The sequence below is a fragment of the Pteronotus mesoamericanus genome, unplaced genomic scaffold, assembly GCF_021234165.1.
Source record: "Pteronotus mesoamericanus isolate MK-2021 breed Mesoamerican mustached bat unplaced genomic scaffold, CSHL_Meso_final scaffold_1186, whole genome shotgun sequence".
Lineage (NCBI taxonomy): Eukaryota > Metazoa > Chordata > Mammalia > Chiroptera > Mormoopidae > Pteronotus > Pteronotus mesoamericanus.
Genome location: NW_026555302.1, coordinates 5,419,747 through 5,561,123, shown reverse-complemented (window position 1 = coordinate 5,561,123; position 141,377 = coordinate 5,419,747). Strand labels below are relative to the sequence as shown.

The following is a 141,377-nucleotide window of genomic DNA, read 5'->3' as shown; positions in this document are numbered from 1 at the left end:
TCCACCCTACACTTACTTAAACCAACGGAAATAGTGCTCAAACGAGTCCAAGGACTGACCAGGGAAGCTTCCAAGTGTATGAGGGAAGAAAAAGCAGAAAACGTCCTGTTACCAACTGGTTTGCCCCCAGAAACCCAGACTGTACTTTTGGAGAAGTTAAAAGTAGAACAGCCTGTTTCATCCAGTTTGGCTTTGCTGTGTCTGCTGCCCTCTGTTCTTCTTCCCCAAATTGAAATCCACCCCTGTTCCCCACCCCTTCCATAAAAAGAGCATTAGAATGCTTGAACCCATGAATCCTCTCAGTACACTCAGTATCAAAGTTGACAGGGGTTTCTGTTACACATGCTTTTTTGTCTCTTAGTCAGGTTTTTGTCTCTTAGCATAAAGTTGCTACGCCCAAGGGGTGGGTGGAATGGGAGACCAGTTATTTTAGGTAAAGAATTTGTTCCAAGTCTGAGAAGTGGCCGGGGACTAAAAGCATTTCTTCAGTGTTGCTCTGTTGCCTGAAATAAAGGACTTGTCTTGGATGGGTTTTACCTGTGAGTTCACCACTCAGTTTCTATCTCTTTTGAAGGACCCATTCTCACTCTGTGGGTTGGAAGACTTTAATCTGGAGGTTTGAGGCACTTTCAGGGTTTGTGTGCTTGCCTTGCACTCCTTAGAAGCTTTGGGGTAGGGCTCAAACAGACCCAAACCTTCAGCCATCACATGTGAGAAATGGAGTTTTCCCTGTGTCTGGATGATTTCAATAGGCATTCGACAAAGCTCTTTAATCAGGCCAAAGACACAGAGCTGAGACTCAGGCCTCAGAGATACCCTGGAAACCCAACCCAACTTGTAAACTCCTTTTGTTTTTACATAAACACCAATTCTTTCCAAAAGAATAGAACATCGTATAACCCTAAAACAAAAATCAAAAAGAAGAAAAGAAACAGCCTTGGAAGTTAATGTCGTTACTCTTAAACCAGATTTAGGGAAGAAGCTTTAGGGAAGAAAGCAGTGGGCCAAGCTTTCACATTTCATTCACTACACAATTAAAGGAGGAAAGACCAGGTTTTACCTCAATTCAGTACCTACCACTGAACACAGAGAACTTGTTCTCTGTATCCTTTCTGATTGTTTCATATTCTTAGGCTCACATTAGGAAATGAGAAATTCAAATCTCAGCTGTTTCTGTAGCCTGATTTGAGTTTTGTTGAAGGCCCCCTGCGATCATTTGCGTACAGGGGATACTCTATCTCCCAAACTGCACGTTCAGGCTGAAGGTTTGGGTCTGTTGGGGCTCTACCACAAATCTCGTCTCTGGTAGGAAACTGCTTGGACAGTTGGGAAGAATCAAGTTCATCTTCGCCAACAACATGGGAAAATAAGCCCTATTGAGAAAATTAAAGCTGTGCAATGCTGGAATTAGATCTTCACATTTTTATGTCTTAAAGGTGAGGAAAATGAGGCCTCCCTAACTCATGGTATCTTGCTGAAGCCACCGCAGTGCAGTGTTTCACAGCCCATGTGTTGCCAAGGTGTAACTCCCTTGCAAGCCTGTTTCTTTCCCTTTCTATAGTGTCAGGCTGTGGACAATGCCTTCCTGGGCCACCGTCTTTAAAACACCGAAATCCCTACTGTGCCCACTGAGGGAAGTCCGAAGTTCAGGGACCAGTCAGTTTACCTCTAAGTCCTGCACTGTGGGCTTTAGTGCCTTCCATATCGTGGACATTCAACATATTCTTTGTGAACAGCTAGATTACCCAAAACCAAAATGGCTTTATGGCAGGTTCTAAAGAATCTTTGGAGGTCATACTTCATATTCAATACTCTGCCCCTAGTTTCATTGTTTTTGTGAATCTGGAATATTCACAAATAAAATTTGTTCCTTATTCTCAATGTATATGTGGATCTATCTTTGTTTTCTCTAGATTGATGGGAGCATTGTTGAAGTTTATGAAAAAATTTAGGAGACTGAGCATTGTGGTCAAAACATTACTTGGCTCAGAGTGTGCCCTTTTCAGTTGGTACTTTTCCCAGAGATATCCTCAACTGGGTCCACTGTCCTTCCTCCCTCAGCCCCATCCCTTTAGTTGATTTGGATCCCTGTGTATTTCACATTCACGTGCCAAATTTTAATGGGAAACAAACAGCCCTGGGGTACGTTTTCTGGATGCTTGGGCAATACTTACTTAGGCTAGTTCTGTATTTTTCCTGACCTCCTTTTTCCCTCCCCCCACTTTTAAACCGGTTCTTGAGAGACTTGTTTACCAGGTTGGAGGGCTAGTGGTTTGGCTGGAGTAGTGTGATCGTAGTGCCCTCTGGTGGAACTTTCTGAGAATTACAGGTCTCCCTCCAAGCCTGAGTGGGAAGTTGTTTGTAGACTGGCCTTCAAGGGCTGTGCCTCCCTGTTGCGTCTCAAAGATAGTAAATGAGTAACACTCAAAGTGCCTTTTCTTTTTTTTTTTACCTATACTGAATATTTCCGAGATATTACCTTGGTATCAATTGACTACCAGACTTTTATGATTATAAAATTTGGTCTCAAATGTCTAGAAATGGACAGCAAGCAGCATGTATTGGTTGTTTTTGTTTTGTTTTGATTTGAGAGAGATAGGGAGAGACATCATTTTGTTGTTCTACTTATTTATGCATTCATCGGTTGACATGGGCCCAGACTGGGGATCGAACCCACACCTTGTCGTATCGGGACAATGCTCTAACCAACTGAGCTACTTGGCCAGTGTCGTGTGTGTGTGTGTGTGTGTGTGTGTGTGTGTGTGTGTGTGTGTTTAAAGCCTTCTCTCATCAATCTGTATGAGAGGTGATGAGAAAGGAGATCTCCCAAGAAAGGTCATTGGAGAGAATAGGAACCAATAGTTAAGGGAAAATGGGCAAGGATCAGAAAACTTGGTCACAAGCATCTTACCCTCAGCCATCACACAGACATGAGCCCAGAAATTTAAGACCCAGCCAGAAGCGGAGAGTCAGAAAGACTCTCTTCAAAGGAAACCCCGGGGGCGGTGCTGGGTGGTGGACACAGAGTGTGCTGTCAACACTACTTGTATGAGGGTCTAGAGGATTTACACTGTGCTGCTTGGTTTTTCTTCTCTTTTCTCTCTCTCCCTCTAACAATTTCATTTTGGGAATCACTCCCTTCTCCATTACCATTAGCAAAATCACAGTGACCCAGAGGACACAGTCACTGGCTTGCGTCAGACGTACCTGCCCTTGGATTCCTTCCTGTCTTGCCTCATAGTAGCTGTAAGACTGGGGCAAGTCGACCTGAAGGTTCCTCATAGAAATGCTTGTGAGGATTAAAAATCAATTAACACAATAAGTAATTCAGACACAGAATAGGGGATTTTGTTTTCCCAAGAATGAGGAAGAGAGTGGGCCCATGACTCAGGAGATACCTTAGGCCTTTAGGACGATTGGTGTCTCCCAGAGTTTCACAGAACCTCGGACCTGTCTGGCAACACTTTTAGAAGAATTGGGTAGGCAGAGATTCTAGAAGCAAATAAGCCTTTATTAAGCCTCCCATAGTTAGCTCATCCATAGGAAAGTATGTAACTTGATATGGCCAAGTCCTTAGCCTTTAGGTGGTGAGGAAAGGCCCCCTCAAGTGGAATGATTTCAGAAACAGAACCAAGCAAAGTCTGTCAGCTGTATTAACAGACAGATTAACAAGGTGGGTCTAGTATTAGTGCCTAGGAGTTCTGGAAGAAAGGAGTCAGTAAGGGTGGGGAAGGCCTCCTTGGCGTGCTCAGTGGGGTGACGGTAAAGGTGGGTCTTATGCCGGGTACCTAACATGATAAAAACGTGACTCTGGTATGGCTTTCTGTGAGATACAAGGGAGCGAAATTTGCCGGGACCCAGGGAGAGGATCTAGTAAATGCCATGTGCCAAGGTGGTGGTGGTGAAATAGATAAGCTTTGGCTAGAATAGGAGGAATAAAATAGGAAGTTGGGGAGACACTGAACATTTGGGTTCTGTAGAAATTGCAGTTTTACTATATTAAAGCATTAATAAAGTCTCACTTTATTAATTCAAATTTGAAATGAAGCCAGTCCTTAAACATTGGGGGAGGGGGGGTGGCAAACAGAGCACAGTTTCTCCCTGTATAAACCAGTTACGAATTCTGTTTGTGCTTCTCCCACATGATGGCGCCACTTTGGTGAGCAAACAGAGGTACCTGCTCTTCTTTATCAGGTTGATGCTCAAATGATTCCAGTTTTGAATGATAAGAAATCATTATTCTCTCGGGTAAAAGGCAATCACTGGTGCCTGGAGAAGCAGCTGGTAGATGGCATGACAGCTGGACTCCGCGGGCCCCCTCAGAGGCCTCCCTGGTCCCGCGGTCTCCGACCGCACGGCTTTTCCCGCAGTTGCTCTGTTCCCTTGGTCCTCTTCCCCCCGCCACCACAGTCCCATCAACAACCCTGTCTCAGTCCCCTCTCTGCTCATCTCCCCAGCGATCAGAGGTTCAGGGACAGGAGAGGTACCAGCAGGTGAAGACCAGCTGCTCCCCTTCATGGCCGTTACCTTCACCGGGGACCAAAGAGGCTACAGGGCGCATGTCTGAGAGAACCCACAAGGAGGAAGGTGGGGTGGACAGCGTGCCAGGCACCCTAGGCCCTGTCTCAGAGTGAGCTCTCGGGCAGGAGACAGGCCTGGTCGTCCTCTGCGTGCTCCACTTCCGGCAGCAATGTGTAGACGGGCCCTTCGGTGCTCGCGTGATACGGCGCTTCTTTGGACCTGGTGGGCTTTGAGTTGGGACTGTAACGACGGTGCCAAAAGGAAGAGATGCCATAGATTGCCAACAGGCACAAAGCATTGACCATCATGTGCCAGCAGAAGAAGGTGGTGACAAACATGATGTCACTGATGTCATCATCCTGCCATGGATAGCCAGTGACTGGTCTATACAGAATAAAACCGGCCTGCACCAGCCAGGTGCCCATCATCAGAAACAGAAAGATCTCGATCAGCGAGAGAGGAAACGCGTTGGGTGCCCACAGGTCTATGGTCAACACCAGCATCAGCAGGAACACCACCAAGATGAGTAGACAGTGCACCTGCAGCTCCACCCCGGTCGAATCTTGAACATGTGACACGAGCAGCATCAGGAGCACGTAGAAGGTCAGCACCAGGGTACCTTTTTCTAGGAGCACATGCCTCCGAGGCAGCAGGTTCTTGCTGGTGACATCTGCACAGCCACTGAGGGTGAGGAGGATGAACATGGTGAGGTGCTGCCACTCTTTGGGGTACATAAATCTCGGTGGCAGTTCTCTGTTCATCAGGGTGAGCTGTCCTTTAGTGCAGCTGATCTCATAAGCTATCAACAAGGAGCCAGTCACCACCTTCACCCAACCTCCATAGGATATTTCCCACAGCCTGGCCCATCTTCCCTTATTCTTGGGAGGACATGAAGAATTCAGGAGAGAGTCCTTGACTAGCACAGCTTTGGAGACCACTATTGCCTGACACAGCCCATATAAAAATAGAAACAGTCCTGGGTATACATGACCAACAAAGGTTCCCATTGAACTGTAGAGCCGTCTAACGAAGGTGAGAAGGGCAAAACTTGGGCACGTCCACACCTTCTGGGGCCACTCCAAGGTCTGGGCTTTGGAAAGGGCTGCCTTCCACCAACTTTTATCATCTCATCCCACCCATTGCACCCCCACAGAGAGGAAATGTTTCTGGACTCAAGCCTACACCTTTCGTGGCATAAAGCCTCATTGTTCCATTCCATTCTGGTACATTGGGAACTGGCTTCTGCCAAAGGAGAAAGTTGATGAATGTTGAAGCTTTTAGGGGCTCCTCTCTGTGGCCCCAGAGATGCTCCTGGTCATACTTGTCTGTTTTCCCATTACTTCGGTTCCCTTATGCTGCCCAGCACTCAGAGCAGAAGAAGAGAGGACCGTGGGGTGGGGGTAGGGGTTGCTGTGATATCCAGAGGAAGCCTGGGCGCTCACGCACCCTTGAGAAGCCTTCAGTACCCCCCAGACATAACTTGGGTCCAATTGTAAGGTTTTCGTTCTGGGTACATACATTTATAAACATTTGGATATATAACCGTGTAACGCTGACCTACCTGGCTTTTCTGTTCTGTTGTAGACACGTTCTTGAAAATAACCAAGAAAACTCCCTTCATCTCTTCCCCTTACCTCTTCCCATCCTTGCTCCACCTGCTACCCCCACTTCAACGTCTCTATTGGAGCTCAAAGTCTACCTTTTGATAGGATTGTGGGGACAGTGTTATCTTTACAGGGCATAAACCTAAGCTTGAGCCATGTTTCCCAGCATCCCCTTCCCTGTAGGGTTCCACGTTGAGCTGGCTGCAAGAGAAATTAACCTGGGAATTGGAGGTGAGCATGAGGCAGCACCGCAAGCATACTCTGAAGGTGTGGGTGCCGGGTACCTCTGTGGCCCGTGCTTTCTGTTACTGATCTGCTGGCTCACCTCCTTGGCATGGCTAGCAGCCAGGCAGGCCTACCACTCCCTTAGCTGCTCCCGGTGTGAAGGGCACCAGCTGCTTCTGCAGGTCGCCGGCCACTGAAGTATGAGGTGGTGAGAAGTGGATACGGGCTCCATTTTGTCCTCATGGGTTTCAGTGTGTCCTTGCTCTTCCCTACCTGCATGTCATCTACTTCTTCCTGACTGCTGCCACGCTGACCTGAAATGACCTCAGGCCCATCATACTACAGACGGGCAACAGCTTTCCATAGACTTCTTTGCTACAAATGTGTAAGGTCTAATAACCACAGGACACCCGTATTCTGTATCACTGTGCTCCCATGATGCATCCCTAACTGATGCAGAGGATTAAGGTATGATCCTTAAAAGGCAGATACTGTTGAGAGGAGTGACTCCAGTGAGCTGGTGTTGGACATTTGTAGTTTAATGTGAATCAGCCCATCAGCTTCACTTATCCATTAGTAGTGTCTGATGTACCTTAGGAGACAGAGACAGGTATTGGGTAACAGCCAGGGGTGTATAAGACAGGAGGTGGTGGAAAACAAAGTACAGGGAATGCAAGGCATGCCCTGGAGCCACAAATGCTTCTGGGTGTATTACAGGAGGTACGTGGAATAGGAATTTCTCTGGCAGTGCTGAAGAGAGCAAGTGTATCACTCCACGTGAACTGTGCTAACGTTACCATCTGTCTTCACAGTATAAGCAGTGCTGTGGCGCAGAGAGCTAGCACCTGTACGCTGGCAGCGCCCCTGGTGGAGAGGAGGAGAATTCACACCCGGGTCACACAGCCCTGACTGCCTCTGAGCAGATAACCTACTCTTCCTCAAGTCCGCTTAATTCCAGAAAAATTAAACCCCTCTGTGCCATTGAGGATGGCAGTAATTCAGATTGCCTCTTGCTATTGAGAGATTTAGTGGGGCTGGACATTTGTGTGCGAAGGCAAGTAGAAAAAAACAAAGCTTAATTTTGCTTTCTGAAGGAATTTGCTTTATTTTACATTTTAATTTTAGGTGTTTTTATTCAATGTAGAGTCATTGTAGAAAACAAACAGATAAAATAAGCAAAAAGGAGAACATTTAAATTCATGTCTAATCCCATAATCTGGAGGTGACCATTGTCGCCCCTGAGGTGTAGAAACAGTGTAGGGAGGCAGCATGAGGGCGTGGAAATGCATTGACTGGGAACCAGAAATCTGGGTTCTAAATCCGGGTCTCCCTTGATTTGCTGAATGTCATGCCCCTTGTCTGAGAAACACTTGAGCGTGAACTTTCTGTTAAAGTGAACCTAAAAGGGCACAGATCCTATTGTACGGAAGTGAGTATCTTTCTCTCGTGTCTGTTTTTCCCTGTTGGTGACTTTTCAAAACACTTGGAGAGCCCTGTAGAGCTCAATGCTTAGAGACAGGAGATTCAAAGTGACAGATTTTGAAGTCAGGGAGGAGCGAACCCCAGGGGTTCCCCCTGGTTCCTAGGTTTGCTCTGGGAGAAGCCAGGGCCCGGTTCTGCCCTCAGTCTCAGCAGGGCTGGGCCGGAGAGCACGTGGTCCGCGGGGCTGCATTTGGCCACTCTTAATGTTGCCTCTAGTCCTTTGAGGCTGTGGGCCAAGTGAGGGGGACAGCAGAGCTTCCTCCAGCTCCCACACTCATCTCCCCGGTTGGTCCTGGCAGCCTGGAGCTGGTTGAGGAGGAGAGAGAACAGCAGCACTGACCCACCAGCAGCGCGAGGGTGGAAGTGCCACGGACAGGGAGCCCTGCTTGGGCCCTCGCCTTGGCCTGACATCAATGCTACAGGTTGTCCGTTGAAACATGAACATCCTGAACTTGACTTTGAAGGCAGGCATCACCCGTCCCAAACCGGACACTGCCCACAAGTAGCGGAGAAGGGAGCCAAAGCGGGTGAATGATTAGCAGGACTGGCAGACAGCCTGTGTCTGTGGGCACCGAGTGCCTGGGGAGCTGCTTCACGTGGAGAACTCAGCTGGAACACAGGAGCCCGCGGAGGCCCTTCCTGGTCTGGCTGCTCCATGACCAGCCCACATTCTTGAGAGTCCCCAGGCCCAGCCACTGCCACTTGTCTGGCGTGATACGCCAGAGTGAGCAAGAAGGTCCTCAGGAGCTTAGGAAATATGACTTTACTAGATTCTGTGAATTCTGAGTACCGCAGGGCATATAAAAAATATATGACATAGTTCTTACCCTCAGAGAGCTTACAATTTAGTTAAAGGCACAAACCTCCACACACACTCAAACATACAACACAGGCATAGAAAACCATTTACACTGTCTTCTATAGAAATCAAATGTCACATGTATGATTTCAAATTTTCTAACAGCACCATTAGAAAAGCAGAAAAAGGTGAAATATATTTTAATGAGGTAGCCCATTTAACCCAATATATCTAAAATGTTATTTCAATATGTTATAAAAATTATAAATGAAATATTTCACAGTCCTCACTTCACACTAACTCTTCAAACTCCAGCATATAGTTTATACTTTTGGCCCGTCTCAATTCAGGCAAACCTAATTACAAGTGGGGCACAGCTCCATGTGGCGAGTGGCTGCCATGTGGGATCGTGCCAACATAGGCAGTATAGAATGACATGTTGAGTGAATTTCAAAGTTTTAGTGAAAAGAGCAGTTCTTGGAGGACATAGCAGTTTGGTCTGAAATGGCATCCAGAGAGCCACATAAACTTCTCGGGGGGGGGGCCTTGAATATGGTGCTGTCTAAAAGCACCTTTTCACTTTCCTCCTTTCCGTGTAGGAAGGCCTTTGTTGTCGCCATCATCATCAGAAAATGATTGCCACTCCCCTCGCAGCAAGGCAGAGATGCATCAAAGGAAGAGAGAAGGCCAGAGGCGGGCAGCTGGAGCAGAACCACATGGAGCGTGTTCCTGAAATCAGCTCAAGGTCAGACAGCGCGCGTCCACGCGCCAAACTTTCATCGTATTTCAAGTGAGGGTTATAGAGCCTTGGGTTTGTCGCTGATGTACCAGAACAAGGCTTGTGAGAGATGGAAAACAACCTTCTAATTTCTTAGCTTGAAGGAACATATATGCTTTATTTTTCCTGGCACACCAGCTCATAATTTTCCTCTTTGAAATTTTCTATCCTATGAGCTTTGTACTTCACTGCATAACCGTTGCTTGGGTTTCACAGTTTCTGTCAATGATTTCAAGTGCTTTTCAACAGCTGCAGATTTTTTCTTCTGGAAACCTTGGGCAAGGTGGAAGCACATACTCTGTTATACCTACTTCTTCCCTTGTGACTAGGCTGAGGACAGAACTCAAGGACCCTCAGTCTGTTTTCTCGTAGTTCGTTTCTCTTCCAAACAAGAATATGCATCCCCAAGTGAGGAGTTAAGCTTTTTTTCCCTCTTGTTTAGGATGCTTAATTCTGCAACTTGGGAATCCCCACTTTGAATTTCAAAATTCCCTGTGGGAGATGCAGCTCTCTGACCACTGAATATTTTCGCTCCCTTCTGACGATGTAAAAAGTTGCTAGGAAGTTACTGCCCAGCCAGAGACCACATTTCCCTGCTTCTCAGTGAGTTTGGGCCAGGTGGACGTGTGTGGAAGCGATATGCACCACTTCAGGCCGCGGCCTCTAGAAACCTCCCTCCTCTTCCTCCCTTTGGCTGAACACAGAGGACTGTGAGGCCTAGAGAAGAGCAAAGACACAGGATGGGAGGAGACTGGAAGTCCGAGTAGAAAGCTGCCTACTAACTAGGAATACTGGCATTTGACTTTAGGAGTGGTAGAAATACCTTTCTTTTGTGTTAAGCCAATACAATTTAAGGGTTTATCTGCTTTTTAGTCAGTTAATTAATACATGCTGTCAACTAGGCCTTTAAGAGGTGCACTGAAAGCTCATGTAAATTCAGTTCCTCGCTATGAATTTTGATGTGACAAACATCTAAAGGGTTACGTTGATTATTCCCACCCAACTTCCTCCTCTGCCTTCAGTAGCTCAAAGTCTAGAATTCTTGTGCACTCTGTCCCAGCCACTGTTCCTGAGGCCCAGGAAACTGAGTTCACAAAGGCTGCCTGTGATGATAGACACAGAGCATAAGAACTTATTGGGCCTGAAGCTTCTCATTCTCATTTTGTAACGAGGCCACACATCTTAATGAATCCCAGTGTTTCTTGTCCCTGACCAGTGCTGGATAAACTTTCACCCAAAACTAGTATGACCTGTATTGGTTTTCTATTGCTGTATAACAAATTAACATAGATGTAGGACCTTAAGCAATACAAGTGTATTATTTCATTGTTCCTACGGGTCAGGAATCCAATATGGGTTGGCTGAGTCCTCTGCTCACAATCTCAGCAAGCGGAAATCAAGGTTTTGGCTGGGGCTGTGATTCTCATCTGAGGCTCAGGATCCTCTTGCCAGTGCACTGGATGTTGGCAAAAATCAGCTCCTTGCAGTTCCAGGACTGAAGCTCCTGTTTTCTTTTTTGTTTTGTTCTGTTTTTTTGTTTTTCTGCCTGTGAGTCAAGGACTGCTCTCAGCAACTAGAGGTTGCCTGCAGTTTCTTGCCATGTGCCCCCACCGTGGGTGTTGGGGTACTGCCAGCCTGAGGTGACCCCAGAGACAGGAGCTAAGAGAATATAAACCCTAATTCCGCCCTCTTGTCCATTCCCCTGCTGGGGCTTTTCAGAGGCTTAGCATTGCCTAAAGCCAGAGGAGAAGGGGACTCAGTGATATGCTGGGAGAGAGAGCAGGATGGAGGTGAAAGGTGGATTTGGGGGGACAAACTGAAATATATATACAGCACATCTCTTTTCAGGCTACAGGTAGGGCAAGCGTAAGTCCCAATTTGCCTGGAGCAGTTTGGTTTTTACTTCTTGTCCAGGTGCAAGAATTAATACTGCTAAACTTAGGTTTGAATGCTAAATTATATGGTCACATTAGTTATAGGTTTAAATCCATCTGCATCAGTTTCTAGATAGAGGGTATGTTAAGCGAAGCAAGTCACCGCACTCGTCAACATGCCCCTCTCCTGGGTGCCTTGCGGTCCTAACCATTCTTGACAGGTGTCAGGGGAAAACTTAGGACCTTATGAACTTAACAAGAACACACCTGCCTCCACAACCTGGGTCACGTATGCCCCATTTCTGCATTTGGCTTTTCTCACTTCCTCTTGGAGATCCTTCTCATGTCAGGCCTTAGCAGATCTCCCCTGTCAGCTCCTGAATAGTGCTTCATAGTTTATTTCACCATTCCTCTACTGGCAAACATTTATTATTTAAAATTCTTTATGGAAACCATGCTTCAGTGACCATTCTGGTACATGCCCTTTTGTGTAGATGTATGAGCATTTCTAAAATAGACGCTGTATTAAGAGTTCTTAGCTACAGATAACAAGAATCCATTCTGGCTAGTTTAAGAGAAAGGAGTTTATTAAAATAAATGAGTTAGTTCACAAAATCACTAGGAGGCCTAGAGAAAGAGATTCCAGTTTAACTTTGAACGCCCAGTACTTAGAATTGCACTGTCAAAATGGGCTTAGATTGCTGCTTCTGGCACTGACCCCAGAGCTATGGGGCAAACCAGCTTGATGATGAAAAACAGGCTGGTATCATTGCCAGCACTCTTGTTACAGAGTGGAAACCCCAGGCAGAGCTCATTTCTTTGCATTGCTCACTTCTGAGTTGAAGTCTTAAGTGGGTGTGTCTAATCGGTAACATGCCTGTACCCCAGCTAGCTCCAAGGGAGGCCAGGGAGGAAAAAACAAAAATCTACCAAGAAGGCAGGCCTGACAATATGGAAACTGGTCAAAATGTTGGGAGGCTGTTTCAGAGATGTCATTAGCCTCACATGACAGATGTCCACTGCAGGTGGTAAGAAGTGAATTGTTTGCTTGAAGGATATATGCACTTAAACTATGGTACAGTCTGCCAAACTGACTTCAAGAACTTGTGGACCAGTTTACATTGCCACTCGCAGTGTATGATAATTCCCTGTCCCTACATCTTCTCTGGCAATGGGTAATATCATTTATTTAATATTTTTGACAATTTTTGACAACCTGACAGTGAAAAAAGATCCTACATTACTTAATTCTGCTTTTTCTCAAAATGGGTTGGGTTAGCATGTGTGTGTGTGTGTATATGCCTATCAGCCATTTGTTATTTTTCTAAGACATAGTAACTGACATCTTCTGCCCATTTTTTCTATTAAGTTGCACTTTGTCAACATCTTTAGATATTCTGGGTACTGATATATATTTTTTTGTCTGTTAAATATGTTGAAAATATTCTTTGCAGGGTTCCTTTTATTTCTTTTTCTTGTGTCTTTTACTTATGGGGAAGTTCTTTTCAGAATTTTTTTCTTGCTTGAGAAAGTTTTTCATGTCTTTTATTGTAAAATGTCTTCCTTTGAAACATTTTGATAGTCTTGTTGCTCATGTTTAACATTTCAATCCATCTATAATTCTTCCCTGGCGTGTTTCTGAGGTACAAGTGAAGGGTTCCCCTGCCCCCCGCAGATAGAGAACCAGTTATTCCTCACATTAACGGAGGAGCCCTTTCTTACCATGTGTGTAATTCTCACTCTATGTTTCTGTTTCTGGAGTGTCCATTACATTACACTCTGTGGATTTATAGGCCAATGTTACTTGCTTGCTCCAACACCAGAGCTTTAATTATTTAATATTAACAGTGTATTATGAAAACTGGTAAAGCAATTTATTCCTTATGCATAGAGGACAATGTTATATTCCTGTGAAACATGCAGAGCAAAAGAGGTGACTAGGATATGACAAATTCTCTGCTCTTAATGAGACTACCGTTAGTGGGTAAGACAAAACATCCCCATGAGAGACAATGTGAGAAACAGGACAAAGAATGTACCAGCAGCATGGGAAAGATAAGGCAGATGAGTTGCTGAAGAGTCCCAGGTCAAAAGAGTGTATAAGAATTTTCTGGGGAAAGAATTCTTGGTGGCAGTCATGTAAGGGGATTTAATGTCAGGTATAAAATTACACTGTGTAGGAAATATGTGACTGGTGATGGCTTTTCCCAAAGTATACAGTGTCCTTTGGCAAAGGCACAAGGCACAGTGTAGGATAGGCTAAATTAGGACCTAGTAAATTGCTGGTGGTACTTAATCAAGTAGCTAAGCCTTGCTTTGGCTAGATTAGAAGTCAAGAATAAGAACTGTGGTAGCATTTAACAGAAGTTTGGTTTATGGGAACTTGAAAAACTCTGGTATAAAAGTATCATTTCCCACTTTACGTGCAAAATTGGAAACAATGCTGGTCTCCTCAATTTTTATATATATACAAATATATATATAAATTTATTCTTCTCTATATATGAATATATATCCATATCCATACATATATGTGTGTGTGTATGTGTGTGTGTGTGTGTGTGTGTAAAATTCTTTATGTATATAAAATTCTGATTACTTCATCCAGTGGGAGAAGTGAATTATACCATATCTGTTTTCATGAGGTGAATCACTTCAGTTGGCAAACAGAAACACCTACCATTGCGGTTCTGATTTGTGCGAAAGAGGTCTTTATTCCTCCAGTAATAGCCTGGAGAAGCAGCTGGTAGATGGCATGACAGCTGGACTCCACGGGCCCCCTCAGAGGCCTCCCTGGTCCCGCGGTCTCCGACCGCACGGCTTTCCCCGCAGTTGCTCTGTTCCCTTGGTCCTCTTCCCCCCACCACCGCAGTCCCATCAACAACCCTGTCTCAGTCCCCTCTCTGCTCATCTCCCCAGCGATCAGAGGTTCAGGGACAGGAGAGGTACCAGCAGGTGAAGACCAGCTGCTCCCCTTCATGGCCGTTACCTTCACCGGGGACCAAAGAGGCTACAGGGCGCATGTCTGAGAGAACCCACAAGGAGGAAGGTGGGGTGGACAGCGTGCCAGGCACCCTAGGCCCTGTCTCAGAGTGAGCTCTCGGGCAGGAGACAGGCCTGGTCGTCCTCTGCGTGCTCCACTTCCGGCAGCAATGTGTAGACGGGCCCTTCGGTGCTCGCGTGATACGGCGCTTCTTTGGACCTGGTGGGCTTTGAGTTGGGACTGTAACGACGGTGCCAAAAGGAAGAGATGCCATAGATTGCCAACAGGCACAAAGCATTGACCATCATGTGCCAGCAGAAGAAGGTGGTGACAAACATGATGTCACTGATGTCATCATCCTGCCATGGATAGCCAGTGACTGGTCTATACAGAATAAAACCGGCCTGCACCAGCCAGGTGCCCATCATCAGAAACAGAAAGATCTCGATCAGCGAGAGAGGAAACGCGTTGGGTGCCCACAGGTCTATGGTCAACACCAGCATCAGCAGGAACACCACCAAGATGAGTAGACAGTGCACCTGCAGCTCCACCCCGGTCGAATCTTGAACATGTGACACGAGCAGCATCAGGAGCACGTAGAAGGTCAGCACCAGGGTACCTTTTTCTAGGAGCACATGCCTCCGAGGCAGCAGGTTCTTGCTGGTGACATCTGCACAGCCACTGAGGGTGAGGAGGATGAACATGGTGAGGTGCTGCCACTCTTTGGGGTACATAAATCTCGGTGGCATGTTCCTGTTCATCAATACCATCCCATCATCAAGACAGAAGACCACGTAAACTGTTAAGATGGAGCCAGTCACCACCTTCACCCAACCTCCATAGGATATTTCCCACAGCCTGGCCCATCTTCCCTTAATCCTGGGAGAACATGAAGAATTCAGGAGAGAGTCCCCGACTATCATAGTCTTAAAGACCACTGTTGCCTGATGCAGCCCATAAGAAAAAAGATATAGCCCTGGGTATATATGACCATAGAACTTTCCCATGAAATACAGATCTGTCAGAAATTACAAATTTGCGAATGAAAAACAGAGGACACTTCTCTGTCCTCCTCTCTTTTGAGGACACCCTCAAGTTTTGGGCTGGTAGATAAAGAGCTAACGTCCACCTACTTTTATCATCTCCCTCTGCCCACTGCTCCGAGACAGAATGGAAAGTTCTGGATGGGAGCCTACACTTTTGGTGAGGTGGGTCTCCTTGTTACATTCCATTCTAGTACACTGAGAACTAACTGACTTCTGCCAAAGAAGGAAGATGAATGTTTCCTAGTAGGCACTTGTGAGGATGTGTGTTCTCCCGAGCTCGGTGTTTAGGCCTTTGAGATGTTTCTGGTTGCAGTTGTCCCTCTCCTCCCATTTCTGCTCTGCCCCAGTGAGTAGAGGAACAGTGGAGAAGTGCATGATCATGGAGATTATCCAGATAAAGCCAGGGTTACTCACAAATATTTATACATCTGTCAAGACTCCTTACTCGTATCTTTGTTCATGTATTGGAAGCCAATATATTCTTCCTGAACATAAAAACTTATAAACATTTGGGGGTGAGATCACACAAATACATACCGAGCACCTGCCTGGCCTCTTTATTTTTCTATAACAGACCCACCTCCTCCTCCCCACTGGGGGTACTATCAGCATATGGGTGCTGCCTCTCTGCCCCACAGCATTGCTCGTACGGTGAGGACAGATGATTATGAAGAAGTCTGTGATGTCAGCAGGGTTCATGTTGCGTGGCGAACTTCCTTTCCCCTCAGCACAATTAGCACTCCCAGAGAAACTCCTATTCCATGTACCTCCTGCAATGAATTCGAGGAACTACTGAGAAAGCCCCTCACCTGCCTCCAAATCTCTTTCCACTGGACAGTAGGTGAACCTGGGAGGCCACCTTGGAGATCAATTTTGGGATGTTAAAGCATAGTTTCCTGGTAAAATGCAGAGGTGTTGAGACTATTAGATTTAGTGAGCTACTTCTAGTCAATTGAATTAGCTCATCCGTTTTATCTTCTCTTTAATTATCATTTGCTGTTGTAGAAAGTGTCCTGAGCACTAGGTGACAACCAGTTGTATCAGAGTGTCTGTATCTAAGGCAAGAGCTTTCATTTAGAGGGTTTGGTAGAGAACAAGGTACAGGGAATGTGAGGCCCTGGGCACACAGTGGTTCTGGGTGCATTGCAGGAGGTACATGGAATAGGAGTTTCTCTAGGAACGCTAATTGTGCTGATGGGAAAGGAAGTTCACCACGCAACATGAACCCTGCTGACATCACAGACTTCTTCATAATCGTCTGTCCTCACCGTACGAGCAATGCTGTGGGGCAGAGAGGCAGCACCCATATGCTGATAGTACCCCCAGTGGGGGGGAGGAGTTTACACCCAGGTGACAGCCTCTGAGCCCTCGGTCTCATCCATGTATCTCCCTTTCCTACAGCCACTTATGTCAGAAAAATTCAGTCTATTCATACCCTTGAGGATGAAGGCTATTTCTTATCAGTGGGAGAGTAGTAGGGATTTAAGTGTGAAAATGCTGTAAGGGAGAGAGAGAGCTTATGATAGCTTTACAGAGGGACGTGCCTTCCTCATTCCATTATAACTTTAACTTTCTTTTCTTTTCCTTACACAAGTGTGGCATAGATTGGCTAGCAATTCACTGTGTTTGTTTCTTTTTCTTCCTCTGTATGCTGACAAACTACATTTCCCACCGTGCTTACAGTTAGATGCAGCCTTGCAACTGAGGTCTAGCCAATGGAGTATGAATGGAAGTTCTATACATATATTACTTTCTGGCCTTTCCCATAAAATTGCCCCTCGTGTACTCTCTTCCTGTGTGCTATTTTCCTTTCCTCTGGCTTCATACAGGACATCACAGCTTATTTGAAAGTCATTATGTTGTTGAGGATAGAGGAGCCCCAAGACGGAAGGAATGGGTTTCCTGGATTACTCCTGCTAGGAGGCCTATCTGCTCTTCGGGAACACTCATTTTGGACTATATGTGGTCAAGAAATAAACTCTTTTTTATTAAGCAATGGAAACGTTTACATTTGTTTGTTATAGCAGCTAGTTCACCTGAGCTAATGCAAAATTAATATATAGCCTTTGCAAAAGGAGGAAAAGGAGGAGGAGGAGGAGGAGGAGAAGGATAAAGGGGGAAGGAGGAAGAGGAAAATGTGGGGGTTACTGCATAGAAAGGAATGATTTGAGACTCCCCAATTTTTCCTTTTTAGCTCATGGTCAAAACACCCAGAAAATTTCAAAGAGCTGGACACTCAGGGAGAAAAGGTACACAGGGCAGCCATGAGTACGACCCTGTGATGGAATGGACCATGGAGGAGAAAGCTCTGGGACTGACTTTGCTTCTTGCCTTTGTTCTGGGAAACCGCTGAGCCGCTCTGAGGGGAAGGGGCCCTCTGTGGAGCCAAGTCCATTGCTCCGCTAAGTATTTACCATCATGAAGAGCCCACACATGTTTCTGAGTAGCCCACTTCTACCTAGAATGGACTGAATGTGTCAGAAGTGACTGTTTTTTGTCACTGGAAATGTTTTCTCCAGCTGTGGAGAATGTCAGAGCTGTGGGTCTAAGGGACATGGTAGACAGTGAAGGACAAGCAGACAGCATCCGCCTCCTGGCCACCACATTTATCTCCACCTCTTGACCATTCCTGGCATCTGTGGTCCAGTGGCCAGAGGAGGAGAGAGAGCAGCACTGACCCACCAGCAGTGCGAGGTTGGAAGTGGCACAGATGAGGACAAGGAGCCCCACTTAAGGTCCCGTGTGGGATGCTCAGGCCCCCACCTTGGCCAGACACCAACACTACATGTTGTTCACTGAAACATGAACATCCTGATCTCAACCTTGAAGGCAGGCATCACCCGTCCCAAACCGGACACTGCCCACAAGTAGCGGAGAAGGGAGCCAAAGCGGGTGAATGATTAGCAGGACTGGCAGACAGCCTGTGTCTGTGGGCACCGAGTGCCTGGGGAGCTGCTTCACGCGGAGAACTCAGCTGGAACACAGGAGCCCGCGGAGGCCCTTCCTGGTCTGGCTGCTCCATGGCCAGCCCACATTCTTGAGAGTCCCCAGGCCATCCACTGCCATTTGTCTGGCTTGATACACCAGAGTGAGCAAGAAGGTTCTCAGGAGTTAAGGTAACACGAATTTAATGAATGCTATTGAGATAATCGTCCTCACAAGCTTACAATATAGTTAAAAACAGCAAACACACACACAATATAGAAATGTATAGTAATCAGAGAATTATTCAGAATTAATGAACATCATGCTGAGTGATGTGTAGTGTATTTTGGAAGATTTCCACCAAGGGGAGAGGTTCAAGGTTATTCAGAATCATCCCTAGACACGTTCTAGAAAACTGCCAGTAACTCAGGGAAGGTTTTAGCATCTGGTTTTTTAAGAAACTTTCATAGCAACGATAAAGGAATCTTTCATCTCTTATTGTTGCAGGACAGGCAGGTGCGGTTAAGGATATAGTGCTGCACTGTGTGGAGTTTAGAGTGACAGGACCGATTAAACACTTGCCCCACCGGCCTCTAATGCTAAGACAGTGGCACTTGTGGGAGAAGCAGTGGGACCCCAAGATTCAGGATAGGGAAACAGGTGAGGCTGAAAACTTGGAACCCAATTCCATAGAACCCCCCTTTCTGATAGAAGAAAACCCTCTTCGCACCTGAGAGAAAAAGTCTTCCTCTGTAGAAATACCTTTCCATGGCAGCACCTGAGAGATTTCTGGCACCAGGGGACACCAGTCTTTGTAGGACCCACTCCCACAACCCTTCTTACCATCCGTGTCTGTAACAAGAGATCCAGAAATAGCCCAGACAAGGAGGTGCAAGACCTGAGGTGGGAGGGGAAATCGATACACCCAAAGAATTCCAAGATCCCACCAATCAGCATTGGCAAGAGTGTGGGGAGTGTGGATGTGAATGAATTCTGAAGGTGTTTGACCATTAAAGTGAAATGGAAGGGTTGATTGAGCCCCATTTATCAATATGAGTTTAATTCCCCGAGGTTCTAGGTTTAGTATGTGGCTTGAGCCTCTGCAATGATGTCAATAGTCTGCTAGGTTGCCCACTAAAACCTGGACGCAGTGCACGCTGCAGTCAATAGCTATCGTTGACCCATTGGAATTTCCCTCCAAAGTCTGGATTAGCACTGTCAAATAGAACTCTGTGCAAAGAAGGGACTTTTTTATATTCTGTGCTTTCCAATGCAATGACTTCTAGCCACCTGTGGCTACTGAGCATTTGAAATGTGGCCAGTACAAGTAGGGAACTGAATTTTTTATTTTAATGAATTTAAATTTAGTCCTGTGGACAGTGGCCGTTGTATTGAATGGGGCAGCTCTAGTGTAAGGAGTCTGAAGGTGCAGAGAATGGCAAGGAGTCACCCTTTTGATCAGGGAGAGAGAGAAACATCGATGTGACAGAGAAACGTCAATCAGTTGCCCCCCGCACACTCTCAGAATGGGGACTGAACTCACAGCCTAGGTATGTACCCTGATTGGGAATCTAACCTGCAAACTTTTGGTGCACAGGACAATGCTCCAACCAACGGACCCACCCAGCCAGGGCTATTTGGACTTATTTTTAACATTTTATTTTATGCTTCCATATTCCTTTCTTTTTGGTCCTGACTCCAGTTCCTTCTTTAAAATATTTCCATAGGAAAGAGTAACTTACATTTGCTAGATTTAAAATTTCCACTGAAACAAAGAAATTTCCACTGTTGGAATTGAAAGTTATGGGGACTTGAGATTGGTGACATTACTGTGTTCCTGTGTTCCCCAACTTCCTTACCGCTCCGGCTCTAGCTTTGTAAAACTTTACAAACAATCCTGCTAAGTCTTAGAACCATGACGTGCCGTATAGACATGTCTCATAGGCCAAGTTGTCCTTGGGTTCTCATAGTTCCAGTAGTTTGCGTGGCAACCTCTAATCCTTTGTTCCTCAAATAAATGAATTTTTATATATGACATTTAAAAAAAACCACTGAAACCTCATTCAGACCAGCCCCATCTAACGCAGCAGCTTGTGGTCAGTGTGTTTTCTTTCTGCTGAGAAAGAAGAGAACATTTTGAGGTCCCCTAAGAAACAGCAGGGTGAGGTGGTTAGTAGTATACAGACTCTAGGAATATGCAGCTGTGGGTGAAATCTCAGCTTGGTCACCTCCTCTGTCATTCAATAGTTAGAAGATCTCAGTCCAGTAACTTAATTTCTCTGAGCCTCATTTTCCTCATAAGTAAAATAGGGTCAATAATAGTATCACCTCAGGGTTACTGTGAGGATTAGAAGAGATATACCCCATGTCAATAAAAACACTCAGCACAATCCTTGACACACAGTGAGAACTCAGAAAATGGTAGCCGATTTTGTTACTAATAATCTTAGTTCATACCCAGGAGTCTAGGCAAGACTATTTTCACATAAATGCTTGTTTGCAGGAGAGCTGTGGAACTCCTTGGGGACTCATGATATCTCTAAGAGACATAACCTATTCTCCTGATATTCTTAGCACCCCCAAAACTGACCGCAGTGTCATCTGTGAACAGAGGTCATGGACTTAAATAGGTGCTACAGGTACGGGCCTTGAACTGGCAACCTCTGCCCTATTTTTAGATTTTATCAGCAGTTGCTGCATTAAGAAAACCTGACCTTAAAGAAATATTCAGTCCTGGATCTTTTCATGTTTCAAATTAAGTTTAATGAGCAAACAGGGAAAGATCAAGAGACCCGCGACTGGACTTAGGGGGAGCTTTGAAGCAGAAGCCAGGATGGGATAGACGCCCTCTGGAGACGAGCCAACCTTTGCTTTTGATGACAGAAAACCTTCAGATCTTGTTCATTTGAGCTGCAAACAAGGGATTCTGGTACCAGATACCTGAGATTTCATCTTTTGTAATGCCCCTGTGTTTCTCATTCAACAAACGTGTTGAATACCTACTGTGAGCAAGGAACCTGTTCTCATGCTTCCCTTACATGCTTTGAGTAATACCAAGGCTCGCCATCCTGTTCCACTAGAGGAAATAAGGTGTACACAAACAGCCACATTGGGAGGGGGACTGAGATGTCACAAAGGAGGTCCGAAGGCACCAAGACTGCTGTATGCAGGAAGTTAGGTGGGAGCTGCGCCCTTAAGAATACTGGTAGGATCTGGACAGGTAGAGATGGGCAGTGATCTTTCAGGTGGCACACAGTGTGAGTTGTGGCAGGAAAGTACAGGGAAATCTCTTACTGTGAGCTTAGTTTCCCCACGGGGCAAGTTTTGTCTACTCCTTGAAAAGAACAATTTCAGTGGAGAGGTGGGGCCAAGAGACTGTTTGAAGTTGGCTCCAAAGAGGGTGAGAGGGCAGGAATTGGGCTCGAAAGAGGGTGAGAGGACGGGAATTGAGAACAATTTTTTGAGATTTCTAATAAAGGGAAGCAGAGCCATTGTGTGGTATGCAAAGCACTTAGCGGAGTGCCAGGCACATGGAAAAGGCTCAACACATGTTGGCTGAGGAAGGATGACTCATGGGGTGTGCTTGGTAAATGCTGGTCTGCTGAGTACGTGCTAACAAAAAGAAATGTAGGCATAGGGGCTGGTCAGGAAGGGCTTCTTGGAGTCTCTTCTTTTGAGTCCTAATGATGGCATCTGAGGAGGAGCACAGGGGTGAGAGAGTGTTTCAAGCATCAGCCAAGGCAACAAGTTGTGGAGGAGTTGGGGGAGGGGTAGCATTCCTGCCAAGCTTGGGGATTTTGCGGGAGCAGCCAGACTTGAATAGAGAGACCTGGTGATGAGGCTGACAGAAGACCTTGAGTACAGGACGGTGGCATTTATTTTGGGTCCAATGAATCACGAGGGAGCCAGAGATCTTGAGCCATCAGGGACATGATGGGAATGGAGCACTCATATTTTTCGGACTATGTGCTGTGTTTCTGGTCCAGGTGTCAAAGCTGGGCAGGTTGCAATTCGTGCTCCAGGCTATCTAATGAGAAGCATATGTGTTTTTTATACTAATTCCAACCTCCAGTTTCTCCCCTGAGTTAGGACAATCCTGGGAATAAAATTGTGGGAATAAATAAGATTAATAGGACATTGGGACTTAAGGAGGGGTGCAGAGGAGGTCCTTCTGAGTGAGTGTGTTGCGTGCTGGCTTGCACATAGACTGTACAGAAATCTGGGCACCACTCTCAGCTGGTGACCAGGAGCAGGCTCTCATGCTCAGGCAAGGGGCCTGCAGGCCTCTCTCATTGCCACAAATCAGCGTAACAAAGTAGTCACCTGGCTGGGCATTTTAGAATTAGGGTGATTCATCTGGCCACATATGGTATGGGGATTCTGACCAGTGTGGTTACCCAGGGGAACGGGTGGTGAGCGGGGGTCCAAGAGGGCAAGCCTGGGCTTTGGCCCCTCTGGACCTGGGTTTGAATTCCGTTCTCTCACCTCCTGGCTATGTCACCTTTGACAAGTCCCTGAACCTTAACTACTTATCTGTCACATGGGGATAATGCTTATTGTGAGGCTTCACTAGCTACAGAGTTTGTTGCAAAAGAAGAATGTTTATTACTGCCATTGATTTTTTTAATGCCACCCGGTTCTGGCTAGTGAATAAATGATGGGTAAATCTTCATGGGGTGTTCTTCCTGTATCTGTGTCCAGGCTTTCTCCTTTTATAATGACATCAGTCATACTAGATTAGGAGCCCACCCTACTCCAGTATGACCTCATTTTAATTTACATAATTACATTTGTAACGCCCCTTTTTCAAATAAGGTCATAATCTGAGGTGCTGGAGGTTAGGACTTCAATTTATCAATGGTGGCGAGGTGCACAATTCAACCCATAACAGGAGGATCCACACAAGCAGCATCCCAGGAAGGTACCATGGAATGTAACCGAGGAATCTAAAGAGAAAAGGCTCTCTTCCTCTCTCAGACTCAGTTTCCCCAGCTGTCACAGGGAGGGCGCCTCCTTCACCTAACATGGCTGTTATGAGGGTCAGATGAAATGATACAGAGAAAGCTCAGGAAACTGAAAATGTGTGTTTTCATTTTTATTACATTATTTCATTAATTAAAAACAATGACTCCAGTTTGTTGAAGGCCATGCTAAACTCTCTCTCATTCAATTCTCACCATAGCCTTGTGTGGTGAATATCCTCACTTTATGGGTAAGGAGACAAGAGGTCTAGATAGGTTCGATCACTTGACAGAAATGACCTGGCTTGTAAGTGGCAAAGCTAGAGCTGAAACTTGGGGCTCTCAGGGTCCCAAGTGTGAACATTTCCTGGTAATAGGGCTGAGTTCTGGGCAGTGGTGAGGCTGAGAAAGAGGCAAAAAGAAGAGGATGTGCTTTATGAGGACAGTAGGTGGGGATTTTTTCAAAACCAAGTAGGCATGGTGTTAAAGGGTGGGGGAAAAGAGAAATAAAAAGATGAATAAAACCTAATCTATGCCCAGGAGGAGGTAGGAGAGCGAATAACAGAGAGCTCAGAGGGGAAGGAGCTAGGCTGCAGGGGGCAGGTGCCTTTGACCTGACTTGGAACGTGCCCCAGGGTATGGGGCTCTGTTTGGAATTCCAACTATTACAAGTTGTGTGACCTTAAAGAAGTTACTTAAATCCTGGAAACCTCCATTTCTTAAACCATAAAATGGAAATAATTATTTGTTTGCTTTCTTAACAGCCAACTGCCTCTTCTTTCTTCCTAGAGAACCCCGATTGTTGTTTTGTAAGCTACCCTCCCTCTCCTGTATATCAGATGAGGTGGGCCTGGCCACAAGCCCTGCTTGCAGGGACCGAAGCAGGTGGAGCCCACTGGCGGCTGCCTTGCTGGTGATGATGTGGGTGTGGGCGTAAGATCTGGGTGGGGGGCAAGGGGGTGGAGATGTGAGGGGAAGCCTGCTCCAGGGTCTCTGGTAAAGTCCTCCCCTATCATGAATATACATATTATATACATAAGACAAAGCTCTTTTGTCTGCCCTGGGACATGCGCCAGGATATGGAAGTGTGGCAATATCTTAAAACCATCATGGTTGCCAATTTGAGGATAAGGCCAACACGAAGGGCAGAGAGGAAAGCTAGAAATAACCTGGATCCTTGGTGACTTCATTCAGTCACTGTACAACCACCTCTGGAGTTCTTGTTAAGTGAGGAAATGAATTTCTTAATGCTCAAGCCAGTGGAATCAGGGTTTTCTGTTTGTAGCCAAAAACATCCTAAATGATTTGTTACCTGATAGATTTGTGTGGAATAAATGAGACAATGCCTATAAAGCGTTTAGCACTGTGAAATGTTAACAGTTATCATTAATAGGACACTTTATTATGGAATTATATATGGCTCTCTTCTTTACTAATATGTGTCATATTTCTTCAAATATGTATGAGAACATTTTTGGCCAGAACTCAAGCTTCTGCTTCTTTGGCACCCAACTCAGCAGTCGAGAAAAATGCATGGTAGATATTTAATATCTATTTCATAATTTATATATATTCACACATATACATGTATGTGAATATGTGTGTGTGTGTATGTGTGTGTGTATTTCCCCCTAAATGTAACTATGATGGGCAATCTAACCCAGAGGCCCTTGTGAGTTGGGTGGAGACTGTGTCCCCAAGAAAAATGTTTTATTTTGCCACTGAAAGTGAATCCAAGACAATCTAATCTTAGTTTGAAAAGGGGGAAAATGCAGACCTTGCTCAACCTGGAAGGTGCCAGAATCCCAGGCTCTCGGGACTGGAAAGCCCCAGAAACCATCTGGTCCACCTTCCTCATTTCACAGCTGAGGCTCAGAGGCTCATGGTCACCCAGCTAGAGGACCTGGGACACAGCCTCCACACTCCAGCCTCAGTCCCTTTGCTTCATTTGTCATTTCTCCTTGACTTTCTCCTGAGTCATCTTCCCTCCCAACCTGAGTTAGAGGCTGGGCTGCCGGGAATCGGTGGGAATCTGTGCACCCACTTCCTACCAAGGTCGTCCTGCAGAGTGGCTGCCAGGGACCAGGTGGCCTGGCATGAGATCTGAGACTCGGTACCCTTTGTTGACTGCAAACATCATCCCTGAAGGGTCACTAGGGGCCAGGTGTTGGAAAGAGGCCTCTTCCTGTCCACACACTGATCAGCATCGGGCGTGGAGGGCCCATGACAAGGGCACCAAGGGGCTGCCCATCCAGGTCAATGCAAAGGAGAACGCAGCACCTATGGGCTGGGTGGCGCTCTCCATCCCAGGGGGAGATTTGGGAGCTCTTGAAAGACTTTTCTTCCAGTCTGTTCTAGGCTGGCTCTGCACATGGCCTACCCTCACCCTCGCCCATTCCGCACACCACATTCACAGCTTCATTCACACCCATTTCCATTCCTGGATGCTCCTAATTACTCTCTGTTCCCCATCTCCGAGTTGTTGGCCAGTGCAATAGAAATTTCATTACAAACCTTTACTCCGTCTTCAGAATTAACCACACTCTCCTCTATGTTCCCAGCATACTTGGTTTATTCCATCGTCATAGAACTTAATACAAGATGGCTTTAGTTGGGTCTTTTCTAGTAGATCAGTGCTTCTCAAACTTTCAATGCATACGGATCACCTGGAGATCTTGGTAAAGCAAAGATTTAGATTTGGTTGGTCTCGTGTGGGACCTGCGAGTCTGCATTTCTAACAATCTCCAAGTGACGCTGATCTAGGGGTCACACTTTCAGTAGCAAGACATTAATATAGGAGAGCAGCACAGGAACTATATAAATTACCTAAAGTCAGAGAGGCTGAAGTCGGGGGCCTGCTACATGCTGCCCGACATGAAACTCGCCTGACCAGAGATGCAAGCAGACCACACGGAGCCTTTGGGAGAAAGAAAATTCCTGCAAGATTGATTAATAGCCACTCACCCACACCTTATTGTTTACCCAAACCATGAAGGGGAAACAGACCACAAAATATACCTTGTAAGGCTTAAAGTTAATCCCAGTGCTTTTTTCGAGTCTCTGTTTCCCCATACCAACAATTTTCCATGCAAACATAGAAAAGCTCAACCGTGGAGGCGGCTGGGGCCTCTTCCTTCTCTTACACGGGGAGTCCACTACTCTCTCTGCAGAGCGGCTTTTCTTGCTTATCCTCTCTGCCCAGTAAACTTGCTTCCACTTGAACTTCTTGTCTGGCTCACGTCTTGAGTTCTTTCTTGCACACAGTCAAGAACCCTCTTGCCATGGGGCTCAGGTCTCCCAGAGAGACTTGCCCCTCTGGCATCGGTACTGCTTTTGAGTTGTTTGGGGACAGGTGCCCATGTCATACTCCTCTTTTTAATATTAGCTTACAGCATGATGTCTGGCTCATTGCAGGTGATTAATAATATACTTTTGTTGAAGTGGGTTAAGTTACTGGTGCTCCCTTTAAATGTGAGTATGTGATCTGGGCGTTAGTAGAAACCTCTTGTGGCTGGGGTGGCGGAAGGGGGTGGCGCAGGACTTGGGGCTCACAGGAAGGCACGACCAGTCCTGAGTTGGACCAAGACCTTGGCTTTACAGACCCAGAAACTCAATTTTATCAGTCTGTGTAGGTTCTAAAAGAACTGATTGACACTAATATATAAACCAGAAGGCCAATTTATTCATTAACTTTAGAGGACATGTCTTTCCAGTGACTGAATTACTTCCCCTACCAACCACCCAGGCTCCACCCCCGCCCTTTTCCCTGGATCAAAGCCGCTAGGGATAACTTAGCTCAGAACATTGACTCAGAACACAGATGACTAAATGAATTCATAGGAAAAATAAGGCAGTTAAAGGAAAAGCTTGAGAAATTGTCCCTTTTCCAAAACTATTTTAATTCTATAATAGAGGACTTATTTTCTCCCAACTAGTCTTTCTTCTTGGATAGTACTGGCTGAAGAAGACAGATAAATTCTGTGTTTCTGGACTCCGTATTGACCAGCCACTCCCCTTTCAGCCAACACATCCTTCTACTGGGAAGCCCAGCTTCGAAATAGCTGATTCGCTCACATCCTTTCCCAGCTGCATCTAATCCTGAGGATACATTCAAGTGGGCATTTTATGGCAGGTGGCGTGTGTGTGGCACCTAACTTACCTTAGGGTAGGATGCTTCTGCCGAGACCATTCCATTTATTTGATGCTGACCCTCCTTGTCCCCCAATCCTGGGACCCCCTCATTTGGCCTTTTCTCTTGACAATACCACTGGGGCATCGGGCAGAGTGGGACAGATCAAGGTCCAGCCAGCTGAGGGGCTGGCTGGGGAGCTCGGCTCTCAGCTTTGGCCTGCTTCCACCTTTGCCTCCTGCTGAGCTGGGGTTTTCTTGCATTTCTTGGGAACAGCCAGCTTGTGACTATCACAGTGTATACTTTGTTACCAACTAAGCCACTAACCACATGGCATCCTGTGAATCACTTCTTTCTGGACTTCAGTTTCAAATAGGCCCTACCGTCTCATTCAGCTCTACGATGAGCAACTTTAAGTCATTTATATTTATAACCTGCTTTAAATTCAACATTTTATGGAATCCCACAATTCCACATTGACCTGTGAGGAGAATGAGTCTTAAGATAATCACCTCGTTTTAAACACCCACCTAGCAACTGGCAACTAGGTCTCGAACACAGGTCAGACTCCTCATTTTCTTAATTGCTGACCAATAATGTCTTCTGGAGGCCAAACAAGGAGGATCATTTACTTATCCAGCTCCTTTGCTTTCCCCTGACCTTGCCTCTCCCATCTCAGGGTCTGGGCTACATTCACCCTCTTTGTCTTCTTTCTACTGAGTCATGGTCCGCCTCAGCCCTCTGTCTCTTTCTCCCTTTTACTATCCGTCCCTTCTTCTCCCTCCCCTGTTCCTTCCTCTCCCTCCCCTGTCCATCCCTCTCTTAGCCTCCTCCCTTCCCTACCCTCTCTTCTCCTGCATTCCAGTATCTCTTGGTCAACATTGCTGGGTTCTGCTTTTACAAAGGTGCTGCCGCACACTTCTGGGTGAACCTGTGGGTCAGTGAGAGCAGGGAGATGCTGCCCAGGTGTGGTCTAAGGACCCGGGTGGTGTTTCCTAATCTGGTGCAGTGGCTTCCAAGCATCAGATGAAGGATGGCCTACGCTGGCATCACTAGTGGTGGGAGACAGGTATGACTCCAAATGCAGATCCCTGGGTCCCAACCCAGAGACTTTATCTGTTTGGGTCAGGATGAAAACTTAGCACTCTGTATTTTTAAGAAGCTCTTCTGAGATGACTGCGAGGAGTGGCAGGGTATCTATGCCCCCCAGGGCTCTTTTTTTTTTTTGTGCTGGATAGGAACCCTTATTTATTTACCTTAGGGCAGGGAAAAAAGAGAGGAGAGGCAGGTGACAGGAAGAGATGGGACATCCCACTGCTCTGGTCTCAGATGGAGACCTCTACTGAAGCATCAAGGTGGACCAGCACGTAGGGGTTTCCCTCACAAGCCACAATGATCTGCCTCTCTTTCTGGCTGGTCCGGTGTGCACAGTTGGGGTACTTGGAACCATTCGTCAGGCGACAGTCCGTGATGTTCATGCTGGAGCTGTTCTTGTGACAGCTGGGCTGCCCATTCTTGCAGGTGATGTTTCCCTGGAGGCAAATGGCCTGGACATCCACCAAAGGCTCATGCACAAAAGTGTTCACCGGCTTGCACCTTCCCTCTGTCATTTTCCGGCGCCTCATCATTTGGTTGCAGTAGCTGGAGTTGGTGGGGTAGCCCTCTGGGTCCATGTGCTGCCGCTGAAACTTCATGGCCCGTGATTCCTTGCCCAGGGAAGGCTGGACCCACCCCAGCACCAACAGCACCAGGACTAGCAGTGGGAACAGGATGAGAGACTTCTGAGCCATGGTGGCCTCAGTCCCCTGGAGGAGCCTTTCAGCCTAGGCAGTTCAGTGGTCTCTTTGGTTTCACCCATTCTAGGAGAGTAGCACCAGTGCCTTCGTTCCTTATTGAAAGGTGAGTCGGTGGGTGGCCAAGTGTCCACAGTAGTGCCAGGAGGGCTGCCTCAGCTGGAAGCCTTGCTTGTAAGACACGGAACATTGGTTAGCGAGATTGCCGTCTGCTCCCTCCCCACCATAGGTGGGTACCCCATCAGTGGCATGTCTGGCTCAGCAGGGGGCGATCCTTGCTTCTGCCATATCTGGGCGAGCGGAGTCTTCTGATCTGCGTCCCTTCTGCTTTTGGTTATAGGTCCCCCAAACCAGACATGTGTCTCTTCCTTTCACCCCTTTAGATGACACTTCCTTCTCTTATGCTGTTGTCAGTCCTGTTATTGGCTGGGAAGGAATAAGAAGAGAACAGTTTTCACTCAGTTTTCTCTAGTAGAATATGAGTTTCCTAATCACTTAGTTTCCTAATTATATTAGATTCCTAATTAAATTAGTTACCTAATTAAATTAGATCCATAATTAGATTAGGCTCCTAATTAAATACCAGGACTTTTCCCACATGAGACCTCTGGGGAACACCCATGCAGAACTTGGTAGAATCTTTGAGGCCGTCCAGTCTACCCATGCCAATGAATCCTTTCAGTATTGCTGCAAGGTAAACAACCTTTGAAGATAAGCTCTGTGCTGCATCACTGAACTCTGCTGGGATCACACTCTGCCCTTGGTGGACACCATGTACCCTCAATGGGGACAATATCGTCTCCAAGAGGGTAAAAAAAAATTGTGATTTTAGGTATTAAATTTTCATGGGAGAAGGTGATAAAGGAACACATGTTGAAAAAGTTTCTTAGGCAGGGGAAAAGACTAGAAAAGGGTTGAGAAACACTGGTTTATGCAAAGGGGTCTGTGTCTCTGGCTGAGAAGTAAAGTTATGCCAAGTCATCCACATCCTTTCATTCTGCATTTCCTATGTCCAAGGCTGTAGGAGTAAAAGATCTACTTCTCCTCTAATTGCATAGCTCTGGTCATTTGTTCCACTCTTTTAGCTTTAGCTCTTAGCATTAGTGACCTTGTCTCATTTGTATGGATCTGTTCTGTCTTCATAACTATATTATAAAGTATTTTAGGATAGAGGCCATGTGTTCATTTGATAGTCCATGCATTTATTTGTACATTTATTCATTTATCCATCAAGCAGTCATTGAGCACCCCTAGGCATGGGGCTGGAGCCTAAAGAGACAATGCAGGATATGGTCTCCATCTTCAAAGACTTCCCAGTAAGGAAAGAATGTTGAAGCAGTATGACAGGGATAACCACAGAGATTGTATAAGATGCATAGAGAGGTAGCTTTCCTAGCTGGGAGGAGGCAGCGCTTGAGCTGAGTCTTGAAGGAGAAAGGAGTTTCCTAGATAAAGAATGTGGAACAGGAAGAACATTCCAGACCAAATCCAGATCAGCTTCTGAAATGCTTGGAGACAATGGTACAAGTGGGAAGGGACCAGAAATGAGGTCAGGCCACAGCAAAGGCACCTTCAAGCTTATTCCAAGGACATGGATTTTTATCCATAAAGCAATGGGATGCTGAGGGTATAAATCCCAGGGCAAGGACAGGAGGAGACTGATGGCCTGGCTCAGCAGACAGGCCAGAAGAAAAACTGGCAAATTCCTTCTTCCTCTGCCTTTTGTTCTATTCAGGCCCTCAACAGATCAGATGAAACTCACCCATTTTGGTGCAGCTAATCTACTTTACTAAATCCACCGATTCTAATGCAAATCCCATAGATTCTCCCAGAAATAACGTTTAATCTGGGCTTCTCAGGAGTGAACATTTTCCTGGCAATTCTCAAATAATTGGGTACCAGATAATGTTTACTTGTGGCTTTTAAGAATATTTACACCTGGGGGATGTATTTGTGCTTAGCGTTTGCGTGAGGTTATATGTGAGGATTCGCAAGGGAAATACGCTACATAGTGTGTTCTCTGTGCTTCCTCTGAGTTCTTTCTTACGTTCTGTGAATTTGGGAGGGAAGTGAGGAAGGTAAGACTGGCATCAAGAACAAGTGGGAGGAGAAGCAAGGGGGACCCATAGCATAGCCTCTGAGAAGGACAGATGCCCAGGCGTTGTGCTGGAGGATAAGCTGATACTGTTGTTTGGAAATGGTTGGATAGTTATCAGTGAACCAGAGCAGAATACCAGAACGGAAACCATGACACCCACCCCACCCTAAGTTTGGGTTTCCTCCAAAACCAGTTCCCTTCTGAGTGTGGATGCAGTGAGCTGGATAGAGGATATAAGTCAGCTACAGGAAGCTTTCTGCACTCTCTAGAGCCTCTTGCCTCTGCCTTCGGTCAGACCTGCCCTCAGTGCCATGGGAGGCTTCGAGGGTCATCTGTACCCAGGGCTGTCTCTCTTCTTCTATGGACTTTATCACGCACGACTCCTTTTCAGGGCCTTGATATGCAACCATCCTATTCAGTACGTGCCACGCCGTCCCTGGAGCAAAGGAAGATGGGCCAGGCTGCAGCAAATATACTATGTTGGGTTGGTGAAGATACTGAGCGCCTGCATCCTAGTAGCCCAAGAGCTGCACAGCGTTCCTGGGCATTTTGTACTCATCAGCAAGATATATCATCAGAGAAACTTTTTGTACCGCAAGCAGTGGCAGCATCTCACTATATACATGACCTTCTTCCTGAGCGGGTGTGTGGATGTGGTGAGCCAGAACCTGCTGCCCCAGAGATGCGCCGCTCTGGAGCAAGGTGCCCAAGCTCTGGGCATGTCTCTACTTTTGCTCCTGATGGTGTCTCACATGCAGGACTCAGAAGGAGTGGAGCTGCAGTCTCATGTCCTGCTCACCCAGGCCGTCTTCCTGCTGACGCTTGTGGTCATTGCAGAGCTGTTGGCTCCCAACATGCCCCAGCTCTGGCTGATGAAGGCCTTTCTGTATATGATGACAGGCACTTGGCTGATACAGATAGGCTTTATGCTGTACAAACCAATCTCGGGCTACAAATGGATGGATGATGACAAAAACGACATTATGTTTGTTACCACCTTCTTCTGCTGGCATGTGGCTTTCATTGCCATGTTCATGATCTGGATCTATGGCTTCTCCTTTTGGTGGTATTGTTACATTTGTTGATGTCTGAACCTGGGTGAGCCCAGTGTGGTTCCTGTCACCTGCATTTTCTGGAGCATGTGGTTGAGAAATTGGAAGGAAGTGGCCGCTGTCAGAGAGGAGGACCAGGCGTTCTTCCTTCAAAGGTCCCACCTGATGCAGCAGATTCTATGAGGACAGGGCGGCGTGCCCACCTCTCCCCTCTGGCCTCTCTCAGTCTCATCTGAGCAGTGTGCAGGGGAAGGGTGAATGACAGGCAGGAGGCATGTGACGATGACCTTCTGTCTCAGCTCCACAAGTCTTTCCCCTTTCTCCCCCCATTCTCCTCATTTCCAGCCAAGGCAGCCTGCTCACCCCGCTCCACTCTGCACGCCTCACTCCCCCCAGGAGAATGTAAAAATAAATGAGTCCTGCCTTTGGGTCTCCAGAAATACCCCTCACTCACTACACAGAATACCAGCCAGTCACATCTAGTACATCATAACACCTTACACACATCGTAATGACCGTCTCCTGATCCTTTCTCTTTCTGGGTCTCTTCAGTACTCAAACTAAGTCAGATCCGCCCGCTTGAGTACATTGAACTCTGAGAACTGTTGCTGAGCTCTTTGTTTTGATTACTTTATAACTTGTCAACAGGAAAGTGAGATCCCCTTTTTCAATTTTACTGAGGTGTACTTAATCCACCAAAAAATTGTACATATTTAGTGTATACATTTTGGTGAGTTTGGACCTATGTGGTACCACGATGCCATCACCATGATCCTCAACGGCAGCTTCCTCTGTGGGACCTACTAGAACAGAGGGGTGCCCTGCATGCTGTGGGGCTGAAAAGGGCTTGCCTGTTTCCAGAATTTCTTTTCTTTTTTTTTTTTTAAGATTTTTTAAAATTTATTTTTTTAAGAGAGAGGGGAAGGGAGGGAGAAAGTGAGGGAGAGAAACATCAATGTGCAGTTGCCTCTCGCCCACCTCTGACAGGGGGCCTGGCCCACAGCCCAGGCACGTGCCCTGACTGGGAATTGAACCGGTAACCTTTTGGTTCACAAGCCAGCACTCAATCCACTGAGCCACACCAGCCAGGGCTGCTTCCGGAATTTCTCTACCTCTGTTTCCTCCAATGGAGTCTATAAGATCTTCTGTCTGTGTAGACCAGACCATTGCTCTATACACACCTCAATCAATGTCCAAGTAGTAGACTCACTGGGACCCCCTTCTTTCTGGTTTGCATGAAGGATACAACCCAATAACATGTTTATTTCACATACTTTTTAATCCTACAACTACCCTATCAGATTGGTTTGTAGTTGGTAATCTAAAACTCAAAGAAACTGGCTTAAAGGTAGCTAATCATTTTGCTGTGTCACATAATGCTGTGGCTGGGTGTCAAAGAAGGTTAGAATTCTGAAGAGTGGAGGTGAATTATTGGGGGATTTCAAAACAATGTCTTTATGTCACCCATTCCCCTTCTCTCCCTGTGCCCCCAGTAGGTAGAGCACCTGTCAAGCTTCCTTCCTCCCAGGCATGTCAGGACTAAAATATCTCGGCTTAGGACTGAGTGAGGCTAGAGCAGGAGTTATAGTGGATCATCATCCTAGTTTCCCTTTTGCTTCTAGTTTCCAGGAAAACTAGATGAGTTTCTCTCTTCCTTGTTAATTTTTCTGCTTCAAAAGTTAAGGCGTAGCAGGAATGAATTATTGCATTGTTGTTAAGGGTCTCTACCCTCTGGTTTTGGGGGCTGGTGAGCATTCTGGGTTATGGCAAAGGCCATAGGTGCTTCCCAGTGTCATTTAGATGGGGTTCAGCGGTGTCTCAGCGGGGAGGCGGCATGCACGTGGCTCTCTGTGGAAGAGCCTCCACTGGGGCGATCAGACAGCACCGCCGCTCTCCACTGGAGACGGAAATGAAAGTCCTCAGGTTCCCTGCCGCCGGCAAAGTCTCCCCCATAGAGGGAGACCATGCACCAAAAATCCTTCGGAGATTGCCGCTTTAAGAACAGTGACATTCAGTCCCCATTTGGCCTTGCTGCCTTAGAGTGTCCTGGGGTTCTCCACAGGCTTCCAGTGTCTCTTAGTGGAGGAAACCCTGGCCAGCCCTCCGAGCCCCACGCCGGCAAGGTGGGCCACGTGTCTCTAGCTCTGCCTTCAGTAGGAATATGCTCATTTGTTTAGGTTAGGGTTGCAATTAGGCAGATTCCTTGTATCCACAAGAGCCCGCTCCAGTGTCCCAGACTCTCTAGACACTTTCCGGGTTCCAGACTCCTGGCTACTCCGAGCTCCGCGGCCCTCGCATGCGCAGTACGCACTTTGTCTGTGCGTCTTGGGAAGCTGTGGGTCTTGCGGAGTTGCGGCGCCTTGTTGAGCTTCGGTGCTGCTTCTTGGTCCTGGTGGCCAGTGGAAGTCAGCAATTTCCCTTGTAAGTGCTGCTCTGTTCCTGGTTGCCTGCTCTGGTGCCATCTCCTTGTTTCTCCCCCACAACCTTGGGGATCTTTCCAGGCCTCGCCCAGCCTGGCAGCTCCTCCTCCTTGCAGCTTAGTTGAACTTCTTCCAATGACCTGAAGTTGGGCTGGTGGGGGATTTGTTTTCATCTATATCTTTCCCCTCTGATCTGGGAAAACTCTATTTACTACTTCACTTAGGCCTCCTCTTTTTGTTATTAAGAGCACTTTAAAAAATTTTTAACCTAAAAAGTGATACTTTTTTTGCTATTATAATCAGACCTCATCTTGAGGCAATATCTTTCGCTAATTAGGGGAAGTTATATACAACGACAAAAAAAAAAAAAAAAAAAAAAAGCAAAGGCCACATATTAGTATTTCAAGATACTACCATCCTACAAAGGTAAAACTTGAAGAGATACCAAAGCTACTTGTTGACAGATCTGAGAGGTCCTGTTAGATGCTGATGAGCTCATTCTTGTAGTAAATTAAGGCCTAGAAATAGTATGTCTTACAACATGTATCTTCCAAGTAAAATAATAAATATTAGCAGGGGTCAGCAAAGCCACAAAGGGTTATTAATGGGGCCTCAAATAATGGTGGAATAGACAGCTTCCTATTTGGAAGATAAGGACCTTCCTGTATTCCTACATCAGAGTATGTAGGAGCACTCTGACAGTAATCCCAACCTTTGAAATGCACAATGAACTGAAGATAAATTTTGTGGAAAACACAAGGACAACAAAAAGAACAAAAAAAAATCCCCCAAAACCAAACCAAACAAACAAAACAAACAGGGTTTTGGAGAGAAAAGTATCATCTTCACCACTCTCCACCAGAGGGCACAATCTTCACAGGAGCCCAAAAAGGGCACTTGCTCTCCATTTGGTATTGAACTATCAATTCAATAGAAATGAAGGAGGGAGGAAGAGGAGGGAAGAAAGATACAGAAGCAAGTGTTATCCAGGCATCCATAAATATGATGAATTTTTTCATCATATTTACATCTGTTTGTTTCCTGTTAAACTTGGATGTGTGGACATGAATAAGCATAGTATGTAATTGATAGGTATAGATTAAATTTACAGATCTATAAACATAGATACATATGTATATATCTAGACACAGATATCTCTATACATTCATAAATAAATAGATATGTGTGTATCTCAAAAACACAACAGTGTCAAAATATCCCTTAAGCTAAAATGACTACTTTTTAGCCACCTTATGAAAATCATCAAAATGTCCTTTTTTAGCTTGTCACATAATAAACATGCAATAAATAGTGGGTGAATGAGTAAATAAAGAATCTAGAACCGTAGCGTAGATGAAGTGTCGGTTCAATGCTGACCGGCGTTTGGAAGGGTAAGTAGGAGCTTGTTAGAGGAGTTCAGGCAGGCATTCTGAGGTCTTGTAAAATTCCTGCACTCAGACACCTTGGCATTGCCGCTCCAGTGATGGGATTTTATGGCTCAGCGCTACCAGGAGAAAGTACCAAGTTCCTGACCTCCAGGATGGGTGGCTAAGGAAGAGCCACACAAAATTGTTTTATGGAAAGTTTGGTCAGTTGCTTTTCACCTTGGAAGCAGAAGATTATTAATGGCCTCTTATTAATTGAGGAGTACCTTGTGCCAACAAAAGACATGCTTGCAATTGCTTATGTCGAAATTAATATTCAATTTATCAATATGGTACACATTTAACAAACTAATTATTAAGCTTTTAACTTGACATGTAGAATTATTTATAAGTGTAGTAACTTTATTTAAAGTTGCTTTCATTTTTTCATTACTTTTTAATAAAATCATATATTTGATGAATCAAATTTTCTTAGGTACCGTTTCCATATTTTGTGAATTAAAATTCCTTAGACATTGCATATTACAATTTCATAATATGATTCTTTCAAATACTTCAAATACCTAACAAGGCATATTTACAAACCGAACAAACAAAATCCTTTTAAGGACTTAAAATGGTTTTTGAATTAGGCCTGAGTTCACATCTCAGCTCAGATACTTACTAGCTGTGTTTTGGACCAGAGCTGGCCTCCAATGATTTCCCAAAGCTCAGGCCTCTGCTCATCCCAGTGCACAGTTACTCTGGAAATGGCAGCAGATCACTTTGTCAAAGATTAAGTAGAAGATTCACAATAAATACTTGCAAAAATATTGCAAGGTTTTTCCTAAAGAACAAAATGTTTTTTTAAAATTTTATTTCATTTTTTAAATTTATTTTTAGAGGGAGGGGAAAGGAGGGAGCAAGAGAGAGAGAGAGATGCATTGATGTGTGAGAGATACGTTGATTGGTTGCCTCTCGCATGCCCCCTAACTGGGGACCTGGCCTGCAACCCAGGCCCTGGCTTGGAATCGAACCAGTGATGTTTTTGGTTCACATGCTGACACTCAATCCACTGAGCCACACCAGCCAGAGCAGCCTTTTTTTCTTTTCTTTCTTTTTTTTTTTTTTTTTAAATTTAAGAGCTTCTAGATGAAACTCAGGACTGAAAATGGGATGAGAGACCCAATATTCTACCATGATGGCTCATTATTTATAGGTTCCAATTCCTATTAATTCATTCACTCATCAAATATTTATTGAGCACTTCCTTGTGACAGAAACAGCCCTAGAAGTTTGGAATGCATTATTGAAGAACAGCCAGAAATTCCTGTCACCCATGGAAATTCTATTATCAAGTAGTCTTGGTGGGCTACCCACACATGTTTTTCCCCAATGGACCCTGTGATCAATAGCCAAGACAAAGAATCTGTGGGTTGGGTCATCCTGATATTTACACTGCCATAACTGCTGTTATGATATCTACATATACTTTGGTGGTTAGTACCACCTCCCATTGAAATCATGCTCATTTTCAACTACAGCATCTTCTTTCAGCATTAGTGGCTGTCCCCACTGTGTCACTACTGCTGGTACTACCACCACTGAGCATTTGTTGTCACAGGCACCACCATGTATAATCTCTTTTTGTCCCTGAGCTATTGAGGTGCCCGCCCCTTGAAGATGAAAAGTTCTGGGCAGGGTCTGATTGCTGAATTTAGGACAAGTATGTCCTGCTGCCAGGGTAGGGAGAGGGACTGTCTGGTCCCCTCTGGTATCCATAGTTGGGAGACAGTTCTTCCAAACCCATGCAACAGTTTCTGACCCCAATAGGAAAGGTGGCCAGAGACCACCAGGACAACATAAAACAACACTCAACCCTATTAAATGCACTTGCTGGTGACCCAGTCAATGGCCTGGGACCTCTCTGGGCTCATTTACATATACCCTAAGTCACAGAAAAATAGATCATTGTGAGGAAGTCTGAAGAGTTTATATTTAAGTCCATTAAAATCCATTTTTCATGCAAAAAGGGGGTTTGATTTACTGGCATATTTGAAATAACATGGGCTCTTGCATCAAATGGCAGAAGCAAATCTTAGTGTGGCACTTAACTATCTTTCAGTGGGAAGGCTATAATAATCTCTCTTTTGTAGGGCTGAGAATTGAATGAGGACAAAGTACAAAACCTATCTAGAAAAAGTCCAGCCATTGTTAATATAACGAATGGTTTGCGTAACATTGATGTAACCTGGCAGCCAAGGAGAGTGGGCTAGAATGCTCATGTATGAACAATGATGACTTCACTGGACTAGGCAGTGGGGACAATAGATACTGTTGAGTGAGCATGTGTACTGTGTGGCTGTCACATTCAAAATGACTGAGCAAGTAGAGCAATGAATTGGATCAAATTTTGGGTAAAGTTTGAGCATTGCTCCACCGAAGCTATTTGGATGACGCAGAAGTCTGTAGCTGTGGGCAGCTGGTGATCAGCAACTTCATCATGACAGTGTGCCTGCTCATGCATCACATCTTGTGCAGAGTTTTCTGGCAAAACATCAAATCACCCAGGTGACTCAGTTCCCCGACAGCCCAGATTTGACACCCTGTGCCTTCTGGCTTTTCCCAAAACTAAAATCACCTTTGAAAGGAAAGAGATTTCAGACCGTCGATGAGATTCAAGAAAATATGACAGGGCAACTGATGGTGATTGGGGAAATTGTGTGAGGTCCCAGGGTGCCACTTTGAATGGGACTGAGACATCATTGTCCTATGTACAATGTTTCTTGTATCTTCTTCAATAAATGTTTTTTTCCATAGTACATGGCTGGATACTTTCTGGGCAAACCTCCTGTAGCCCACTAGTCTAACTTCTTCATAGGAGGCATTTAGCTAATTTTTATTGTCTCTCGTTTCAAAGCCAATGGAAACTGAATTAACCCATGACCAACCAGAGGAAACTATCTGGGAAGGAGAAGAAGGGGTGGAAAAGAAACTGGGATATTAGGTGGAATTTTCCATCTTATCTGACCTACAAGTCATTACATATTCATTGAGTACCTATTACATTTCTAGGAGGATGTTACACCCAAAGACACATTAACAGATCCCCGCTTTCTCAAAGCATAAAGTCAGGTTAAAGAGATAGAACTTAAACTCAGGACTTAAACTGTAATTGGACAACAATGACAAAGAGCCTGTCAATGCACACAAAATAGTAGGTACTTAAAGGCCTAATATAGGAAGAGTTTGATACATTCAAAGGGATCTAGGAGATCGAGTCACAAAAAGACTGATAGAATCTGGAACCCCTAAGAAGAGGTGTCACTGTGCATTCTCAAAGAGCAGGGTTCTGTGGACAGGGCCTTACTCTGCCCCTAATCAATCTCAGTGGCAGGAAGAGCATGGCAACATGAACAATGTTGGTAAGTCTGGGGGAGGGGGGCGCCCTCTGGGCTTTGAGCCCCCAAATAAGGCAAATCCCTCCCCTTCCCAATCATAAACAGATCTGAGTCATTCAGGGACACCAGGTGTGGCTCTTATGTTATTCATGCCCTTTGTTTCCTTCGCTCTCCTTTTCCCCAGCCCTCCCCCTCCATGTTAAGCTGCCCTATCTTTGAGGCTAGGACAGGACCCCATTCATCAGACAACTAAGGCAACTAGGAGAGAGGAAGTAAAATGCAGAGGAGGCCACCCTGTGCCCTACCTCCTCCAGGTACAAGGCTAACACAAGGTTTGGGATTATGCAACGATTTCTTTTGTTCCCAAGTTGGTGTTATTATTGTGTGGAGTGAGTGTTGAAAGCCTCCCCAACCTATTGGGAAGTGTAAAGGTAGAACAGGTGAGAATGGAAAAACAGGAATGAAGAAATCATAGGATAGGGAAGGCAAGGATGTGGAGATCCTTGTTCCTGTGCCCAATTAAGACTGTCCTGTTAATGGCAAGCCCTGTCGTTGTCAAGCCCCTTGTCACCAGCAGTGTGTGTAGTTATGGAACACAATCAATTGGGAAATTTCTGTCAAGCCCCACTTTCCTATACTCAGATGCCTTCATAATCTCGTTAAACAAATCCATGCCTGACTTTGTGAATGACAAACAAACAGAAATCCTAAAGACTGAAGATCTTCTCTTCAAAGAGCAATTCATTCAACATTTACAGAACTCAGACATCGTGCAAACCCTTTTAGTGCCTGTGGGAAGAAAGATGAAAAGACAAAGGCCCTCCTCTCTGAGTTCTTTCTAGTGAGGAAGACAGGCACATCGATGGATGAAAACAGTGACTTATTCATTGCAGTGATGGGGAGGTGTACATGGCAGTACCGGGAGGCAGTGATCAGTTTTACCATGGCAGTAGGTTCTCCCATGCTTGGCTCACCATGAAGATGATATGTAGACCAGTCCTTGATGGATGACTAGTGGTTTGTGAAGCAGACTGAGGTTGAGAGGAGATTTCAGGCGATGGGAATGTAAGAACGAAGACGTGGAGTTGGAAGTGTGAGTGCAGTGTGTGTAAGAAAGAGCAACACCTTGGCTGGTCAACAGGGGGAGGCACTATGGGTGCAAAGAGTCTTTGTCAGCTTCTTTCTATAAAGATATTGTTTACTTCCTCTTTTATAACATGTGTGGGAAAGAAAGTTAATTAAGCATATGAGGATGCGCAGAAGAAGTGGCGGGAGGAGTTATACAGAAAAGCAGATCACTGAGAAGAAGTCCAAGGGGGTTAACTTTAAGGGGTGGTGGGAGATGAGGCAGGGAGGGAGCCCAAAAGACAGATTTAGTGAAGCCTCAGGTACTGCGCTGAGGAGTTTGGACCTTACCTTGCAGGACATCAAGGAGTCTGTGAAGGGTTTTAACAATAATGTCAAAAGATTATGGGGGCAGTGTGGGGAGAGTGCTTACAAAGGAAAGAGATGGGAGCTCGGAAGGTGACTTCAAGGACCTTACGCAAGATGATGGGGGCCTGAAATAAGGGAGTGACTTTAGGGATGGAGAGGAGAGGACAGGCTCCAGTGATATGTCGAAGGAGGAGCCACATAGCATGGGCGTCCATTGCATGTGGGAATGTTTGAGAAAGAGAGAGAGGACAAGAGAGCAAGGGAGGAATCAAAGATGATTCTCAGGTTTCTGGTTTAGACAACTGAGTTGTGGCTCCAGAACCTGAGGTTGTGAATACCGAGAAAGAAACAGTTTGCAAAGAAGAAAACGTCAGATCAGCTTTGAAAATGTTGAGATGACAGTGCTGGTGGATGTCCATGGAGAGATGTCCCATAGCCCATTGGGCATTTAGAAGTAGAGCCAAGGCAAGAAGTCTGGACCGAAAACACAGATCCATGTGGCACAGAATAAATAACTCAGGCAATGCTTATAAAAAGAAGAGCAAAGGGCTGAGGAGGGAGACAGAGAAAACATGTATAAAAATTTACAACACTAACACTCACCCTGCAGCCCCGCCTGGAGCGCGTGCTCTCTAGCCTACCTGATGTTCCCCACAGCCACCGCCACCCTTCAGGATGGCCCACAGGGACCTGCCTATGGCCTGAGTCAAGAGGTGCAGCAGAAGACTGAGAAACAGTGCGATTCAGACCTGGAGCAGATCCTGATCCAATGGATCACCTCCGAGTGCCGCACAGATGTGGGCTGGCCCCAGCCTGGCCGTGAGCACTTCCAGAACTGGCTCGAAGATGGCAGGTTCTGTATGAGCTCCCTAACAGACTGTACCCTGCGGGGCAGGCCCCAGTGAAGAGGACCCAGGCCTCCCCACGGCCGTCCAGCGGCTGGGGCAGATCTCTGAGTTCCTGCAAGCAGCCGCACCTAGGGCATCAACACCACCGACATCTTCCAGACTGTGGACCTCTGGGAAGGAAAGCACATGGCTTCTGTGCTGTGGATGCTGATGAACCTCGGTGGGCTGGCAGCCTCTGGGATGCTGGGCTTTTCTCTGGGAATCCCAGCTGGTTTCCTAAGAAGTCCAAGGAGAACCCTCAGAACTTCTCGGAAAACCAGCTGCAAGAAGGCAAGAATGGAGTTGGGTTACAGATGGGCACCCACCGCGGGGCATCTCAGGCAGGCACGACTGGCTGTGGGATGCCATGCTAGATCCTCTGATCTGTGCCCAGCCTTGCCCGTGCCCTTCGTGGGATGATTGTGTGTGTGTGTGTGTGTGTGTGTGTACACATATGTATTTAGCGGTGACATTTTCCCCAAGAGCCCCCTGAGCTCTCAAGCTCCCCTCCACCAGGGTGGGGGCCTGGCCTGACGTGTCTCCTCTCGGGGTACCCAGTGATGGCCCCTTCCCCCGTACTTACTAATACATTCCCTTCTCCGAACTCACAAAGACTGGACCAAGGGTCCTCTTCTTTTTCCCTGGGACCACAATTCAAGGCCTCTTCCTCCGCCTTCATACCTCATCTCTCCTGACCTCTGTGCCCTCAGTCCATTCCTTGGCTGGGGATCAGCGATGCTGCCTTCGGGCCTGCCTTCCACAAATATGCCTCGCCCACTGCAGTGGCTGCAGGGACTTGCTTTACAGGGAGCGGTCTGTGGCAGCTGCCACGCCTGCCACAGCTGGCCTGGGCTGAGCACACATTGGAGGCAGCCGGCCCTGGCAGGTACCCTCTCAGCTTCTCATTTTCCATTCCCCTCACTGTGGCTAAGGGGTGGGGCAAGGGAAGAGGGAAGGGGACCCACTATGGGCTGGGACTTGAAGAATCTGAGTTTGCTGATTTAAATAAAGAATCTCCATTTTAAAATGATTTTACACTAAATGGCAAAAAAAAAAAAAAATCTGTGTGGAACAGAGGGCAAGAACTGACATGCTCTGTTATAATAGTGTTTGAGTCTCTGAACTTTTATTTCTATTTCTGTTACATGAAGACAGTAGTCACCCAGTGTCATCAGGAAAAGTTACTGAAGGATTGTTTAGTTTTCTTACTTTATTATAACTACGCTTTAGTGACGGTGAGTGGTACTTAACTATTCACAACAGATGTTTAACTGGGCTGAGGGCTAGAACTAGCGTATAGTATTTAGGTTGCACATTTTACAAGTCTTTCATTATAAACCTTAGGTATGATGGGAGAATGCAGGGCCATTGATAAAACAGTTAGCTTATTTATTACTCACTATTGAGCATTGTGCTCTAAGAGCGCAGGCAGTGAGTTAGAGTTAACTTACAGTGGTCGCCTAGTCCACCTGTGGTCTCCGTGCTTGGCTTTGTGACAGTGAACCTTCATCTCCTCAGGTGAACTTGGGCAACCCCTCAAGAATCGAGCCTGAGCGGGAAAAAAAATTACTTTGCATGACCAGATCAATATTCAAAAAAGCTCTTGTTGGGTGTTAAGATTGGGCCCAATCCGACAAGTTGTAATTTGACTGGAATAAATGTAGATTCCTGCCCTTGTTTTCTAAAAAGTGACTGAACAAATAAAGGATGGTGGAGTTAATAGTGTAATGATTACCCAAAACCCACCCCACTTTTGGCCGCACTAATAAAAGCTACAATATGGGCAGCAGTTGTCTGCGCCCTTCCCTGGCAACGTGCCGAGTGCTTGAGTTGCAGGGGGTGCTCTGGCCAACAAAAGAGGAACCAGGTGGCAAGGAGGCTGTGCAAGGAACGGCCGAGGAATAGCTCAGTGAGTAGCCAGAGGGGTTGGAGATAGGCGGAAGGTCGTGCTCTCTTCATAAATTTGGGACTTGGATGGATTCTGTGAGGCTTCAGAGGGCAGAATTTCTACACATGAAAAGATTAAGGAAGGCAGTTCACAGTAGGAAAACTGTACAATTTTCTCTTTTACTAAATGCAATGGCAGCCCTATGAGGGGGTGAGCCTCCCACAGCTGGGAGGCTTCAAGCAGAGTGATGTTGCAACGGAGAGTCCTGGAGAAATTGAGTTAGATGACCCTGAAGGCCATGGTTATGCAGAGATTCGGCCTTGGGAAATGATCCTTTCTTCCAGCTGCTTTGTTTTCTCATCCTGAGTGTAATCTGGGTTCATGAGGGTGTTTGTTTTGTTTTGTTTTTTCCCCTCCCTATATAGAGATAATCAGTTCTACAAATCTCATAATTCTGCTGGAGGATGAAATCTTCGCTGATTTTTTCAACACATTTCTTTCTCTCCCGGTAAGTTTTCTCACTCAGACTTAAATCCGCATGTTTGATCAACAGACAAGTAGCGAATCTTACTGAGCCTCGTACCTTCTTTGTTTAGAAAAATAAATTTACCAAATCAAAACTATTTCAATTTAAGTAAATAAATATGAAACAGAACTTAAAATCTTCAGGAGCTTCCCATTACTAATACAGTCAAATCCCGAATCCCCAGCCTCCTTATTCATTGCCTGTGCCGGCCCATCACGCCCTCGGCTGGTACCCAGGCCCCTGCCCGCCGGAGTACAGCCGGCATTCTCTCTCCTCTGCACCTCTCCTTCATGTGTGTGTAGTTTCCATAGCTCCACCTTCCAATGTCTTAACCATTTTTCAAATCTGTTTAAATCCTGTTCTTCTTAAGGAACTTGTCCTTCCCTGCCTCTGTGCCCCTCAGCAGGCTGCAACTCTCCTCTGTTTTACACGCGTGTCTCCCAACCGATGATGACTTTGTGAATTCCTGCAGGGCCAGGGCTGTGGGTTCTTCACTGTGCGCCACTCCCCTCACCAGGTGTTTAGCACACAAACATTACTGAGTTGTTCACAGGAACCAAACCTTATATATAATATTTTCTCAATCTAGGCAACCGAAATGAATGTCAAACATCAAAATATTTTTTAAAGATTTTATTTATTTTTTTTTAGAGAAGGGGAAGGGAGGGAGAAAAAGAGGGAGAGAAAAATCGATGTGAGAGAGAAGCATCAATCAATTTTCTCATGCACATGCCCCTGACCAGGGACTGAACCCCCAGCCCAGGAATGTGCCCTGACCAGGAATCGAGCTGGCGAACTCTTGCTTTGTGGAACGATGCCCAACCTCCTGAGCCACAGCGGTCAAGGCCATCAAAATATTCTTACACCCAAATCTAGACTAATCCTGAATCCCTTTTGGTTGACACCTTTGGTTATATCTTCACCCTGGTGCCTTATAAATTGTGGCTCATCTCAATGAATCCTTTCCTGTGGCATGCCACCCATTAAAAAGTGAACTTTTACTTACCTGGGAGAAAACAGTCTGTGTGATCCCACAAACACTTCTTGGGTGGTCACTTTGTGCCAGTTACTGGGCTTAGCACTGGGACACAGATAATTAATGATACCATCTCTGTCCTCAAGGAATTCCCAGTCTACTGTGAATAATTTAAGGTGCATGACATGGTAAAAGTCTCTAGGAGGCAGTGGGGTGCGAGGAGGAAGAAACCACTCCTACCTGAAAGAATCAGGAAAGGCTTCCAAGAAGAGGTGACACAGGCCAAGTCTTGAAAGAAGACTGGGTATTTGAGAATTGTGGGGAGGGTGATGGGTAAAGAAGTAGGAGGGGAAGCCTGAGGGGTTGAGTAGCAAGAGAAGCGAAGGCATTACAGACAGAACAGATGAGTCAAGGCAGCGAGGCACTCAAGGCTACAGCCCTAGGTGACTCAGGAAGGCCGAAGGGAAAGTGGTAAGAAGCTATCGTTGTGGGAGCAAGAGCTAAGGCTGCCCCTCTGGGCCAAGCCAGGCCTGAGAGAGCAAAGACCTGGCTTTCCTTTTTAGGTCTTTGGTCAGACACCTTTTTACACAGTTGAAAATGCAGAGTGGAGTTTGTGGCCAGAAATCCCTCATGACTTGGTGAGTAAGGGTCTTACTTCATGGCTAAGGGCTCGGGGTGGGGGAAGAGGGAGCTGAATTAGAAGTGTGATTGGGAAACCGAGAGGAAGAAGCTATAGAGCCGGGGAGTAGAGCAGATAGTATCCAGCCAGGTAGACATTTCTCCTTTGTGCGTTCTTACCACTTGGGCAAGAGATGCTGGTAAGTTCTTTCCTTTATACTCTAATCCTTGGTTAGCAAATGGAATTCATCGCTCCTGCTCACTGTGACTGTTGGGTAGTAGGTGCTTGAAGCACTGTGTTGAGAAGAACTCTGAGGCTGCACCTGAGCCAGAGGAGTCTGGGAATTGATTGGCAATGCCTGCCATGGGTTTGTGTTAGAAATCACAGCCCATGAGCCACAGAGTAATTATTTGGATTATAAAGTGTAGCTCAAGGTAAGATCCCACTCTGCAATTCCTAATAACTGCTTGACCACTCTGCTCCAGAGACTGTCTCCCTCTTTATATCTTTTTCCTTGCCTTTGTCCATTGTCTTTTCTTCCCCACCCCCTTCCTGTTATCCTTTTGCGCTGTGTAGACCTTACACTAACCAGTGGCTTCCACATGCCCTCCCAGCAGCAGGTAGGATCAGAAAGATCATCCTAAGCCCTGCTCACAAGGTTTTGTTTTTCTCTGGGATCCAGAGAACTGAGAAAGACACCCGACTCTGATTCTTACATTTGGTGTTCCTTGCAGAATTCCGAAACTTAAAAATTTTACTTTTATTCTCTCTTCTCTGGTGGCTCAGTCTCTCAGGGATCCATCGCATACTCTGCATATGTTATGTGTGAGTCTTCGTGTGCTTTTGTACATGTTGTACAGTTGATACAGGCTGGGAGCCCCCCAAAATTATAAATGTGTTTACAAGGAAGTGAGTTGAATAATGTTGTGACTCGACACCACAGATCTGCTCCTCTTCTACAAGCAAGACTTAGTTCTTTTTAAAAAACAACTTCACCCAGGTACAAGGGAGATTTTTTGATGAAAGCCCAACCCTTTTCTTTCCTACCAATCCACTCACTCCTTTGGGAACCTCAACCCAAGTCTCCAGGCCCCTCAAGTTTTATTTTTAATCAACACACCTTTCCTCTGGACCAGATACAGCAAGTGTGAGGTTATGTGTTGCCCTTGCTAAGCTGCATTTCTTAGAAGTACTGTTCCATTTCCCTTTTCTGTTCCTATTTTCTTTGGACTCTAGGTTTCAAAGTACAAAGGATTACTGACCTGGTTGGGAAAATACCGGTTACCTTTCTTCTGTAAAACCGACCTGTGTTTCCATTATATTCTCTGTCAAGAGCTCATCAGTTTCATTAATTCCCCAGAAGGAGGTAAGCAGGGGGCATAAGTGTGGGGAAATATGGAAGGCCAGGCTGCATAGCGGCCCTGTGCCGGTTAGCCCTGCAGTTAGGTACAAATAGCAGCCACCTTTGTAGCCTCCGACATGCAGGTGGCTCAGCCTGTGCTGTGGCAATAGGCGAAATGTTGGGCTGGAAAATTGGTACCTAGAGCAATCAGAAGAACTCAGATGGGCTGGGCTATTTGTCTCACTGCATCCCTGAATGAGAGAGTTCATGACAAAATTGCCTAAAATATATCTGGAATCAAACACACCTCACCGCTACCACGTGGTCTAAGCCACCATCACCTCTCACCTGGCCACTGAAATCATCTTCGACTCCTTGTTTCTGCTCTTATTCCGCTGCTCATAGCAGCCAGAGTGAGCCCTTAAATACTGAATTCAGATCCCGTCACTCCTCCGTTGGCTGTCCCCAAACCCTGCACCAATGGCTGCTTTCTCAGTGTGAAATCCAATGCCCCTGCAATGGCCTTCAAGGTCCTAGAGCCCTGGCTTCATTTCCTTTCTGATTTCATCTCCTCCTACTCCCCTCCCCGCTCGCTCCATTTTCAGCGCATTGGCCTCCTTGCAGTTCCTCAGATATACGGGACATATTCCCATTTCAAGGCTGTGCACTGGCTCTCCACTCTGCCCGGAATGCTCTTCCTCCATGTCCACGGTGCCTCTCTCTCACCTCCTTAAGTCTCTGTGAGGATCTCCCTACTCCACGAAGACCATAATGCCCACTCGTCCCTGCTGCCCTAGCATTCCCAACCCCATTTACCTTCCTCTACTTTTTCCTTTTTTTCCTGTAGTGCTTATAACCTTCAACCTTTCTAGATATGTACTTATTACGTTGATTGTTCATTGTCTCAATCACTAGAATATAAGCTCCTTGAGGGCAGGGAGTTTTGCTCTGTTTGCTAACATGTCCCGAACACCTAGAAAGGTACTCAGCACTTAGTAGACATATAATAAGTATTTGTTTAAAGAATGAATGAACATAATCTCCATCTAGGATTGAACTGGCACCTTCACTCTCAGTTTAACTAACCAAAGGTAACCGAACATGTTCCTCCTGGGGAAGGTTAAGATTCAGGGGATCCCATTGAGTAAAATGTAAAATATTGCCACTATACTCATCCCTCTCCTGCAATATATGTTTTCGGAAAGTTGGCTTGACAGAATTGCTGTCACGTGGGGACCACAGAAGGCAAGGGACCTTGGCTGGGTGTGGTTTTGATCTTGGATTGTATGTGTGCTTGTGGGTGCCTCACATGTCACTTGATATATATCACTTGATACATGTCACTAGGGGGTGTGGTGTCTACTTTCAAAAGCACCACATAACCAGCACCCAACTCATCTAACTGCCCACCATTGCCCCTCAGGCACACTGAGCGAGTGGGGGTCTGACTGTGCGCAAGGCTGAGGGAGGGGTCAGGGTTAGAGGTCTGTCTCTCGCTCTCACCATGGACTTCTCCTGGCAGCCAAGATGATGCGATGGAAGAAGGCAGACCAGTGGCTACTCCAGAAGTGCATTGGCAGAGTCAGAGGGATGTGGCACTTCTACACCTACCTCAAGGGCAGTGCAGGTAGGTTCTTGGAGCTCTTCCCGGGGCCTCTGCACATTCTTAACAGCTTCCAGAGCGCCCCAGAGCACTTACCGACAGTTACATATGTCTGTGGTGAATATAAAAATTTATTTGTAATGCAGCTTGGGTAAAGTCTTTCAGAATTGGGATCCACAGTGTAAGTTAGGGCAAATGTACTGATAGTCCCTCCCTCCCTCCCTCCCTCCCTCCCTCCCTTCCTTCCTTCCTTCCATTCAGCAGTGGTTCTTGAGCACCACTGTATGGCAGCCACTGTGCTGGTAGTTGGGGTACAAAGATGAACAAGAGCCATAAGTCCCCTTCAGAAAGCTGCCACGATGGTGGGGAGACAGACAGGGAACAAGTAAATGAATAAATTGCTGTAGCAAAAGTGTTGGGATGCACTGCGTTCTGCTCTGTGGGGTCCAGCAGTCGGTAAGTGCAGGGAGGCGCACAGCTGCACTGGCTGGCACTCAGTTCAGTGATGTTAAGTTTTATCCAGGGACAAGCTCTGGTTAACAGGTGAAATCTTGGCTCTCCAGGTAATAGGGAGGAAAGAATCGGGCAGGAGGAAGGAATTCAGTTTGTCGCAACGACTTCAGTTCTGGCAAAGTTGTGAAACAGGGAATGTAGTCTTCAGCACCTTTTGGCCCCAGGGTGCTCCTGCTGGCTACTCTGGGTCCATTTTCTAGGAAATGTTCTTTTCCCTCTAATCTTTATTTTTTGGACCAAACTCAAATGTCTCATGATCCACCCTTAGAGTCCTGCAGTTTTCCCTAAAGTGACAGTTTTTCTAACAAAAAACGCACAAAAGATCCCTATCCATTGAGTCCCTTCTTCCCATGCCTCCCATCCGCCCCCATGTTAGGGCATTTCTGGAGATGGTACCTTAATCCAAAAGGGCGCTGGAGGCAGTAGAGCAAGCTGGCAATGAGGGTATCTGCTGCCACACCCAGATGCCAGCACCAAAGGGGCGAGATTGGGGTGCAGCTCTGTGTCTCCCCTGTTGGCTCTGCAGGTGAAGAGCTGGTGGATTTCTGGGTCCTTGCTGAGAAGATCCTGAGCATAGATGAGATGGACGTGGAATTAAGAGACCACTATCTATCCCTCCTCCTTGTGCTGAGGGCCACCCATCTTCAGGAGGGCTCACAGGTTATGACTCTCTGCAACGTGAACATCAGTAAGAACTGCTAAGCGAAGTGAAATCCCCGGGAGACGTAACCATCCGTCTGGTGTCTGATAACCCTCGGTCTCCTGCTTTGCAGCCTGCCACCCTTTCCACCTTCTATGTATCAAGGATGCCAGTAGGAAACCCAACCCCTGACTGGGGGGAGGGGAGAACGGTGGGGGAGACCAGCTGTCCTTAGGCTGGTACGGGCCTTTTCCCCAGATACTACTTGCCAGTGTAGTTGTCGGCATGGAGTGAAGAGAAATTGGAACAAGGCAATTGAACAGCTCCTCCACCTTCTGAGCCTGCAGGGCTTTCTTCTTTTTTTTAAAATTGGGATTTTCTAGAACAAACTGCAGCCCACAGGCCAAATGAAGTAATGTGGCCTATGAGCTAAGAATGTTTTTATATTTTTAAAGGGTTAAAGAAAACAAGTGTGCAATGCACACTGTGGGTGGCCCACAAAACCCAAACTATTTAGTAGCTGGGCCTTCACAGAAAAAGTCTGCCAACCACTTTTCTAGAACATCAGATTCCTCCATTTTATTATGTATGTAGGTGTGTCTGTGCATATGTATTTAGAGAGGAGGCATTGCTAACCCAAACACAAATGTGTTCCAGAAGATTTACTGTTTGGGATTAGTCACACTAGTCTTTATTCATGGAGATAATTGAGAATTGAGGACATTAAAGTAGGGCTAGTAGGGACTTTTTCAAATTATCCAGCCCAAAGACTTTCCTCCTGTCAGATGCAAACCTGAGAAATCCCATTCAGAGGTACATGTCTTGTTCTTACACGTTTTCACGTGACTTTTGCTTTTCTTTACAATAACATGAAATAGCCTAAAAAATAACTTAAAGAGCCCCATAGAGTGACTTCTTTATTTGAGGAAGAAGGGAGGTAATCAAAGAAACGGGTCACAGTGCTGAGCAAACTCTAAACACATAGCCACCATATTTGTGACCTATTCCCACCCTTGGATTGCATGAGGAACAAATGAAATCCTGTACCCCCCAAAAAAATGCTTGGAAAATTTTTAAAAATCTCACCACTGCCAGATCATTTTCTCTGTCTTCTCTCCAGAGTCCCTCCTGAACTTCTCCATCTGGCATCCCAACCAGTCAACCACCAGGAGGGAGATCTTGAGCAACATGCAGAAAGTGGCACTGTTCAAACTCCAGAGCTATTGGCTTCCCAACTTTTACACCCATGCCAGGACCATCATAGCTAAGGAGGAGTCATGCCAGGGACTGATGCAAGAATATGAGACTCGCCTGTGCAGCATTTGCTGTACCCATGAAGGAGGGCTTCCTCTGGACATGAGCATCAGGAAGCCCCACCACCCCCAGAAGCGATACTCGAGCAGGAAGGCCAAGCTGAAGATGTGGCAGTTGATAGATCATGCCCCTTGGTCTCTAGAATTGGATACCAAGCCAGACACTGACTGTGCGCCCTCCCAGGAGGTCCACCCCCAGGGGAGGATGGCTATACAACTGCCTCCCCTGAAAAAGACCTCTTCAAAGGAGAGAATAACCTGTTCCCTGGAAAAGGATATTCTCTGTGCCGGGAAGTCCAAGATGAAGAAGACAGACAAGAGCTGCCTCCACATGGAGGGCCTCTTTGAGACAAAGTTCTCTGCCCACCTAAGGACTGCCACCCCCATCATCAGTCACTCCTCCTGGATGACAATCAAGAAGGCCGTCAAGCAAAGGCTCTCCTTGAAGTACACCCACTGGGCCTTGTGTGCTGATGTCTGTGCAGGGGGTCCCTTCCGGGACCACCTGAAGAAGCTGAATTTGAAAGTGGAGCTCCGACTCCTGGACCTCTGGCACGATCTGCACCATTTCCTCAGTGTCCTGATGAGTAACAGGAGGACTGGGAATGCCATCTTCTGGCACATGCTGGGCAACCGAATCTGCGAACTCTACCTGAATGAGCAGATCGGCCCATTCCTGCCACTCAAATCCCAAACCATCAAAGGCCTGAAGGAGCTGCTGCCTTCTGGGGATGTGAACCCCTGGATATCCAGAGCCCAGGAGGAGATCTGCCAGGTAGGTCTCACTTTACAGCGATGGGTTAGTGTCTGGAATGCCATCTCAAGACTGATCTAAAATCCTACCTGGCCATCTATACTAAGTTAATGATATAATCTCCCATGTAACCCTTCGCCTATTGAAGAGTTGGTTAACCTTTTAGAAGCACGCTGTACAGAGTCCCAAGAAGCAGCCAAAACTCCAAAGTAGAAGGGCGGGGGGAGTGGTCAATATCCACCTTTCATTCCTTCTTCAATTCCCCTTTTTGTGGAGCCTCCCGAAACTGTGAACCTCAGAGAACGTCACTGAGGGAAGTTTCAATAACTGCTCTAAACATCATGTATTGAAATGCAGGGTCTTTCTTTCCTAGACTAGCCATCAAGGAAATGGCCAATCCCAAAGCATTAGATAAAAGCAGGAGATCACCCTGAAGACTCACAGGCAATAAAGCCTATGCCTGGACTATTGTATTGTCAAGATCTTGGTAGGAAACAAATGGCAGAGTCCGTTGGGAAGCAGACGAGCATGCAAGATAAGGGACTGACTACAAGGGAGTGGGCAGCAGGGTAGGGAAGACACGGAGGAGACTGCGAGACCCCGGGGCCAGAAGGGTGGGTCTCCTTTCTCACTCCTGGGCCTGAAGAGTTGAGGAGAGGGAGTACTTACCAGAGCCAGGGGAGAAAGGGCAAATGGAAGGGAACGCCTGGCAGGACCTGTAATTGGCAGTAGCGGGATGTAGCCAGTCCGCAGTGACCTGGCCAGGAGGGACGAGGGGGAATCGATACGCTGAGCTCACTCTACTCCTGCTCTCCGGTCTCCTGTCAGGACTCTGCACTGCACAAACCCCACCAGAGGCCAGGGGGCCTGTGGATGAGGTCCATACAGCTTAATTTCCCAAGGCGAAGCCAGGCGGAGAAGGGCAGAGAGTAGATCTGGAGGAGCAGGTTGACAAAAATAGCAAATTATTTAGTGCATTGTAAAATATTCACCTTGTAAAGCACATTACCTCTTTGAGGCTTCCTAGCACCTCTCTGAGGCAGACATGGTAGTATTGTTGTCACCCATACAATGAGGAAAATGAGACTCAGAGAGGGTAAGTGGATTAGCCCAAGGCACACAGCAGACTCATGGAGGAATCAGGGTCAGATCCCATGAGTTCTTAGCTCTCAGTCCAGCACAACTTCCAGTACAGAATAGTTACCCAGGGTTGCCTGTCTGGGTGGGATAGGACCAGGTCAGTCCAGTGGGTCCCCTGCTCAAGCTCTCCTGTGCGTAATTCTTCAGGGCTGGAAGCCCAGAGGCCCCCTGCCTTTTGTGAGAGAAGTGTTTCTTCCTCCCCGCTCCCTGAGGACTTTGCTGACACCTCTGTGACGGCATGTCATAATGCTGCTCATCATGCTACCAGTTTGTTTATTTTAATGTAATGAAATAATCTTCACAAGTGGCTAAGGTCTTCGAGTGGGAGATACTAAAAGTAGACACACCAAAAGGAGGTGGTTGGTTTTCAAGACCATTTTGAGAATCATGTGAGATAGTACTTTGGAAAGAAACAAAGATGTACAAGATGGCAAGTAACTGTCCGGTAAACTATTGCATCTCTTCTTAAGTAAATATCGGTTTCTATCCTCTGAGATTCCGAGAGAGGCCCGGTGAGCTGCCATATTTAGAAAAGTGAAGGAATGTCCCCTCATGGGCCATGACTAACGTCTGCTGTTCCACTGTGTCTCCAAGTTAAAGAATCCAGGCGCGGCAGCCTATTCTCTCCCTGGTAAACACTAGCTAGCGAGAGGCCGCAAGCTGAGCACCGCCTCCTGACGCTCTTCTGTGTCTGGATTGCAGACGCTCAGCCGCTGGTTTGACGAATTCCTGGATGAAGAGGACTACTGGTTCCTCACTTTCACGGTAGGAGGGGCTCTGAGTTGGGGAGGAATCCTGAGGCGGAGGGAAAAGAGAGAGAAACTGCTCTTTTAGAAGCCTTATTTGTGAAAGTAAATGAAAATCAGGCTTTTTTTCCCCCTTCAGGCAACTGGGGGTTGACGTAATCCCTGATGTTCTAAATGTAAGCCTCTCAAGGAAAAAGACTCAAGTGCCTAAGCTGACTTTGAAGAAGCCACCTTCATGTAGAATTTTTCCCTTATAGAAAATGGGTTTGATGAGAAAAGGGAGAGGGTTCGTGTGTCAAGGAGCAATGGTTCCAATCAAACTGAAAACCGTCAGCCTAAGTCCATGTGACAGGGAGACACAGGAGGACTGGGCTGTTCCCAAAATCTTGCGTCTGGTCTAGTTCCTGTAGCAAATGCTGTCTGCCCCTCAACCCCCTTTCTGTTAGACTCAGACCAAGTTCATGAGCACCAGGTGGCATAAGAGAGACTCCATCAGCAGAAAAGAGAACCTTCTTCTCTATAAGAGGTTTGAGGAATCCCTGGCATTGAGCCAGGGTTTGGTGAACATGGAAGAGATGGATTCTCTGCAGTGGCACAAACTAGCTTCTGAGGACCTGAGACAAGGCGGGTCTCTCCGGGTGGAACTGCAGGCTCCAGTGTACCTGGCAGGTGAGGGCCGTCACCGCAGTCTTTTTTTGACCATTACATATAGGCAACTGGGAAATAGTAATATTGAACACTTACTGATTATTTACTGTGTCAGCGCTGTGCAGTGCAAAGATTACCTCATTTGCTCTTCAGAATAACCTGAGGTAAGTACTGAGTAACCGAGGTGCAGAGGGGTAAGTGACCCTCCCCTCGAATCCAGTCCAAGGCATTTCTGTGAGTGTATCTTCAACAGCTACCCTCCTTCCCCAGCGTAACACCCCAGCGCCCGCCCCCCGGGACGGTGGAGAGAGGTGCTAGGGAACACCAGGCCCTGCGGGCCCGCGGGCCTGCGGCCACGTCCAGGCTCGAGCTCCGCAAACCTGAGCATGGATTTAACCTCCCTTTAAGCCCCAGTTCTCATCTGTCAATTAGGAATAATAATAGGCTTGTTGTGAAGATGAGCCAAGGTCGTCTATGAAAGCTGTTAGAGCAAAGTTTGGCAGTAGTACAAGTCCAATAAATGTCAGCCTTTGTCACTCAAATGGAAAAAATTGCTTTAATTTTCTATGCTGAGGCGGCCAGAGCCGTGTAGTACTTCTCAAACTTCGATCTGCAACTACTTTTGACTTCAGGGAACGTACCTGCATGTATATATATGTGTGTGCATATAGATAGAAAAATATTTTCACAAACCAGTATAGACGCTAATGTTCTCTGTTCTGTTTCGTTTTTGACAAACGAGTGAGTCATGGCCTACACTTGGAAAAATGCAGATAGAGTAGGAGTAAGCGAAGGCTTTGAAAATTCCGTTCCACCACGCCTTGCCCTGTGAGCCTGGGCCTTGTCTCTTGCCCAAGTTACTCTGTCTCTTTGAGCCTCATTTTCTCATCTACAGAATGGGGACAGTGGCCCCCACTTTGCAGAGCTGTTGAGAGGATTGGAGGTAATGCATTTATGCAGCAACCAGGTGCTCAATAAGTAGTACTTTCTAGATTACATTAAAAAATGTAACACTCAGCCCTTGAAATCCTTCATTGCGCAGTGCACTCCATGTACAAAACAAGATGCCTCGGATGCTTGTCCCGCAGAGCCATGCTTGAGCATGAGTTATTTAAATCTATCGCGCATAGGACCTCTGCTTTACCTCCGGGCTCTACCTTCTCTCCAAATGCCAGGCACTCCAGAATCTTTCCCAGAAATCAAGAGAGAAGTAGAAGAAAGGGTAGCTGGTCAATTTCACCACACGTGTACAGGGCAACAGGCTTTTCTTTCTTGGCCATGGAGGGTCAGGGATGGTCAGGGAGAAGGGGAACCACCCTCTACGGAGAAGCCCCACCCCAGCACACGTGATTACTTCACCCACCACTGGCGCTTTGGAACACAAGCCTGACCTGCCAAGGGCCTCCTGTGAGATGGGGCTGTCAGGCTGCGTAAACTCACAGAGCACCAGAACTAGAATGCTCTCAGCTTTCCATGGAGAACAGGAGTGCCAGTGAGGTGGAAAGGGTGCCCAAGGTTGCTCTGCAAGGGAGGAGTAGAAAGTAGGAGTCCCTTTTTGTGAGAGATGGCATTGATGATGGTGGCATTTGACTGAAGGGCAGCTGGCATTTGCGCATCTGCACCCTAGGATTCCTTCTGGACTCCACCGGTATAACTCAGAAAGCATGGACTACTCTGGAGGGTTCCAAGGCAAGTGTGTGTGACGAGGCAGAAAATCTCCATGGGTCAGGTGTCTCGGAGAAGGGTAGAACCCACCCCCCCGCTCCCCCCCCCGGAGGGTTGAGGAGGCTGTATTTCCTTGCTTCTGATTTGGCCTAGAGAACTTGTACGTAAACATTCCTATAAAGTACTATTGTCATACTTAAATAACATTTTAAAGGCAATACTGTCAACAAAAGTATGTGAATCTTTGAACCCAGAGTGGTCAACTAGACTCTCCCCTGTTTTTCTCTGCTTGATAGATGTAGAGAAAATGACCTTTGAGGAACTCTGCTGTGTGTATCCAAAGGTGGCTGTAGAAAAGATCAGCAGTGACTACAAAATATACTGTGAAAAAGCGCCTAAGATAGGTAAGTGTTTAAACTCGCTGGTAGATTCGAGACAGCCAGATAAGAAAGAATCTCCCAACTCAATAAGCCATAGGCCAAAAGAGGAACCACACTCTGTTTGAAATGAGGAATGGTCAGACTTTGTTGGGGTGTTTTGTTTTTTTTCCCCTTCTACATAGCCATAGAAGGGCACCATGAAAGTGAGAGGAAATTATAAACGAATGAAGATGAGGTTGAAAATTGTTTATTCCCACCTTCTTGCTAAGATATTACTCTGGGGTTTTAAATAATGCAGGTGTGTCTTCTGCGAACTTCCCTGGAGTGAGAGATTTGCGGAAAGAGGTTTGTTGCGTATGTGCCCAGGCACGACTGCTGTAAAGGAATGAGGAAGGCGCAGCTGGGAGGGGGTAGGTGCTGAACTGCCAGGCAGTTGCAGTGCACCTCAGCAGATCCCTGAGGAGGCTCGGAAACCAGGTGACCCTTCAGAGTTGTCCCTCATTGAGTCAAGGGACTTTTGTATATCTACCTTGACTCAGGGAGGATATAACCTTGGGTCAGGCAGTGCCCTTTGGTTTTGGAATGAGTTTCAGAACATTTTGCGTTTCTGACTTGATGTCTTTTGTCAGTTTCAGGAAAATTTCAGTTATTATCTCTTCAAATATTCTGCTTCATTCTCTCTTCTTCCTTCTGATGATCTTACTACACATATTTTTGACATTTCAGCCACATGCTCTGTGTCTCATATGCTTTATTCTGTATTTTCCATATTTTTCTCTGTATGTTTCAGTCTGGATATTATCTTTTGATCTCACTGCTACTTCAATTCTTACTTCAGCTATCTATAATTTGTCATCCTACCCATTCTTAATTTTCTGCATTTCAGTCATTAAACTTTTTATTTTTAGAATTTATTTCTTTTTGTGATATTCAGCTTATGTTAATTTTTTTCTCTTTTAATTACTTAAACTAAATTAATAATAGTAATTTCAAAGTCCATATTTGGATTTCCCATGTCTATTTCAAATGTCATTCTCTCCCGTTGGTTTTTCGTTGCCTTTTTAAATACCTTGTTATTTCTGCTTTATTTGTGAACATTGTCGGTACAAATTTGTAGAGATCACCTGAGGCTCTGGGTGACCTTATTTCCCTCCAGAGCGGGCTCCTTTTACCTGTGACACACACTGAACTAGCATGTCCAAAAAACCTTAATCCATTTAGGGACAGAGTGGCTCAGCTGCCTTTCATTCCTTTTGATGGGCGAGCTGGCTCTGATTTTCCCTACTTTCGGGGGTCCCAATTAAAAGTCTTGGGGTGCTTTTCGGGGCCCCCTTTGCTCTTCTGTAGGTTTTGCCACCTTCTGTCCTGAGACTCTGCCAAAACTCTTTGCTCTATTTCTCAGGAGCAATGGTCACAACTTTCAAATGCCTTGAAAGTGAAAGCAATGACGAAAGGGTTTTTTGCCGTGTTCTAAGGGCCTGTGGCTTTGTCTTCTGTCGTGTTGTGGCTTCAGCAATGCAAAAGCCTCCAGGGTGGCCAAAGGATTGGGGTCAGCTCACCCTTCTGGTTTTTAACCTTCTGTTTGCTTCCAATCTGGATGTTTTTATTTCGTTTTGTATTAATTTCTTACAAACTTACTTGTAAGTTTAAAAGTGCATGATTTTTTACCCAGCATTGCTAGGTGTTTTTTATTGGGAGGGTTCTTTTGATTGTTTTTTCCCCCAATATCTGGTCTTCCATAGTCTGGATTTTATTTTTTCACCTACTCAATTGCATGTTAGATCCAGTATGTATATCTATTGTTTTTAATACTTTTGTAAGCTGTCTCTGAAAGTAGTATCAAACCACACAAAAATGTCCTGTGGGGGTACATTCTGTTTAATAAATGGTTTAAAGGATTGACTATAACCAGGCCATGTTCTGATTTCTGGACAGGTGAGATGAATAGTACATTATTCCTACCCTTGAAAAAAAATCTGTGTTTTTTTCTACAGTATTAACCTCAAAGTGCTCTTCCAATACTAAAATTCTTGGAGTCCATCATTCTTCAGTAGTAATGTTTTCTGTTTAAAGATTTTATTTACTTATTTATTAGAAAGAGGGGAAGGGAGGGAGAAAGAGAGGAAGAGAAACATCAATGTGTGGTTGCCTCTCACGCGTGCTCTACTGGGGACCCAAGCGGCAACCCAAGCATGTGCCCTGACTGGGCATCGAACCGGCAACCCCTTGGTTTGTAGGCCAGCACTCAGTCCACTGAGCCATGCCAGCCAGGGCCAATAGTAATGTTTTAACATATGTTTTGAAATAATGGTTTCTAAATGCCAGTAGGGAACCAGACATCCACCCCAAACTGTGCATGGGGTGACACACGGCCACTTGAAAAGCTTGCTGTGGAAGCAGGGTCCTCAGGAAAGGGGATGGTTTCTGTTAAAGCAAGAAGCTGGAGGGTGGGGAGGACTCTTAACGAAGAGGTCAAGTAGAATCCGTGAGAGTTTGCCGATTACAGAGCAGGAGTTCCGGGGGGCACGTGGAAGCGTTTAGGATGGGGTAGCAGAGGTGTCCAGGAAGACTGTCATGTGGAGCATGTTCTAGTCAAAATGGCTGACTGGGGGAACGATGCGTTTGGTGTTCAAATAATAAGGAGAAGTCTGATGTACTAGGTCTCAGCAGTCCTCTGAGGAAGGTGAGCTCTGGGCCTAACAGCCAGCAGACTTAAATAACAGCCTCGACTGATATTAGCGTCAGCGGTTAAAATCCTCCCGAAGTCTCTTCTGCGTTCATGGCCTCTGCATCCCTAGCGTGAATGGCCTGAGAGGGCAGCAATGGTGGGGACTTGGCTTTTCCGCTCAATGTCTGGGAAATGTCCTTGCTACTCTGTTCCTTCTTCTTCTCTGCAATGTTCTTTATAACGTGGTGTTGCCCAACCTGTGACTTTTTATTAGATCTCAGAGTGAAAATTGTCAGAAATCCAAGGACACGTTCATCCACGGAAAGGAAAACATCCTTCTTGAAAAGGACTGAGGCTGTAAGGAAGCCTTCGCTACAACCCAGGTGAGGCGTGGGCCCTGGCTACAGCAGTGTCTCCAGGCACAGGCCTGGCGTTCAGCATGAACTTATTTTTCTGTGTGTTAGTTTCCAGACTCTTTTCCATATATCGCACGTACGTGTACAGGCATACTTAGTATTTTACATCATTATTTATTTTCTAACCCTGGCACCATGTAATATATATTATGCAATACCTTTTTCAACATTAACTATCATAAACATCCTTTTATGCCTGTATGTATAGGTCTGCCTCCTTCCATAGCATGGATGTAGCATGATTTATTTAACTATGTTTTTCATGGACATATGCATTATCTTCAGTTTTTCGCTGCTATCAGTAGTATCATCATAAACGTCTTTGTGCATGCGTCCTCGCGTGTTTGTGTTTTCCGGATTGTGTACTACTGGAGTAGCCTCCTAACTGGTTCCTACTTCATGTGTCTCCCCCTTTAATGAATCCAAGAGTCAGTCTCAGGTAAGGTCCCCCTGCTAGGCAAGGCCTCTGTGGGCCCTTCTGTCAGGGGTGCCCGCTCACCCTTATTCCACTGACCTCAATGCAAACGGCGCCTCCCCATAAAAAGTCCTCCAAATGTATGGCTTCCCTCTCCTCTGAAACACTAGATCCCCGAAATACAACCCCAAGCACTTACCATGTATTATCTGGTACTGCTCTTTATTTTTTAGATATGCTTTCTACCTTCTTGACTATAAGTTTCTTGTAAGCCATGCCATTCACTCAGTCATTCATTTTTGGTTAATTCAGTAATTATCTCTTAATAACTAGCTCCATGGAAAGTTCTCTTATAGAGGATAAGAATATGTTAGCACATACAAATTTGGTAGTCAAAAGTCACTGGCAGAATATTTGCATTAAGTTCCCAGAAGCATGTTTTCATTTGCTATTAACATTCATAGAGGGTAATAAATCCTCGGTCTCTTCTACGAGTAAACAGAGATTTTCCTCCCTTTCAAGGAACTGAAATTAATCCCTGAGGTTCAACTTTTTATCCCTTTTGCTATTCCAATGTGTACTACTTACCACTTTCCACTATGTCTGTAGGAATACCTATTCTCCAATTCAGTTGAATATGAATATCACGGAAGTCTTTTCTAAATCATATATTCACAGGATCATTAAATTCTAGAGGGAATATGCAGGGTTATGTAGTCCAGTTTCATGTCTTCAGTTAAGACCACAGCAGAATGGCCTGGGTATGTCACAGTTGCAACTCTCTTAACCCTTCTCCCTAGTCCAAATTCAATGTAATAAACAGTTATTGATCATATGCTGTGTCCCAGACACTCTGGATGCTAATGATACAAAAAAGACAGAGTCCTTGCCCTTAATCTAATAACAACTAAATAAATACAATACTGACCTTAAAATGTTTTGATAAAATGTTGAGTAATTAATGTGAGAGTATAATACAAGGAGGAAATTTTGAGTGGGGGTTAGGAAAAGTTAGAGTATCAAAAGAAGCTTTAATCTGCATGTAGGAATAAAATTGCAAAGAAATGGGATATGTTGTGGGTAGGGCTAAACCTTCCAAGCTGAAGAAATGATGCAAGAGATAAACTCAGAAATATGAAAGTGGTATTCAAATGCTCAAAAGTAGTCCAGTGGTGTTAAAGCACAGAATGCATGGGGAGAAGGGACATAAAACATAAAATTAGAAAACTAGATTGAGACTAAAATAACAAAAAATATCTTGAATGAATTATTAAGGAATTTATTTTGATTAAATGGCAATTCATGAGGGCTTCTTGGAACAGGAGTAGCAAAAATACCTCTTATATGGATTTTTAAAATATAACTCTGGTAGAAATAACAATGATAGTGTGAGCAGGCAGAGGCTCAGACTGAAGGCAGGAGTAATAGTTGGAAGGTTGCTGCCGTAGTTCGGCAAGTGACATTGAAGGTCTGAAGTTAACAGTGGGAGTAGACATATAAGGGAAGATGCAGATTTTAAAAACACTGAAGATGAGGAATTGGACTTCTGGAATGGTGGAGTAAGAACCTCAAAATTACCTCCCTATAAAAACTATAGTAAAGCCAGACAAGCCTGTTAAAAAAATATTTAGAACTCTGTAAATTATATCATCCAAAATTTCAGTTTTAAAAAAATTATCATGCCGACCCCCTCCCCAAAAATAACCCACAGGAAAGTATGGCTCATACACAGAGAGGGAAGAGCAGTCATCACAAACTGTCTCTGTGGTGAGTCAGACATTGGACTCCCCAAAGACTTCCAAGCAATATGGTCAGTGAACTAAAGGAAACCATGTTTAAAAAATTGAAGGAAAGTATGGCGAAAATAACTCATTAAATGAAAATATTAATAAGATAAAAATAATAAAACAGAACCAAATAAAATCTAGAGTTGAAAAGTATAATAACTGAAATGAAAAATTCACTAGAAAGAATCAACAGCAGATGTGAGCTGGCAAGAAAAATTAGTGAACTTGAAATTAGCTCAGTAGACATTATCCAGCCTGAAAGCATCAAGGAATAAACATCAAAGGACCTCAGAGCCCTGTATATTGGGAAAAACATCAACATACAAATAATGGCAGTGTCAGGAGAGGAAAGAGAGATAAAGGGGCAGGAAAAATGGTTGAGTACATAATGGCTGAGTACTTAATCAAAACATACTAGGAGCGTAATGAATTCCAAGTAGAATAAACTTACAAAGATTCACACTTAGACACATTCTAGTCAAACCATGGAATGACACCAAGAAAAATCTTAAATGCTGCAAGAGAAAACAACTTACCTGATTCAGGGGAACAACAAGGTTAACATTTACATCACATAAGAAACCAGTAAGATAAAGAGAAAAATCCGGACACAAGAAGGTTTCCTGTAAACATCAGCAACACTGATAAACCATTAGCTCTGCTGACCAAGGAGGGAAGTAAGATGGCACTGGTCACCAAAATCTGGAAGGAAAGAGGGGACTTCATCATGGACTCTGCAGAAATTAATATGGCCATAAGGAAATGTAGGGAACAAATTAGGTAAATGGACAAATTTCTAGAAGTAACCAAGTTTCTGAAGCTCACTGAAGAAGCAGAAAATATGAATAAATCTAAAATAAGAGAAGAAACTGAATTAGCAATTTAAAATCTTCTCCCAGAGAAAATTCTACACACAGGTGGCTTCACTGCAGAAATCTATGAAATATTTAAAGGATACGTAATGCCCATAGTCCATGAACTCTGAGGAAATAGAGGAAAAATGGAACACTTGCTAATTTACACTGTGAGGCCAGCCAGTATTATTCTGATGCCAAAGCCAAATAAGGATATTATAAGAAGAGAAAATGTATAGACCAACATTCCAGTCAAATCTAGATATAAAAATCCGCAACAAAATATTAGCAAACCAAATCCAGCAACATACAGAAAGGAGTATATAGCATGTCCAAGTGGGATTTATTCCAGGGAGGCAAGATTGATTTAATAAAAAATCAATTAATATGATATACCATATTAATAAAAATAACGGTAGAATTCCACATGATTATCTCAATACAAATCCAGGTCCCATTTATGACAAAAAAAATTTTCAGTAAAATTAGAAGAGAAGGGAACTGTCTCAGTCTGTAATATTAGGACATCTATAAAAACTTGTGGCTAACATTGTACTTAATGAATTAGGTATATAAAGGAGGAAGATCAAGATGAACAACTCATGGGTGTGTGTAGAAAGGTTTAAAAAAATAGCCATGACATAAAGATGGCATTCAATGGGCAGCTGAAATTTGAAGTGGAGCTCATGTGAACTAGAAATGTAGTTTCACCATTATCGATAATTCGATCCACTTCTTCATATCAATAAAAATTGAAACCATGGAGGGAGGCAGAGATTACCCGAGGAAGCGGGGGAAAGCCTAAGGATTGCAGATGAAACATTAGGGGCACCTCTATCTGAGAAACACTGAAAAGAAATCAGCAAAGGAAATTGAGAAATAATATTGATCAATAACTGCTGATCACTCATGCTCTACCTCATTGAAATGACTTCCAGTCAGGGGTTGTTTTAAATCCATAATGCAGAAAGAGGGTTTCCTAGGGGAAAAAAACAAAACAAAAGTGTTTGCTTTAAAATACCTCTCCTCCTTTTCCATTGGGGTTGTCAAATGATTGGACCAATCTTAGGATGGATACATAAAATATCTACCTCCAAAGAAATGGAGTAAATAATTCATTCACCCTGATCCTCACACATGGTAAAAGGCCCCACCGCCTGGGAAAAGCCATTGCCCCTTCCCCGAATGCAGCAGAATCCAGGCGCACCATGCCCTTCTCTCCGCCAATGATGCTTTCCTGTTCTCCAGAAACCTGACAGAGGTCCTCCTGAACGCACAGCACTTGGAGTTCTTCCTGGAGTTCCTCAGAGAGCGGCAGGCCGATGGCCCGTTGCGGTTCCTGGTCGCTGTGCAGAGGATGAGTGCTGAGGTGGATGAAAAGAGTTGCAAGTCTATCGTTGAAAACATAATGAAGACTTTCTTCCATGGAAAAGTCTCTCCTGGTATGCAGTCGCCTCCTGACACTGTTTCCTTCCCTCTTTAGTCGCTTAGAAGAGTCTGGAAAAGAGCCTTTCTTAAGTCAGTCCCCTGAGAGAACGTAACAGGGTAGTGGCCACACAGGGCAGTACTGAGACAGAGAGGTCATGAACAACAGGGAGCAGGGAACAATAGTAAATCCGAAGAAGCCAAGTGCAAGACACCGGCCCTTATATATGAAATACATACTCTCATTTTATTCAGCCCTGAAATTAGGATTTTATTTAATCCCTATAAGGTAGGGATAAATAGCTCTACTTGACTAATGAGGAAGGTAGAACAGACAGGAAACTTATCCAATTGGTGGAACTTGAACTCAAACTCAAGTTGTTTGACCATCAAATCAGCTAGACTGGAGTTAGATACAAAAGTGAGAGTTATCTGTGTGCAAAATTGGAGTGTCCACCACTCATAGGTTATAAAGATAGTTGTGCCAAGTAGCAGAACTGAATCCTTGAAAATCCTCATAAATTTTGTATTGTTTTCTTGCCTGAGGTGGGAGGGTAAGTCTGACCCATTTAAATTCATTTGGCCAAAATCAGAAGTTGCATGTAAGGTATTGACCTGTAAGTCTGGAGGCAAACAAAAGGGGGTGAGCTTAATCTCATCTTGGAGGTAAACAAATCTATAGCAAAGTAATGAAGATAAAGCTTCCTATTTTGACACAGATGAACAGATGGGGTGTGTGTGTATGTGTGTGGTTTGCTTGTGGTTAAACCAAGATAAGGTTATAGATTTTATATAAATGGAAAAAGGTAAAATTGGCAAATCTTATAAGAAATATTTGTTAAGTCTTGGGATATCAAGTTCTGTACATTGTTTTATGAACTAGAGGAGAAAGAAGAATAAACAGATACTGTCCTTGGTAAGCTTTTAACTCTTATTAATCAACACCATAGTCTTTGAACAAAAATCCTATTGCCCTTAAAATATGTATTTGTAATCTTGGAATTCCCAGCAAGTAACTTTAATCTCTTATTCTTATGCTCTCTTCCTAAACCAAAAACTTCAAACTAGCTGCAAAAATGAGTCTTTTAAACACTTATTCCCCCTACACACTTATCTGATATTTGATTGGATAGGTTACTATTTGCTCTACAAATACACTTGCACATAATATTCCAGAGATGCAGGGGAGATTTTCAAACAAATTGTGGAGAGCTCAGAGTCTAACCAGGTTGCAAATAAGGAACTGTAAGACTCTAAGATGAAAAAACACCAGCTACCTTGGAAATGGCAGACAAAGAGATGATGGTTTCCCTCTCTGTCTCTGTCTCTGTCTCTGTCTCCCACTCCCTCCCCCTCCCTTCCTCTCTCCCCCTGTCATTTTCTAGAAGAAATGCTGCAGTGTGACGCCCCTATCATCAAAGAAATTGCTCAGATGCGTCGGGTCAGCACAACCCCGTTGTTAGCGCTGCAGGACTATGTCATGAAATCTCTGGAAGAAAAGTGGTGAGTATTGCTTGGTGAAGGCAGCAAGCCTTTCAGGAGCTGCTCATTGGGTCCTGAACGCCACATGACTCAAGGAGTTTCATAATCCACTCACTGAGTTCATTGTCAGAGCCTCTCCACAAAAGAAAAGCCAAACTTATCTTGAACCCTCTTACTACCTACCAACCTCACGTGTGTGCGCACATGCTCACACACACACAAACACACACACACATACACTGCTGTTCATTTGGTTGAACAAGGAACAACACAGTAGTGATTGGGAAGGACAGGCTGACATTAGCAAAGGATTGAAATGGTAAGAAGAATATTTTTGAGTATCTCAACATTCCCCAATTTCTACTTCGACTTCCTCCATATGCAGAGGTAGGTTTGCCTTCACTGTTACTTTGAGATGCCAGATTTTGGCCTTCTTTGATCTTCTTGACCTCCATGTGGCAGGTTTAAAGATTACCAGGAGTTATTCCCAGCTTATCCTCAAGAAGTGCAAACCAAAGTACGAACTCTGCCTAGGAAGCCCTCGAAGACGACAGCAACTCAACATCAGGCATCCCAGGTCAGTGAGGAAACCAGTGCAGACGAGATATTGGGGACAAGAAAATCCCTGCCTAGGTGCTGTCCACCGTAAAAAGGAGTTTCACTGTTAGCTTATTGAGTCACTAGGACAACTACCCTTTGAGGTAGGTTTTTAAAATCCCATTTTACAAAGGAGGAATCCGAGTCTCAGAGAAATTGTTACAGTGAGAATTTAAGGAAGCCCCTCTCTTTGCTCTCTTTGTGACAGGTATAGAAACTCGTGGAGATCAAAATGTCAGTCTTTTAAATTTAATTTAATTTCTATTCCTTTCCTTCCCTTCCCTCCCCTTTCTTTTCCTTTCCATTCCATTCCATTGCTGAAAGCTACTTTCAAGGACATGGGTTGACCATGAAACCAAGTGGGTTTGATAATCCTCTCTCTATGCCCAAATTAAACTTACACATTCAGTCACTAGGACATAATGGAATAAAGCAGTTCTCCACTTACCCAGGTGAGCCCCTTACCAGATGAGAAAGGCAAGGCCCAAACACGTGTCCTGCAGACCAGCACCCCTGCAAAGGGCTGAGAGCAAACAGTAGGTGCCGCTTCCTCATTCCAAACTTACCAGTCACCTCACTCAAGTCTTTCTCCCATTGGAGGAGATAAAAAGGGGAAGAAGAGAAGGCAGGTGTGTTATTCAGGAAAGGCTTCATAGGGTTTGAGAAAAACAATACACATCATGTTAAATAATCTCTTAAATAACCACTTGCTCAATGTATTATACAGTTAGTTTGTATCAGAAAAATTTGAGCCCAGCTCTGACTCCAAAGATCATGCCCAGATATGTCTGAAAATAATGCCTATGCCCATTGATCCAACACTCCAGATATAAAAATGGGCTTCCCTGGCCTTTCTTCTTTTTATTTCCTCCATACATGAATCAACTCCATGTCCAGGTACCTGGAATGATCATGTAGGACATTGGAAAGAATACCACACCCGAAACCAGAATTCTTTGTTTTAATTTCAGGTCTTTCTGTTGCTCTTAGATAGATAAGATATAAAGAAACCAACATGTACATATGCCTACTTTGTGCCAAGCACTATATCAGGGTTTTAATATGTCATCACTAACCCTCCTCACAACCAGGACGGCTGTGGTCCTACAGGTGGATACTTGGATACATGGGTTAAATGGACCTGCGCTGCACAATTAGGGGGAAGCCAGGCTCCATAGTCAAAGTTTCCGATCCTAAATCCACTGGTTTTTGTACTTCACCACTGGCTCTGTGAAGCCACGCTTCTACTCAGGCTCCCTGTCTGCAGAATGAGACAACTAAACTAGACCAACATGGTGCTTTCTGGCACTCGATATCACTTTCTAAAGGGGCAAATGAACTGGAGAAGGGTCCCTTGGTGTCTATGAAGAAATGGGTGAAGAAGCTCATAAAATGAAGTTGTGTGTGCGCGCGCTCACATGTGGTCTGTGAGAGTGTGCATCTAATTACATTTTTCTTTTTTTAACGCTTAGAAATGGTTTCATTCATTCCTTTTGTCCTCGGCATTTCATAATCTGCCCGAGCCATTATTCCCTTCTTGTGAGTCAAGCTCATCTCTGTGCTCTGTTTCTTCCCGTTTTTAGCTCTCACACCTCCTTTCCCAATCACAACATCTCAAATCTTCACTGTTGAGAGACAGTGGTAGAAAGAGCATTGCCAGTGGCCCCAGATACGCCTGGATGAAGCTGTACTCTTCCACCCAGCAGCTGCTTAATCTGGGGAAGGTTATACAAGTTCTCTGACCTGAGTTTCATGTGCTTTAAATTGGACCTTAAAATTATTTCTGTTAGCCCTGTTTGGGTGGCTTAATTGGTTGGAGCATTGTCCTGTACACCCAAAGGTTGTGGGTTTGATCCCCAGCCAGGGCACATACCTAGGTTGAGAGTTCGATCCCCGGTGGAGGCATGTATGGGAGGCAACCCATCGATGTTTCTCTCTCACATCAATGTGTCTCTTCCCCTGCCACCTCTAAAATCAATAAATATACCCTTGGCTGGGGATTACAAAAAAAATTATTCCTTTTAAAGGAGGTATTGTGATGATTGCATGCAGTGAATGTCAAGTTCAGACAAGTAGTTGACTCCCAGTGAACAGCAGCTGTGTAGCAAATATGTCATACCTCTCTCTCTTTCCCCAGAAGAGATCCTGTCTGAAAATGGTCAACTTTATCAAGAGCTTTTGCAAATACCGCAGATTTATGTCTAATATCAACATGCGCCCGGAATTAGAAGAATATCTGCACCTGGAAGTACACAATAACAAGGAAAGTAAGTCACATCTCTATTTACTTCCCTTCCCTCTTGACATTTCAGCAACAGGGCTAGACCAGATAACAAGCTGCAGAGCTATGGCTCTGGGTCAGCCATGCCTGCATTAGTCTGAGGTCCAGCAAGAAGCCTGGGTACAAAGCTAAGCTCAGGCCTGCTTAGAGAGGGTGGAAAACAGCCAGCCTAAAGCAATGTGAGATCTCACTTTTTTTTTCTCCTCATCTGAGGACATGCTTACTGATTTTAGAGAGAAGGGAAAGGAGGAGAGAAAGAGGGAGAGAAACATCGATGTGAGCCCTGGCTGGTGTGGCTCAGTGGATTGAGCACCAGATTGTGAAGCAAAGGGTCGCGGGTTCAATTCTCAGTCAGGGCACATGCCTGGGTTGTGGGCCAGGCCCCCTGTAGGAAGCATGTGATAGACAACCACACATTGATGTTTCTCTCCTTCTCTTTCTCCATCTCTTCTCCTCTCTCTAAAACTAAGTAAATAAAATCTTTAAAAAAGAAAAGGAAAAAAAAATCAATGTGAGAGAGAAACATCAATTGGTTGCCTTTTGTACAAGCCCTGACTGGGGACTGAACCCAAAATCCAGGCATGTGCCCTGACTGGGAATTAAACCCACAACTTTTTGGTTTATGAGATGATGCTCCAACCAACTGAGCCACACGGACCAGGGCAGATCTCACTTTTTACAAAACTATTTCCTTATGTTGTTTGATTGTAGCAGAGATTTATTAAATTATTCCATTCACTCATTCAGCACACTTTTTGAGAATGTGGTGGGCACCTCCCAGGGTGCTAGTGATACAGCAGTGAACATGCAGCATAAGATCTGCCCTCAAGGCACCTCCAGTTTTGAGGGGAAGGTAGAAAATAAGAGCCATAGGTGTTGGAGCCAGATTTTCTGGGTTGGAATCTGGCACTTTCTAACTGAAGGACCTTGTAAAAGTGACTCAGTGCCTCAGTTTCTCATCTATAGAATGGAAAAAATGGTGCCTACCTCATAGAGTTGTTGGGAGGACTAAGCGAGTTAATATACATGAAGCCTCTTGGAACTATTCCTGGTGAGAGTAAGTGCTATAGACAGGTTAGCCAGCATTCTTGCTGTTAGTGTGTCATTGTGATGAGTAATCCCAGTGATGCTAGCAGGAAGGCCCTAATTAGTGAAGGATCTGGAAAGACTTCTTCCGGAAAATGGCATAACGTTGTGTTTTTAGGGATGAGCAAGATAGGCAGGCAAAAGAGGAGGGGAGTGATCTCCAGGTCTGCAGAGAATCCTAAAATAGGAAAGAGGATGTGCAGTTCAGGACCGTCTGGGCCAGTATGGCTAGAGAGGAAGGAGACGGGAAAAGTGTCTGGGATAAGACTGGAGGGGTTAAGAGTGACAAATCTCATCTCTCTTGATGACTTCTGAGTCGGTCCAGCTTTCACTTTAACCAACAGGGCTGCGAAACTTAGATATTTTGCAACTGTTTCTATGAAATAAATGCCTTAAAATGGAAATAGTGTGACCCTCTAAAAACATTGTACTAATTAAACTCTCACCAACAGTATAAATAAGGGCCACATTGTCATCAACGCAGACTATTACACATTTTTGAAAAACTGCCCTTCTGGTAGATGAAAGATAATGTACCATTCTTATGTATATTTTAGTATTTGAGCGCCTTTATTTATTGGTCATTTGTATTCTTTTAGAACTGTTTGTATCTTTTGTCTATTCATCTATTGGAATTTTAATATTATTTTACTTTCTAACTTGCAAAAAGGTGTCGTATGTATGTTTCATGGGCTGCTTCACAACCAAACATTTAGGATTTAAGAGTAGTTCTAGCTTTTTGTTTTTTCTTTTGAGTAAAATCAACTGAAATCCTTGTGCCCAGGGTGTAGGAAGTCCCAATTCACCTTCCTTTGACTTCCTACATCCCTTGCATCGCATGCAAGCCCAGAACAGGGTGCTCCCGCAGCCCCCGGGGCGGATCCACCTGACCCGAGGTCTGTTTTCTATCAGTATAGGCCTCTCCATGATTGTTATGTTCTGCAATTATTTAACCCATTTATCATTATCCTTGGTAATATTCTTTTCTCTGAAATGTACATTGTCTGATATTAAAGTAGCCACGATTTTGCTTTTGTTAGTGTTGGCATATGCAACTGTTTTCATTTCTTCCTTACAACCTTTTTAAAGCCTTACATTGAAAGGGTTTTTCCTGTAGCCAGTATGTGATTGGGTCTTTCTTTAAAAAAAAAGGTTCACACTGATGACCTTAGTCCAACTGAGAGGCAATTGTTAAACATTCAGTTATTTTATGAGCCAGTTGACAAACCATTTAATAGACTGAAATCAACCGTGGTGGGAATATTTGCTTTAGAGACTGGCAAATAATACAATCAGGTCTCTCCTACCCCTACCAGAAAAAATTTGTAAGCGTACCACTGCATCTAGATTTCTTGGGTGGATTTAGCATCCTTTTTCCTAAAATCCCTCTCATATCAATTTCCACTGTTATTTGGACTTTTTTTTTCCCCTTCAAACTCAAGTCTCAGAGATAAATAGAGACTATAAGACACTCAGGAGAAGCCTTATGCTTTGTAACCCTAGGACCTAGTACAAGGTGTGGGACAATAACAGGTGCTTGGTATTCATTGAATGTTGTAGTTACCCTACCATCCAAAAGAGTCCTGTCTACACCATAGGGAGCATCATGCTGACATCAACTATTCCTGAGCAGACATCTAGAATAAAGGATTTGTAGGAGGACTAGTGAATTCTAGAACTGGATTAGACAGTTTCTTAAACCCAGCCAGGCAATGAACTAGGGTATACTTGTCAGATCCAGCCCAGAATTGTTCTCTTCTCAGCCCTGAAGCCCTATGAATGGATTGCTTTTAATATACCTTAGTCAATAAATTCTAAAATAACTGTCTTGGTTTTCTGAGACACAACCCAAACCTTCTAGAATCTTCTATGCTCTTCTTCACTCATTCCTGTCTCTTTTCTACTGTAGCTTGGTACCCTCTGTTTCTTAATTAACTTCTTTACTCTTCATGTTTTGGCTTTTTCTTTGTTCTGCTTTCCCAGTTTACTTCTAAATTATTTCCATGATAAACCTTGAAGAAGCATTATTTAACCATGCACTCTATTTTGAAGGTCACCTCTGCATATTTAGTTCCTGCAGAAATGTTAGGCATTCACATAACTATGGTGTGTTTCTGTCCCTGTTAGATAAGCACCAGGAAGACACGTTTCAGTACACAGCTAATTATTTCTTGGTATATATGTTGTCATACCATCTGAGCAGCTGGCTTTTCCAGCGCTCCTTTAAGTCCAAGTGAAAGGTTGAGCCCATGGTAGGGAATCAGTATTTCAATAGGCCCAAGGGTGGATCCGCAGTTTCCCATCTTCATTTTAGGTGTGCCCAGATTGAAGGCTTCAGGAATAAGAATGATTGCTCATGCTAGATTGTTAATTCCTTCCTCTCTCTCCTTCAGATTTCTCTCCACCATCCAAAGATGCATCAGGACGCCCATCCCCACATCACTCAAATGTCCGGGGCGCAGACGAGAATGGAGATATGACCCTTGTGAAGCGCCGCATTTTAGGTCACAGGATTATCACTGTCAACTTTGCCATCAATGATTTATATTTCTTTTCTGAAATGGATAAGTAAGTTACCCATCTCCCCTTCCCCTTGTGGCTTTCCACACTTAGTACCTTCCGGCAAAGACTGGGGTGGCTTGGAAGCGGCACAGGGATGTCTGAAAAGCTCACTGAATGCTGTCACGCTGTCAGTCTCCACCATTCTGACTGCTGGGTCCTAAAAGCTCTTCGGGACGCTGACTTCCCAATAGCAAAACACACTTAACTTCTACCCAGGGCGTGGAGCCCTCTTGTTCCATTATTTATTAATACGATAGAAATCTCTTTTGTAGCACCATTGGACTAATAGTGCTTTAGTTGAAGCAAGGAATTATAATAATGCAGTTTGTGTGTGTGTGCACGCATGACATTAGCAGATATTTTTAAGTTAAAAATTAATGTACATTCACTCACCTGTCAAACTTTTGATATAAAGCCAAAGCCACTCTACTAACTGGGAGTCCACATGTTTTTCTTGTATGTTCTACCCCTATAATGCTATCTACTAATTCTAATTTTTCTCTTGTTAATGTGGGGCAAGAACTTAAAGGTTACTGCAAAGTAACTTAATCTCTCTGGATTTTTATACTTGTCTTTGCAGTGTTTGAAATTGCAGTGCCACACCTAACCCAATAACATTTTTTTAAAAACCACCTACCTTTGTTGGAACATTCCAAAGCATTCCAATTTGTTTTCATGGAAACAACAAATACCTTTATTTTCATGTTTGTATTTTGTTAATTTTCATAAATTGTGAATTACAGTAACAAGTACAAAAGGCAAAAAATATTTGGGAAGAAACATGAAGAACTCTCGGTAAATGTCTGCTTCAGCTCATTGGAAAAATGTGAGCATGTCCTAAGGAGGGCGCCATCAGTGTAGAGTCAACTTGCTGGTGTGTGTTGCGGAAGGTGCAGAGCACTGGCACCTCAGCACTTCAGTTAGGGTCAAGAGCTCTCCCCCTGCACTTCGGTGAAGGACTTAGCTCAGCTCCGCAAACACCATGGATAGCTGGATTATTCTAGGCATTAGCTTTGGCATTAGAGATACAAAAAATTGCGAGTAAGACATGCTCTGTACCCTCCAAGATCCCGTAGAAGTGGGGATGGCAGAAAAGACACAAAGGCAGGCAGTGGGACGCTAGGTGCTATGGTGGGGTCAGGAGGTGTCGTAGACAACTGAGTCCTCAGGGGTGGCTCCTTGGGAGACAGGTCACCTCGGGTGAGTTCTGAAGAGTAAGGAGGGGTCGGTGAGAATTTTTTTAACATGTGTAAGGGGGAGGCGGACGGGGAACAGAAAGGAAACCAATTGGGGTGAGCAGCCTCCCAGAGCTGCTCCAATTCTGTCGCTATCATCTCTGCTTTCTCACTTGGTCCCTGCAAATCGCTCTCTGAACGGCTCGCCAGGAGCCTTTTGACAATGTCAGCCAGAGCATAGCAGTCTCCTGCCTAAAATGTCCCAGTGGCTTCTCTTTCCACTAGAATCAAGTCCAGATATCCTCCCGTGGCCTACACGAGCAGGACCTTCCTGCATCTCGGAGCTCAACTCCTAATACTGGCCACTTGCCCAGACCCCAGCTCGGAGGCTCCTCGCTCTGCTCTCCCCACCCGCTGACCTGGCTTCAGACGACTGTCTTCTTCCTCATTGTTCCAGTCTCAGTGCCCGCCCCCTTCCCAGTTCCTTTGTGCGCTCCTGGTGTCTACCTAGCCTCTACTGGATATATAATTATTCACCTGTTAACTTAGGCATCTCCTCCCCTCATTGACTGTGAGCTCCTGGAAAGCTGGACTTTGCTCACTGCTGCACTCCCTGCTCCTAGAACGGTGCCTGGTGCAGAGTAAACCCTTAACAAATGTTTGTTGATGGAATACATGAATGGATATGGGGAAACCTAGTGTTCTACTGTTAGGAAGACTTTAAATTGTTAAGCTTTTAAGTGGCCTGAGAGAAGTCCACTGAGAAGCTGTGTGCATACATCAAGATAAGGTCTGACAGATCGTGGATGGTTACTGAAAGAATATGCTGCTAGGAGACAGAAAGTAGCGTGGTGGCTGCCAGAGGCTGGGGGCGGTGAAGAATGGGGATTGGTGGTTAGTGGGTGTGGAGTTTTAGTTTGGGCCGATGGAAACCGTTCTGGAGACAATGATGGTGAGGATCACACAACAATGTGGACACGATGCCACTGACCTATACACTTCAAAACTGGTAAATTTTAGGTTATGTGTATTTTATGATAGTAAAAAAATTTAATAAAAGGAATATGTTGCTTCAGAGACCGGTGGTAATTGTGAGAGGGTCAGCACAGGAGGGGAAAGAAAGAACAGGATAGCCCGTAGCCCTCGAAGCGCTCAGAGAGCCGAGATGGGTAAAAGGGTAGGATGGGATAAATAAGGGAGTTGGGGATGGAGAAATACACTTGGAGAAGCACTCAGTGTATTATCTGACATGGGGCAGGCACTCAATTAGTGTTTGCACATAGATGAATTATGATTGAATGAAGCCGGGCCGGGATTTGGCCCTGTCTACCTTTATTAGGCCCAAAATAGGTCTGTCCTGGCTGCCCTAATTAGTCCCCACTTTCCTCTTTGCTGATCTCCTCTGTACTGTCTCTTTTAGATTTAACAACTTGGTGAGTTCAGCTCATGTGCTGCAAGTCAGCCGAGCCTACAGCGAGAATGATGTGATCCTAATGAGGCTGAAACTTAACGTTATATTAAACCTCTACCTGCAGTCGGAGGTCCCTCCAAAGCTGAGGGTAAGGGGGACTTGCACTCCCCTCTGGCCTTGTGCCAAGGAACATTTTCCCACAAGAACCCCAAAAGCTAATTGTCAGGCATCTCCTAAGCCCCGGGTCAGCCGGATGTCCTTTACCTAGCAGCGCCACCAGAAGCTTCTGCCTTCTGGGAAGGGGGTGGTCTTAAGGGTTGTGGGGGCCTTCCCTGGAGCCTCTGCCAGTGACGGGCTCCACTTCTGTGGGCAGGTGAACATCTCTGAGTCCCAGAAGGATTCCATCCTTGCTGCCATTACAGAGGGCCACCTAGATCGGAGCATCTTCCACGGGGCTATCATGTCTCTCTTCCCTGTCATTATGTACTTCTGGAAAAGGTAACTCTCTCCTCTGCCCTCACCAGGTCAGGAAAACAGTTTTGACTTTCTAGAGAGTTTTCTATCTTCCTGTAGCTCTCTCTTCCAGTTTCCATATTCCTGGGAACCAAGCTGGCATATCCTTCCACTCACTCTGCTTCGGCCCTCACACGCTGACCCTGAACACTGATTCAGAGGACGGAAGGCCAAGCGAGGCTGGGGATCAGAATGCCTGGCTCCCAACTCTCCCTGTGTTGGCTTGAAACGAGGATGTTGGGTTGTATTAGGCATAGGTTCCTCACCTTAGGGTGACAGTGGACCACAGTTACTTGGGAGCAGTTCTCTCAAGTCTGACACAGCTGTGCTCGTGTTTAAGGAGCCTCATGGGGACAGTTGGCCAGAAGGGTTTGGCTCTGTTATGCCCACATTCCACAACTACCAATAGGGGCCTAGTTGCTAGATAATTCAATTTTCAAGAGGAGCTAGAAATTCAGATTTTTGTCCTGTCTCCCAAGTTTCAAGTCGCAAATGTGACAACCAGCTCAAACATACAGCATGGTGAGAAAATTGTGAAGGCCAGAACCAAAACCCAAGCAAGGAGAGTATCTGCAGGACGAGTGTGAGCAGGGCCCACTGGTTCCTAACCTGTCCTGTCACGGTGTGGGCTGGGAGACTCGCCTACGTTGTCCCACTTGCTCATTCATGCCTGTGGTCCACTGTGGCCCCAGCTCACAGCTTCCACATGGTCAATGCCAGCGCCCTGTGTGATAGTGACTCCAGGACAACTGGCTGAAATGGTCCCAGGCCAGGCGAGTTGGGGTGTTGAGATTATTATTGTGATTCCAGTTCTTAGGGGTTTCCCTCTCCCACAAAAAATAAGAAGAAGAAGTTAGCTTTGTTAAAATAGAAGTGTAAAGGTTGCTTACCAATCACCAATCCATTTTTAAATCCCTAAGATAAATTATTTAATACAGGATTGAAAGAAATAAAAAAAAAAAAAAAACAACTAAGTTCAAGATAACCAGTTGAGCCTTTTAAACTCCAGTTGTTATCTAGCACTTAACTCCAGACTTCTGCTAACCAGAACTAAATAGCAATTCATCCTGAAACTTTCTGGAGGATCAGAAGCCCCGGGAGGATCAGAAGCCCCCTTGCAGGGATCAGAAGCTCATCCCTGTCTAGGAAGCATAGGGGTGATTCCAGGAGGCTTTGGATGCTAATCCTCATGCAACTGGTTCTTTGCTTGCTTTCCTATGTCCTTATGGAGAGTTTTATGTTGTGCAAACAATATCCACATCTATTATCTCAGATGAACCTCTCAACAACCCTGCAAGGTGGGTGGTGCAAAGAATTATTGCCCCTACTTTATAGATGAGGGAACAGGTTCTGAGTGATTAAGGGGCGTGCCTAGCTAAGTGCTGCCACTTGGGGAGTGGATTAGAAGCCAGGTCTCTTGGTCTCTCAAGCACCATGCAGAATGCATCCTTGCTCATTGGGAGATCCGGGGCGGGAGGGAGGCCCACTCAGCAGGTGGAAGAGGAGAAACCCACGTGATTGGGGAGAGTGTCCCTGGGGGAGGAGGAAGGAGGAGGCAGTAAAGACCACCAGAGCCAAGGCAAGATAGAAAATAAAGGCAGGACGAGCCTCCAAGGGGCCCGATCTCAGGGAAGGCTGAGGGAGGGCAAGGGGCTAGCAGCCAAGGAGGACGGGGTGCGGGCTTCGGGGGAGGACAGTTGGCAGGCCCTAGTGAGTCCGTGCCTCTGAGTTCCTGCGAGTAGCCAGGTTTCCCTCCAGGGCAAGAACTGTTGGGAAGGAGGTGAGGGGGTCAAGGCCAGGGATGTGGGGACCTGCGGGAGGCCAGCCAGATGTTCTGGCTGCACCGAGTGAGGCTGGCTGGGGACCGTAGAGTCTGCTGCTCAAGAGAGCACACCACGGTGGGGTACAGCAGATGCTTCATAGGCCCCATTCACTGGCCGTTCCAGAAGGAAGTCCCCGCGCACTGGCCGTCCGGGGCGCTCCCCGGAGCCAGGCACGCACCTAGGCAGGTGCAGGCCTCTTCCCCGCAGTGTGCCTGCGCTCCGGAAGGGCTGGTCCTGCTCCATGCCCTGTGTTGCCTGCCCCTCGCTGGTGGTTTTCTCCCGGTGACCGGAAGCCATCCTCACAGGTTTTGTTCCTGGAGGGCAACCCGCTCTTACTTCCAGTACAAGGGGAAGAAGCCCAAGGACAGAAAAATTCCTCCTAAGCCTACGTACCCGTACCCTTCTTGGAGCGGAGGTAAGCGCCCCCACGCCCCACAGCCCCGATTTGCCCCAAACGAGCTCACGAAGGGCAGCACAGCCCCGAGGACCAGCTGCCGGGCCTCAGGGCGGCTGTTCGCGGGCGGGCTGGCGTCTCAGTAACTTGGTCCTCCGAGAAGCGCTGAAGCCTATTTTGTCTGTGGCTCTCAGTGCCGGCAAAAAGGGCGCCCCCCCTCCCATGGGCCGCCCCCCAGCGTCACCTGCCAGGGTGCCTCTGCGCACGCGTGTCACAGTTTCCGCTGTGGGGACCTGCTTTACCCCCGTTTAAGAAGCCCCCACTCCAACAGGCTCCGCAAACGCCATCTGGATAGCATCTGTGTTATACTGTTAAGTGAGAAAATCAAAAAGTGGATGTAAAGTATGATTTTACTGTGGTAAATAGATATACTTGCATATAGATCTTTATGCAGATGTATAATTTTATGAAAACACAGGGAAAACACCTAGAAATAAAGAGTAGAGTGTTAATAGGATTATCTCTGGGTGATGTGATTTTGAGAGATATATTATCAACAGATGGTTAATCATGTTTTCAATTATATTGTTTACAGTCTATATTATTCACACATTTTAAGATAAGTGTGTTTGAAGTCACACATAGATATGTTTTCTTTGCACAGAGCACTTAAACCCAGTCGCTTCCCCAATACCTGCACGGAGATCAGTACTTCAGCAAAAGGGAATTTTATTATTTAAAAAATTTTTAAAGAGTTTATTTTTTATTGTATTTTTTTATAAGGGGGACAAAAGGGAGTTTTCGAGAGGAGGGCGCTCAGGACAGTGCCCGGTGAGGGCGAGGCTGGGTGTCTCAGTGGCGGAAAGTTCTAGGGACCACAGAGCACAGGTCTGTGCCCCTGGGAACAGTCCCAGCATCAGCACAAAATGCAGACATAGGACAGGAGTTTTAAATTCAGCAGCCAGCTGTCCCCGGATGGAGCTGAGTACTCGGCCGGGGCTCCTGTCCTTTCCCCGAGACGCTCACCCCTGCCAACACTCCAGCCCCCACAAACAAGTGTGCCACCCTCTTCTTTGGGCTCTGGAGGCCTAAATCCATCTCTGGGAAGCAACTCTGGCTCCAGGCTGGCTCCTACCCCTCTGACCCCTCGAGAGGTTCCTCACTTTGGTAGGAAACAAATGGCCCCCCCTCCTTGGTTGCAGCCATTCCGATGGTCCAGGAATGTGACTTCTTATCCTTGTCTCTGCCTTGTGAAATGTCACATCAGCAGGCAGAAATCAGTCACCTTTTCAGTATGTGGGCCACAGTGTCCCTGCAGGTGCAAGGGCTGGTTTATTGTGCAGGTGGGGGTTGGGAGAGAGGAGGGAAATAGTAAGAGGAAAAAGAGAGGGAGGTGGGCAGGGCAGGCAAATGACATTCACTCTGGGGAACAAGAAAACGCCCCCAGCGGTAGCCAAAGAGCCCCCAGCCTTTGGCTCATTTCTAATGCTCAGCTCCAGGGAAGTCAATCCCTAAATCTTCCCTGGTGTTGGAAGTGGGAAGAGGTCGGCAGGATGCCCTGACCTAAGGGGCCAGGCCGCTTGGATTCTAGGCTTGGAGAGTCATCTTCTGTGAGCTGAGGTACTTTGAGAATCTTGCTTCCCCTCTTGTGGCCTCAGACCCCTGATCTAAGATACAGATGTTTGAATTTAGAAAGTGCTGTCATTAATATCCTATGATCCCAGGACTGTTAAACAGGAGCTTTCGTGCTCACTTAGAAAAACTTCTTGTGTTGGGTGTCGCTCTAAAGGCTTTTTAATGCTCCCCCTCTTCTCTCCCCAGGAGACTACACCACGTTAAGATTCTCCCTGCTCAGGGGTTTTGAATGGTTGCGGGCTCAGCAGCGAGATGTAGTGGCAAGTTCAGCCCAGAACTGTGAGTTGGACTTGGAATCCCACTGATACCGAAAGTCCACTACTCAGTGAGAGGGGGGCCCTAAGGCCAGCTTGGCCAAGCTCCTTCTCGGCCAGGAGGAGACTGAAGTCCCCCAAACGCAAAGTGACTTGCTCAGGATCACACGGCTTGAGAGTGGCAGGGGTGGGGTGAGAAGCGGGTCTCCTGACTGTCTTCCCAGGGCCCTTGTTAGAATAACAGTATCTTCTGGAGTCTTTTATAGCTCCTTGAAGGTGGGTAGCTTAAGCGTCTCAATATTACTGCAGGCTCGTCTGCCCATTCCCAGGCATGGCGTGTCATCTCTATCAAGAGACAGCCCTGACATCCCAGTTGTGACTTTCCCCTCCCCCTGAGAGCACCTGCTGCTTCATCTCATACCTCCTGCTTCCCGGAGGCTCCTGCTACAGGTCGTCTTGTCCCCGTAATAAACACCCTGGTCCTAGCCTCCCGTCGGGGGACCATGTTATATCCTTTTTCCTCTGCACCTTCAGCCACCAGAAGCCAATCCCACTCTGAAACACCAAAGCTGCCTTGGTTCCCGCATGGTCTCTCCCAGCGAACCTTTCTGTCCATTGTCAGTTCCTATTTCCACGTTGGAGATTCTGCTTCCCTGCGATGCCAGCTCGCCCGGCCTTCCCCTCTGCATACGTCCCCTCACCACCCAGCGGGGGGGCCGTTAGGGAACACTGCCCATGATCCATAGGGTGCACACAGCCCTACAGTCAGGTGTTTCTAGTGCTCTTCTGGCCTCCTCTCCTTCTTTGACTTCCCTGGGTCCATGGGGTTGGCATCATGACCTGAAACGTCTCCCAGGGCAACAAAATATCGCAGCCCCCGGCCCAGGTCTCCTGACTGTCCCCACAGCAGTGCTGCTGCCCCTTCCCTTTCCCAGCTCCTCCTCTGGCAGCTGTCCCGGGATGGTCTCCCCGGCCGGAGGGCCTCCAGGGAGGGTCTGTGCCCTGCGTTCTGATGCCGTTTTTTTTCTCTGGGTTTGTCTTCAGCTTCATCGAGCAACCTGACCCAGCCAGGACCTGCCCTCTCCATATTGCAGCTGTGTCCTGTCCCAGGGTAGGCACGCGCCGGAAGTCCTCTTCTCCAGGGCTGAGCTCCTTTGTCCAAGTGCACAATGAGAGATGGGGGAGAGCCTTCCCTGAGACCTAGCTCCACCCCCTGACACTCCTTGGCATAAAGAACCAAGAGGCTGAGCTTGCTGCTTCCAGAGAGGCCTCCGGGCATCCTCACCCACCTCCTTAGGACAGGCACTTTGGGAAGTTGAAGCCCCTGACCCACCTTCCAGTTGAACACCATTGCTGGAGGGGGAGTGTCCCAGGTGGTCTTTATTTCCAGCTTCCCCAGTGTTCCACCCTCCAGGGTAAGGTGCCTAAGATGGGAAAGAAAGAGGAGCTGATTTTCTGCTTGGTAGGATATTGGCCATACAAACAGAAAGCATTTGAGCCTGTCAAAATCTGATTCAGCTTCACTTCTGTAAAAGCATTGGAGTGGGATTGATGCTAAGTTATGCCTCTGGGAGAATCCCCAGGGGCTCATAGAAGCAGTGCCAAAGAGCTGCTTGAAGGTCAAGGTTACAGAAGCAGGCTCTATGAATGGCGGGCCTTGTTTCCTCACCAGCTCTCCCAGCTTCTCAGACCTGCTGCAAGTTCAACAGGGGCTTGGAGCTTCCTGGGTATCAATGGCCAGTGCTGGGGCCTGGGAGACAAGCCAGGGCCTTTGGAGCTCTTTATTCAGACAGGCAATGCATATCTTCAGAGGTTATAGGCTCGTGGGGAGGAAAGTGAGAGTAATAGGAGGGGCCCTATCCTGAAGGCTAAGGGTTTTGGTTTAAGCTGTTGCCATTCCTAAAGGGAATGACAGCCACAAACTAGCAGAGAATACACCTTATCACCATTGGGCTAACCGGCCATTCTTCTCTCTTCCTTCAGACAAAAATTATCCAGCACCAAAAAGGAGAAGAAATAATCTAGTCAGGCCCTCAGCAGAGGCACATGGTCTCTCAGAAGCCTCCTGACACTGACAGAACCTTTTCTGGTCAAAAATGCAATGCCCTGGCACCAGCTGCCCTGGAAAGATCACTCGGGTGACCGCCCGGGCGTGACAGGACTGGACTGCAGAGGGTAAGATGTGGGCAGAGAACAGGAGCAGGAGCACCTGCGCCCTTGCCGACCCTGGGGGTCCTGGCAGGTGGTCTTTCCACAGTGGACGTAGAGCAGAACCCCACTCTTGCGGTCAGGAGACCGACTGTTGGTCTCGCTCTGCCGCAGCGTAGCCTTGACAGCCCGGGACTCCGGGGTGGCGAGGAATCCCGAGACAGATGTGTGGACATAGCATCAAACATCCTAGGAAGCAAAGTGCTGTTTTTATTAGAGTGACAGATGGGGTCTTTTAATGCTAGCATCTCCCATTGGGACAGTGATTCCCATCCATTATCTCAGTGAATCCTCAGAACCCCACGAGGAACCATGCCAGCGGTCCTGAGTGTCTATACAGCTGAAGAAACTGACACACACAGGAGGGAAGTGATTTTCCCAAGATCACTGGGCGGTAGATACAGAGTCTGGACTAGAACACCCACTTCTGATTCTTTGGCTGCTTCTCATTCCGTGGTCACTGTCTATGCAACTTTTCACACACAAAGAAATCATTCTTCCCTGGAGTTCTGTTGGTTTGCCAATTAACAGATAAAGAGACTCTGGAAAAATTCTGACCTGGAGGACTAGCTTATTATCAATGTTTAGAGTGACCAAGCCCATTTTGCTATGCTTTGAGGAAAATCAGTAGAAAAACAATAGTCAGAATGTCATCAATGAGCTCACTACTGGAGCTGACTGAGGGGTGGTCAGCGCATTGATGGCACCAATTGCAAGACGAGGAAAGGCTGAGAGCTTGTCAGGGAACCTTTCACACTTCTGGCCAACGTTCCCTGCTCTGCCGAGGTCCTTTATTTCCTAGGCTTTTCTCAAGGATGAAGAGTGTTGTGATGTCAGGACAGGGCTCACAGACAGAGACTGAGATCACCTGCGTGTGGCTGTGGTCGTGACAGGTCAGGAAGACCATGGGAGACACGGCTGGAGGCTGCATGATACTTAGTGGGACCACCCTGAATAGAAACAAGTTCACTCTTTAGTCTGCTGTCTTGCTGATTGCTTCCGCTGGTTTCTTATACCATCTCACCTCTGCGATCCCAGGTCTAACATCTTCTGACATGAGATTCAGACTCAGGTCTCAGCCATATAAAAGGCAGACAGATAATATAAACAAGAAAAGCAATACATACGAGAGAACAGAGTGGTAGAGAGTGCGGTGAACTGGAGAACACATCTCAGAGGGGACAGCAACAAATTACGTAGGGGAAAAAAGAAAGAAAAGGAAAGAAAGGAGGGAAGGAGGAGAAGATGGAAGGAAAAAGAAAGAAGGATGGGAAGTTAAAAATGTTTGTAATACTATGCAGATAAAACAAAACTGGCAATCTTTGCTTTAAGCTTTTTCTTTCCCCTTGAAATTATATCTGGGTCCTGGGTCTGCCGTAGACAGAAAATATGGGAGAGGAAGAAGAGAAACCTCAACAACAGGCCCATAGGGGCCACAGACATCTAAAGAAAAGGCCATGGAAACGGGGAAGGAAGCTGGCCCAATCTGGGTCCTCTGTTCGTTTTCAGTTGGTGCCATAAACAATGACCAGCATCTCAGTGACTTAAAACAACACAGAAGGACTACCTTGCGGTGCTGTAGGTCAGCAGTCTGACCTGGGACGCACGGGGCTGATGCTGGCAGGATTACACTCCTTTCAGGAGGCTCTCGGGGCGGGTCCATTTCCTGGCTCGCTCAGGTTGTTGGCAGAATTCAGTCTTCCAGTTACAGCGCTGAGGTCTGGTTTCCTTACTGGCCATCAGCTTTCTTTGCCTGACTGGAAAACGCCTCAACTCCTTAGTGGCATATACAAAACCACTGACAATTGGACCTCAGCCTAGGTTTCCAGGTTTGTCTCTTGCCTCTCCCACTCATGCATTCCATCCTCCAGCAACAGGACCATCTAAAATGCCCTACCCTTTGTTCTTCACCTGGTGACAAGAGACATCACAGCGGTGACACCTCCTGGTTATCTCCTCTCACCTCTCACCAACTCCTCTTTGTCTCCGCGACCTACTTTTTTCCCTCTTTGGAGACACCTGTTTGTGTATGTGCATCACTTAACTAGACTCTATACTTCGGTAGGGCAGAGAGCACATCCTAGTTTTCTTTGTACCTCCAACACGGACCACAGTGCCATGCAGGTGAGAGTTGCCCCATCAATACGCAGTGATGACTTGAGTAAGTGAACTGTGCTAGGTGCTGGGGATGTAGTGGAGGAAACAGAATTTTGCAGTTTATGTCTGTTAGTTACGCTGACTTCACAGTTTCGTTTGCCAGGAAATCAAATCAGTAATCAATTACAGTTGTTGCTAGCACACTAAGAAATATGAAAGCGTCCTTACGAAATTTTTTTTGTTTGTTCCAGTCTTCCTTGGTGCTTCAAGAGCATTCTGGTCTTTTTATTTTTTTTTTCCTTCTTTTCTTTTCCTTTTTTTTTTTTTTTAGGAAGCTCATACAACCCATTCAGACTGAAGAGTGACAGAAGGAGGCAGAGGAAAACAAAACAAGAAAGACTGAGCGAGACGCGCCTTCCACCTTCAGGAGCCTTTTCAGTTACGTGTGACAGGGAATGACATCTTTCCTCTTCCTACAGAAGTACGAAAAGACATCTGTCTTTCATACTGAGTGCCTCCAACCGATACAAGTGTCACCACACAGAAGGGCAGCTCATGTGCAGCACCTTGGGGTGCCTGTCCCCACCCTCACACCTCAGCCAGGGCTGCAGATCGTTAACCAGAATAAATGATGTCCACATTCACAGTCTGTACGCCTCCCATCCTCTTCTTAAAGATAAGGGCACAAGAAACAGTATGTTGCTCCCAAGAGGAGTTCAAAAGTCATTTCCCACTCAAGAGATTATTGGAAATATTACTTCCCACCCTGGATCAAGACCAAGGGCCAGACCTGGCCTGGTGGCTCGGTTGGTTGGAACATCATCCTCTACACCAAAAGGTTTGATATTTGTCTTTCACCGCCTGGCTTAGTTCACTTAGCATAATAATCTCCAGTTCTATCCATGCTGTCACAAAGGGTAGGAGTTCTTTCTTTCTTTCGAATCTCACATATTTCAAGTACCATCTACAATTTTTTATGTATAAAAGGAAGAAGTTATATGCTTAAAGTAGCTCCTTGGAGTGTTATTCATATTACTAAGAGGAAGCAAACTAAAAATAAGCCAAAAGGAAATGTTTAAACAATCTTTGACATCTTAATTTGATAGAGCATTATACAGTCATTTAAAATAATTGCAATAAATCAGTATGATATTATGTTTTTAATATAATAAGTTTAAAAAGCACCATCAGAATGAAATAAAACCCTAGGTTGTCAATTAGGCAAAACTCCTGTGCATGTCCACAAAGTCTGAGATAGAATATGGACATTTTAAGGTTTATCATCATAATGAGAGTATGGCTGTTTTTGATTTCTGATAGTTCTATAGTATTATTTGTCAAATAATATAAATTAGATATTTTTTAACAAGACACTACTAATTAATCATCTTATAATAAATTTTATTACTCTTATTTAAAAGTTGGTTTATGTCTTAAAGTTCCAGTTTACTTTGATTCTGGTTATTTTCAACCCACCTTATTTATTTTTCAAAAAATGAACACCCTACCGGTTTTGTTTTGCTTTTACTTCTCATCCAGTAACATACAAGAATCCTAGCTGCAGTGCGGGAAGACCCTGGCCTTGCCCCTGGCTGGGTAGCAATGGGCAGCTCAGTGAACGTGCCTGAGCCGGCGTTGCACCTGTGAATGGGCATTAAACGCCTGACTTGACCTCGGGCAGGGGCGGGATGGGTGCTGTTCTTACCTTGGGGCTGGTACAGCTTCACTGTGCGAGACCACGATTTAGTTCCTCGCCTCGTGTCACGAGTGGAAAAGCAAATTGAGGGCAGTTTCAGGACAGTGGCAAATAAACTACCCTCTGGGGGCTCGTATCTACCATACATGCCAACATAAAGAACACCGTCAGTCTTGTTTTTGGGGGAGGGGAGTCTTCACAAATTCCCCACTCCTCAGTCCTGTCTGTTGCTCTAAAGGGCCTCAGGGAAATGCCAGTCAGCCAAGAAGGCCTGGGCTGGGATTCCGGAGGTAGGGAAGGAAGCCGCTCTCGAAGCCGCTGGCCTGCCCACCAGGACCTTCTGAGCGCTACATCAGCAACGAGGGGGAGGAAGGTGTGCACGGATCGGGTGGTGGGAAGGTGGCTTCCAGTCCCGAGCGGAAGTGGGCAGTGTGCTTCGCTGAGGGGAAAAAAACAAAAACAAAAACAAAAACCTGACCAAAAAAAAGAACAAAAAACCCCAGATGCCCTCTGCTGGCGACTTCGGAGCCCTGCAGTGCAGCTCTCAGGGGGCAGTGTGGGGAGGCCACACCCCCGCCCCCCCGCCCCCCCGCCCCGCCCCCGTGGGATTGCTAGGTGTTTTGCACCCGAATTCGAGCTTTCTACTACAGGCCTTTGTAATTCTAAATGGGGTCAGTACCCTGAAGTTAATAAAGATCTACATAACAATTGAAGGAGGAAGCTAGCTTGACAGGAGGCTGATGAGAGACTGGAAGTGTTCTGTGGGCTGGAAAGCACTGTGCGAAAATGATTCTTAGCCAGCTGATCCCAGTCGATAGAAATGACTGACCTATTCATATTCGTTACCAATCAGAAAACCGAAGCTGAGGTTTAAACCTAACACAGTCTTGCCATTCCTAAAACTTTAAGTAAAAGCAATTCTTAATTTCATTCGGTGACACCCACTTGAGACCCTGTCCTCTGTAGGAAGTATCTCAGATACTGTTTTATCCAGCGCCGTCCATTACAAAGCCCCACTCTTACCTCCACACTGAGGATAAGTGCAAAGAACATCAGACTTACTGCCAGAAAATCTGATCAAATCAACACAGTGGCACTTTCCATCTGTGCATTAGAGTAAGTCAACTCATCCCTAACCTTAGTTTCCTCATCTGAAATGAGGGTAACAACTCCGGCTTTACAGGATTGTTTGGAAAACTGAGAGATAAAATATGCAGGTATAATTTATAAATTATAAGTCACCATAAAAATATACGGTAGAGTCATTATACATGAAGATGGTTCATTCATTTTGTTTAAGATTGATTGATTGATGTTTAGAGAGAGAGGGTAAGGGAGAGAAAGAGAGAAACATCAGTGTGTGGTTGAATCTCATATGCCCCGTACTGGGGACCTGGCCCACAACCCAGGGATGTGCCCTGAATGGGAATTGAACCGGTGACCCTTTGGATTGCAGGTCAGCACTCAATCCACTGAACCACACCAGCTAGGGCTGGTTCATTCATTTTTTAATGAATACTGACTGAACATCACCTTGTGGCAGACACTTTCCTAGGCAGTAATGATACAGATTTTAAAAAAATATAGAAAAATATAGAAAATATAGAAAAAAATATATACACACACATAAAGGGTGAGGCAAAAGTAGGTCTTCAGTTCATATGGCAAATAATACAATAATTACTGAACAATAACACAAAAATAGATTCTGTGTTTTGCATAACCACAACCATATGCCTATTTTTGCCCCAGCCTGTATATATCACTGGCCCTAAGGAGCTTAGATTCCAGTGGGAGAGTAACATGCTCAGGGTGGAGAAAAGCAAGCTCTGATGTGGCTCTGGGTGCCAAGGAGTCTGATAGAACACAGGGTGTGGAAAGTCAGGGTGTTCACAGGACTTCTGAGGGGGTGACACTGGAATCAGCTCACTACAGACCGAGAAACAAAAAAACAAATCCAATTCCTCCGTGAGATGGCCCACACACTCCATGGTCCTGGGCCCCACGCTAGTTTGAAAGTATTACAGTTCTTTAAGGCAGAGTTTCTCAACCTCGATACCACTGATATTTTAGGCTGGATAAGTCCTTGTTGTGGGGGCCTAGCCTGTGCATTGCAGAATGTTTGGCAGTATCCCTGAACTCTATATACTAAGTGCCAATAACCCCCACCCCATCCTCCAGCTTTGACAACCAAAAATGTCTAGACACTGCCAAATGGCCCCTGAGAGGCAAAACTGCCCCCAGTTTAGTGCTACTGCCTTAAGTTCGTAGAAAACCAATGCAGGTCATTCTAGAAGGAATGAAATTCATCAAAAAAATTAGTGCCTCGACTTGTGCTCAATAAAGAATGAATGAATGAATGAATGAATGAATGAGTGAAGAAGCCACCAGGAGCCCCTTTGACATATTCTTTTTAGGCTTCATCCAGATGATCCCTGGACTAGTAATTAAGTTCTCAGATGCTTCAGTGAGAGGTAACAACACCACATCCATTTATACAGTGCTCTGTGCAAGTCGTATGGTCTGAGACGAGTAGTTTAAACTTGAGTCTCAAGTTCATCAGTTCTTAAATGGGGATAGTCACCCATGTTGCAGGATCATTGGGATAATTACATGAGATAATTAATGTAAAAATATCCAGTATTAGAGGTCTAGGCACTCACTCCTTCAGTGCAATAGACAAAAGGAATTTCAGCAGGACGCCCTTCCAGCTCCTGCCTCTAACCTTTTCCCAGAAAAGCACCAGTGGAATTTGAGCATATGCTTTCTTTTAATTATAAATATGTAGGAAATGCCAGGCATGTTGCCAGAAACTGACATCAGCCATCCAACTAATCCATCCCTCATAAGCAACCAGGTTAGGAAGCCCAGGGGGTTGTGACTTGCGCAGGATCACACAGCAGATAAGGACCCCGCTGAACTCAGAAGGCTCAGACAGCACTCAGAGCTGGCTAGCCTGCTGGCCCCCATCACAAGTCTCATGTGTTGTGCAAGTTTTGGGAAAATGCTTCTTGTACTCTGTGTCCCGGAGTGTCACGTAGATGTAGATGATCAGGTCGGGGAAGTTCTTCTGAAAATACTGGGACGGGTCTTGAATTGCCAACTTCATGCTGAAATGAAATGTAAATATTTTGGCATGCATGCCCCAAATTCTTCCCCCCTTTCTAGCACACGGTCTGGAGATCACCGTGCCCCCTTGGCTTCTATGGCAGAATAAGTAAGGGTCTGGGAATCTGACAGAGCAAGAGTCGTCTCCTGGCTCTTCAATTAATGGTGCGAACTTTGGCAACGTGATCATTGTGACCCTCAGTTTTATCATCCATCCCTAAAACGGACATCACTACAATTCCACAGTCCCTTATCTACATTTCCAAAAATCAAAAAGAGCCCTAGAAACTGCAAGGTTTGTTTGTTTTTTCAATGAGTTTGAGCTAACATTTTTGGCAGCAAAAGCTAATTTAACTAACATGGGACAACTGTGTAGACTTTTATAAGGTTGCATTCATTTTACTCAGCTGTCCCGCCCCTGTGTTTCTTCACACAAGGGAGTCACTAGCCTTCTGTTCAAAGGGACCCAGCAAAAGTTGAAAAGAAATATGAGCGCCTGCTGGCTACGTCCACCGTTCACTGCAAGACCCTCATAACGGCCCTTTTCCAGGCAGAGGGGAGGAGTTACTTTTCCTTTATCAAAATTAATTTTGTTCTTCCCATCAAATAGCAGATATAAACTTAGAACTGAATTTTTAAATCTTCCTCATGACATATGACTTACAAGAATGAAAACAATACTTACCCTTTATTCTTTTCTTCATGGATGTGTTCCCCCAAATTCCGGATAAACCTTAGCAGATCACCTACAGTGTTCTTGTAACATAGGTGGATTTTGTTTTGTTTTTTATAAAATGAATTCATTTCTTCCATGACATATTTATTAATCTAAACAAGAAAATATTACACACAAAAAAATGTGGTAGCAATGCAAAACAAATCCTGGTGGAATACAAAAGGGAGAAATGCAAATTTGACTGTGTCAAAATTACCTCTCATTTAAAAAGTAATGCTAACCGTAGTGGTGTTTGGATGTGGTACTAACGGTAACTATGAATTTGTCTGTTTTCCAAGTGAATTGTTTTCATAAGGAATTAAATACATCAGCCCGGGCTGGTGGGGCCCAGTGGATTGAGCGCGGGCCTGCGAACCAAAGGGTCACCAGCAGTTTGATTCCCTGTCAGGGCACAGGCCTGGGTTGCGGGCCAGGTCCCCAGTACGGGGTATGCAAGAGGCACCCACACATTGACTTTTCTCTCCTTCCCGTCCCCTCTCTACAAATAAATAAAATCTTTAAAAAAAATTAAATATATTAAAACATGGTTTAGAAAATCTTTGGCCACTATACGAGGAAATGTGCTCATTATACTGCACCGTCTTTTCATCCTTGCAGCCCCCCTTCCAAACTTATACTTGATTCCATGTCCCCAGGTTGACACCAGCACTAGCAGCCACTGCCAAAGCGATTGTGGTTGGCTTCTGTTTTCTTTTTTTGAAATTATATTTCCAAAGGGGTTGCAGGTCTCTCCTTGCCTCTAGGTGCCCCAGGGCGACTGCTGTCACATGAATGCCTTCCTCTTTGTGCCGGCAGCTTTATAGATGGCTCCATATTTAGCAAGAGTTTGGAGAGGGGAACGAGATGTAACAACCACGAAGCCATAGGTCCCTTAGGGGGAGTGACCGGTGACTGGACCAAGACTAGAGGAGATCTGCTGAGACTGTCACACGTTCTGCATGCGGAGCACATGGGGCAAATGCCGAGCAGCCTGTATGTGGCGGGTGGGGCAGCCCAGTGAAGGGAGGCAGGAATATACACTGGAAAACAAAACGGGCTGGACCACTGTTTTGAAAATGGGCAAGCCACCAAAATCAACAGAAAAAATTCTAAAATGGGAATTTAAAAAGACAAGTCTCGAAGTTCATCAAAATTCAACATAAGTTGATGCAGTGTAGGGGGAATAATCTATGAATCAGGGAATAAAGGAACAGGTTTCTCTTCCCAGCTCTACTAATCTCCAGCTTTCCAGTCCCAGGTATTTTGGGTTGCCCCTCTGAGCCTCAGCTTCCTCAGCAGTTAGTGACTTGGTGGACACAATGGCATCATAGTCTGATGCCGTGAGCAGCTTTAGCGTGGGCGCAGCAGCCAGGCTACCCAGCCTCAAATCCTGCTGTGCCCCTTCCTGGCTCTGTGCCTTTGGGAAAATGGGTCTTTGCCCACCCACAGGATGGAGATATTTGCCTCAGAGGTTGTTTTAAGGATGAACTGTGGTAACTCACATAAAGTCCTCAGAACTATAGGACTTGCACTACTATCATCTGCTCTTGTTTCAAATTTCTCTGTTTCTACAAGTTTAAGTTCCAGCTGAAGTTTTATAGACATTCATGTGAAAAAGAGTCATGGCGCACCTAGCCCATGTCAGGAGTAGGACAACGGGTGGTCTCTGCCTCATGGAATTTACAGGCTCGCAGGAAAGATGAACACTAAGCCAGCAATTATGAGTGCGACATGTAGTCTAGAGTCAAGTAAGGGAAGGAAAGCAAAATGAGACCCAACAGCAAAGTAAGTGAGAAACACAGTCCTAGATTGTCCTAGATTGGCTGTTGGTCTCCATCAAAGACTTCAGGATTATGGATTCTCCCATAGTATCTTGCGCCTGTCTCTGGGCACCCAGCATGTGTCACACAGCCATTGTTTCCGGGTGTCTTCTAGCCCCACGCAGACCACGTCGTACTCTTTGTAGACTATCGTGACCTCCCACGGGCCTAGCACATACCTGGTACTTGAGAGATGGATGCTAATGAATACTAATGAAACTTCTGGACTAGATCAAGATGTGGATTAATTTGGATGTTCCACTATATGTAGTTCAAGTTAGGTGGACCTTTCCTTGAAAAGGAGGAATTGGAAAGGCCATCTCTTCTCCACACTCTGCTGTTGGGTCGAATGCAGGTGCGCTATGTGGACCCTGAGAGCCAAGCCGTTCCTGGGCAGCAGAGGCCCCGGACTGAAAGGCGTTGCGGTGGAACACTTCCTCTGGGTTAAGTCTTATTTAATCCGCTGCCCTTGTTACCATGGTAATAGAATCATTAGCCAGGCCCTTCTCAGAGAATAAGTCTTAAGGGGAAGAGCCACAGAAAGGGAAAAGGCTTGTGGGCTGGGACAAGGCTATCACCCTAAAGAGGAGTATAGATGCAAGTCTATCAGGAAGGCTTGACCCCTAAGAGGGAGGGCAGAGACCCAAAAGGGAAGAGGGGAGTAGGCTGGGGAGGAAGAGAAGGGAAATTCCCTCTTTCATCTGCTGGTTGGGCCTGACCAAGAGTATGAAAGAAAAGGTTAGAAAAGTTATCATAAAACATTAACTGGCTTCTTAGTTCTGAAGTAACTCTCAGACCTTAGGAACTGTCCATACCTTAGAGGTCCATTGGTGAAAACTTTTGGAGCGATCTTCTGCAGGACTCTGTAGTAGGCAGAGCCTGCTGTTTAGTTTTTGTTTTCGAGTTTTGATGTCGGATTCATTTCCCAGGTCCCTAAGCGTCCTGTAGCGGCTGAGGATGACAGGATTATTATGGTCATTCCATCTCTTCCATTCTTTCCCAAAAAAGAAAACTGTTAGATTTTGGGTTTTAATAAAAGTAGTAAAACTACGTCTTTAAAATTTCTGCATGGTGGGTGGAGACAGGCATCTCTCTCTCTCTCTCTCTCTGCTTTGAAAGAGAGAACCAGAACTCAGACAGGTTAAGTCACTCCTCCAAGGACACCCAGCTGGGAAATGCCCAGCTAAGAGGAAAGTTGAGCCTGCAGATTCTCAGCCTGACTCCTGCCCACACCACCTCACTGCGATGATTAATTTGCATGTTAACTTGACCGACAGCGGGCAGGGCGCCCATATTTAACACTCTGGCTGTGTCTGTGAGGGTGTTTCCAGGTGAGACTGGCATCTGAATCAGTGGGCTCAGTAAAGCAGACCGCCCTCTCCAGTGTTACAGATGTATTTCCTGTTGGTTCTGTCCCTCTAGAGAACCCTCACTAATACACTCACTGTCACCATTCTGGGGCCCTGTGATGTACACTTAAGTTTCACTTACCTCTCCCAACTCCAAAAGAAAGGATGACCCAGCAAGTCCTTTAGATGGCTCTCCACATTCTCCCCAGGGCAGAAGAGCTCCCCAATGAGGTTCTGAATTTCTTCATTTGGAGAATGTAGAATCACCTCTTCATTACTTTGCGTCTTCAGGGTTTCAAAAGAGATGTCTCCCCTCGTTACCACATATAGGACCAGCCGCCCAAGGGCCTGCAGAAAAGCCGCCAATCAAGCCAAAGGTGCTTATGAATTACCACTCTATTTGGGTAACCTTGTAGTGTGTGTGCAGGATCGGGGCACGTGGAAAATGGGAGGAATCCGAGGAGACCTCAGGCTGGTTAGGGAGAGAAGACACAGGTTTGTGCATAGAGAACTCGCCAAGGTGGTATATAGTCCTCACAGTTCAAGCTTATAAGGGGCAAAAGATATTCCTGGGCCAGAGTTGGCAGGGCAAACTGCCTAGAGGAAGAAGGATTTGAGCTGGACCTCAAAGTATGGATAGAAGTTAGATAACCAGGGGAAAGCGAGAAGGTCTTAAATAAGGGGAATGTCAGGAGCTGGGAACTGGGACTTTGGGTTGGGGCTATGTCAGGCAGCAGGTAAAGGAGCCAGTCCAAGACAAATAGGACCCAATGATGGCCCCAGGGCTTAGGCCACGGCAGGAAGGAAAGGCCGAGAAGGGGTCTGGTGTATGAGTGCCTGCATTGGGCAAGAGATCTGGAGCCACTGAGCCATCAAGACCAGACCCAGGGATGGGGAGTTCTTCACCACTGGGTTGACGTCTGCCCTGACCGGGTCAGGGTCAATGGGGAGCTTTGGTCCACAGAGGCCAGGCCCTGTCTCTTCTCAGGGGAACCAGTTATTGCAGAGGCTCCAGTTTTTTGACCAAGCTTAGGCCCTTTTGAGCTGGGGATCCCTCCCTGGAGTTTCAGAGGGCCTTTGTATCTGGCCCTCTTTGGAGTTTGAAAGGAACTGGAAAAGAAGCCCTATTTACTTTGTCCTTAGGCAGAAAATACCTCCTGCAGGAATTTTGGAAATGTTTTGGGGGTACCTCCTGGAGGTGATTTGAGAAAGGGTATGGAATGCTCTATTTGCCTGTGTAACTAGTGGAGAAAGAAAAGAGATCCAAAGAGACACAGAAAGAAGCCACAGCGACAACCAGCCCACACCAACCCAGGGAAATGCCCTTGTCTGCAAGGGAATGGCAGCAGCAAGCACTGAGAGAATGCTTCGAAGTTGTTCCTTCCTGGTTCAAATAGGAACGCCCTCTAGTTGGCCATAGGAAATAAGGTAATGAATGAATAAGGAAGCAGGAAGATAGAAAAGACTACAGAAATTACCTCCAGATCACTCTTGATTTTCTCTGGCTCCCCAGCCCACTTGCTGCTTTTATCAAAATCTGCCACACGAACAGAATTCTTGGAATCTAAGGGATAGTTTGTGGAGATGCACTGAGAATCTTCACTCTTCATGTTGTAATTCATTTAAATAAATATGTGACACGATATGCAATCCATCATTTCTAAAAAAGGCAATCATAAAGCTTATATCTGCATTGCTATTTACTCCTCCAAACATTTTCGTGCACTGTGTCATCTGACCTATCCAGTATCTGCCCATATATTTTATTTCTTTCCAAGCTGGGGGTAGGGGTAAAGAGCACAGATTTGTAAAGGACCTGTCTACAGAGTTAAGGTGAAATCTTGTGGCTAAAGAGCAACTAGCCAACAAGGCTCCAAAGCCAAGACTGCCTTGAGCGTAAGGCCCCATTCCCTCGAGACTGCCAGTCACAGCCCACGAGGACGCTGTCATCAGTTATAGATCCGCCCTGTGCTTGTAATGAGTCGTTGCCCCTTTGCCCTCTTCAGAATCTTTCTTCCTTGGAGGAAGCCACTGAGTCCTCAGCAAGAGGGAGGCATGGATGAGGGTGGACAGGAGCCAGGTGACAGGAGGGCGAGGCAAGTGATTTGTCCTCAAAGAGGTGGCTCCTGCTCCTTGCTTGATGGAGTCTGAGGAGGAGGACGGCCAGAGCAATTGTGTGCTTCTCGAACCCCTTTTATTCTGAATTTAGATATCAGCGTGTATGGAAACCCAGAGTCAAATAAAAATGAAAGCATCCAATTATTTAACGAGTGTTTCGTGAAGGGGAAAGGACGGTGGAGAAGAGAAACGCAGTCCCGGCCCTGGAGCGTTCAGCGTCTCTGAGTGAGGAGACCGATACTAAACAAATAATTCCACAGGTAAACATAAAATTAATTGCAACTTTGAAAATGCTAGCCAAAAGTGCAGGGTGCTCTGAAGGTGTATTCCTAGAAAAGCCACATGGCCGCGGCGGGGGGTGTGCTCTTTAAGGAAGAGAACCTTAGAAGAGATGAGTAGAGTCTGGGTAGGTAAGCAGCATGGAGAAGAGAGGGAAGAGAAAATTCCAGATCGGAATTCTTGACACAGCAAGGAGCCTGGAGAACTCCACTGGGACAGAAAGAAGGCCCAAGTGCCCGGAGAGGAGGGATGAAGCCAGAAAGTGGCCTGTGCCGAGGCTGAGGGGCCAATGGGGTGTAGATCGTTAACGTCAGATTGTTTTCAGTTATTTGAACTGATAAATTCCCTTCACTTGTTTAAACCGCTTGAAGTGGAGTTTTCTGGCACTAAAGTGGAACACTTCACAACTCTTTCAACACTCATTTTCTGTACTTATTTAATTACAGGCTGTTAACAAACTGTTGATGGGCAGAGTTGGGTTAAAATTCACTGTGCCCCTCCCCCATCCCCTGCTGCCAATGACACAAGAACCTGAGCCTCTTTTCTTTGGCCCTGCTCTTGTCCTCTCCACAGTGAGGACCTAAGATCACCTAAGATTAATATTTTTTAATTTTCTACTTTTAAGGAAACAACCCATGTTTAGGTTACTTTAAAAATGAATTATTTCTTTGCTCATTCTTGCTCCTTAGATGTCATTGTTTCCTCCCAGATTTTCTCTCCTTCTTTATGCATTTCCTCCAGCAGTTCTCTTATATAGGGCCTGTGGTTAGAAAGATTTACTGAATCCTGAATGCTTACAAATGTATTTTGAATCACAGTGAACTGGAATAATTTGGCTACTATCTTAGTCAGTTCTGGCTATAACAAAATACCAAAGACTGGATGGCTCTAACAACAGAAATTTATTTCTTACAGTTATGGATGTTGAGCATCCAAGATCAGGGTGTTGGCAAGGTTGGGTTCTTGATGAGGACTCTCTTCCTGGTTTACAGATAACCGCCTTCTTGCTGTGTTCTCACATCGTGGAAAGACAGCTAGCTAGCTCTAAGACCCCTTTGTATAAGGACACTAATCCCACCAAAGCAATCTGAGAAAGAAGAGTAAAACTGGAGGCATCATACTTCCTGATTTCAAACTATATTACAAAGCCATAATAATCAAAGCAGTATGGTACCATCATAAAACCAGACACATAGGTCAATGCAACAGAATTGAGAGCCCAGAAATAAACCCACATATATACAGTTAAAGAATATTTGACAAGACAGCCAAAAACACTCAGTGAGGAAAAGATAATCTCTCCAAAAATTAAGGTTGGGAAAACTGGATAGTCACATGCAAAAGAATAACACTAAACTCTACTGGCAAAAATTAACTCAAAATGGATTAAATTTAAGACCTAAAACCATAAAATTTCTAAAAGAAAACATGCAAGAAAAACTCCCTGACATTGGTCTTGGCAGTGATATTTTTAGATATAACATCCAAAGCACAAGCAACAAACAAAAGCAAAAAATAAACAAGTGGTTCTACAGCAAACTAAAAAGCTTCTGCATAACAAAATAAACAATAAAAATGAAAAGGCAACCTACCAAATGGAAAAATAACATTTGCAAATCATATATCTGATATAGTTAATATCCAATTATATAGGAAATTCATACAACTCAATCGCAAGACAAACACAAATACACTAATTTGGAAAAGAGGCAAAGAACATGAATAGCCATTTTTCCAAAGAATACAGAAAAATGGCCAACAGGTACATAAAAGATGCCTCAACATTACCAATCATCAGGAAAAGAAAAATCAAAATCACAATGAGGTATCACCTCACACCTGTTAGAGGAGTTATTATTTTTAAAAAATGAGATAAGTATTGGTAAGAGTGTGGAGAAAAGGAAACCCTCATGCATTGTTGGTGGAAATATAAATTGGTAGCCAGTATGGAGAAACAGTATGGAGATTCCTCAAAATATTAAAAATAGAAATACCACATGATCTAGCAATCCCACTTCTGGATCTCCATCTGAAGGAAATGAAATCACTATCTTGAAATGATAGCTGCACCCCCAGGTTCATTGTAGCATTATTTACAATAGTCAAGACATAGAAACTTACCTGCCTATCAACAAGTGAATAGTTTAAAAAAGTGAATACGTATTATATATATAAAATGTATATAAATTTTACATATATAAAATTTAGCCATAAAAAAGGAAATCCTGCCATTTATGACAACATGGATGAACCTAGAAGGCATTATTCTAAGTGAAATAAGTCAGACAGAGAAAGACAAATACTTTATGATCTCACTTATATGTGGAATATAAAAAACACTGAACTCATAGAAACAAAGTAGATTGGTAGTTGCCAGTCATAGTGGGTGGAGAAATGGCTAAAGTTGGTCAGGGTCCAAATTTCCAGTTACAAGATGAAGAAGTTCTTGGAGATCTAATGTATAGCATGGTGACTGTAGATAACACCGTATTGTAGACTTGAATGTTGCTAAGATACCAGATCTTTAAAGTTCTCACCACACACACACACACAAAATGATAACTATGTGAGGTGATGGATGTGTTAACTAACCGTAATGATCATGTCGTATACCTTACACATAACCAACATTATATATCAATTTTATCCCAGTAATACTAGAAAAATAATTTAAAATCTTATTTCAAACTGTGAAAAAAAGACACTAATCCCATTCATGAGGGCTCCACCCTCACAGCCTAATCACCTCCCAAAGGCCCTGCTTCCTACTACCATCACGGTGGGACTAGGGTTTCAACATTTGTACAAGGTTGGAACACATTCAGTCCCTTGCAGCTGTTAATAGATTTTTTCTTGTCAGCTCTTTCTTTCTGTGTCCCGGTTGCTAATGAGAATTATAAATGTGATTTCTATGTAGGTAATTTGTTGTCTTTCAGTAGCTTTTGAGATTTTTCTTTTCTTTCTTTGAGATTTGAAACTCCTTTAAGATGTGACTAAGTGGTGTTCCCCCCATACTTACTATCCTCAGCTCTTCATGATTCTTTTCAATATTAGAACTATTACCTACCTTTAGTTCAGGGACATTCTCAGCTACTTTCTTTCAAATATTGTTTCCACCTCATTCTTTGTCTTCTCTCTTTCTGAATGCCTATTAGAGCTTCTGGACCTAACTGGTGACTCTAACACTTTCTAGTGCTTTCCATTACTTCATGCTTTTCTGTTGCACCCTAGGAGGATTTCTTAGGCATATCGAGTTTACTAATTTCATCTTCAATCCAGCCTTGAGTTTTTAAAATCTAAACAATTATATTTCTGATTTCTAAATTCTCTTTTTGCTTATCCTTGCTCCTTAGATAAAGTAACCTCCTATCTTTGTTCTCTGGTTTTATTAATTTTATTTACTTTAAAGTTGTGTTGTGGTTACTCGGTATGGCAGACTAAATAAATATCCATGACCTAATCCTGGGACCCAATTAGGTCATGGATATTTTCCTTTATATAGCAAAATATAAATTTTGTTACTTTATAGAGCAAAAAAAAAAAAGAGAGAGACTTTGCAGATATGATTAGGTGAAGAATTTTGAGGTGGGAGAGGTCATTCTGAGTTATCAGGATGAGTTCTGAATGCAGTCACATGTATCTTTATTCAAGGGAGGCGGAGGGGGATTTGATAACAGAAGAGAAGCTTACAGGACTACAGAAGCAGAGATTAGAGTGACACCTCCACAAGCCAAGGAGAGCCAGCAACCACCAGAAGATGGGAGGGAAAAGGAGCAGAGTCTCCCCTATACCTGCCAGAGGGAACTTGGCCCTGCCGACACCTGCCTTGGGGCCAGTAGGAATGCTTTCCAACTTTTGGTCTCCAGAACTGGGGGGGAATAAGTTTTGCTGTTTTAAGCCAACCAGTTTGTGATCATTTGTTGCAGCAGCCATAAGAAACTTATGCACTTGGTTAGCTATGTCTCTTTGGGTGTGAATTCTTCTGTTTCACCCATCTCTTTCATGCTATTGGCACTCAAATAATGATTTTTGACTGTAAGCCTTACCATGCCATTGAGAATCCCTGACACCCTGTGAGCTGCTTCCATTAATGCCACCCAACTGAGGGAGTGAACAGAGGCAGTGGTCGGACCTTCTGCTTTACATTTGGTTCAGTGAAACTTAGGACATGACACCTAGGGCGCTTTGGCAAAAATCTTGTGAGTTTGATCGCTCTTTCTCTTGAGATCATCAACAACCCAGTGTCCCTTGTAGTACCCTGTCTGCAGACGGACATGCCTGTCATAGATGGTCCCAGGGGAAGAGGGGGTGCACAGGGTTTGATCTGCCCAGTTTCCACTGATGCATTGATCTGTACTTTAGCTGATCCTTTGTCCCCTTCTTGCTTCTGGCTCCCATACTCTCAAGTGGTGCTGTTTTGCACTGTTCCCACTTTAATGAGTTATATTTAGCGGTGACTTCCTGCATTTGTCCTGGGCTCCTGTGATGTTCTTCAGTCCCATCCAATCCAGATTCAATCTCTCTATGACCCTTCAACAATTTTGTTCTGAATAAATTCCTTTTTAATTTGATCTTGGCTATGAGTTCATTTAAAAATATTTTTAAAAACCATTTTCAGGATTAAATACAGGAAGTAGTCTGTGGTATAGGTTAGGTTCACCTTGAGGCAGAAATATAAGCAATGCTTTATTGCCCAAGCTTAAGAATGGAAGAAGAGGGGTCTACAAATTCCAGAGAACAAGTAGCCACAAGTTATTTTTCTTTAGCCTATGATATATGGCCCTTTCACATCCAGATCAGTGGTTAGAACTAGGAAGGACCTCACCCTTGGCTGAATCTGACTCACTTATTACAGTTGTGCATACTTCTGGCCCTTGTCAGTTTCCCAGGCAACACTGTTTACAACCAGGAAGGAGTGTCACTAAAAGCCAAGTCTGTCTTGTATTCCCATGTATATCTAATTTTCTCCTCTAGGACCTTAAATACTATTTTTGCTTCTCCATATCTTAACCCACTTTTTGCCCTATTCCCTTACACTGAACTTAAATTTCAATGCATATCGGTCAGGTAGGTATCTGCTTAGCCCTCTAGACGAGGATCTGATCTTTGATCGCACCTACAATAAACAGAGGTCTTGCCTATTTAACCCACTCCACTTAGACCTCATAACAACCATATGGAGGAGATAGTGTCAGGCTCAAAAATGAGGAAACCATGGCTCACAGAATTAAGTGACTTGTCTGAGGCTAAGCCACAAAATAGCAGGCCTAAGTTACAAACTTCCTTAAAAGTGGCTAAAACCAAGGCGCTTTCTAGGGCAGCACATTGCCTTCTGGGACTTTACATTCAGCTCTGCTTGTTTCCTTTAATGTTGCTTTCATTTACTGCATTTTGCCGTGTATAATGCACACTTTCTTTTTGCCCAAATTTTTGAGGGAAAAATAAGGATGCACATAATGCATGGGTAATACTAATTCCATATCTATGTAAATATTTTTAATTCTTTTACTTATGCTTATACATTAAAAGTGTAACTCCAGAAAGCAACAATGATATCAATGTACAAAATAACACCTGGGAATATGATCATCCGTTTTGTTGAACTTAACAACGAACTTGCTACGAAAGTAGTTTCAGCCAATAAGTCAGCGAAAGACAAGGGATGCCAATTGTCATCCACTTAATAAGATAGGTGAAGCTGACTTTATTACTCCTGGGTGAGCAGCATGACATTTCTCTTCATACACGTTAGGCAGGAGGAATTATTGGAAAGCCCTTTGGAAAATGTCAGAATGGTTTGCATACACGGCAAGCTTTAAGCTGAAAGTTATTAGCTATGCTAGAAGGCACGGCAGCAGAGCTGCCGGGAGGCACTTTGGCCTCCTCCTACAGAGAGTGTCCTCAGATTGTGGAGGCAGCAGGAAGAAAAGCCTCTTCAGAGTCCAAGACAGAAGAAGGTGATGCAAGGGGAGCCTCCAAAGTGGCTGGAGGTGGAGCAGAGGGATAAGACCTGGATTCCTGAGCAGCGTCAACCTGGGATCTCTATTTCGACCAAGATGATACAAGAAGGTACTGTAAAGGGATTGCGTGAGGAAAAAACATCGACGATTTCTCAGGGCCACCTAAATGGTGCTTCGACTTTATGAAGAGAAGAGGTTTAGGCATGAGGACACACTTGAAACCTGCCCCAAAACTTCTAGCAGCCTGTGAGAATCAAGGTTCGGGTTTGCATTCTTACGTTATCAGTCTTCGAAAGACAGCTTTGAGCTGTCCCAAATCGCCAATACGAATGAGGTCCCGCTCACATTTGATGTGCCATCCAACAGAACTGTGGACGGCAAAGGAGCAAAGACCGTGGCTGTTCAAACCAGTGCTCATGAAGAGATGCATTTCACTGTTGTTCTAGCCTGTCGTGCCGATGTGACAAAGCTACCACCTATGATCATTCTTTAAAAGAAAAATGTTTCTGAAAGAAAAGATTTTAAGTGGAGTTATTGTTCACGTGCATGAAAAATGATGGATGAATGAAGAAGGCGTGGAAATCTGGTTTAACAAAGTCTAGCCAGGAAGGGTTGGAGGACTACTTAAAAAAAAGCAGCTTCGTTTGTTCTGGATCACTTCAAAGCCCATGTTATACAAAGTGCAAAAGCATTCGCAGCAGACTCAGACCCCAACTTGCTGTGATACCTGGCGGGGTAACCAGCCAACTGCAACCCCTTGATGTATCAGCAAACAAGCCCTTTAAGGCCCTAATGAAGGAAGAGTGGACGTTATGGATGCAGTCAGCTGGTAGTGACTTCACACTTACAGGCAGGATCAAGAAAGCATCCACTGCCCGGGTTTGTGATTGGACCCTAAGATCACGGAACAGTATCAAGAAGGAAGTGGTTGTGAAATTGTTTTAAAACCACGACACCCACAATACTGCAGATGGAAATGAGGATGATGAAATGTACCAGGAAAAGAGAGCGACTCTTTAGAAGACCCTGGCAGTGTAGAAAATGAAGAAGATGATACTTCTGATATGGACAGTGACAAAGAGTTCTTGGTCTTCTATGATGCATAAATATTGTAAATTTGTTACCCGTACATCAAATTTCTTGTACCTTGTATCTGTTCTAGTGTTTTGCAATTATTTGTTACGTAAAATTCCTTGTTCCATAATCTGTTTGAAAATAAATGCTAAAATTCCTTTATAATACAAAAAAACAAGTATCTAAATATAAATAAATAATTGGATTAAAAAAATTAAAATGAAAAATTTTTTTTCCCCTGAAAGTTTGGGCCAAAAACATGAGTGTGCATTACACACGGCAAAATAGGGTAGTTTGTTTTTGGTTTGAACCAGTAGATGCTAACTGTTCTGCTCCTTGAAGTCTGTTTCACTGTGTCGCGTCTTGTCTTGACATCCCCCATTTTGACCTCAGTTTTGCCATTAAGTTTCATAGTACCTGCCCCCTTGTCTGAAGGAACACCCCTTCAGAACTCTCTGACTTGGAGATTCCTCTAGGAATCCAAATTTCTGGAGCTGGCTCCATCCAAGACATACCTTTCTATCTGTATTTGCCAAAGGAAGGTCAGGTGAGCTGGCGTTCTGTTAGCATTCCTGACCTCCATGAGGCGGAAGGGTTAGAACTGGGAGCAGGAGAGACTGCACTGCAATTAAGACTTCGTTGCATTACCCCTCAACCTGGATAATTTACATTTACTCTAGTCCTTCCCTATATGCAATGACAATATTTCCCTTTTGTCAATAAAGATCTTGTAATTTCTAAGAGATGACTGGGGACTCACCTATTAAGATGTTTTGTGGCTGCAGATCCTGGTGAGTGTAGCCCCACGACAGGTGCAGCTCAGCAACGGCCTTAAATATAGATAAGAGGATGCTGCGGGAAAACTCGTCTTCCTCATCTTCCACAGCCTCCCCTCTGTGCTCGGCCACGTGTGTCTCCAGCGTGTGCTCACAGAGCATGATACACACATACAGGAGTCCCCTGTCGCGCTCACTCCCGTAGTATGTCACCAGGTTACTGGTCGCACGGATGCTCTGCAGACAGGAGACTTCATTTTCGCCATTCCTGCTGTTTTCATGGAATCGCTTCACAGCTACCTCTTGCTCTTCGTAGAACCCCAGGTAGACGCCGCCCTCCAAACTGTCAGCAATTTTATATTCTTCGTCAATGAAGATCTTGAGTTTGCCGATCATAGGGCGGTATATGCTATGGAGGTGTTTGAGGGCCAGCCCCCAGCGTGAGCTCTGAGGCGCCCAGTCCTCCGCAGGGGGGTGGTAATCTCTGGCTCCGTGATTGAGGAGAAGCTTTTCCAAGGAAGGGTCATAACAGCGCCTCGCTAACTTAAGAAGGTCCCCGCAGTCCGTGCTGGCTCCTTTGTTACACAGCAACTTGGCAATTTTCGTCAGTTTGTACTCGACAGCCCACAGCAGGGCTGTTTTGCCCTCTGTGTCTGTGTCATTGATCTCTATATGTTCTTGTTCCAGAAGCATCTCCACCACATCCAAGTGATCATTTTCCACTGCCAGAATCAGGGGCGTCTTCCCTTTTTCTCCCCTCACATTGACATTAGCTCCATGGGCCAAGAGAATGCGAGCGACATTCATCACTTCATCACTCTTCTTAAGGTTCACAAGAGCATGGATCAAAGCATTTCTGCCCATGTTGTCACAGGCGTTGACATCTGCCCCCATCTCATCAAGTAGGATACTCAAGATCTCTACATGTCCCTTTTTAGCAGCATCCATGAGAGCTGTGGCCCCTCCCTTTTTAAGCTTCTTTTGAGCCTTCATTGTCTCTCGTCCCAAGTTTACCTCTGCGCCGTTCTCATACAGGAATCGCAAGGCTTCGACCTTCCCGTACTCAGCGGCTTCCATGAACGCGGTGAAGCCATGGTGATCATACTCATTGACACTTGCGCCTTTAGAAAGGAGAAGTCTCAGCAGCCCCACATGTCCCACAATCCCAGCAACGATGAAGGGAGTGGCCCCATTCCTCTTTCTCAGACAAGGGTCTGCACCATAACGAAGCAGAAGATGCACAATGTCCTCCCTTTCCATTTTTACTGCATTATGTAAAGGGGACCAGCCTCCGTCCTTTTCCTGGAAATTGACATCAGCCCCTCTGTCCAGCAACTGCTGGACCCACTGTATTCTTCCTTCTCTAACAGCGTTTATCAGTGAGTGATTGTCATCCACCAAAGTCCTCCCCTTGCCAGAGGGCCCCCGTCTCTCCTGGGCATTGTGATGTCTTTTGGTTTCCATGACAGTAAGTGCCACTGGTTACAACTTTTTGCCTTTCTTTGAGAAAATGAAAACTTACCTTCTTGGGACTTGATCAAAGAAACAGGGAGCTCTAAAAACTCCTAAATAGGGATTATCTGGCTATAGATCAGCAGTATGGGGAAGGGCAATACTCCCGGAGTCTTCTGACGTTACACCTGGAGACAAAAGAGGTACTTTGTAATTTTGTAATAGAAACATTTGAGTTAGAGGAATGAATTTTACCAGCAACTTTTTCAAAATATATCTACTTATTTATTATAGAAGTTTGTATTATACACTGTTATGAATATATATGAATTCAAATCATGAAAACTATTACTCTGTAATCCTGCTGCCCAGAAACATTGTTAATATTTTAAAATATTTCTATAGATTTTTTTTTTAAAAGTTGGGATCATGCTGTGTGAGTAAACGTGTAGCCTTCCTTTTCATTTAATGCCATACTATACATAATTTCTTATGTTATTTTATTATAAACTCTTAAAACTTTTTTAATAGCTGTGCAATATGCTGTCATTCAGTCATTTTATTTCCCTATTACCGAGCAGTTTTTTTCAAAATAATTTTTAAACAGGATACTTTAAATGAGAATTTTTAAACAATTCTAAATAATGCTGCCACAAATTTGCCTTATTTTTGTTTGTTTTCTTATGTTAGGTCATATAACAGATTTCAAAGAATTGAATGACTAGTCAAAGGATATGATTGTTTTTAGGATTCTCAACTTATATTAAGAAATTTCTTATAATGTCATCTAAACATATTCTGAGGAGAAGTAGATAGCCTCATTAAAAAGAAAAAGGAAAAAGAACCCTCATTTAATTAAAAAAAAAAAAAACCCAAACACATAGCTTTGCCAGTGCACGTTCCTTGAGCGACAGGAAGGTCAGTCACTCTCAGCGCGCCCGTGGCTCTGTGCGCTTTGCGCACCGTGTGCTCCTCTCCCCAGTAGTTCAGAGTCGCAAAGAGCGGAGACTCAGCCTTGGCAAGATCTAAGTGCGAGCCCCTTGCTATATAACTTTAGACTAGTGCATCCTAATTGTGTAGCCTTAGCTTATTGAGTCTCAATTTTCTGTTCTTTCAAATGGGGACAAACATAAGCATGGTCCACTGTATAAAGTGCATTAAAATAGAGGGTGTGGCAAATAGTAGGCTTTCGGTAAATGGTAGGGCTAGTTGTGTCCCTTTATTAAAAAATGTTAATGAGCCTTGTTGGCCCCATGCCTGTGCATGGACCCGCAGCTCAAACAGGGAGCCTGGCAGCACCGGTTGAGCCCCGCTGTCCTCAGTCAGACCTGAGCAGTTTAGATCCAATTTAAGCATCACTGCACCTTCTACAAAAGTCACAAAACAACCATTTTTTCTGCTGTTTCACCGCTCTGTCCTGAAGTCCCCACCGTCCGAGGTCCAACTCAATGGTGCTACATAAGCACAATCTCCCAGCAATGAGCACTTTGAACCAGATGTTTTTGTTACAAATGAGATTGGCCAGTCTAAGTAAAGGAGCAGAGAAGGCAGGAAACCCTGAGCAAAATATCCGAGTGGAGAATAAAGACATTCCAGCAAAAGTACCGTAAAGCATTAGCCTGCTTTCAGTTTCGTTTTCCCTTTATGAACAGAGGTGCTTGTTTACAGAGCCAACTCGAATAAATAATGTGTGGATTGTGACAGAACCTTGGTGTCCTCGGGAAGGCTCAGGACCGAAGGACCCTGCAAGGACTCTGCCTCTCCTTCCCCTCCCAGAGTCCCCCACCGTTTACCCCTCCAGTCCCCAAAGCCCAAGGAATCTTTCGAAGAAAAGGACTTAACTGTTTCCAGTTCTCCTCCTTCTGCCCTGCTTACCTTCTAAACTCAGAAGCCTCCTCTGTTACTTTTTGTCAGCACCTAATCTTCAAATACTGTTGCCAGCCAGAAGAAGTTTCCTTCTAGTGAGTCACTGGGACGGGGGGGCGGGGCCGAGAAAGGAGTGTAACGTGCACACCCTCTCAGGCAGGCGCAGCCTGTGCACATCGCACTTTTTTTTTTTTTTTTTGGTTGGAGGGTATAAAAGCAGAGCAGATGGAACTTTTATACTCTCTAGAGAAAAGCGGTGGCCCTTCTGGGACTGGTGGTGACTGATTTGATGTTCAAGGTCATGCTGCTCACCTCTCAGCCTTTCAGGGCACAGCCGCCAACTCCATCTTTACCATGTTATTTCAAATCCCCTATCTTCTTGAGGGAAATGAATGGAAAATACACATTCATTGAGCACTGACTTGGGGGCCTGGCGCTACACTCATTGCTTCATAAATGACATGGTCTCAGGGACTTCGTAACACTGATGCCGAAACTGAGGCTCAGCGAAGCTAAGGAAGCCCCGCGTCAACGCTTCCTCACCGGCCTGGGCATACTCAACTCAGTGTCCCCAAAACGGGGCATGCTTTTGCTGGCATGCTGGAGACTGGGCTTTTTAAATATTTTTATATTTTAAATTATATTTATAAATAATATAAATAATGTATTACTTATAGAGCTGTGGTTATTTAACTGAGTGACCTCAGGTGGGTCTTTTAACAACGCAAATGATGTACCTCATCATTTACCTCAGTTCTCTCATGCAGTGTGATTTTTAAGGTTCTTTTCCACTTCGGAAGCTCTGTTGTTGACCATGTTCCTAGCACTGAGCTGCATACGGTGTCCTGAGTGCTACAGTGGAAGTATTTCTGGCCTGAAAGACTATCCGGTCGTGCTAGGGAGATGCACCGCAGAAAAGGTCATGAATAGCGAGCAGGATGTGGTTACGTGATGTTCACCAGTGTCATGCCATCCAGACGCTGGGTCTTTACTGCCCCTTCCACCCCAGTGACACCCAAGCCTCTTTCTCTAGCCCCAGCCTCTCTGCTGAGCTTCAGACCAACAAATCTTGAACATGTCCCAAACAGAAACTGTCACCTCCCCCTAGGTCTGCAGCAGAGACAGCCACCTCTCCCTCAGTCTGCTCCTAACCTTTCTCCATCTCCATAAATGGCAGCACCACCTGGCTGCTGGTCTTCATTCTTATTCCAGTTACCAAGTCCCCTACTTTCAACTGCAAAACAGTGACTAACCGCAGCCCTCATCATTGCTTATTGCAAGAAAGTATTGACTCACTTCCTTGTCTCTAACCTAGTGTCTAGTTATCTGCTTCATTGACTTACCAGTTTTCAGGACAAAGTTCAAAACACTGAACTCATCACTTATTCAATTAGTATTTGTTGAGCACTGATTATGTCACCAGTGACTTTCCTAAGTGCTTAGGATACAGGGGTTTGCCACCCAAGTTCCTCAAGCAGGTCCTTCGTGGAACTTGCATCTTAGTGGGTAGAAATAGATCATAAACAGTTGAAATATGCAACATATAACATGATTCCAAGTCGTGCTATGGTCCCTGGCTGTCCCTGTTCCTCACGGGCATCGCCACTACTACTGCCCGGTTCTCCATCACGTCACACTGCCTCCCACCTCCAGGTCTCTGCACAGGCTGCTTTCGCTGCCTGGACAAATAATAATAGTAACAAGGATGACGGCGGTGATGACGATAGCAAACATTTGCTTAGCTCTGAATATGCTCCAGGAACTATCCTGATCTTGCTATATGTGAAATAGGTACTATTTTTTAAATTTTTAAAATATCTTTATTGATTTTAGAGAAAGAGGAAGAGGGAGAGAGAGAGGAAGAGGGAGAGAGAGAAACATCGATTGGTTGCCTCCCATATTTACCCCAATTGAGAATCAAACCCACAATCTAGGGATGTGCCCTGACTGGGAATCAAACCTCCAACTTTTCTGGTATATGGGACAAAGCTCCAACCAACTGAGTCATACCTGCCAGGGCGGTACTATGTTTGATCCCATTGCACAATGAGGAAACTGAGGTACAAAGTGATTAAGTAGCTTGCCTTGTTCTAAGGATTTGGGCTACGTCACTGAACAACCCAGAGAAAGATGCCTGCCCTCATTCTTGCTGGAGAAGGGAGAAAATGAACAAAATAAGTAAATAGTATACAATTTGTTTCATGGTGAAAATCCTACAGAGAATAATGCAGTAGGTAGGATAAGAAGGGTTGAAGGTAGGATGGGAACTGTAGTCAAGAGATACACTTTCTTAGCAAGAGAGATGCAAACGCCATTATCTAGACCTACCTGCATTCCATGTCTTACTCTTGGGGCCATTTCTTAGTTACTCAATTTTAATTTTTTTCTTCGTAAAGCAATTTGAATAGGGGGACCCATTTAAAATGTTCTGTGGCAATGGACTATATTGTGACCAGCATTTAATATGCCCTGAACATTTTTCAATCTTTACCTAAGAGCTTCAAATTTTTTTCATTTTTCACCTTTTATTGAGAAATAATTGAAATACAGCACTGTATAACTTTAAAGGGTACGGCATAATGGCGTGATTCACACATAGTGAATTGATGACCGCAATAGGTTTAGCTAACATCCACCATCTCCTAAAGAGACAACAAAAAGAGAAGAAAAAATGTTCTCCTTGTGATGAGAACTCTTAGGATCTGCTCTCTTACCAGCTTCCTACATATCACACAGCAGTGCTCACTATAGTCGTTGTGCTATACATCACATCCCTATTAATTATTTATCTCATAACTAGGAGCTTGAACCTTTGACCACCTTTCTCCAATTGCCCCTCCCCCGTACCTTGCCTCTGGTAACCACAAATGTGATCTCTTTGTTTATGAGTTTGAGGGGGAGGTTAAATTAGATTCCACATATAAGTGAGATCATACAGTATTTACCTTTGTCTGACTTCTTTCACTTAGCAGAATGCCCTAAGGGTCCATCCGAGTTGTCATAACTGGTTAGAATTTCCTTTTTTTTCTGGCTGAATAATAGTCCATTGTATATACATAACACAACTTCTTTGACCACACATTCATCGATGGACACTTAGGTTGTTTCTATATCTTGACTAGTGTGAATTATGCTGCTATGAACATGGGATGCAGATATCTTTTTCATGTTTTCGTTTCCTTTGGCTACATTACCAGAAGTGGAATTGCTGGATTATACAGTAGTTCCATTTTAAATTTTTGGAGGAGCCTCCATATTGTTTTTCATAGTGGCTACACAAATTTACAATCCCACCAACAGTGCATAAGGGCTCCCTTTTCTCCACATCTATGCCAAGAACTTCAATTTTTAAAATTAATTTTAACCCTGTTGACTAAAGAAAACTTGTTTTAATCCTTGTACCCACTGGGCTATCTTAGCAGTAGTTATGCTAATAATTCTGTTTTATTAAAATGAATGAATAAAACTACAAATTATATCTCTTGGATATAATTCCAAAGGAAAGAGCCAAACTTCAACTATGATGAAAGCAAGTCAAGCAATGCTGAGGAAAAAGCTGGTATAGCCTGACATGCCCACAGGGGGGCAGCAGAGGGTGAGAAATGGAGATGGGGCAGGACTAGGGTAGGAGTCCGGGGAAGCAGCAGTGGGATTTGAAAACAGCGCTGGCTGACCAGGATTTGAGTAGAACTGTCTCGATTAAGGGCTCAGCTTCTGATTTCCTCATCTGGAATTCTGGAAATGAGTTACTGTATTGGCATAGCTGTCCTAAACTAGAAAGACAAGTAGACTTGGCATCCTGGCTTTTATTTTATTAAAAAAGTCAATAAATAGTTATTTACTGATGCCTACCGTGTACTTGGAATTAGATGATAACAACAATAACAGCAAGTATTCCTGGGACATCAACCCTGTGCCAAACACTTTTATTTCATCCAATGGACCCTGTTGGGGGTGGGGGTGCTCTTCTTATCATTAATGGTACAGACAGAGAACTAAGCCTTGGAGAGGATCAACTGTGCGAGCTCATCCAGCAAATGAACCAGGATCACAACCCGAGCTTCTGACTGCATAGCCCAGGCTGTGAACCACTTTACTGAGACCTGTTCTGTCCATCTTATCAAGGTGACTAACATGACTCCTCACCTTGAAGAGATCGGTTTAAAGGAAGTAAAAGAGCTATGATGAGATCAATTACAGTGTCACACCATAGGTGGGGCCACCAGTATGGACAGCGTGTCCTAGAATCACGGGAATGACAGCCATTAATTCTGTGTCATGGGTGTCTGGGAAGGCCTCATTGAGAAGGTGGTGTTTTGGGTGGATTTTGAGGAGGAATGTTAAGGAGGGCATTCCCTCCCTCACTATCCAACCCCTAATATTAAAGAAGAAGAAGGAGAAGAAGTAAAAGGAGGAGGAGAGGGCACTGGAAGTTCATCTGGGCAGGACACGAGTTAGGGGAGGGACTTAGGCCGATCCAAGCAGGCCTCATATGTCATGGTAAGATCTGCCTTTCCTGTTGTAGTCAAAGGTGAGCCACAGGAAGGCTCTTATTCAGCCACGATACGCTCAGACCTGTGCAGCATAGAATGTGAGCTGGAGGGGGAGAGGATAGGAGAGGGAGAGCAGGTGGGAAGCGGTTTTTATAGCCCTGACTAGAGAGGCTGAAGAACTGGTCCAGGTCAGCTCTGGTGGGCCTGGGGGCGAAGCGACATCGCTGCGTGCCAGCGTTAGGAAGCAGAAGGTGGCAGGTGTCTGAGGGGAGTGAGCATGACTGTGGTTTTGAACGCATTGCATTGGAAGAGCCTGTGGGACATCCAGGGAGAGAAGTCTGGTAGGATGTTGGAAATGGTAATCCAGACTTTTCTCCTGCTGGATTTAAAAGTAACCATTAACTCAAGAGCAATTGGCTAAATATTTACATAGGCTAGGCCCTGGGAGTGGACCATTGGAAAGGAGATCGTGCCTAATCCCAGGATTTTGACAGCTGGTGAAGAGAGGCAGAAAGCAAGGAGTTAGGTGCTCTTGCTCCCCAAGCATTGGCCACAGTGCAACAGCAAGGAGAGCCGTATGCGATCAGGTGCCAGGGCTCAAGAAGGCTCCCCTGAAAGACCCTTGAGCCACTTGTGCAAGACACGTCCCTGGGCTGATGAAGGAAGCGGTGGGCGGCAATGATGACAGTAGGGGACACAGCAGGGAGGTGGCCCAATATAGAAAAGCAAGAAACACTGAAACAGTAGGCGAATCTGTCTGGGACTTGTGATTTTTTTTTTCCCCCAAGAGGCAGGTGAATAGGGCAACAAGAGAGCAGGCCTAACAGGCTTCCTAAGTGGCTGGCTCAGGAAGTGCTTTGCCTGTTAATCCAAAGCCGGAAGTGCTCCTGGGAGGACGCAACCAGTGAGTCTAAAGATACTAGAGACCCTTGCTGGCTGTGTGATCTTCAGGAAGTCACTTCAACTCTCTGAGGACCCATACAGGGTAGGACTGTCGTGAGCCTGAAACAGGGAGATGTGTGGGTCAACGAAGACTTGCGCTTCTTTTATCTCTGATGCAAACCCACCACGTTCGGGCCACACTGTGGACTCCAAGACCACCCTGTATTGAGGGGGAGGCCTGGGGGGATAGGAACAAGCTTTGAGATGGTCTCGCTGAATCAAAATGCCAGCCAGCAGCCGCCCCAGTCATGGGGTGCCTGTCATCCCTGTCCACGTCTCTGTCACTCACTGATTACACCCCTTTTCTCAGTGGCGCCCATAGTGCTTCAGAAAATACACACTTGTGCCCTTGTCTAAACTCATTTGGAATCTTCACCCACCATTTAACGAGGCTGTTTGCAGTTGGAGGCATGGTTACTGATTTTGGTTTTCTGCCCAGTGCACAGAATGCACTCCATAACGCATGTAAAAAGGCAAAACTATGGAAGAAAAGTAATGAGAAGAGGACACTGTCACTATCTCTCTGCCTCCCTGAGCACCCGTCTCTCCCCTTCCCTCTGCCCTTCTCTCACGGACTCGATGCGCCCCACCCTGTAACTGGGTTCAGATCCCCTCTCAGCTGCTTACTCTTATTTTTTTTTTATTGAGGTGTAATTGACATTCAATATTATGTTAGTTTCAGGTGTACAACATAGTGACTTGATATCTATATACATTACGAAATGATCACCACAATAAGTCTACCTACCATCTGTCACCATACGAAGTTGCTACAGTATTATTGTATATATTCCCCGTGCTGTACGTTATTGCCCCAGACTTGTTTACCTTATAACTGAAAGTTTGTGCCTCTTGATCCTCTTCACCCATTTCGCCCACCCCAACCCCCTCTCCCTGGCAACCATCAGTCTGATTTTGTTTTGTTTTAATTTGTTGGATTTTGTGTTTGTTCTTTAGAATCCACGCGTAAGTAAAATCATACCGTATTTGTCTTTCTCTTGCTAACCTATTTCACTTAACATAAATGCCCCCAAGTCCCACCCCTGTTGTCACAAAGTCTGCTCTCACTCTTCGGCCAGCTGCCCTGGGCTTGTTTCCTCCCTCTGGGAGCTTTAGGTACCACACCTGTCACAGGTGCTCCCACTTCACCTCTCAGAGCTGCTGCAAGGACTCCAGGAGACCAGGGCCTGCCAGTGTGTGTTCCCATCTTCCTTCCCAGGCCCTTACACTCGGAGTCCCTCAGGCGTTGCCCACAGCGTCAGCAGCCCCTTAGATCTGGCCTTAGCGGGTGACTCCCGGGGTTTTCCACCCGATGTACCTGAAGTCTGGTCACTTTACTCAGACTAACACTAGGGGAGAAATAGAAGTCAATGTAAGGTCCGGATCTGTATATAAACAAGATAATTCAAGAAGGAAGAATTTTTTTTTTCAAATACTGGTAAAGAGAAAAACACGAGAAGATGACTAGGATGGGAAAGAACAGATTTGGATCCTTGCAAACCTACCCCCAAAGTTTTCAAGCCTCGCGCACTTGTCTTGTCCCCTCAGCCCGTGGAATGGCCCAGCATCACGTACAGGGTGGCCGCCCCTGGCCCGTCGCAGAGGCTTCTATGAACTTATTAAAGACGACACACTCGAATTTCTATGCAATTATAATAGACCCAAGCAAACGGAAAAAGGGCAAAAGTAAAGGTGCCACAGCAATCACCCTGTGATGATAATGTCTGGCTCCTTGACCAAGGGGAACGGCCCCCCGAGCTGTTTCAGGCAAAATCGGTAACGGCTGTGCCCTGTCTCCGTTCAGGGGACAAAGGGTATGGGCTCTGACCTGACAAGAGGCTGAGCGGGGTCTGATGGACAGGACCCCGCGGCCCAGCGCAAGTTGGGTCAGGCGTCAGCTAAAGGAAAGTCACTGCTCCCCGCGGCCACCATTAGGCCCCGCCCCTCTTCAGTTCCACCAGTTCCCAGCCACACATGGGTCTTCGTCACCTGTGCCTCCGCCTGTGATGGGGAAGTGCGCCCATCAGTCCCGTGGGACTTCCGGAGGCCGATTCCTCCAAACAAGACTCTCCGCACGAGGCACTTCCCTTTCCCGAGTCCCCTGATCACACAGCCCTGGCAGACAGGAGCTCCTATGTAGGCTCTATTTTTATTTAACAAGAATATAACATGCTGAAACAGGAAAAACGGGGGTTGGTACATCACTTGCATCTCGGAAACCAGCTCCAGTTGTCCACAATAAATAATAAATATTTAAACAGCGAGGAGGTCCTGACAGGCGCCAAGAGGTTCCCAGCATGTTCAGAGGTAGAGCTTGGTGGCGAGAGGGAGACGGGCCGCAAGCTCCTGTTGAGAGTCTCAGGTCGAGGCCAACGAAAATTACAATAAATAACGATAGCAATAACACCGACAGTAACAAAAATAATATGCTATGACAATCGTCACAAAACCGACAATACATTATAACTTAAATAGTTTTCTCCTGGAGGAGCAGCTCACAGTGCAGCGAGAACAGGGTTGATTTTCCTGGGACGCAAAGGGCTGCCTGGTTCATTCACCTCCCCAGCCTGGGCTCTGCACGGGTGCCACCTCAGAAAGTCTGTTCAAGGATGCCCTGAGGTGACAGGCAGGTTCTGATTTTCCCCAGTCCTGCTCTTCCAAGAAGCCCCTCTCCCCAACTCTACTCCCAGCTTCTGCGGTCTGTCCGAGGTCATCGTGGCCCCTGCCCCAGCTCCCCCAGCATTCCACAAAGTGCGCGTCACGCCCACCGGAAGGAAACACGGGGCTCCCCTTCCATCCTGGAGTGTCTCTTTTTCCCTGTTCTCATACTCACAAACACAAAAAATATTGGCTTGACTTAAACAGGACTTTCAGAACCTCTCACGAGATCTGTTTCTTGTGACCCTTTCTCCCTCTCTCACACCGCCGGGCATGAGAGGTCCCACCCCTCGCTCCTGAGGGCCTCCACATGCAGGGGTGGAACCGAGCTGAGAGGGGGCACATCCCGGCCAGAGGCCTTTGTCCGGCCCTGTCCACAGGCGGACCCTGCTGCAAACACAGCGTCGGGGGCCACCAACAAGGTCACCAAGAGCACCAAGATTAATTTTGCATGCGCAAGATGGCTTCTCTTCAGGGCTCTCTATTGACGTGGAAAGGGGCTCAGAGGCCAGGTTTTGAGGTATAAAAATCTCACTTGGGCCAAGTATCACCTCAGCTCCCTGGGCTTGAAAAGGCTGTGAGGGTGGACACAGGAATGTTAAGAAGTACAGGCTACGGGGCCCCCGGGTAGCTCAGAGGCAGGGGAGGTGGACAGAATAGGGAGAGTCCACGTCCAGGGCTCCCTCCTGTGCCCGGGGCAGTCTGGGAATTAGGAAAACAGGATATGATCAGTCAACTGTTCAACAGGCAAAACAACTGATATGGCTGCCTTCCCTCTCATTTTCCAGTTTCCCTTTATGCACAGGTTTCCCAAAACACCTAGACTATTTCTTGCCCTGTTGGGAATGACAAGAGCCAAGGACAACTTTTGCACCGCCATTCTTTTTCCCAGAGAACACCACACAGCCGCAGTCTTCGGCCCTTATCCACAAGTCCTGGGAGTGGGGGGGACCCTCTCGTGCATGAAATTCAGTCCCACAGTCGCTGGAGGAGAGGCTGTTGCTTCCAAAACAAAACAGCTTTTCCCTTCACTGTCCTCTTGCTTGCTTTGCAGAACCTGCCTCCCACACAGGGGCAGCTGCCTCAGGGCTGGGTGGCTGAACCTCTCTTCCCGGCTGGCTCCTCACTGCCATGAGGCTCAGGTGTGTAAGGGCTCTGCCGGGCTGCAGCTGGACAGGCAGCTGCTGGTGGCCGAGGCTTGGGCAGCCAGGTCCCGGTAAGCGGGTGACTTCAGGAAGCGTGGGTAGGAGTCTTTCTCCATCAGGGTGCGTGTCTTCCCCTGAGCCACATCGAAGCAGGTGGCCGTGGCAGCCTGCAGGTTCGTCCTGGTCAGCTCCCGGGTCTCGTGGTCTATGTTCACCTGTGGGAAGGAGGGCAAGCGCATGGGTGAGTGGGGGGTGGGGTGGAGGCAGAAAGGATTGGCAGATAGGGCAGTGGGAGGGGCCCTGGATTCTGAACAGGAACCTGGGGTCTCCTGAGTTCCTTATTAACTGGCTCTCAACTCTGGGCCTGTCCCCACGTCTGACCCAATCTCTGCCCTCCCATTTCTCAGGATTGTCGAGGATATAATAAGACGGCCTACAAAAGCAACCCCTTTTGACCCCGCCCTCTGTAACCTCCTTGGTTCCAGTCCCCACCACCTCTCTCCTAGGTTAGTGCCAGAGCCTGCTGGCAGGTCTCCCTCTCTCCCCTCGCCGCTGTGGTCTGTTCTCCATCCAGCCGCCAGGAGAACCTTTCAAACCCCAAGTCAGTCTGGTAGCAACTCTCTTGTCTTCCCACGTCTCTCAAAGAAAAAGCCAAAGTGTGTGTTGGGCCCACATGGCCACCTGGATCCGCCCCTGGCCATCTGCCAGCTGCCTGACCTCATCCCCTGCTCTCCCCCTCAGCCTCCTTGTCCCAGCAGGTCCTCTTGCTGGCATGTGATGACGACAATGCTCTCTGGCCTTTGCACTTTTCCTTTCCTGTGTGAGCATATTCTTTCCTCCAGTGACTCTTTCAGTCTCTGTTCATATGTCACCTATGAACGGCTCACCTTTCACGTCCCTTTATAAAATGGAAAGACCTCACATCCTTCCCTCTTCACTCTGGGCCTCCCTCTGCATCCTGCTTAATGTTTATCGGAGGACAGATCCCCCTGGCAAATGTGTGTTAGCTTGGTTACTGGCATCTTCCCCCACTAGGAGGGAGGCTTTGTTTTGTTCACCACTCTATCCCCAATGACTGTAATAGGATCTGGCATTAAATTGGCGCTCAATAAATCTTTATGGAATAATGTGGAATAAATAAAAATGCTCAGAAAATAAAATAGGAACTATGGCACAAAAGCAAAGCATTACTGCCATCTCTCCACTAGGTGGCCCCATGTTCTTTATCAAACGCAGGAGCCAGGCAGCGAGGCCTAAGGGAAGGGGGCAGGTTCACTGACCACAGACAGACCTGCCCATCTGAAGCCGGTCATCCGGGGTGGGGAGAGAGGTGGGTTACACAAGGTCCCTGGATGACCTGCCTCCCCAGCTGTGTAAGTGTTTTGGGCCTCTAGAAAGGGCTTAGTCTACAAGAATAACTATGGACAGAAGCCAAAACACCTGCCAACCCCCTCACCCCCATCAGTGAGTCTGAGAGTAATGGCGCCTCTGGGTGGCACAAAGCCGGGCTGTCCTAGGCTCCAGCCCATTCGCCCTCGTGCCAAATAAAGTCACTCTACTTCCAAACTCAGTCCTTCACTTGCTGGCCCCCCACATCCCCAATTCTCAGTGGGGAAGGAGCAGGCAGGGCCTGGAGGATCCAGGCGACGTTGTCTGGGCTCTGACCTCTTTTGGGGCGTCACTGCAGATGAACTCCTCAAAGATCCTATGAGCCCTGGAGGCCAGCTTGGTGGCGGACCGGATCTTCTTGAACTCCTCGCAGGCCAGCCAGAACTCCAGGTTCTCCTCACTGAACTCCGTCTTCAGGAAAGCATGGAAGGCTGCCACTCCATCTGGATTGGAGGGAGAGAGGAAGAGACCGGTCAGACTGGGGAACGGCAGGGAATAAAAGAAGAAAAGACAGCAATTGTAGTCAGTGGCTCTATTTTTAGGATGTAATTTTCTCAAACAAGGACCTGCCTTTGTGTTCGGAATAGAGGCTGACACACTAGGGGATCATTATTATTATCACTACTACTGTTATTTTGCCCACGCCTTCAGCATCCCTCAGGCTGGCTCCCAAGCACATGAGCACACACGTGCCATCCACAGACAGACACAACAGGGTCCTACTCACTTTTACTGCTCAGCAGCAAGTCAAAGGACTCTCTCCATCCCAGCACATCTTCTGAGAAGTTTCTGTTGAAAAAAAAAAGGGGGGAGGGGGACAAGATTTTAATTTAAAGAAAAAAAATCAACAAAATAATGCACAGCACAGATCCTAGCCAGAACTCTGACGGGAGTTGCATAATTCACACAGAGACATGCTCCGTGATTATTGGAGCTGACTCCTCAAACCCTTGATTGGGGTTAAGGGAAACAGTGGTGTTTTCTAGAGAAAAAAATCAGTAACCAGGAACCAGAGTCAGGTAGCATTTGGCCCTCGGTAAATATCTCTAACTAAGACTGTCTCTTTGCTGTCCAAGATTCTTTCTTTTCCCCCGACTCTCCAAGCATCGTTTTGTACACTTCTCCAAGGAAATGAGGGCCTTGTGAATAAAGGTTATGTCGACCCAGAACCTCAGAGCCTAACGCAGCACCTGGCACAGGTGATGTTCCATATGAAAGAGCTTCTAGGCAAGGTGCACAGTAATGGAAGCAGAGCCATTGATTAAAAACCTCAGGTGCTCTTGGGCCCTGTGCTGGCCCTGGCTGCCTGTGCAATGACATCTCCACGTGGCAAAGTCTGGCAACTAGACATTCAAGCCCTGGGTTAAATTTCTGGAACCATCCACCCAGGCACCCATGAGCCAAGCAGCCATAGCAGACCAGCCAAGAAGCCCTCCCTAAAATCTCCAGGAAGGGGACACCGAGCTCCACCCTAGCATACCCTAGCTTCTCCTTGTGTTTTCCTTCTCATGACTCCTTTCCCAAGCCTGGCCCCGGCTCCTCTAGAGGCACTAGACTGGCCGGCAGGACTCACCCCTCTTTGCTGTGTTTGCTGTTCCACTCCAGCTTGCCAACATTCCCAGTATCAGAGCCCAGGTCAGATTTGTGAAGAAAGATCCCCAGGCGTGTCTTGAACTCTTTGGCTCTGGAAGATAAAGCAGGAACATGTAAGGATTCTCCATTTGCTCAACCAGGGCAGAAGGGCTTATGGGGTCTCAGAAGAGGTCAGGCTGGCGCCACCCAAATTCCTGGGAATGCTTGGGTTCCCTTGGCTCTTCCCTGGAGCCTAAACTTTGCTCCTTTCCTTAGTATCATGAAACCCCAGAACAATGAAAGCCATGTCTGAGCCATGCCTTACACTTTCTGAGTTTACAGCACTTCAGGCACTCAAGTCACACTGCTCTGACCCTCTGGGCTTGTCATGAATATTTCCGGAACTGTTTAGAAACTGATTCCTCATCTTTACCTTTTCCGTCCCTGCCACCAGCACCAGCAAGGATTGGAGGCGGGTGGGTAGGTGCCTGGAAAGTGGGCATATCCCTCACCTGTGGACTTGGAAAACACCTCCCTGCCTTCCAAGGGCAGGAGGAGCCCATGCCCCTAGATCTGGGCTGTACAATAAAAACCGAGTGCTTAAGAAACTGGGAGAGACAGTTTGGCCAGGTGATGCCAACGTCGTCTTCAGCAGGTCACCTAAGAAGGACTGCCATTTATCAGAGGATAGGGAATGAGAGTCCTGTTTTTCCCTTGTCCCTTCCCTTGGTCCAGAGAGCTTCTCTGCGACTCCACGGGAAGCATCCGAGAACGTGGCGCCAAGTTGACCTTGGCCTCCCCATTCAGTCATTAGCATCCTATTATCCGGCCCACCCGGGGTCCCACGCCTGCTGCCCCACTTCCTCCGGGCAGATGGGCAAGGCGCTCTTACCTCTCCAGGCAGGTAGTGGGGAAGGCGGACAGGGTCCGGCACATGGCTGCGGGTGCAGGGCAGCACGTCTTGGGGAGAATCGTGGCGGATTCCGACGGGTACCGGGAGCGCGAAGAGGCAGAGGGTCGCGGCGGCTGGTACTAAGCGGCTGAGAGTCGTCTGCTCAGGGTGAGTTTATCCAGCTGTACGCTAAGAGCCCGCTAGCCCGCGGCTTTTATTCTCTCGGAGGGGGCGGGGCCGACTGCTCGCTGCCGGCCAATCCGAGAGCGGGACTGAGCGAAGCCGGCGCAGAGGCGGGGCCCTGGAGCCGACCCAGCTGAGCGCCCCGCGGGGACGGCTCCCCAACCCGCGTGCAAGCTTCACGCCGCGGGGCCCACGGGCCTGCCCTCTTCCCGGCAGCCGCCGGCACGCGGAGGGAGAAGCGGCAGGGAGGTTACGGAGATGAAACGCACACACTCCGTTTCACAGGAAAAAAAAATCCTCTCTGGCCTCTGGTTCAACAAAAACCAACTGAAACGTAGTGGAGGGTTAGCGGAGTGGGGTGAAGGGTCCGGGAGGCACAAGGGGTGTCGATCGCAGCCTGAGCCTGTTCCGTCCTGAAACGCAGCCCCGGGCGAGGCAGCATCGTGACTATACCGATAACTAGCACTGTCCCACAGAGCGAGGTACGCCCTTTATCATCATCGGATCCTCACCTCCATTTCATAAATGAAGAAACTGAGTCGGAAAGTTGAAGAGACTTGCCTAAGATCATGGAGTTGGAAATAGCGGACACGTGGAGGGAGGTGGGGGCTTTACTGAGCATCTATCTGTGTATTAGGCACTTGTACCAAGACTTAGGTTAAATAACTTGCTCCAAGTTATACAGTAAGTGTTGCACCAGAATTCGAGTATGAATTTACTACGCATTTCTACTGCCTCCCTCTCAAAAAGAAAAAAAAAATCAGAGTCTCCCCATCTTTGTAACCCATGTATGGTCCTGGGTAAAAGCAGCTGCTAGGTCAGAGTCCTAATCTCTGAAAGGTGATAACTGTCCCCCCTGCCTCTCTCCTCACCTCCCCACAGAGGAGCCACAGCCTCCCCCTGCCCCCTGCCCCCTGCCCCCTGCCCCCTGCCCCTCAGTTCCCTCTGGGACTGCTATGAAGAGGTTGCCTGTGAGGTTGCCAGTGTCGAGTCTAGAGACAGATCCTAGTTTCAAATCACGGCCTCACCATTTACTGATGGAAGACTTCTTAACCTTATCCTGGGCAAACTTCTTAACCTTTCCATGCTCACTTCCCTTATCTCCAAGATGAGAACATGATACGCTGTATTTCGTAAGGTGGTTATGAGGTGTAAATAAGTGCCTTCTTAGCTTGAGTTTCCCAGGAAACAGGAAATTCAATTCCTCTGAGGCAGAGAAGTGCTGGGGAGAGTTCTTGGAACTGAGAGGGAGTGAGGGAAGCTGGTCTGGGCAGAGGGAGGAAGTGAATGCCCGGAACGGGACTGCCCCTTGCAGCTCTCCCCCACTGAAGCTAGGGGGCAAATTCCCCCCGCACCAACCTTCCACTGGACGCAGGTGCCCCAAGAAATGGCTTATATGGAAAAAGGCCACTCTCCCTCTGGCAAGGACAAGTCCTGGAGAAAGACTGCATTGTCAGCCTACAGCAGACAGCGCTCTTGCGGGGAGGGGATGAGGGCCTTGGTCTCAAAGAGGGGGTTTGGGTGGCATCCCACGGCACCCGCCACAACATGGAAGGCTCTCAGGACAGAGTCCAACACATGGTCGGCGCTCAGTAAATGCGGGCGCTCACTTAACACAAGGATTGCTAGACAATAAGGAAAAGCAGTGAGTTTTCTGTCTTTGGGAATTTAGGTTTTTATTTCATAAGGGGGAGTCAAAGAGTTGCTATTCCTCAGCAAGGCCTGGGAGTAAAGGGTCAGAGAAAAGAGAAACAAGAGGGGAAGAGGGCCCATTCCCCACCCCTCCCCCACCCCTCCCATCCCCCTCCTCCACCCCCTCCCATCCCCCTCCCGTGAGAGCCCTGTGAGAACGCCCAGGAAAGCTGGTGGGGGAAGGGAAGAAAAAGGCACAGAGGGGCCTGTGAGGCGGTCCTGGAGGCTTTCTGCAGCAAGAGGGGCCCAAGTCAGAACCACGGGTGGCTTCATGTGTCCAACCAGATCCCACCCCTCGCCCCCGCCGGAAGCCAGGGCCTGCAGACGTTAAGCCAAACGCAATGCCCCCTGAAGAGCCCGAGTTGAGCCCTCCGCAGCCTCCCGGTGGGTGAGGGGGTTGGTTCGTGCAGCTCGCGGGGCCGGGGGCGAGTAGGGCGGCAGCACCGTCTCCGGCGGGCGTCCAAGTCCAGGGAGAGACTGAGGAATTGCCGAATCATGAAGGCGCTCGGGCCTGGGGAGTGATGACGAGGGAGTGATCACCTCCTGAGCAGTGAAATGGACAGTCCCCGGGGGCCGTTTCCTGGCTGGGCTGTGACAAAATTATGGGTGCCCTCCCCTCCTACGCAGGGGAGGTTGACTGAGTTCAGCCTGGGTGTAGGAAATGACTGTTTCCCCTATTGTCCGTCAGGGTACAGGGTCCTGGGCACAGGAATAGCACTTTGACGGCTGTGCTATACCTCCCTGGTTTCCTCTCCTCTTCCTGCCCGCCCACCCCCCATTCTGGGCAGAGCTCTGACCGGGGCGGGCGGCTGTGGGAGACCTGCCCGCCTCTACCCAACGGGGCCAATGGACCCCTAGCCGTCAAGGCAGGGCAGTCTCGGCCAGTGGCACCCAGGGACACTAGGAACATGTTTGGGCTCCTATGTATGGCATAGAAGGCTCTAACCACCTGATCTCAGGCCCTTCTGCCTCACACCTGAAAACCCAGCCAAACAGCAGCCAGCAGTTACACGGGCGCCATGCTGCCTGGGACTACGAACCCCTGAAGGCCACGGCTCTTCCTGCACAACTCGTTTTAAAAGATGCTTTCAAGAAACTCATTCTATTCATATATTGACATATAATTTACATATAATAAAATGCAAAGATCTCAAGCATTCAGTTTGATGATTTCTAGCAAATGCAATATACCCTTGAAACCAGAACCCAATCAAGCCACATCATGGGTTCATCCCTCTAGGAACCTCCTTCACGATAGACACCCCCTTTCAGAGGCAACCGCTAGTCTGAGTCCTAGAACCATAAGATAAGTGTTGACTCTTCTGGGCTTTTCTACTTCTTTTTGAGGCCTAGCTCAAAAGTGCTTTCTCATCTCATCTTCAGCCCCGAGCATCATGCCTAGTTCTGTGTATATTCTATGAATGCTGGCTGGCTGGCCGGCTTCTGTTTCAACACAAATAATAACTAACATTTATTGGACACTTATTTTGTGCCAGGCTCTGTTCTTTCGGGTCTCGTGATTGCTGCATAAGATGTGTCCTTTCTTGTTCTCCTTTTATGTTTGAGTAAACTGGGGCACAGAGTGGTTAAGTAACTTGCCTATGGTCACACAGCGGCCATAGGTCTAGCTGGCTTTTGAGCTCACATAGTTCAACTCCAGAGCCTGTGTTCCTAAGCATACACCCTGCCAGCTGGCTGTGTGGCATTTTCCAGAACTCAGAATTTGCTCTCTATGGGAAGAATGAAGCACAGCTTGGGAAATATTGGCAGGACGCTATAACTCATCCCTCCGCCCTCTGAGCTTCTTGCTGTGTTGTCTCCCTATCCCCCTTCTCTGCTCACCCCATTCCTCTCTGACCATTCACATTTTCCACGTTCTGTTTTGCCCTTAGCTGTGTGTCATCGCCGGCCCTGGACTTTTCCACTTCCTCTGTCCCTTGTGGATACAGTTCCGGGCATGGCTGCGGAGAACCCCCTGTCTTCAATGTCCCCTCAGTTAATACACAGGCTTCGGTTTCTCTTCACAGAAAACTCCGAGTTCAGCGGCTTTGCCCTGCTGTCATTCCCGCCATGCTTCCCTGTCCCTCTTTGCTCACTGAGGACCTGGATCCCCCCTGGAAGAAGCCTTGGGAGCTTCTGAGGGAGGCAGAGCTTCAGCTCCCAGAGTCTTTGGCATGTTCGGGACCGTGGGGAACCTTTGCTGCCCCTCATCCTCCTGGGAGCCTGAGTGCTGGTAGATGGAGCCTCTGGTGTTTATACTTTCTTGGTTGTTGAACGTTGGCTGTGGCCCATCCAGGCCTTGTGCTCGGTGTTTTGTGTTCTGCCACAACCACGTGGGCTTGTCTGCCTGGCCGGGAGGGGCTGCCTTACCCCGCCCCCTAAGTGGACTGTCCACCTGCCTGGGAATCCCGAGTTCCTCCCGGCTGTCAGAGCCCAGGGTCTGCTGCAGTGTGCCTGTCCCGGGCCTCTCCCAGCCTTGCCTGGTGCTGCCTCGGCTCCCACCTGCGAAGGCTCCTGCTGTCCTACCGATGTGTCCCCTAAAGCACTAACAAAATCAAAGACAGTAAGTGAGTCCCAATCCTGCCAGTTCCAAAACAGGAGACTTAATTTCCTGGGAACCCAGTTTCTAAATGCCTTCCTCCTCCTCATCCTCCCTCCCCGTCCCCTTCTTAATCTGTCACAAATGTCATTTTTTGGAGAGCCTCTCACTTCCATTCCCTAAGGCTTAGTAACAAAGTCGATCAAAAGTTGAATTTTGCTCATTCAATCATCCAGAGAGGCCCTGAGAAGCCACCTCGAAGGAAAGGTTAGAGGGAAGCGGACGAGGCCTGGGATTTGCAAAGGACTGAAAGGTGATGTTTACAATTCCAAAGTCCAGTCCTTCCCTGGCAGAGGAGTGAGTGTTTCTTCATTCCAGAGCTGAAAAGCCATGCAGGTGCCGCACACCAGGTGCGCCTCTCTAGGCAGGAAACAAGCCCTGGGGGGACCCGACAGACGCCACTCCCTGGTTGGGGAGGGCACTGACCAGCTCTCTTCTTCTGCCACGTTCTCCAGCGGGGCGCCCGGCCTCATTTTTGAGAAATGTCAGCCTATCAGGGCACCCCTAGCTCTGGGGACAGTGGGGAGCTGCTCTGGGATGTGAACCCCACCTTGGAGCCCAGAACCCCAAATCTTGGCAGGCCTAGAACCCCAAATCTTGGAGCCTAGCACAGCGGCATGTTTTGGGTAATCGTTAAATGCTGAGTGAGTAATAAAGGGACGTGTCTGCTCCGTTGGATGGCTGTCTTTGGAGAGTCAGTGTTTACTTCGCCTCTCAGGAGCCTTGAGGTCACAGATACTCATTGCTGAACTTAAGATGACTTTCTGGAAATGGGGTGAAGGCAAGCTAGATGTCCCAGTGGACCTTATTATGTACCTCCTGAACATGCCCCCCGCTGTGGCTTGGGGAGTCCCCCTATGCAGGCAAACTGGCACAAAGTCAGGGAGGTTCTGGCAGGTGTCAATGGTTCCAGTGCCCAGCTCAAACTGGACAGCAGACACCAAACACACAGGGACCCTCTGCCACCTCGACCCGCCTCTCTGAAGGCCTTTAGCAAGGAAAGCCCCCGGCACACCTCGCGCCCCTTCCCCCCGTTAGTGCAGGAGGCCTGTGGTGGGGAGAGGCTGTGGGCCAGACCCGAGTTCTGTGTTTGGTGGTAAACTTCAGCGGTGGCCGCTGCCTGACATGTGGCTCTGCTCTAGAGCCTGTCCTGGAGGAAGGGAAACTGCCGTTTGCAGGGCCCACCATGATCCAACACCGCAGAGCACCGCCTCTTACAGAGGGGGAGCGGCACAGCAGTGGGGGCGAGCAATCGACCCACAGTGACATATCCTGTGGCTGGACGTGCTGGGGCCGGAACCCAGTTCCGTCCAGCAGGTCCCAGCCCAGGGCTACTCAATGCCCCATCCTCTGGCCTCCGAAGAGCTCTCGCACTGGCCCCCGGCTGCCACGTCGGGCCCCTTTCCACACTGCCCTAGTTAGGGGTTCCTAGGGGCTTACACAGGTGCCGATGCGACAGGGGGGCCACAGGGGCACAAGCCCCAGCACGTGAACAGCATGTGCGCGTGCGGGGATGTCAGAGTTACAGGAGGGGCTTTTGCCATCACGGGGAGTCAGGGAGCTGCCCTCCATGCAGCTCCCCTGCTCCTGTGAGTCACCACCCATGAGCCCTTTGTCCAGGGGGGAGTGGGGAGTGGGGGTGGGGAGGGCTGACGCAGGGGGTCAGGGGGAAAGTAAGTTTTGTAGGGAAATGGGAGGCTCAACAAAGCCCCGCACCAGCTGCGCGTCCCCCGCGACAACTTGTGCGGAAACGTGCTCCTCTCAGTGGGTCCACAACGCCTGAGTGGAGGGAGAAACGTGGTTGGATGTGTGAGCAGCTGGAGGCTGGGCTGGCAGTGCTGAGTGGGAGGGAGACAGGCAGGAGAGAGCATTGGGAACAGGTGGCCCTCCCACAAGCGCCCAGGCCTCCAGCCCCTGACACAGCAGCTGTCCTAGAAACAGGCCCAGGTGGACAAAGGGGAGAGCGCAGCGGGGGGTGCGTGATGTTTGGCAGAGAAAGAAATGAGCTCTTCCTAATGGGCTCCACACATCCAAACACAGGGAGACACGCGGTGAGCTGTGTGACTGAGTCCCGGTGAGCACTCCCTCCTTGCCCTGCCGGCTGGCGGTGCCGCTGCAAGTGTGGTCCCTGCGGGCGCAGCCCGCCGGTTCCGAACCCCTGGACTGCCCGACCTCGAGCCGCACCAATGGCAACGTTACACTGGCTGGGCATTTTCTGCTCTGCATGGGTGGGTGTTCCAGGTCTCACCCCTGAGTTACCCTCACACTAACCTCTGGAGAAGGTACTCTGACTGCTGGTGTTTTACCGATGGGGAAACTGAGGCCTGGAGAGGTTAACTGAGGAAGGGGCAGAAGGTAGAGCCATGAGTTGATGCTGGACACCTGACTCCAGCTCCCAGGTGGTGAGCCACTCACTCTAGAGCTGCAGAAACCTCTCTCCTGCCCTGAGTTCCCAAATGCTCACATGCCCCGCTCCCAGAGGATTCAAGAAGTGAAGTTTTACCTTGTCTCACCGTTCAACCTGGGCTTCACTTGCTGGGAGGGGCCACCGAAAGTACAGGAAAAGGACTGTCAGCTTTGAAGGTGCACTTTGTGGAGGGCCAGCCCGGTCACTCTCTCTGCAGCTTTCGACCCTGCGGTCCGCGCTCATGATAGAGCAATGTGCCTCCTCTCTAAGAAGGGTACTTTCACCTATTCAGCAGCTACCCTGTCCCAGCCTGGAGTTCTGAATTTCACACATTGGAGCTCATTTGATGCTCACCACCAACCTGCCAGGTGGGCCCGCCACACGCTGGCTCTTCTCCCACCTCTGTGGCTTCTATCTGTCCCTTCGGTGTAGGTGCTGCCCAGGGCCGTGGCTTTGACCTGCCTTTCTTCTCATACTAGAGCCTCTACCGAATAAGTGCTGTTCTGTATGGTGATGACCCCCATCCCCCAAACCTATCTCTCTGGCCCCGCTAAAGTTCAAGACCCACCTTTCCACCATTATGTGTCTTCATACTTAACTCATCCAAAACAAACTCGGCACCTTGTACATGCGACCACACTTTACTAGATTAATGGCATTAATTAATGGCAGCAAAGCAACCATTCCATTGCTTTTAGAAGAGATCTCCTTCACCATCAGTGATCCCTTACTTCCATTCCTCCTATTTCCAAACAGCCTCCAAGTCCTCTCTACTCTAATTTATTGTAATTCTGTGCTTAGCAACTCTCTCTTTCATACATTGTGAACCTGCAAAAGCACAGTAGCTGCACACCGTAGCCACTCAGTAACTGACTAGCTACATGAATGAATGTCTTGTCCTGTGAGGCTGAACTTGAGGAACAATAAGCCCTAGGAACAGGAAGCCATAGGAGCCACCGTACACCAACCGCCACGCTTCCTTCTCCCTAAGACAGATGCTCATTCTTCCTGAGACAGATGCACATGAGCACAGGAAAGCCACCGTGAAATGGGGGAACATGACAACACAGGGCTGCTTCCTGAATGGCAGAACAGAATTTAAAACTCAGGAGATCTAGCCTCTGGGACTAACCAGCTGTGTGACCAAGGGCAATCACCAACCTCTCTAGTGCCTCAGTTTTATTCACTTGCAAACAAGGAGCAATAGTAAGGCTGTCTGACCTGGCAAAGAGAGCAGGGGAAGCTGGGGGAGGGGGCCATGTGTGAGTGTGCTCCCAGATGTCTATGACCCACATGAAGAAGGCAGTGCTGTCCTCATGTTTGTTAGGAAAATGAGCAAGATTTTGTCCTGCTCCTGACCAGTGAAGAATTCTGAGTCACTCACTTTGAGGCTGGGGGTGGGGGTGCTTCGCCTCCACGAAGGGTGGGAATTTCCACCCAGCTGGGGGTGATGAGCGCCTGCTTGGCTTGGGCCTTGTTTTCTCCCACCCCCCTCTTTCCCTTTCCTCTGACCAAGTGACAACTGCTGGGAAACAGAATGGAGACTCTTAAAATAGAGCAGCGAACGTCTGGAATCAGAGCCCCACCAGTCTCCCCACAGAGCACACACACAGAAACAATGGGCTCACGTGGCCCTCGGGCCTCCGCCGCAGAAGGGCCCAGTCCATGGAAAAAGGAACACTCCGGAGAAAAGCGGTCGTCCAGGAATGCGGCGTCTTGGCAGGCTGCCCCGCCCCGAGCCCCGGCCGTCCGGGGGACATGCTCCGTCCTGAGGAGGCTGCCCTGCCGTCCGAGGCCCTGAGCGCCCCAGGGAGCAGCTGTTCCTGGAAGCAGTGGCCGTGGCCCTGACCCCGGCGGGCTGGGGAAACACAGGGAGAGGCCTGGCGGGGGCGGGGTGGGGGGCGCGGGGGCGCGTTCCATGAACGGATGATTTCAGAGAGGCCTGGCTTCCCAGGCTCTGAGTGCTGAGTTTGGAATGCTTATGTAACAAAACGTGGAAGGGGAGACCCTCTTGAAGACCAGATCCTTGGTTCTGTGACCCCGATCAAAGTCCAATCTGGTAAACGTTTGGCCTGACTCTGGAGGAAGGGTCCACCGGGAATGTGAAGGTTGAAGCGATGGGACAAAAATCATTAAATCCTGACAAGCGCCTGTTACTCTCTACACTCAGGAATGGCAGACAGAAAATGAACAAGTATCACACTGGTAAAGTGATCGCCAACAGTGATGAACACACAAAGGAAATAGGGAGTCAAAGGGGAACTACTTTAAGCAAAGTGGTCGGAAAGGTGTACTAGTCAACTTCCTGTCGCTAAGGACAGAATTGGATGTTGTCTGACTTACAGAGAAAAAAAATATATTGAAGGGAGTTTCGGGTAGCCCACGGAATTTTCAGGAAGTCTCAGAACACAGACAAGAACAAAGAGAGGCTCGGCAGCGAAAAATCCCTCCGCAAAACCACTCTGCGGTGCCAACAGGTGCCAGGGCCGAGGCGAGCCGCCTCTGCCTGCCCCGCAGCCAGCGCTGGGACTCCCCCGACTCCCGGGCGGCCCTGGGCCCTGGAAACCGGATGCTGCCGCCACCGCGAACCCCAAAGTGGATTCTCCACCACCCCACTTCTTGACATCAGCGGTCCCTGACTCAAAGTCCCAGATGGGCGCACCTAACTGGCGCCCTGCTGCTGCGGGATGCAAAGTCCCAAGCAGTGCAGGGTCGACACGGGCAACTGCTGGCACTGGTCGCGGGCTGATGAATATGCAGACCTGAGCTTAAGGCAGGGCAGGGAGAGGTGAGGAGCCCGGGATATCCATCTGCTCTTTATTGAAGTGCTCCCCGCTTCCAACCCATTTTGGCTAATGCAGCCTTTCTCCTTCCCCGGATGAGACATTAGCCTCTTTTCCGATAAAAATAATAGCTACTAATTCTGAGTGCCTATTACCCACAAATCCTTCACGGACATCATCTCCAAGGCTTACTGCCTCCTTGCAATGGAGTTAATGATGCTCTCCATTTTCAAATGCTGAATCCAAAGCTTAGCGAGATGATAGATCTAGTCCAGAGCTCTCCAAAGTAGGAAACTGCTGAGCTCAGATTTGACTGCTGGTCCGTTATGTTCTCACGCGTGCAGGCTGCCTCCTAAGGGGCTTGAAATTGAGACAAATTTTCAGCACAGAAGCGATTCCCGCTCCCAAATGCCGACCGCGATGCAGGGAGAAGATAATAAACTCCGTCTGGATTTAGGACCAGAGAGGCTCCACAGCCCTTTACCTGCCAATCACCTATAGCCCATCTTGATACCCGGGGACTGAAGTTGTCCCAGTCTCCCAGGCAGCCCAGCTCTCAGGCCATTTGGCAGGGTTCTCTGGTTCCTTCTTGTCAAGGCAGACCCCTCTGCCCCTCTACCCCTCTGAGCTTCGCCCACCAGGCCCCCAGAAAGCCCCTCTGGGGTTCTATGCGTCTGGGTTTACACTGCTAACAGCGGGTCTTGCTGTCATAAAATGCATAGGGCCCCAAAGCTCTATGTGAGTTGCATTTCTATGAATCAGTTCTAAATACACCGTCATTTCAGAAATCATTGTTAATCTCCAACCACGCTTCAGCACTCATTGACGTCAGAGTACTTCATTCAGCTTAAAGCTGCATCGCCCCTCCTTTCCCTACTTTGCTTGGGAAGCAAAGATCCACATACACTAATGTTTAAATGTACCGGGAAGCTCACCATTAAGGCACTCCCGAGAGGCATCATCTTATCAAGTAAAACAAATGCTGCTTGATTTGATCATCCCCTAAGACATTCATATTTTAAATTAAATTTTTTCTTGTTTTTTTTTTTATTAGATTACATGTCTCTACTTAGTGGCCTCATAATAAATCTGTACTATTAAATGGGTCATTTGGTCAAAAAGAATAGACAGAGAAAGAGAGAGGCAGTGAGAATGAATATGGATTTCTGGGCCTTTCTGTTTCTGATTAATCAGCGGCCACCCAGCCAGCCATTCAAGACTCTCTTTCTCTCTGGAATACAGAGCACAGCCTTGTTTGTGTATTTCATGAGGCTTGAGATTTTAAGGAGGCTCCCCAGTGTTATCAGAGTGCCGCCTGCCCACGTCTAGTGGGAGAAGAGTGTCTCACCGATGGGCGTAACGAAGGGGTGGCTGCCATGGCGTGCTAAGTGCCCTTGCCTGGACCCAGTTCCTGGTTTCCCAAGTGCGGGTGCGGGCGCCTGAGTCCTCCCTAGCCAGGAGGTTGGCGTTGCATCACTCACACCCTTCGCCAAGTCCGGGGCACCAAGACAAGCGAACGGCTGCAGGGCTGAAGATGCAGAGACTGCTGACGGCAATTCCCCGGGCAGCACACAGCTGCTATGTGAGGTGTGAATCAAACAGGCAGATCTCTGGAAATTTGTCTCTCGCTTCTCAGAGGCACAGCTTAGCAGATTGCCGAGAACGTGGTGACACATTGCCTCAGCAGTGGGGCCCTCGGGGAGAGCGGGGGCGGGGCTGCCTCTCACCAGGGCTCTGGGGGAGTCCATGGTCACTCTCGCCACCCACTATGCTCCCCATGCCCTGCCACCGCTCTTCTCCACCCTGCCTTTCTGGAACTAACAAGCTACGAGCAGCAGTGCTGGCCCTCGGCGTCCCTAGGTGCCTGTTTGGGGCCGTGATTACGTGTCCAGAGGCACTGCCGCTCTCTGCGTGGAGACCCCTGGGCAGGATCAGACTGGAAATGAGCCTGGATGCCCCATCTCTCTCCGGGTTACTTGTGCTGGGAACCCAGCCCATGCGTCCGTGCCCGTGTACATGGGTGCACACATGGATGATGCCAAAGCTAGAAGTCTGAAATTCTCTCCAGAAAGGTCAGCCGTTTCAGCTGCATTTATCTGATGTCCCCTCGGGAGTGCTGGTGATCCCCGATGGGGTGTGAGTGGATGACACAGGCGAGGTTCATTCTTCAGCCTCCTCCAGGGGTGGACACCGACTAGACCTACCGTGCCAGACTGACCCCTGCCAGGAGCCTGCGGAAGCCTATCTAGGACGCCTGCATTTGGGGCCCAGGGACTGATTTTATGTCATTATTTGACACATTCGGCAGTAGTTTCCATGAGAACATACACATACCAGGTACGGATTCCAGTCCACAACCTCCATAACACCCTAATTTCTCAATTTGAGCGCCCATTCTGCAGACAACTGCAGAGGCAAAACACAAAACAAGAAACCAGACGTTCCCATGATACCTCGTCATGAAATTATCCTCGGGCTATGAGGCTTTATACAACGCCAAGGCATTGACTGGGGGTGAGTGGCCCCATGGTCTTTGGTCCTCTGTCTGCTCAAGTTTCTACCGAGGCAGCCACAAGGTCCTCGGGTTCAGCAGCTGTCTGCTGCTTGGTTACTTCTCTTGCTGAATAGGAACCCTTTGTAGTTATTTCTAAGGACCCCCAGCCCTCCCAGCCATTCCTCGGCAGGGTCTTGTTGCCTCCCTGGGGACACCTCTGAAAAACCCCTTCCAGAAGCTGTTTATTCCTTCCTGCCCCCACCCTAGAGGAAATCTCCCAGAAGGTAGGAAAAAATAAGAAGATAAAGAAAGTGCACCCAGAGTGAAGCATGTGTCTCAAAATTGACAAGGCCCACCGAATGCTCACATCGAATGCAAGAGCTCACATTGTTATAAATTCAGAACCTGAACTACAAAGGAGATCCTAAAGTTTAGAGATCAGGGTGAGGGACCATGGAGAGCAGGCTGCAGATGATGAGCAGAAATGAAAATGACAGCAGTCTTCTCAATGGCAACATTGAAAACCGAAGACGATGGTAACACCTGTGGAAACGATTTCGACCTGGAATTCTATACCACCCAAATCAAAAGTGAGCAGAGAATGAGATTTTAAGTCAGAAAAGTCTAAAAAAACAATGTATCTTCCATGTGCCCTTTCATAGAAAGCTACTACTGGAAAATATGCCTTGTTGAAATAAAAACAGGGAAGAGGATATGGTGGGAGACAGGAATTGGGAGACAAGAAAAAGGTGGAAGAAAGTCTCAGGAAGTCAGCAAAAAAAGGGCTGCAAGAGCTAGACAGCAGACAGGGACCAATGGACCCCTCATCAGAGGGTCAGAGGATTTCAGAAGGGACATCTGGGGTCGTGGGTCTGGGTCTGGAGGTAAGGAGATTATCTACCAGGCTTGACAACGTGGAAATGTTACTGAGCGGTGCTTTCCCTGCTGTGGGAACAAGTGGGAGGACTTAGTCAGGTGCTGAAAGAAAATCGAACAAGTGAAAATTAGAGGCAATTATTAACCTCAGGAAAAACAAAAATAAATTGTGCAGGAAAGCATATGTAATTAAAACATTAATTGGCTTCACAGTAAACAATATTGTGCAGTCATGATAACAAAAGCATTGTTACCCAGAGATCAGAGAGGACTGGAAGAAGGGAAGAGGGGAAATTACATGAGTTTAAAACTCTCATTACCATAATAGGAAGTCTGTAACTAAGGTCTAAAATTGAGTTGAAAGCGAGAAGCACACTGTGCATTAGAAATACAGGGGAAATACCGGGTGAATCACTTAACACGGGGCTGCCAGTGGTTTTCTCTGTGGAAAAAGAGGTGGAGCAGGCAGAGGTGATAAGAAATAGCTCATTTTTATTGTATTTTTGTCTACATATATAACTTACAAGTAGTTTCTCATCAATAACTATTTAAAATAAAAGTATATTAAGTGAATCTTAAACACAAGCCCCACTGGTCATGTATGTGAAGCAGACACATAAAGAGATAGGTACAGGAAAGAGGTATGGGTGCTACCGGTGCACAGGTAACAGCGAGAAGCCAAGTCCACCTAAGAAAGGAGAGCTAAGAAATTCCTGACTTCTCCTTCTTATTCAGGGAAACTGCTGCCTGTGTGCATGTACAGATGTGGCTCAGTTGAAAAACACGAGAAACAAGGTGGAAACTCGCCAGACACTCCCAGAGAGGTGGTGGGTGTGCTGGTTAGGAGCCTCAGCCTGAGCGCCACGACCTGGGTTCGAATCCTGGCTCTGCCACCTACAAGCTGTGCCATTTTGTACAAGTTACTCACCATCCTCGGCTTCTTTGACTGTTCCTACCTCATGGGATTATTTCCAGGATGAAGTGAGTTAATGTAGGAAGAGGTCAGAACAATTCTTGGTACATATATTATATTCTTCCAGCAGAATCTGCTGAGTGCAGCCACTGGGTAAGCAGTGAGGGGACAAAGAATGTGGGCCTGGCCCGGAGAGGCAGGAGTCGCAGAGAAGACTCCCTCATAAACAAGCATCCTACCAGCTACAGCGTCCAGGTGCCTGAGTGCAGAACTGGGGGAGTCGTTTCCTAGAGGAAGCGGCTGTCCGTATGTGTTCCTTGGGAGGTGCTGGGGGCACCTGTGGGATCGGGGCCCCAGTCCTCCTTCTCTAGGAATTTCCCTGCCCCGCCTGCCTCCCCACAGTTGCAGCAGCCGCTGTGCTCTGATGAAGTGGCTGCCTCCTTCACCCCAGAGCATATCCAAATCAAGCTGTGACACTCACTCTCCAACACTGGAATTTGGGGCCTGCAAGGTGGAGAGGTCTCCCTGTTGATGTCTTTGCGTTAGGACTCACATGTAAACATGGGAGCTATTGACCTTTTTTTTTTTTTTTTTTTTTGCCATGGGAACTGGGAAACAGAAAAACAGTCTGCAAGAAGAGAAAAGGAGACAGGTGCACAGAGTGAGAGGGGAGGAGAGATGGGACTTCTGGGCGCCTGGGGCTCTGCTCACTGTTTCTCTTCCCAGCCGTGGGATGTCCCAGAACTCTGGCCAAACTCTCTTTCTGTTCATGTCAGTTTGAGTTGAACTTATGTTGTAAACCCAAATTCCTTTAGTAATAGAGGGGGCTTCTCCCATTCCTTGCTCCGGGACAGAGAGTAAAAAAAGATCTGACCATACTCCCTGGTGTGTAGAGGCATTCGGTAAGCTTGATGCTGGAATACCCAGAAGAGTCCCCGAGCTGCACCGAGATGTCACCTGGCTCTGGCCCAGGGCAGAGCAGCTCCGGCATCCAGGAATGGACTTGGCCTCCAATGGGATGAAGGGAGGGACAGAAAAGACTGAGGTTCTGGGCCACGGGGGAAGGCCGGGGCACCTGAGGGCACGGCTCATTCCAGCGTAAAGAGCAGATTCTGCGGTGGGGGATGTGAGAGGGGCTAGTGGAGAGGACCAATAGCCATGGCAACAGGAAGATGACAAAGGAGTGGCAATAGCCACCAAGGCAAAGGTGAGCTGCAGGGGGAGGTGGCCAAGCAAGCCGTGAGGCAGGCCAATTAGTGGTGGCCTTCGCCATTCATGGACTATGTCTCTTTCTGCCATTGTATGCTAGCAGCAAAATTTGGGGGCAAGGGAACAAAAGGAGAGCTTCCAGGGACACTGCTATGCAGATGAGTCATGGAATTATGGGGCATTTCCACTATGCTCCCCTAGGCAGTTGTGTCTGAGGAGTCACCCATCAGCAGGCTGAATGAAGTACTATTTAAAGCCACAATTCAAATGCTCCAAAGAGGCAAAGATTAGAGATCACAGCGCAACAGGAAATCTGGGAGGGCTGCATGGAGGAGGTGGATCTTGGAGACTGGATAGGATATAAACATTTAAAAGCCACACTTGGCAATATCCGGTAACCAGGTAGTATTTCTCTTTGTAAGTCCATCTCCATAGCCCTAGCACAACAGATGCTCCAAAACTTTTGCTTAATTGAATTGGATTCCAGGCAAAAGGAATAGCATAAGTGAAAGCAAGGGATGAGGAAGGGTAGGAGGTACCTGTATAGGGGCCACAAGTAGTAATCTTATTTGTTGGTAAAAGGAGGCACAAAATTGATCAGCAGAAAACACGCTGGAAAAGAAAGTTTGGGCCGGAGCTGTAACCCAGGAGTGCGCGCCGAGCCCCCTGAGGTCCGGAGCCCTGACAATGACCCTGTTCTGCCTCGTCGTGGGCTCAAGGCCTGTGCAGCGAGGCGCACGGGAAGCATTTAAAGGAATGAAAGATTATAGAACGTTATCCTACTAAGTTCACCGCTGGCTTCCTTTACTGAGTATCTCTATACACCAGGGAGTATGGTCAGACCTTTTTTGGCTCTCTGTCCCAGAACAAGGAATGGGGGAAGCCCCCTCTGTTACTAAAGGAATGTTGCTTTGCAACTTAAGTTCAGCTCAAACAGGCATGAACAGAAAGAGAGTTTGGCCAGAGTTCTGGGACATCCCACAGCTGGGAACAGAAAAAGTCCCTTAGTCCATTTAATTTAGGCTGAATAAGCATCAATTATTTTTGCACTCAACTTTTAGGATAAAGAGAAAGCTATGTGGCACGTGCTTTGGCACGCAGACCTGTGTCTGGATCCCATTTGACTGCTGGGGAAAATACTTTTTTCTACTTCCTCATGCTTTCCTGGGAAGGGACTGCCATTAAGTTATACTTGTGACTTCTCTCCCCAGCTTTGTAGAACTTCACATAAATGGAATCATATCGAAATATCGAACGCAGTGCTTTGTGTCTGGCTCCTTCACCTGAGTAGGTTTTGGAGATTCATCCACGTTGTCACAAGTGTCAGGAGTGCCTTCCATTTCATTGCTAAGTAGTACTGCTCTATGGCAGGAATTCACCATGACTTGCTTATCCATTGTCCTACTTACTGTTTGTTAAGGTTTTCGCCTACTGGTGAGCTTTTACGCACATCTGTGCACATGTCTTTTTGTGGGCATGTTTTCAGGCCCATGAGTGCACCACCTGGACCATGGGTTAGATATATGTTTAGCTTTATATGGAACTGTCAAAATGCTTTCCAAAAGTGCTTTCTTTGCCGTTTTGCATTTACACCAGCACCGCCTAAGAATTCCAGTTACTCCGCCTCCTGGCCGAACCCTGTTGGAATCAGGGTTTTCATTTCACACCCTGGTGAGTCTGTAGTGAAATCTCGCTGTGGGTTTGGGTGTAATTTTCCCAAATGTTCCCGAGTCCCTGGAACAGCGTCCTAGAGCTCCCGACAGGAGTCCCTTAGCTCTCCTTTAGGCTTTCATTCGTATCTCACGGATGCAGCGCTGGAGAGTCATCCCGATGCTATGCTAACAGTAATGCAGGTTTGCGTGTTTACAGAGGTTGGTAGCGGCAGCCCGCTGGGAGCTCGCTCTCTAGCAAAGAAAAATATGAATATGTCACTTGTGAACTTAGAAAAGAGGCCTCAGAGGCCACAAGGGGAGAATTACATAAGCATTGACATCTACGGATAATCTAATTGCTGTATCTTCGTGGCTTTAGTGCTGTGGATAAAAATAACCTGGAGTCCGGGAAGGGATATAAGAAAAAGTTTTAGAACTAAAATAAGGAAAAACACTGGGGTACCCGTGGAGGTATTAAGAATACAGGGCTGTTTCAAATGCTGGCCCCATTATTCACAAAGGGAGCTGCTGGCACACAATTTGAACACCATTTGATTTGCATTTTCCTCGTCATGGGGGGTGCTGACCAGTTTTGTTTTGTTTTGTTTTCATTTGATTCATTGACCATTCCTGTACATTCTTTTGTGAAGCATCTGTGCAAGTCTTTTGACCAGTTTTTAAAGTTGTTTTTCTTTTTTATTGAGTTGCAGGAGTTCATTACATACTCTGGACACAGGTTTATTATCAGATCTATGTACCGCAAATGTATTCTCCCAGTCTGGCTTCCCTATTTCAACAATGTCACTTCAGGAGCAGAAGTTTCAAATTTTGATGTAGCCTAATTTATTTTTTTCCTTGGTTATGCTTAGCGCTTTCTGTGTCCTATGAAACCTTTGCTTATCTCCAAGCCATGAAAGTATTCTCCTGTTTTCTTCTAGAAGGCTGATGGAAATCATTGCTTTTGGAACCAGCCTCTGAGAACCCTTGGAGGGCCTCAAGGAGAAAGGTGAGGTCACGGGGTGAGGCCCAGCCAATATGACCCCTGACCTTCCACCTCCTTGACCTCCTCCCTCTCTCTCCACTACGATCCCAGCCCCCTCTTCGTTGTATGCATTGGGGTCTCAACTAGAATTTGATTTAACGACAACAAAAAAAAATTTCCACTAGTGTTTTTAGCCACTCCTCTGGACTGTAAATTCCTTGCATACAGGAACCACACTTGTATTCTTCTTTATATCTCCATCTACACACAGCATCTGAATACCTAATACAAAATTTTTAATTGAAATCAACCTAACCAGATTTGGAGAGGGAAGCGGGGCTCTGGGCCGCTGAGCCGAACCTTACATAAGATCTGTTCCTGGGCTCCGAATCTGGGCCAGGCTCCCGGGGAGGGAGAGAGGCTCCCAGTGGGAGTGAGATCAGAGGCCTCTGCCTGCAGCAGCTCTATAGGAAGCAGCAAGAAAAGCATCGCCTTGCGCTTACATAACCTTTGACTATTTATAAAACACTTTCATATACCTTGTTGCCAAAAAAATACCCCTACATGTAAAAGGCCTTTCCTCCCTACTCACAAGCAGATACCCCTGAGTTTCGAATATGTGGGAGGGTGGGGCAGTGGGAAGGCCACCACATTTCCGGATAGGACAGGATTCTGCCCTTTTGGCGGGTTGAGAAGAGCACCCAGGGGATCCTTTTAAGCCCTCTTTCTCCCCGCCGACTGATGCTGAAAGCCTCACCAAGCTCTATCCCTGCAGGACTTTATCCCAGCTGAACGCACATGATGCTGGGGTGACAGGCCTCCCTCAGTCACCCTCCAGTCTCTGCATGAGGTCATTCCCGGCAGAAGGTGTCTCCAACGGGGAAGTCAGAGGCCTCCGGGGCCTCCCTCCCAAGTCTCACCACTGCGTCCTGGTCCAAATCTGAAGACTCCGCCCCCGCCTCTGCGTTAGGCAGGCAAGTGTGACCTAAGACACAGGATGCCCACACTTCCTGTCTGTGGCAGCCACCTCCGCCCCGATGCCTCATGTCTGCCCCACATTTTCACTCTTTGTCTCAGGGTAACCCCATCTGATCTAACAAATTGTCTTGGGCCGATTGCACACCTAGAAATATGGAGACTTTGCAATGGTTAGAGACCATGAAGATATTTTCTAAGGACACAGAAAGCTTAGCACCCCGCCAGCACCTGTGAGTGTGCAGTAAGTCTGCTTTGAAAATAGGTAACAGAGTCTTTACCCCAGGCTACTGGGCTAAGTCACACTGTGTTTGAAGATTAAAGTGTCTGAGGCCATGCCTCATGATCTTAAAAGGCCCAAGGGTTATACACTCGCCAGTATCCCTCACCTTGCAACCTCCATCACCTTTAATCAGGGTTCTCCAGAATCACCTTCCAGTGGCTTCTTGTCCCTCCCAGGACTGCGCTGGGGGTGTCCTCCCGCTGCTCCTACCCGCCACAAACGTGGAGAAAAGAGGGCCCAGTACATGGGACTTGTCACGCCTTCCCAGGCACCCTGCTCCTGTGGACATGAGGCTCAGGAAGCAAGGGCGGGAATAGGGGAACTGCTCCCAAGCCCGTGACAAATGCCACACGTCCAGTCCACCCACCTACCGGTGTGGAGCTCAGAATGACACTTTCTTGTCAAATCCGAATTAAGACATTGTCACTCTAGCTGGGGTGAGTGTACCAACCCCCCATGGGAAACTCAGGGTCCGAAGAAGTTATGGGACTCAGATTCAGCAGGTTTTGAAAGTCTACTATGTGTCAGGCAGGCATTGTACTGGGGGGGGGGGGTGTGTGTGTGTGTGTGTGTGTGTGTGTGTGTGTGTGTGTGTGTGTGTGTGTGTGCGTAATTTATGTCCCAAGATGTACCGTACAGATGAGGAAATCAGGGCTCAGTGAGGCTGAGTAACCTGCCCCCCTGCGGCCCATGGCGAGGGTGCGGCGGGGGGAGGTCACGATTCTACCCTCGGTTTCACGGCTCCAAGTCCAAGGGCAGGGTTCTTCCTGCTAGGCCGCAGATGCCATCCAGGTGCCGCCCCAGGCCACTTCCTGCAGCATCCTCCTAGAATGTCACAGATCCCAGCAGTGTCTATCTGCTCTGAACACCAACCGTGGGGCCAGGTGTCCATGTCACCTGAGAAGCTGCCCAGGCCTCCAGGTTCTGTCTTACTCTTTTTCACCCGCGGAGAGCATGCAGGGGAGGTAGGAAAGCGACTGCTTACTGGGGGCACGGAGTAGTCCTAAAGCCTTCTCATATTTACTGTCCCCAGAGTTCTGTGACACAGGATAGATAAGCTCTATTTGCTCTAGGAAGGGAGAAGCAAGTAGAGGGAAGGAGGGAGGAAGTGAAAGAAATTTAGTGAAGGATTTAGAATTTAGCCCTAAAGAATCAAAGCACTAAGAGTCCTGATGTATAGGAAGCAAGATAAGGCCCCTGGCTGGCTGGGAGACAGAGACACTAACTTTATTTCTTGAATACCTACTGGCGCATTAGTAGGTTGGGACGAACACTATCTCATTTAGTGCAATCATGCAATCTCTGCCATCATGTTTTTTAATGAACCTCAGTGCCCAAAATTGAATTAATCTTTGTAATCCTTGATTTATTTCATGCTGTCCTTATTGGTCTGTGCTTAAGTCTTATTTACTTATTTTTTTTCAGTCATTTGTTCTAGTGATACGATGAACACCTTTGACCCTAATTCAACCCGAGAACTAGACCACAGAGGATAACTTACATTCACTCAAAGGCTCCCCACTTCCTCCCCTTCCCCAGGGCAACCCCCTCCCCTAGTGTTTTCTTGCTCTTTTTTAGTGTTATTACACACACATAGAAATCTCAAAATATATCATTTATTTTGGTTATACTTAAATTTTAATAAAAGGACTTGATTCTTTTTAAAGCTGAGCATCGTTTTGCTAAGATTCATCCATATGGTTACCTCGATGTCACTGTAGTCCACTTGTTTTCACAGCAACATGACATTCCATGGTGCAGACATGCCACAATTTATCCGTTCTTCTTCTGAAGCCCTTTAGTGTGGTGCCCAGTCTGTGTTTTGCTACCGGTTCTACTAAGGACACTCTTGTGTGTTTCTCCTGGTGTCTGTGAACAAGAACGTTTCGGAGATTTACATATCTTGGAATGCAAACACTGGACCTATTTTACAGAGGAGAAAACTATGGCTCCAAGCAGGGAAGGAAACTATTCAGGATCACACAGCTAGTAAAATAACCAGATCTGGGGCGTGAATCCAGACTGGCACCAAGAACAGAAGGCGAGGGAAAAGGGGGAGGCGGGTAGGGGGAATGAAGAGTCATCAGAGTAACGAGGAAACTTTATATTTTACCATTGTTTCTTGAGAAGAAAACTTCCATCTGCTGAAGGTGCTGAGCGCTTGCTACACCTGTTCTCGTGCCCTTTGGCCTGCGCTGGGCCTGGGAAGCTCCAGAACTGGGGGGAAACTCAGGCCCTGGTTCTGCATGCAATCACTCAGCCCTTTACTTTCCAGGACTGATCTCTTTGTTACAGAATGGCAAACGTTTCAAGGCTCAAGGGGCAGCCTGTTCTTGGGATAGCCCCTCCCCCCACCAGCCGAGATGCTCCCAGACTGCCTGCCCCTTCCCCCTGCAACACACACACCATGCCAGAGCCTCCCCTGTTGTTCCTGGTCCCACCTGCCCCACCCCACCCCCACCCCAGGCACACACTCCACTGAGTGAGGCCACCCACAGAGACATTTAATCATCCTGAGTGCAAGGCCGGCCACAAGTGCAGGCACCAGGAAGGGAAAACAAGCCTAGCAGCTGCGCTGTGATGTCAGTGACGGGCAGATGGGCATTCAAATAAAACTTAGAATTACCAAGCAAATATGCCCCGGGCAGACCAGCTGTTCCCTGGCCTCCGGCTTGCGGGATTCAGGGATCTGTGTATATTTAAGGAACAGCGGGCCTTGGAAACCCCTCCCAGAGGGCCCCTGGGCACAGACTTTGTTCCTCTGGAAAGAGGCCTCTCTCTTTCCCAAGGCCCCAGCCCTGCTCTGCCCAGGCCTTCTCTTTCTAATGGAATTTGCTGAAGGCTTTAAGGGATGCTGGGGGAGAAAGTGCGGGCCCCAGCTGGAAAACAAATACTGTAGCCCCGCAGATAGAGAGCCAGGCATGCCATCTCACACGGAAAGGACAGCCCAGTGTTACCTGGGGTCACTGGGGAGCACTTGAGTGTCCTTTGTGCAGCATATCGGTGCCCTGCGTAGCAGGAGCTGCCAGCCAAGAAGCATCAGACCTGGTGCTTGCCTTTGAGAGCTTATATTCTGGGTAAAAGAGAGAAAATGAACAATGGAAAAAATGAGTAAATAGCTTATCTTTTTCATAAAAGAGGCGGTCTACAGGGGCCTTTGTCTTTAGGGAGGCAACGTGCAGGCACGGGAGCCCAGGGCGAAGGGCACGGTGCCGGAAGCTGCAATCCCAGCCTGCCATTCATTTAGGGAAATGCACACTGCGCCTGAGAGCCTCTCTGTAAAGGGGGATACTGATGCCTGCTTCATAGGCCTGCAGTGGGGATGAACCGAGAAAATGCGGGGAAAGCATGTGTGTACAGTAAGTGCTTCCCGCAGAGCAGCAGTCCCTACACCCGGAACTGAGTGTCCCCGG

General features: G+C 46.7%; 7 protein-coding genes and 1 pseudogene across 7 annotated transcripts; 3 read left to right on the top strand and 5 right to left on the bottom strand.

Moving 5' to 3' along the window:
- Positions 1–4,625: 4,625 nt before the first annotated feature.
- Positions 4,626–5,528, bottom strand: LOC129081883 (transmembrane epididymal protein 1A-like). The gene has a single exon (XM_054587541.1). The coding sequence runs from the start codon at positions 5,526–5,528 to the stop codon at positions 4,626–4,628; it is 903 nt and encodes a 300-aa protein (XP_054443516.1).
- An 8,842-nt stretch (positions 5,529–14,370) lies between these two features.
- On the bottom strand, positions 14,371–15,273 carry LOC129081881 (transmembrane epididymal protein 1-like). Its single transcript, XM_054587540.1, has one exon. The coding sequence runs from the start codon at positions 15,271–15,273 to the stop codon at positions 14,371–14,373; it is 903 nt and encodes a 300-aa protein (XP_054443515.1).
- Positions 15,274–28,652: 13,379 nt separating this feature from the next.
- On the bottom strand, positions 28,653–29,135 carry LOC129081880 (ribonuclease pancreatic-like). The gene has a single exon (XM_054587539.1). The coding sequence runs from the start codon at positions 29,115–29,117 to the stop codon at positions 28,653–28,655; it is 465 nt and encodes a 154-aa protein (XP_054443514.1). The 5' UTR covers positions 29,118–29,135.
- A 2,394-nt stretch (positions 29,136–31,529) lies between these two features.
- LOC129081879 (transmembrane epididymal protein 1-like) lies at positions 31,530–32,353 on the top strand. The gene has a single exon (XM_054587538.1). It carries the CDS (start codon positions 31,530–31,532, stop codon positions 32,301–32,303), a length of 774 nt encoding a protein of 257 aa, XP_054443513.1. The 3' UTR covers positions 32,304–32,353.
- Positions 32,354–41,530: 9,177 nt separating this feature from the next.
- On the top strand, positions 41,531–42,150 carry LOC129081858 (transgelin-2-like; annotated as a pseudogene).
- Positions 42,151–43,850: 1,700 nt separating this feature from the next.
- Positions 43,851–81,327, top strand: RGSL1 (regulator of G protein signaling like 1). The gene is made up of 22 exons (XM_054587517.1): positions 43,851–43,965; positions 44,090–44,172; positions 45,730–45,804; positions 47,022–47,151; positions 48,650–48,754; positions 49,770–49,931; positions 51,004–51,971; positions 53,793–53,855; positions 54,283–54,505; positions 56,446–56,553; positions 59,472–59,580; positions 63,918–64,111; positions 65,480–65,597; positions 66,039–66,153; positions 68,311–68,440; positions 71,934–72,108; positions 74,698–74,836; positions 75,062–75,186; positions 77,330–77,439; positions 79,240–79,332; positions 80,352–80,418; positions 81,291–81,327. Exons 1-22 carry the CDS (start codon positions 43,851–43,853, stop codon positions 81,325–81,327), a joined length of 3,444 nt encoding a protein of 1,147 aa, XP_054443492.1.
- Positions 81,328–88,165: 6,838 nt separating this feature from the next.
- RNASEL (ribonuclease L) lies at positions 88,166–105,966 on the bottom strand. Its single transcript, XM_054587537.1, has 7 exons — positions 105,835–105,966; positions 102,492–104,147; positions 93,779–93,864; positions 92,443–92,648; positions 91,767–91,902; positions 89,102–89,244; positions 88,166–88,418 (listed from the first exon to the last, which is right to left on the bottom strand). Exons 2-7 carry the CDS (start codon positions 103,969–103,971, stop codon positions 88,250–88,252), a joined length of 2,220 nt encoding a protein of 739 aa, XP_054443512.1. The 5' UTR covers positions 103,972–104,147; positions 105,835–105,966; the 3' UTR covers positions 88,166–88,249.
- A 7,435-nt stretch (positions 105,967–113,401) lies between these two features.
- On the bottom strand, positions 113,402–119,084 carry RGS16 (regulator of G protein signaling 16). Its single transcript, XM_054587536.1, has 5 exons — positions 118,917–119,084; positions 118,026–118,136; positions 117,180–117,241; positions 116,729–116,895; positions 113,402–115,278 (listed from the first exon to the last, which is right to left on the bottom strand). Exons 1-5 carry the CDS (start codon positions 118,958–118,960, stop codon positions 115,057–115,059), a joined length of 606 nt encoding a protein of 201 aa, XP_054443511.1. The 5' UTR covers positions 118,961–119,084; the 3' UTR covers positions 113,402–115,056.
- Positions 119,085–141,377: the final 22,293 nt, after the last annotated feature.

What these genes read in the sequence shown, in the direction of transcription:
- RGS16 (XM_054587536.1), bottom strand. Translation starts at nt 118,960, where the DNA reads ATGTGCCGGACCCTGTCCGCCTTCCCCACTACCTGCCTGGAGAG. An exon ending in CCCACTACCTGCCTGGAGAG is followed by an intron (nt 118,137 to 118,916) that starts GTAAGAGCGCCT and finishes TTTATCTTCCAG; the next exon opens with AGCCAAAGAGTTCAAGACAC. An exon ending in GCAGTGACGCCCCAAAAGAG is followed by an intron (nt 115,279 to 116,728) that starts GTCAGAGCCCAG and finishes TCCTTCCCACAG; the next exon opens with GTGAACATAGACCACGAGAC.
- LOC129081880 (XM_054587539.1), bottom strand. Translation starts at nt 29,117, where the DNA reads ATGGCTCAGAAGTCTCTCATCCTGTTCCCACTGCTAGTCCTGGTGCTG.
- LOC129081883 (XM_054587541.1), bottom strand. Translation starts at nt 5,528, where the DNA reads ATGGGAACCTTTGTTGGTCATGTATACCCAGGACTGTTTCTATTTTTA.
- RGSL1 (XM_054587517.1), top strand. Translation starts at nt 43,851, where the DNA reads ATGCAATGGCAGCCCTATGAGGGGGTGAGCCTCCCACAGCTGGGAGGC. An exon ending in CATTAATTCCCCAGAAGGAG is followed by an intron (nt 47,152 to 48,649) that starts GTAAGCAGGGGG and finishes TTCTCCTGGCAG; the next exon opens with CCAAGATGATGCGATGGAAG. An exon ending in TGAAAAAGCGCCTAAGATAG is followed by an intron (nt 56,554 to 59,471) that starts GTAAGTGTTTAA and finishes ACTTTTTATTAG; the next exon opens with ATCTCAGAGTGAAAATTGTC.
- LOC129081881 (XM_054587540.1), bottom strand. Translation starts at nt 15,273, where the DNA reads ATGGGAAAGTTCTATGGTCATATATACCCAGGGCTATATCTTTTTTCT.
- LOC129081879 (XM_054587538.1), top strand. Translation starts at nt 31,530, where the DNA reads ATGGGAGGCTTCGAGGGTCATCTGTACCCAGGGCTGTCTCTCTTCTTC.
- RNASEL (XM_054587537.1), bottom strand. Translation starts at nt 103,971, where the DNA reads ATGGAAACCAAAAGACATCACAATGCCCAGGAGAGACGGGGGCCCTCT. An exon ending in GCCACAAAACATCTTAATAG is followed by an intron (nt 93,865 to 102,491) that starts GTGAGTCCCCAG and finishes ACTATCCCTTAG; the next exon opens with ATTCCAAGAATTCTGTTCGT. An exon ending in CATGAAGAAAAGAATAAAGG is followed by an intron (nt 88,419 to 89,101) that starts GTAAGTATTGTT and finishes ATTTCATTTCAG; the next exon opens with CATGAAGTTGGCAATTCAAG.